The sequence below is a fragment of the Leptidea sinapis genome, chromosome 1 (genome assembly GCF_905404315.1).
Source record: "Leptidea sinapis chromosome 1, ilLepSina1.1, whole genome shotgun sequence".
NCBI lineage: Eukaryota > Metazoa > Arthropoda > Insecta > Lepidoptera > Pieridae > Leptidea > Leptidea sinapis.
The window spans coordinates 27,535,228-27,679,406 of NC_066265.1; the positions used below are offsets into that span (position 1 = coordinate 27,535,228).

Here is a 144,179-nt window from a genome sequence, read left to right on the forward strand (position 1 = left end):
GGGATGAAAAATAGGTGTTGTCCGATTCTCAGACCTACCTAATATGCACCCAAAATTTCATTTCAATTTCATCAAAAATAATTCTAAAGGAATCAATTTGGAGAAAATAAATTACTTTTATGCCTTTTGGGGAGGGAAAGTAAATCATCTTTAACGACCTTAGTGATATTAGCATTATATTAACAGGACAATGATGTCTAAATATCCTATATAAATTAGGATATCATCCCCACCATCTGGATGTGTGGCGGTCCTCTACAGTGCGATTTTCAAGGAGCTTTCTTCCACGTACTACAAAGCTGTGCAATGATCTTCCTTGTGCGGTGTTTACGGGACGATACGACATGGGTACCTTAAAAAAGCGCGTACACCTTCCTTAAAGACCGGCAACGCTCCTGTGATTCCTCTGGTGTTGCAAGAGAATGTGTGCGACGGTGATCACTTAACACCAGGTGACCGTACGCTCGTTTGTCCTCTTTTTCCATAAAAAAACATAATTAAACGTACCTATTTAGCTAAAACTGACCAACAAAAGCAAAACAAGTTGTTTGTAGACTATGTTGAAATAGCTTAACCGCATGTATCGTAAGCATGACACACATTCAAGTGGCAACAGTAACGTTATTAAGATTCTTGTGATGTTACAAGTGAAGATGGGTGGCGTTCAAACATAATATCAGGTGATTATTCCATCATTCTTTAAAAAAAAAACGCCCAAGAGCGAGTTGGACTCTCCCATGAAGGGTTCCGTAGCAGCAAATAACATAATATAAAAGTTCTTGTAGTTCATTGTAACGATTAATGACGTATTAAAATAAACTTCTTACTAGATCTCGTTCAAACCAATTTTCTGTGGAAGTATACTGGAGATCTGGAAAGGTCTCGAAACGTCGGGTTAACTAAAAATAAAAATATAACTTTTACGGAAAAATCTAATGTAAAAACACAGTTACAATTACAGGCGTTTTAATCCTTTAAAAGTGTTTAATTTAATAAATTGTCATTATTCAGATGTTGAAATATGGCAGCATAAAATATTAAAAATGACAACTTACCCACTCAAATTTAATAAGATCGCACATTATTTAGAAAATTTAATTATAATTGTTAAAAACTTAATTTGATAATCAATGAAGAGAATTTTCAATGATTGTTATTTTATCAAGCTGTGCAGTTTTATTTATTATTTATATTGTAAATGTTTCTTTAGATAAAATCATTCCAACCATCTGATGATTAATGAAATGATATTGACGTGCAATGAAATGCAATGTTGCCAGCTGAGATCAAACCAGGATCAAGGCTTTGCCTAATCAGTTATATATTTGATAGTTTAAACGGAAAACAATACTATCTAAGCACGTTGTATGTTAGCTTTTAACAATTATCGAAATTTTTTTTAATGAAAATACTAAAAACGAAACGAGCAGGACGTACATTTGGACGGTAATGGATACGCCCTGCCCATTACAATGCAGTGCTGCTCAGGATTCTTGAAAAACCCCAAAAATTCTGAGTGGCACTACAATTGCGCTCTTCACCTTGAGACATAAGATGTTAGGTCTCATTTGCCCAGTAATTTCACTAGCTACGGCGCCCTTCAGACTGAAACACAGTAATGATAACATATTACTGCTTCACAGCAGAAAAAGGCGCCGTTGTGGTACCCATAATCTAGCCGGCATCCTGTGCAAAGGAGCCTCTCGCAAATTAATATAAAATCGTAGACGTGGCGTGTCTGTACGATAAGTACATTTTCAAATAAACTTATTGTACTGTACTACTTATGTTATTTAATATATGTTCACAAAAATCGTCTACTTTTTGCTCTTAATGGTGATTTTCCTTATTATAACACTAGAAATAAGGGATTTCTTGCAACTAATTCTAGTAGGCTTCATAAGATACATAACAGCTTTAAGGGTAAATGTATACACTTTTATAAAGAAACCGTAAGTTAAGGCACTATCTATGTTTTATTAAAAAATGACTGTGTCGTAAATCCTACTACTCCACAGCTGAGTCTCTAAGTGATCGAACAGCCTGGGATTATGATTATTTTATAGCAATTTTAAAAACAGTACAATATTGTATATTTTATAAAAAAAAAGCGCAAAAAAAGAATGCTGGGAGAGTTTCTTGCGCCGCTCCATCTCTCAGAGCGCCATTTGTTTCCGAAGCTGTAGTAGTATCTAGTATATTAGAAATGACATCAAAAAGAATTCTAAAGGAATTGATGCTGAGAAAATAAATTCCTTTAGTTTGCAGAAATTGCTCTATTTCTCTGTTGTTCTCAATTATATGATTTATTTATTAATCAACTCAATAAAATTAATAAACTTAAGCTGTATAATTACATTCATCTCACGATAAATTTATATCAGAGACAAAATCAGATAAAAATTCACTGATTTCAATTATTATTCTCCAGATATTTTCCAATCAATTATTCACTAGAAATAAGAAATCTCATATCGAAACAAAGCATTTCGTTCGTATTTACGATTCATCATGGCTTAGACAATGGAACTTTTGTTCACTGTTTGATTCTGATTAGGGTTATATTGAACAACGATAAAAAATGGATATAATAAACACGATTGATTACCTTTATAATGCTACATGTGTTTGTATTAACTTAACTTTTTATTTGACTAATTGTTTACGTAAAGGCTTCTGTAGCTAGATTTCAAAAAGCTATCCAAAGAAATACGGCTTGATTAGCAAATTTGATAATTGCACTTGATTGGCAATATACGTTGCACGAATAGGTGAAGTAATTTTTAATTTTTTTGACATTTTTTTAACTTTAAATTTTCACCCATCTACGATCAACAGTTACTTTTGTATCGCGATTTTAATATCGGCAATACAACGTTCGCTGGGTCAGCTAGTATATATATAAAATGAAAATGGTCTTTGTTTGAGGCTCTTTCAAGTATAAACCATTGATCGTATCGACATGAAACTACCACCATTCGATGAGGAATTTTTCCTTAATGGTTTATGGCTGCTTATTTTTTTATTGTTTAGTTTATTTTCTTTCTAAATTCGCCTAGTGAAGCGGGCGGGAACGGCTAGTAGATACTATAACCAAAATATCGCACCCTCAATGGAAAAAGAGCATGAGTGATATTACTTTGAATTGCCGATTTATTATCATATTTAAAAAGTGGGTTTCAAGTTACATATTATTTTTTTATTGTATTATTATATCTTGAAATTTTTTCATATTTTTATTGTTAAATTTGACGAATATATGCATGAAATATGGTTTTATAAATGTTGACTTCATACGAATTTCTTCTCGCCCAAAATACCACAGTGTCGGAAGACGAACGTTTTTAGCCAATGTGAGTTGCCTGTGATGACATACGGAACATAGACGTGGTCGCTAACTATGGGCATTACGAGGAAGCTCACTGTTGCTCGGCGGGCAATGGAGAGGGCTATGTTCGGAGTTTCCCTGCGAGATCGAATCAGAAATGAGATCCTTAGGAGAACCAAAGTCACCGACATAGCCCAAATGATTGCGAAACTGAAGTGGCAGTGGGCAGGGCACATAGCTCGGCGGACAGACGGCTTTTGGGGCAGTAAGGTCCTCGAATGGCGGCCACGTACCGGAAGGCGTAGTGTTGGTAGGCCCCTCACAAGATGGACCGACGATCTGATCAAGATCGCCGGAGTAGGTTGGATGAGCGCAGCGCAGGACCGATCGCCATGGTGATATTTGGGGGAGGCCTTTGTCCAGCAGTGGACGGCTTCCGGCTGAAGTGATGATAATGATCATGAATAAATTTTATTAGGGATAAATACAATATGCATTATAAAGCAAAACATAGAGAGAGTTTTAGGAAGTATTACTTATTACAACGTTTGTCATTAATCTTTAATACGAATGAATACTGCTTTACAAGATACAAATGCCAAAAATATACTACTCCAGGACGGTCCCAGACTGTGTAGTCCTGGAAAATCCGTCCCTGGGTGTCCACAATTAGGACCTGTACCTAATAGTGGATGCTCGGGCTGCCCCACTTATTCTGGAAGGGCAAGCAGAGCAAGAGGCTATAACCATCATCCTCCACATTAGCTGTGGACTTTTGCAACATCAGGCGGCTCAAATTTAAATGCCGCCCACTTCCATCAGGAGATGGCGAAGCCGGCCCTACTCTCTTTGACCAAGACACAGACATCCTTATGTCTTTATTTCTATCTCACTATAGTGTTTAAGAATGTATCTATATTTGTTGCCAAATAAATAAATAACCAAACAACCAACCACTACCCTGACTGTCTCGTCCCCTGAGTCAAAATCCAATTTACCAACTTTTTCCTGTTATTATGTCAGCATTTTCAGTCTTTTGTAGCCCACTCACACAAAATATGCCTCGAAACATTTAAGCGTCATTAATAATTCATTTTGCGATCTCACGTGAAATAAGTTTTGCCTTGTTTCGAATTTCTTGCTTGTAACCTCCAAGATATTGATGGTTCGATGAAAAATATTATAATGGTCATAGATTCAAATTAATTTGAATTCAGTAAACACGTAAATAAATCTATATAATAATATATTTCAACACGTTCTTGAGGATTGATACAGTAAGAACGTAATTTTTTGTCTTTAACTGTAAAATAGCTGACATTTATATCTATGTTTTATGAGTACTAGCTAAATCCTCGCAATGATTTGTTCTGTTTCAATTTCTTTATGAAAAAACTTTTCAGTTATTGAAGTCGGTTATTTTACTCGTAAATTTTTCAATTTATTACTTTTCAGTGTCAGTTAATAATAATTATATCATATAATAAAATGAATGAAAACTCCTAAAGAAGCCGTGCACCAAAACAATTACAATATCATCAATGTAGACAAAAATTTTCATAAAATGAAAACTACTGGGCCAAACTATGTAAAAATTATGGGACCAAATGGCATCTATTCCACATCTAACTAAAGTAGAATTACGTAAATCACCAATACTACTACGACCAATACTACTGAGCCAGTGATGCACAATCTGCACAGTGGGAGTTTTGATTGTTTTAGAAACTGTTTAAAAAAATACTACAACAAATAAGAAAGCCAAATTAAAAAAAATACTATTGATGAATCTCCCAGCGCATACTTTGCCGTTAGCGCTGACGTACTGTTAAATTGCCCCAGCAATACTACGCTGAAATCACAAAACCTGAGCCAGACCCGTATTAAATAATCTACACGGTAGGAGTGCTGAGAGTTTTCGTAGTGAAACTGTTTAAAAAATAGTACAAGAAATAAGAAAGACACGCATAAAAGATTTACTATTGGTAGTCATCCCAGCGCGTACATTCCCAATACTGCCTGCGTACTTGTAAATTGCCCCAAATATACTACGCTGAAATCACAAAACCTGAGCCAGACCCGTTTCAAATAATCTACATGGTAGGAGTGCTGAGAGTTACGTAGTGAAACTGTTTAAAAATAGTACAAGAAATAAGAAAGACATGCTTAAAAGATTTACTATTGGTAGTCCTCCCAGCGCGTACATTCCCAATACCACCTGCGTACTTGTAACTTGCCCCAAAAATACTACGCTGAAATCACCAAACCTGAGCCAGGCCAGTTTCAAATAATCTACATGGTAGGAGTGCTGAGAGTTGCGTAGTGAAACTGTTTAAAAAATAGTACAAGAAATAAGAAAGACACGCATAAAAGATTTACTATTGGTAGTCCCCCCAGCGCGTACATTCCCAATACCGCCTGCGTACTTGTAACTTGCCCCAAAAATACTACGCTGAAATCACCAAACCTGAGCCAGGCCCGTTTCAAATAATCTACATGGTAGGAGTGCTGAGAGTTGCGTAGTGAAACTGTTTAAAAAATAGTACAAGAAATAAGAAAGACACGCATAATAGATTTACTATTGGTAGTCCTCTCAGCGCGTACATTCCCGATATCGCCTGCGTACTAGTAATTTGCCCCAACAATACTATGCTGATATCACCAAACCTGAGCCAGACCCGTATTAAATAATCTACACGGTAGGAGTGCTGAGAGTTTTCGTAGTGAAACTGTTTAAAAAATAGTACAAGAAATAAGAAAGAAACGCATAATAGATTTACTATTGGTAGTCCTCTCAGCGCGTACATTCCCAATACTACCTGCGTACTTGTAAATTGCCCCAAAAATACTACGCTGAAATCACCAAACCTGAGCCAGATCCGTTTCAAATAATCTACATGGTAGGAGTGCTGAGAGATGCGTAGTGAAACTGTTTAAAAAATAGTACAAGAAATAAGAAAGACATGCTTAAAAGATTTACTATTGGTAGTCCTCCCAGCGCGTACATTCCCAATACCGCCTGCGTACTTATAACTTGCCCCAAAAATACTACGCTGAAATCACCAAACCTGAGCCAGGCCCATTTCAAATAATCTACATGGTAGGAGTGCTGAGAGTTGCGTAGTGAAACTGTTTAAAAAATAGTACAAGAAATAAGAAAGACACGCATAAAAGATTTACTATTGGTAGTCCCCCCAGCGCGTACATTCCCGATACTGCCTGCGTACTTGTAAATTGCCCCAAAAATACTACGCTGAAATCACCAAACCTGAGCCAGACCCGTTTTAAATAATCTACACGGTATCAGTGCTGAGAGTTTGCGTAGTAAAACTGTTTAATAAATAGTACAAGAAATAAGAAATACACGCATAAAAGATTTACTATTGGTAGTCCTCCCAGCGCGTACATTCCCAATACCGCCTGCGTACTTGTAACTTGCCCCAAAAATACTACGCTGAAATCACCAAACCTGAGCCAGGCCCGTTTCAAATAATCTACATGGTAGGAGTGCTGAGAGTTGCGTAGTGAAACTGTTTAAAAAATAGTACAAGAAATAAGAAAGACACGCTTAAAAGATTTACTATTGGTAGTCCTTCCAGCGCGTACATTCCCGATACCGCTTGCGTACTTGTAATTTGCCCCAACAATACTATGCTGATATCACCAAACCTGAGCCAGACCCGTATTAAATAATCTACACGGTAGGAGTGCTGAGAGTTTTCGTAGTGAAACTGTTTAAAAAATAGTACAAGAAATAAGAAAGACACGCATAATAGATTTACTATTGGTAGTCCTCTCAGCGCGTACATTCCCGATACCGCCTGCGTACTTGTAAATTGCCCCAAAAATACTACGCTGAAATCACCAAAACTGAGCCAGACCCGTTTCAAATAATCTACACGGTAGGAGTGCTGAGAGTTGCGTAGTGAAACTGTTTATAAAATAGTACAAGAAATAGAGACACGCTTAAAAGATTTACTATTGGAAGTCCTCTCAGCGCGTACATTTCCGATACCGCTTGCGTACTTGTAAATTGCCCCAACAATACTATGCTGAAATCATCAAACCTGAGCCAGACTCTATTCAAATAATCTACACGGTAGAAGTCTGAGAGCCTGCGTAGTGAAACTGTGTAAAAATACCACAAGAAATAAAAGAGACCCACATTCGTAGTATTACGTTGTTGCATCGACGAAAATGTTGTAATGGGTAGCGCAGCCTCGGAGTCGTAGAGCGCCTTAGAGACCTATAAATAATCTAGTAAAGTTGACGACACATTATAAGTTCGCCTCCAGTGCAAGGTCATACACAGGACGACCAGGGCTCTTATCGATCACACATTGTATCGATTACTACCCGCTGCTAAACTGGTGTTCGCTAAATAGACTTACATTTTTACTCCGTTTAGTGGCCGCACACATAAAAGTGGCATGGCAATCGAAAGTTTTATACTACCATAAAGTGCTGAAAATAAATAGTTTTAAAACCTTTATGACATTTTGAAAACTATTATGGTTACATTTGATTATTATAATAATAACGTAGTAGGACGTACCGCCCCGCCTCTATTAGCGGCCGGATGTTTGCTAATCTATGACATTCCATGTGCAGACCCAAACCTGCCTACGCACGACTATTCCGGCTAGTTTTTTTTAAATATGATTGGATTTTGGATTTCTTTAATACAGGATTCCATTTAAATCTATCATAATATACAATACTCACAAAAGGTTGTGTGTAGTCTCTGTTCCAGATGAATGCCACTGAAGTTTGTAACAGAGATAAAAGTCATCCCATTTAAGAAAGTATTATTTTTTAAACATAACTAACAGAGTACTGCTGTGTAGGTATCGTTTAACCGTGGCTTAAACATAGTATGTGTATATCGATGCTATAAACTAATGAACACCTGACAACGTTCAGCCTGTAAAAGCTTACTGAAGTTGTGCCGCTGAGCAAACATGTTTTAAAATTTCTTAACAACAGTAACATAAATATCAATATAGCGAAACATCAAACGTGAGTTTGAAGGTAAATCTTCCTAAAATTTGAAGTAACTTGCATGCGTACTCGCTCGATCTCCTGTTTCGCAAATCACTTTTTTTAGATGTCTTATAAGGGATTTTGAAGTCTGTAAGTTATGAGCTTTATCATAATCGATGTTGTTATATGATGTAGAGCAGAGTAGTTAATTTAGCACCAAAGTTTATTCAGTTTTAAAATAAAAACAGAAGATATTATGGTGTTGATTAAAATGACGATCAGAGGGCCTACCATCAACTTTTAGTAAGCGATGCGATTCCGGTGCAGTTCAGTTTAGGTACCTGAACTGAATCGCTTAAATTCGTACCATGAAGTGCTTCTTGCTGAATGGCGTTTGGATCGCATAAGAAGAATGAACGAAATACACAGTCTGTGGTCCGCACTGTGAGAAATAGAATCCGCTCTACAGTCGTTGCATAAGTTTGTCTCTCTTAATTGAACCATATGCGTTGCGTTTCGAAACCTAAAATAATATGATTTTAGCGGCTTTTTTGCATAGAATATACTTAAGATACATTTTGAAATTGCGCTTTATATCGTCAATTTATAAACCATTCCCGTTCTTGTACTTATTAAATGATAATAATATTTTTATATATCTAGTTCTTTGAATTGCAAATTAAATTTGCTTAGGTGTTTACGTAAAAATAAACTGATAAAAACGAGTTATGGACGCCCCTCTTTTTTAATTAGTTCTTGCAAACAGGCTATAGCCAGCGGCCTTACTGCCTCGTCTTTAGTATTTTCATTTTCGGTATTAATTTTCAGTATTTTGTTTTACAAAAAAGTCCAATAAATTATTCTCATCTCATCTTTCATCAATAAAATTTTCCTCTTCTGTATGTTTTCACTATTTTTTAAAAGTTTTCAACAACACGATTCACTTTCCTCTAAGGAAGTAGCAACTTTTTTCGAATCGCTCACTTTGACACATAAGCTATCCAGTTTAGGTTGAAATATGACCTCATGGTACGAATGTATGAACGAACCTTTGGAACGAACTGAATCAGTTTGCGATTCAATGTCTTGATTTGACGTCAACCTAAAATGGATAGCTCTAATGACGTCGTGGTACGAAATAGCAAAGCAGTTCAGTTTAGGTTGTCAATTGTAGGAGTTCATGGTAGGCCCGCTGTTTACAATAACTCCAGGGTTAAGTGACCGACCACAGTAATGTGTACACATTACTGTGTTTCGGTCTGAAGGGTGCCGTAGCTAGTGAAATTACTGGGCAAATGAGACTAAACGTCATATGCCTCAAGGTGACAAGCGCAGTTCGAGTGCTGATAAGAATTTTCGGGTCTTTCAAGAATCCTGAGCGGCTCTGCAGCTCCACTTTCGTTATCACGGTGGGGGGGGCTTGCCCTGTTAAGCCAAGAAACCATGGAAGAATGCTTGCCCAAAACTCCAGTACTATTTATTGTCAATGAATGGAGCTAAGACTTAATGTGAACCGTCCTGGTGTTGGTTGCAGACGGGTCACGTGAGTAGGCCAACGGTAGCACCTACAGTCTGATCAAGATGGATTACTTCTCATTCACCAAGAACCTTTGGCAAGCAGAAAAGTTAATACGCTCTTTAAAAATAATATGCAGGCGCCAGATAAGATACATAATAGCTTTAAGGGTAAATGTATACACTTCTATAATGAAGTCCCAGCCACTGTTCAGGCATTATCTATAAATAAATTTAAATGTTTTATAATTTAATTGCTGTGTCGTAAATCCTATTAATCCACTGCTGAATATCTAAATGATCGGACAGCCTGGGACTAGATTATGATTTCTTTATAGCGATAGAAATGACTGTACAATATTGTATATTTTTATTGAAAAGAGCTCAAAAAAAAATATGCTGGGAGAGTTTCTTGCGCTGCTTCTTCTCTCTCAGAGCGCCATTTGTTTCCGAAGTGGTAGTAGTATCTAGTAGTTATTAGAAATGACATCAAAAAGAATTCTAAAGGAATCAATTTTGAGAAAATAAATGCCTTTTAAGCCTTTTAAGGAGGCTTAAACCACTCAATGAAAAGAGACGAAATGAAGATGAAGAAATTATAACCAAATTGCCTATTTAACATATAAAGACACATCTTACAGGAATCAGGAAATTGTATCCTTTCTAATATTATAAATGTGAACGTTAGTTTGTTCGTTACGATTTGACGCCTAAATGGATCGATTTTCATGGCATTTAGTACAGAGATAGACAAGAGCTTAGGAAAGGACATAATATTCTACCTTTTATCGCGAATAAAAGGCTTGGCGGGAAAAAGGGTGTGGAAATTTGTATGGAACTTCGTCATTATTGAAGATGAACACCATGAAACTTTGTATTTAGGCACTTGATAAGAAATTAATATTTGTTCTAGTGTTTTAAAAAATTAGACATGTGTGGGGTGAAAAAGGGCGATGAAAGTTCTATAGTTGGTAGCTTATAAAAATGTATTAACCACAGCCATTTGTACTATATTACTTACAAATTAAGTATATTAAAAATAAGTGAGCTTCTTTTTGCGGTGTTTCCGGGACGATACGACATGGGTACCTTCAAAAAAATCGCGTACACCTTCTATAAAGCCGGCAACGCTCCTGTTATTCCTCTGGTGTTGTAAGAGAATGTGGGTGGTGGTGATCACTTAACACCAGGTGACCCGTACGCTCGTTTGTCCTCCTATTCCATAAAAAAAAATGCTGCCCAAAGTAAGTATTGCACGCGAACGAAGTCGCGGGTAAATGCTAGTTTAATATAAAGTATTGTTGTATCAATGATACTGACATTCTGTAGATAAAAAACCATGCAAAATAATTGAAAATACCTTGTATTTAATCTAGAATCTCAAATCTTCTAGAATTCCACTCCATGCAACTAACTTAAATATTATCATCCTCACAATCTGGATGTGTGGCGTTTCTCTTCAGTGCGGATTTCGAGGAACTTTCTGCTACGTAAAACCAATCTATGAAATGAACTTCACTACGCGATGTTTCCAAGAATATACATACGCTGATATTCCTCTGAAGGTAGATAGTGTGAGTGGTGGTGATCACTTAAAACAGGTTAACCGCAAGATCGTTTATTCTGGTCTCTATAAAAATATTTTTTTTAGGTAAATTTAATAAAAAGAGAAGCTAACTTGGATCATATTTTATATGGAGAGAAATTGAAATTATTTATTTGCAAAAAATATTACAGTTAAGATGTTAACATTATTAATTATCCAATATTCTTCGTCAATTGACATGCAAAATATGTTTTGAGGTAGTCTTCATAATCATTATTGACCCATTAAGAATACTTTCCTTTTTTGCACAATTTCGATAATTAGGTACAATGAATTATGCTCAAAGTACCAACACACCACTGTCATACTGAAACATGTCGGATTCCATAATGCCATCAATGATAATAGTTAAATAGAGTTTGCGATCAATTGTGATTGATTTGATCAAAAGCTTTGCTAAAATCCGTGTAAATAGCTCCAACAACTGACCGATGGTTGAGAGTACCATATGACACATCTTTGGCAAAGGAAACTTGAGTAAGTAGATAGAGTAGCAGACCTAGACTTTTGATTATGTTTTTAAGTTATACATTTATTATATAACATTTTCTTGTAAGAACGTCCTTTTTATCTGTGAAATAAACAATAGCCCTTGGGGCTGGGACAATATGTGATTCTTGTTTGATAATTAAAGGACGGGGTGGACATTGTAAGAATATTGTTTGTTCTACAGGTCCGAAAAAATTGGACTTCATATTATATTATTGCTTACCTTAGTAGGACGTTATCCTGCTATCGAATTTTTAGCGGAAATGTGAAATTTTAAATTAAATATTCAGAGTTAACATTGATTAATTTAAAATTTAAAAAATTCAAAACTGAAAAGGTCATTCCTCTATGATAAATTTAAGTGCAAAAGTGTGCTTCACTGTATTGGCACTCTAAACAAAAATGAAAAAATAAAAATAAAAACAACCCGAACAATTAAACCCAATTTAAACAATTTCCACCAGTTTGAAATGCTATGGGTCTGAAGTATTTAATAAGAATTTTTATAAGAATATTTATCACGTTTTGGTGGGCTCTGAAGTGTTAAAATAATAAAATCTAGGTACGTGTATTCTAGGTACAATTCTATAATTATTAGTTAAAACTAAACATGCCTATAAGAGTTCATGTTTTTCACCGCGTTATCAGGTTTTTTAAGACAATAAGGGGCGAGACGAGCAGAACGGTCAACTGATGGTAATTGATACGTCCTGCCGATTATAATGCAGTGCCACTCCGGATTCTTGAAAAATTCTGCAGCACTACAACTGCGCTCGTCACCTGAAGACATAAGATGTTTAGAGTCATTTGCCCAGTAATTTCACTAGCCACGGCACCCTTCAGACCGAAAAACAGTAATGCTTATACATTACTGCAGAAATAGGAACCGGCGGTACCAATAACCTAGCCAGCCACCTGTGCAAAGGTGCCTCCCACTGGTAAAAGATTGTATATTAATATATATTTTGTTTTAGAATTTGTATTTAAATACAGAAGCTATAATATATAATGTTTGATACAAAGAAGGATCTTATAAGCGAGTATGTTTTGTGTGTTCATGACTCTTTAGAGTCAGTTGCATTACTTTGGTTTCATCAGCGGAAACAATAATTTGAATAAAGATTTTAACAGTTATGCAAAAATTACGATAACATATCCACCTCACGAGAATAAACGGAAATCAAAACCATAGCTCGTCTCCCTAACTAAGCGTCATGTAGATACAATTACAGACAGTATACGTTAGATAGCAGTATGTCGATTCACTACTGAGGCATTAAACAGTAAACCAACGAATGCCTGTCACAGCGCTCGGCCTACAAAAGCTTAGCCGAGTTGTGCCGCTGAGTGATTATTCATGTTTTGAAATTTCCAGTCTTTGGAAATTCTCTTAACGATCATAATAGATTTTTCCTTACATAAAAACATCATCAGCTGAGATTGAAGGGAGATTTCATCAGATTGATTGATGAAACTAAAAAGATTTAAAGCCATTACAATTATAGCAGAAAGAAAATAAGGCTTCATTTGCGAAAAAACGACATATACAGTACCGTATATTGTTATAAATATACCAATAAGTATAACTTTTATTTGTTTTTTGTAGATTCATGATACTTAATAATAAATTTAAAAATAATGTTATTCATAAGTAATATGTTATAACTCGTAGTTTGCCAAATATATAACATAAATGTTAGCTCTGGTGATATTTAAACTAGCTAATAATAACTCTATAACAGATTCCTCTCCCTCCTTTCCTTTTCCGAGATCCCCACCCCCCAACCCCTCTTATATTTATATATTATATATCTACGTATGTGACGGCGCGACACATGACATTTGACGTTTGCTGTCAACGACCTCGGAACAGATTGGCAGCATGACAGATGTCAGCCGTCAGCTGCCACTCATGCGGAACGTCACACCGGTGGGAGCGGGGCGGCCATCTTGGTCACTTTTGCATCGAAAACCGCCAATGCACCACGCGCTCGACGAATCGCTTATTTCCGACGCCATCTTTAACATTTTCTGATTTGATTTAATAGAGTATCATTATCTGTACCTTATTAAAGTGTTTTAGAGTTATATTTTGTTAATCTGTGAAGTTAAGAAGAAATAAATCACTGGAGAACTAATTTGTGACTTTGTTCGAGTTTCTGACCCACGTGAAACATGGAAGATTCTTATATAGGCCATCCTGAGTCTATATATACATATCTATGTATTTAGTTACCTTAGTTTTAAGTTAGTTTTAAGCTCTAGTCTTAAGTTAGATTAAGTGATACCAAATAGCCAGGTTTTCCCCCACAAACCGTATGTATTAGTTTTTCCCTCAACACGTAGATAGGGTTGTAGAAATAAGTTTTCTGATACCTACATATATAAGGCTTAATTGTAAATTGCTTTAATAAGTAGATTATAAGTAATTTTGTATATATATCTTTCTATCAAATATAGAAATTTGGAATTTGAGTTTTTTTTCTATAACAGATACAGTAAGAACTTTGCTCTGTCATATTAAGAAAATTGAACTATTGAGAGTGTGATAGAGTGCATATATATACTAATAGAGTGACCGCCACAAGTCTATTACAATATAATAAATTAATATTACATATATATTTGTATATTTTTGTGAAAAAACAAGGAGCCGGCTGAGTTTCTTGCGCCCGTTCTTTTTAGGTCTGAGGCATACTTTTTCGTATGGAAAGTAGTTTTTGACTCTCAATAAGTGATATAATATCCTATTTTGAAAAAAAAAAAATTGAATTTGAACTTGAATTTACTTTAATTAATAAATAAAATCGAAAGAGCAATGAATTTATAAATTTTATATAAACGGTGCATGTGCTATACTTAAACAGTACAATGAGTACCGCTTTAGAACTACCTCTCCATATTTAAAAATAATTTTCAATATGGCGTTATTTCTAGTAGATCCTGATGATGAAGCAACAACCTGAGAGTTGAACAAAGCAACAGAATTTTATAGCAAGGCGGTACTCGAACGGTTAGCTCAGTTGGCTAGAGCACCGGCACGGAACGCCGGAGGTCGTGGGTTCCAGTCCCGCATCGTACATAAAATTTTGTTTTTCAAATTTTATTTGTGTAGTATTCTCTGTTATTTATTTTTCTATATTAAAAACAGCATCGAAAGTAATAAACATGAATATGCTCGATTACTTTTTATATCGTATGTGTGTCAATATTTTTTAATTATTTTGGTTATTCTTGTTATGGCAAGAGGTATGAGTAGTTAATATATTATAATAGTGTCACCATTCCTTGAAATGTTTTTTTTTATGAAAATAACGGACGAGACAAGCAGGACGTTCAGCTGATGGTAATTGATACACCCAGCCCATTATAATGCAGTGCCGCTCTGGATTCTTGAAAAACCCAAAAATTCTGAGCGGCACTACAATTGCGCTCGTCACATTGAGACGTAAGATGTTAAGTCTCGTTTGCCCGTTAATTTCACTACCCATAATCTAGCTAACCAACCTGTGGAAAGGAGCCTCCCACTGGTAAATTATCCGTAGATAATCCATATATATTATAAAACTATTACAAATTTTTTCATACTTACCAAAGAATAATATTATGACGATATTAAGTCCACGTATATGTACGTGTAAAAAAACATTATATCTAATGTTTTTTTTTTCGAGAGGAGAAAATATATTTGATCGTATAAGTAGGGCGTCCATATGTTGGACTCAGGTCGAAATTCTGTACCGACTAAAAACCTCCAGTATTCCGGTAGCTTAACAGCTTTTCCAGTGTAACGGGTTGAGCCATGGTTGCCAAAATTCTTATTCGCTGCCATGGGTTCACCTGACGAGCCTCAAATCTCGGACCAGCTGTGTAGTATATCCAATATATGACTTAGATTATTAACAAATGGAAACGATGTTGAACTCATTTAAGTATCGTAACACTCTATACATAATTCTTCAATTGTTGAAGAATTATTTAATTGCTGACACAATTACAATTCTTCAAAAGACAAAAAGGATGAGAAATACTTTAGATAATTAATAAGATTAATTTTACCAAATAGTAATTGTTAAAATTCATAATTAAACGCGATTTACTCCCCTAAAATTATTGTATTTAAATTTATAATATTCGCGTTCATCTATATAAATAATTGTATTGTTATGATTACTTGTAATTAACATTTTTTTTATGGAATAGGAGGACAAAAGAGCGTACGGGTCACCTGGTGTTAAGTGATCACCGCCGCCCACATTCTCTTGCAACACCAGAGGAATCACAAGAGCGTTGCCGGCCTTTAAGGAAGGTGTACGCGCTTTTTTTGAAAGTACCCATGTCGTATCGTCCCGGAAACACCGCACAAGGAAGCGCATTCCACAGCTTTATAGTACGAGGAAGAAAGCTCCTTGAAAACCGCACTGTGGAGGACCGCCACACATCCAGATGGTGGAGATGATATCCTAACTTGTGGCGTGTCGTGCGAAGGTGGAATTAGGCGGCAGGAATCAGGTTAAACAGCTCTTCGGAACACTCCCCGTGATAAATGCGGTAGAAGACATATATGGCGAAAGCCGTACTGTCGGTCGTTGATCAACTGATGACAACTCTCCAAGATTTTGGAGTTATTTTAGTGCAATGATTGACTTTGCCTTAACTTTGACTTATAAATGAAAAGCTAAATATTATCAACATTATTTATTTCATATCTTCTCTTGCTAATAATGTAGTTTATTTACAATAGAGTAATTTCAATTGGATACATTTCACAAAACTATTCCGTGTAGCCTCACAAAAATCACTGAAAATAACTATCGGGAAACAATTATTGTAATAAATTCAATTTTTATTAATTATAATAATACACCTCTTTGAATTTAGTTATTCCTCATTGTATGCACATAATATGTCCATTATATTAACATAAATATAATATTTCTTATAAGTATCTATTAATAATCATAGTATATTTAACAATAAATAATATCATTCGATTCAGGATTGGTCTCCGCTGCGTTCCAACTGGATACCGCAAGCGTAGTCGCAAAGTGTAGCAACAATACTACGCCCAAGTGGGCGTACTCGAACCAGTCCCGGACAATGTGAATGGAATTAATTTAAATATTTTATTACAAACTGGCTTAGTTGTAAATCCTACTACTCCACGGCTGAATATATAAGTGATCCGACAGCCTGGGACTAGATTATGATTATTTTATAGCAATAGCAATGACAATACAATATTATAAAGAGCGCAAAAAAAGAATGCTGGGAGAGTTTCTTGCTTCTTCTCTCTCAGAGTGGCATTTGTTTCCAAAGTAGTATATAGTAGTATATTAGAAATGACATCAAAAAGAATTCTAAAGGAGTCAATTATCAGAAATTAAATGCCTTTTAAGACTTTGTAAAAATAATACTACAAGAAATAAGAAAGACACTCGCATATCATCAGTAAGTATTTTGTATTTTATTAATTTCAGTGTAAAATAATACGAAGCGTATGTTACAACATTATAAAGATGTCATTGAGTGTCAAGATGCCACGCACACAAGCATCTAATAGTTGCTGTAATAACAAAGCTATTGTTCTTAGGTAGTGCGCTATCTAGTTGGAGCGCAGCGGAGACCAATCCTTAATCTAAGAATATCATATTATTATTTACAGCGTAACGTAGGTATAAGTCTGGATTGTAGATATACACTGCTTTTATAATAGTATTAATTAAATCTAAGAGAGAAATAACATTTCAAATAATATTAATACTCATTTGAATTGGATTCTTATTACCTAGTCCAAGAAATTATATTATAGTTAAGTCAGTCTTTAAGAAGGTTACTTTTTCTAAAAATGTAACCAATGTTTTACAATTTTAAATAATTCAATTCACTTAAACAGAATTTGATTATTATAACTCCTTTAAACACGGTACTTCGGTCTTACATAGGTTTGTAGCATAAGATAGTAGTTAGTATATTTTCAAATACTAGTCATAAGCACAATACAAGTACAAGAACAGTAGCGTTACGCAGCGGTAGCCTTGAAATTTATACCTACGACTTGGTGGAGCGCTAGGGTTGGCACACAAAAAAAATTAACAAATAAACAACCGACTTCAAAAACACTATTCCAAGTCAATAGATATAATATTCAGTAAAAAGTATAAAAATAATGCGTTTTTTTAATACAATCAAATTCTATTTACGATTATTGTTAAATTTGGAATGGTACCACACGGGAAACACCAGTTTTCAAATAAAAAAAGAATTATCAAAATCGGTTCACCCAGTCGAAATTTCTGAGGTAACACACATAAAAAAAACATACCGACGTATTGAGAACCTGTTCTTTTTTTGAAGTCGGTTAAAAAGATTGACGATGCTGACGGTGCGGTGCATCTAATTGAACTCGGATAACGACCAGTCTCGGCAGCGTAGGGCGTGGCACTCAATAGGTTCGTCTTCCCAAGATTGCTAAGCGGATGTGTAAATCATATGCATGTATGCGTGCGGCGATTCGGGCGATCTAGTATTAAGTAAAAGTACTGTTCTATACTGTATTGTATTATAAGTCACATATTTGTGCTACTCTTAGCAAAGACCTATTTAGATAGATATATTTCATTATTATTACTTATCGTAGTTTGGCCTCTGGATCTTTATCTAACACGTTATAGATTTTTAAGGAAATATATATTCAATTGGATATGTGTCATGAGAAGTGTTTCTACCAACTAAAGGTAAAAACTTGTTAGATTTTCACAAACAATTTTCCACGAAATCCATTAAGTCCTCACTGGAATAACTACCGAGCATTAAAAATGCTGGATAAAATTAATGCTGACAGCCACAAATTACAGGCGAGGCTTGACTCTGGAACAAATAAATTTTTAATAAATTCAATGCATTGATATTAAAGTTATCTTTTGTTTAAATTTATCTTACCTTCAGCACTATTTCGCACGCCTAACACCGAAGCCACTTCAGGCTGTTCTATGTCGAAAATGAGTTCAGAACGTCCAGAATATAAATTGTATATGCTAGCTATGCAAGTCAGTCGAAGTGTGCCTCTTTCAAAAGCTTCATGTCGAACTACGAACACAACTTCCCCCACTGATGGCAGCCGGTCGTCTGCCCCCGTTCTCTCAATTACTTGTCTTAAACTCTCCTTCGGGGGCCGTCGGATTTCCTCTTTGTGCAAGTTTATGTATGTCTCATCCAAGTATTGAATATTGTTATCATCGTGAAATATATTTAGGTTAAGATCTTCCGGCAGTTCAGTTGTTGTAGTATCACTTTTTAAGGGAGGATCCCATTTGAACCAATCTGGTAATTCGTGAACAAATGAGTCCATGTCAATCTGAAAGTAGTTATCTGATATAAAGTAAAGGTAGCGTGATAAATGATGGATAGAAAGCGATGGGCTAAGAGATGTTGCTAAAAGCTAATGTGGCTGAGAGTCGCTTCGTGATTAATGACGACACAATGGCTGCTATTACTGTTGTTATCTATTGTTCTATCATGACGTCACAGTCTACATAGTTCAAATTGATACAGACTATAAATCTTATGTAGGTATACAAAAATTATTCAGTTTTATATTAGCGTATACTGTTCGATGATATATATTCGTGTTCGTTTTTAAAAAGGATTTATTTGCCTTCAGCATACTCAATTAGGTTTTTTGTCATTATTTTAGGCTCATTCGCAATTTTGAAAATGCAATTACAAGCCTGTTTATTTTACGAGACAAAGATATACAATTTGCTTAATTTGAACGAATTCAAACGGCCCCAATAAAGAGGAACCCATAATTAAGTTTACATTCTGCAGGGACAACAATAATTAATGGTAGCATAGGTGTCATATAAAAGAACCTAGAAGTTCTGAGATAATTATTTTGTACCTGGAACAGCCCATTTAACCATTATTTTACTTGTATTCTTTTTTATGAATTATATTTTGGCCTTCGAAGGGTAACCACAAATTATCCAATGTGATGTTAATTCATAATTCATGGCAGGTCACAGAGTAATGAGAGTAAATACTCATGTAGGGTGTAGATGAATAAAGTAGTTATAATGGTAGTAATAGGTATTTATATAAAACGGTTTCATTGTTTTATTTTATATTTTCAATTCTAAAACACTACAGAAGATCTACAGACTTATAGTTAAGCATAATGTTTTCCAGTATATTTACACATAATATTTACAAATAGAGTAAAAACAAGGGAGATTGAGATTTAGTAAGCATAACGGAGAATTTCAGGAGGCTCGAAATTTTATAGAGAAAAATGCATTAGAGAAAACCAAAGAATTTATGGTCCCATTTCCCTCATGTAAGCCACGATCAAAAATAATAATGGGATCATTGTATTGTAATATACTCCGCCTGGTATTCTCATATATTATAATATTTCAGACTGACAGCTCGCCATTTCATCGCTATTTTCGTCTCACTCAAACCTAAAGCAAGTTTAAGGCGTTATTTCACTCGACAATAGTTTGAAAACAGTCATCGTTACTGATGACGTATTCTTAGGCCAATCACGTGACCCAGCTGTCACAAGAAGATAATACAAGATGGAGTATATTAAGGTATACTCGCGTCATACATAAGACAATCTCTGCTTCAACTATGATCGCCTGGTACCAAAACACTATATAATGGCTTTCTATCTCATTTACCCCACGCTAAATCTTATGGATTTATGTGACTGTCTCTATTTACTGTCGCGCTTTTTCGTTTCATCGACTTTCAAATCACAACGATGCTAAAGAAGTTTTCACTTCAAAAACTAGAATTACTTTAACACTGCAAGTATTTTTATGGTGAAAATACAAAAGCCATTAAGCCAAAACACTTCAATAAAAGTATTTGTTTATTTTCAGATAAATACCTCACGACCATTCAGCGCGAAAGTGAGATTGACTGGTGGGTGTGATGGTGGAGAAGCACATGTCGCACGCAAGGTTGATCCCACGCCGTACCACGACCGATCTGACACCAGTCGAGGTCCCCATTCAGGAGTTTCTGCCAAAATATACATTTAACTCTATTTTAATTTTAGTTCAAGGTAATTTGTATTTCTAAAATATAAAGATAAAGGAGATCGAAACGCTTCCATACATTCCTGGGCCCAGGTGATAACAAGATGAAAGTTGCACCATTTAAAAGATAATATTTAAATAATCCATAATTGATAATTTAGCAAGATTTGTCAATCTAGGAGCTGAGTAATCGAAGATATAAAAATGAGGTTATGCCTTAAACTATATGTTGACAGCTCATCTATAGTAGGTTTATTAAATGCCTAGCTGCTAAAGATTTATCACATACTTATATTAGATGGGTACCAATCTTGTTTTTTTAGATAGAAAATACCTACCTCTACGTAGATAGGTAGGTATTTCTTATTTTTAATAGGTATACGTTTTTTTTTTTTATGGAATAGGAGGACAAACGAGCGTATACCTATCTACTACTGTAACGACATTTTTTTGCATTATAGTATAAGACAATTGGTAATTACATATAATATAGAATACCTAAATTAAAAGATAGTTTTATTTGCTCAGATAATAATAATATATTATACTCATTAGCTCACGTGAACTGTAAAACAGACTGCTAGAGACAACTTTCCTTGGAATTCAATTGGGTAGTTAACAAGTCGGTAACTCAACGTATACAACAAGAAACGAAGTGACAATGACGAAGAAACGAAATGATCTGTCAGACTGTCATTGTCAAAATGAAGTTAGCGTTGAGGAACAAGGATTTCACTAATATCGATTTTTTATGTAAATCGATTTATTGATCGATTTATTGATAATAAAATAATTGCTCAGTTCTGCTTTTTCCTGAGAAAATAATATTATATTTTATTCATAATACCTAATATGGTCATTCGAACATAAACTATGCACCTAACTAATATTATTGAAAAAAAAACAACTGGATCTTAATGTTATTTTAATAGATTAAATATTCATTCGATTAGATTTTAATCCAAATTATTTATTTTAATGTTTTTTCGGTTTGTAGATTGCATGCAAAATGAGCTAGTTTTTTGTATTTTACATCAGAAAAATATACCCTTTTTTTAAAGTATATTTCAACTTGTTAACCATCAGGCCCAAAAGTCCCATTCTCCTTTATAGCAGCCATTGATTTTACTAATTATACCCTATGGAACTAGCATATATGTAATTTAACAGACTATAAAAGTAAAAATATTTAATTTTAAAACTTTATCTGTGTAAAATACGACAAGCCGTCAAAATGCGGTCAGCCGTAAAAATTATCTGTAGCAGTCGATTTAAAAATTATTTTTTGTATTATATATGATGTTTTAGTAACTATTCTATTACTAATTAGTAACTTTGAAGTATGTTTTAGTTATAAAAAAATACTACATTCAATAAAAAACAGTATATTATTTATTATGTATAGAACAACGTCTGTCGGGTCAGCTAGTAATATATATATAAATCCAGTGTCCTGGTGTTTGCTTCCAGTGAACTCCTAAACTAATGAACGCATTTTAATGGGGATTACTTCATGGAGTGCAGTTTAGTGCAACTTGAGAGATAGGGTAGTTTTTATTTCGATTTGGGATCCATAACTATTTTTATTTCCAATAATTATTTTGTATGGATATATTTTCTATGAGGTAATTGATGGACGCACGGTTTGACAGTTCTGCTGTGAAACAATTTCATTCCTAACTACAGGGAGAATATTTTAGGAAATAATTCTTGATGTTAAGAAATATTATTAAAAATTCATAAAAAAAAACAGTATTTTATTTACTATGTACAGAACAACGTCTGTCGGGTCAGCTATAACTATAATTTTAAGTCAGAGATCGGCGATATCCAACAATTCAAACAATTTAGTCGGAGTGCCCTAGCCCTGTCTCTAAACAGAATAGATATGGGCACTCGCTTATCAGTCGAATGTAAGTTACAAATGTAAAAATATGTTTAATGGAATATACGAAACCAATAAAGTTAGAAAAATCCATTCGTTATATAATCATTGTTATTAACCTAACCCATTTGGTGCTAACGTATCTACATGCACGCAGGCGGTTATAACAAAAAACAATAATTTAATAGAGCAATATCCTCAGTAAACTCCTACCGTCTTATTCATAATGACTTAGCAGAGATTTAAAAATTCGCTAATATACGTTTGTTAAAAAATGGTATTCATAATCGCATATTAGAGCTAAAACGCTCATTATCTCTTCGATAAAGCTGACGTGACTTATAGTAGCTAGGAGTTAGGACCCTTCTATAACTCCATTTTAAGCACTCGAACGCTAAAAAACATGGCCGACATCGATCAGCTGTTCGTTATTTATTGTGATTAATAGCTTCCCGCTCAAAGTTGTTGGATATACGTCATAGATTGACAGCCGACAGACTTCAAAACTTTGATTTTTGAAGTTTGTAATCATTTTTCTTCGTTTTTGACAACTGACAAACTATTGACATTGAAAAGATGTCTGTTTTCATTGACAGTTCCTCATTAAATTAGTTAAATTCATGTTTTTTTTTGCACGAAATGGCAACATTGCGTACTATAGAGACGTATTAGTTATGGGATATTTATCAAACGAATATGAATAAGGAATTATATCAAACGTTCTATAGGCTTAAAAGTCGTTTTAACTAATATAGCTTTATACCTTCGATAAGCGTTTTATTATGAATAAGGCAGCTAAACTTAGTAGTGGAACCGATAATTATGGTATTTTGTACATTGTCATGTGTAAAGAAAAGAAAATAGAAGATATTTAATAACAACAAAATTATTACCGAGTGACAAAAACGTGGCCAATAAAATATAATTATTTGACATATTCCCTCTGGCACCCGACATATTTGGCCAAATTAAATGAACATTTCTTAATTACGAATGAAACTCTGCGTTCCAAGTTACACTAAACAAAGAGGTAAAAGATTTATTTGGTAAAGATTCACAAATCAATATTTTTTTTACTATACACATATAACCGGCCGGTATATTCACCGGCCCACGCAGATCTCTCGAACGATCAGATTTCTAGAGTTCGGAGAATCAACATCCCCTGAGCATGCCTCGTGTCTATACATGTCTCTTCACCTATATGAAAAACGTGTGGTTGAAACAGTTAAACGTTACTATTGTAGGTGTACTCCGCATGTATACTAACAAATATTAGCAGAATTTAAACATAATATTTACACTATTATAATTGTTTTTTGTTTTTGTTTATACCTTTATTTTTTTAGTAATTGTGACGCAACGTCAATCTTGTTTGTTTAACTGTGATGAATATTTTATATTTGCTGAAAAATCTGTAAATTTTTAAGCGAGGTAATTGTATACTGCAAAATTTGTTTGTGAATTACACTTAAATAAAGCATGTATGAGATTGCTTCTAGACATGATTTAATCTAGAAAATAACAGCACAGAGGGCAGACAGTCTCTCGTGAATAAAGCATCCGAATTGTTGATTTAAGCTTCGTCAAAGCAGAAACGACTCAAGAATTTAATTTAACTCGTTTAAGATTATTAACTGTTGTAAACAAAATTGAATTTTAGATGTATCCATAAATAGACAGAGTTTCTAATTAATTCATAATAGATACTGATATAAGAAATTATCTGCCCGTGTAGAAAACACATCTTAATATATATAAATCTTGTGGTATTGATGTTTGTTTCCAGTAACTGCTAAACTAATAAACGGATTTTAATGGGGATAAATTACTTCATGGAATGCAGTTTAGTCTAACTTGAGAGATAGGATAGTTTTTATTTCGATCTGGGACACGTGATTATTTTTATTTCCAATATTTGTTTTGTATGGACATATTTTCTATGACAGAATTTATTGACGCACGGTTTGATAGTATTATGCTGTGAAACATTTTCACTATACCAAAGGGAACATTCTTGATGTTATGAAATATTATTGACGAATTTATAAAGAAACACCATTTTATTTTTTATGCATAGAACAACGTCTGACGGATCATCAAGTACAATACTATGGTCTATATAAAAAGAGGTGGGCAACAAATGTGAACAATCATAGCAGATTGTATCGAAAATTGTAATGGTTGATGAAATACTTTAAATTATTGAAGTTAATATTGAAGATTTCTATGTTATTACAATTTTCAAAGATACCGCTTAACACAGAATACTGTGTACGTGTAATATATGTATACTGGTGTATATATGAACAAACACTGGCAGAGAAAATATATCTAACGGTGACACAGCAATATAGAAAGGGTAAGGTATTGTGACTGTAACCTATTTTGATTGAAATGTCGGAAAAAGTCAGCCACACGTAATTGGCATTAGCTCCAAAGTATTTTGAATACTAAGCACTAACTAACGCACACATGACATTTGGATCGACAAGTCGGAAATTGTTAGCCACACATAATATTAGCTCCTTAGTATTTTGAATATGAAGCACTAACTAGCGCATGCATTGAAATTTTGATTGCCAAGTCGGAAAAAGTCAGCCACACGTAATTGGTATTAGCTCCATAGTATTTTGAATACTAGCACTAAATAACGGACACATTGACAAAATAAAATTGTTCACACAAGGAGGTTTGTACGCTAATAAGTATAATCTAAGTCGAAAGTAAGACTAACTACTAATTTTCAATAATAAACATTCAATATATTTTTCAAATTAAAAGCTGTTACATTTTCCCTACTGATATTACAAATGTGAATGTAAGTTTGTTTATTACGCTTTCACGCCTAAACCACTAAGCCGATTTTGATGAAATTTGGTATAGAGATAGACTAGAGCTTGGAAAAGGACATAGGCTTTTCCAAGCTCTAGAATTTTATTGAGAAAATATAAATGGAGGGGTTAAGATAGGGGATGGAAGTTTGTATGGAAGTTCGTCATTATCAAAGATGACATAAAAATACCATAAAACTTTGTATGTAGGCATTTGATAAGATGTAATTTATAAGTATTTATTCAAGAATTTTGAAAATTTGACCTACATGGAGATGAAATAGGAAATTAAACTTCCCAGGGAAGTGCTATTAAAGAGACTGTCCACAATGAGGGATAGAGCGGATGTCCACAAGGGATATCCGCTGTATCATAGAAGAGCGCTGCCAGCGGAAAGAGCAGACTGTATGTGTATGATTTGAAAAGTATCTTAAAAGATAAAAAAATCTGCCCAAAGAAACTATTCCACGCGAACAAAGTTGCGGGTAAAAGTTAGTATTAAATAAGTGTTGTATTGTATCAAAATAAGCCAACTTATTTCATATCTTGAATCTTTTAACACGTTCAAGATTATTTTAGAGCAAGCAAAGTTTTCTACTTAAACTGCGTATCGAAAATTATACAACAACTTCATTAAACATAAATTCTAAATGTACATTACGCCTGAAAACACACAGTCGAAATTTACTGAATTAACGCTTAGTAAACTTATAAAGTGGATGCTGACCTCATTTATATAATACTATAGTTCTTACCCGCGACATTGCTCGTGTGATTGTTAATATTCTTCATAATTATTTTTTTTTTCATATATTGGTTATAACATTACGGTAAGATCAAAATAGAGAAAAATATGTAAAATTTAAATAATATAAATTTCAAAACAATTATAATTGTTTGATATAAATTTCTACATTTTTCAACTAATTACGCATTTAAATAAATAATTCTTACAATTTTATTATAATGAAGATAGCTCATTTGACGAATTATTTAAATATACTTAGATCAAAATATATCGATAGAAGCGAACTTTAAGAAAAATCTGTTTAAATTTTTATTTTATTGCTTTATTTGTTTATTTATCTTTTTTATTTTATTTTTAATTCTCATATTGAAATATTTTTTTGTTCATATTGTATTTTAATTGTTTATTTAGTTTTAGTTGTTTTAAGTTTTGTGTTGTTTTTTGTAATATTTCTTAGTTAAGCGAGTTTTTAAAATTACTACAGAAATACTTAGAATGTATTACATTATTTTTCAGTTCTTCCTAATAATATTTTCATAATGCATGTTGAGTTAGCCTGTAGGTGAGGTATACAATTTCTATCATAGATACTATTGTTCACTACGATGGCTTTCCTAAATATAAATTGTCTAGCTGACCAGACAGACGTTATTCTGTACATAATAAATAAAATACTGTTTTTTATGAATTTGTAAATAATTTTTGTACAAATCCCAAAAATATCCCACTAACTAAGGTATTTAAAACACTTAATAGGGGCGTACCAATCATATATTCACCAGTTACATAATAAGTAAGGTCACAGTTCTATAATAAACTTAGATAATGCGTCCTTGATGGCTTAGGGCGACATCTATGAACAATATCAAACTGTAATCGATTACAAACCTTAACAATTTTTCAAACATCAAGAATTATTTCGTAACATATGCTCCTTGTTGTTATAATGAAATTGTTTCACAGCAGAACTCTCAAACCTCGCGTCAATAAATTCTCTCACAGAAAATATGTCCATACAAAACAAATATTGGAAATAAAAATATTTATGGGTCCCATATCGAAAAAAAAACTATCCTATCTCTCAAGTTGGACTAAACTGTATTCCATATATTAATCCCCATTAAAATCCGTTCATTAGTTTAGGAGTCCATCGCGGACAAACAACGTGTCACGTAATTTATATATATTAAGATTAATTAATTCGATACATTGCAATTCATGAAATTCAGTAAAAGTAGTAAAAACAGTAAGGAACGAGAGGAGCAGGACGACCAGCTAATGGTAATTAATACGCCCTGCCCATTAAAATGTAGTGGCGCTCAGGATTCTTGAAAAACCCAAAAGTTCTGAGAAGCAGTACAATTGCGCTCGTCTCCTCAAGATGTTAATTCTCATTTGCTCATTAATTTCACTAGCTACGGCGCCCTTCAGACCAAAACACAATAATATTTACACATTACTGCTTCACTGCAGAAATAGGCGCCGCTGTGGTACCCATAATCTAGCCGGTATCCCACTGGGTTTTACAGTAGCAAGTACATTCTGAAGTCACGACATGTATCAATATAAATAAAAAGGCATGAAAGGCATTTATTTTCTCAAAATTGATTCCTTTAGAATTATTTTTGATGTCATTCCTAATATACTAGATACTACTACCGCTTCGGAAACAAATGGCGCTCTGAGAGAGAAGGAGCGGCGCAAGAAACTGACCCAGCATCCTTTTCTTGCGCTCTTTTCAATAAAAATATACAATATTGTACAGTCATTTCTATCGCTATAAAATAATCTTAATATAGTCCCAGGCTGTCCGATCACTTATATATTCAGCTGTGGAGTAATATGATTGACGACAGAGCCATTTTTTTTTATAAAACATTTAAATTTATTTATAGATAATGCCTGAACAGTGGCTGGGACTTTATTATAGAAGTGTATACATTTACCCTTAAATTTACCCTTAAAGCTATTATGTATCTTATGAAGCCTACTAGAATTAGTTACAAGCAATCCCTTATATTTAGTTTTATACTAACGAAAATCACTATTTAGAGCAAAAAGGTGACGATTTTTGTGAACGTTTCTTAAATTTTCATAAATGTACTGACAATGAACAGTCATAATATTTATTTCTTTAAATTTTTCTTTGAAAGACTGTCTACAACCAAGTTGATAAATAGCACATACAATATGTCGAGGCGTCTGTATGCCAATCTTGTTTGACGTAGATCGTTTATATTGCAAATACACTAGATCGTTTATATTGCAAATACACATAACCGTGTATATTGATCATGAAACATGTATCCCTGGATATGACATAATACGTAGTAGCCTGATGTTGTTATCCTTGGAGACCCAAGGTTTAATAGGATTAACTTCGTCAAACAAACTTGTATGATTATCTCACGTTGTATCACGGCTCCATTACGTTGGCAATCGATTTCATGATAATTAATATAGTTATTTCATTATATAAGTAAATCTGAGATATCCTACCGCCTTACAACTTAGTTTTATACTAAGTTATACTTGAGTATTACCTTGTTTCACGTCCTCCAAGTTACTACAAATTATGCCCAAAATAGTATTTCAAAGCGTATAACAACTTGTATAATAGTGAGTACGCAGGTACTGAAATTTTTGCGATGTCTAAGCACAGTTTTTTACACGAAAAAAAACGAAAACACTCAATCACCCACACACTCACTCCCCTACACTTATACATACACACATACAGACACACCTCTTAAATATTATTTTTATAAACATACTTAATAATACTAACATAAAATAACTATTCTTGTGTGTGTTATTAAAGCTTTGCAATTATTATTCTTAATGCTAAATAAGTAAACCAAGAATATGCAAAATGTTCACAAACAAGATATTTTGCATATGATTGGTTTATTCGGACGTATCACGCTACCTGCATTTATTTGCAAGGCTGCTTGACATTCCGGAAACCTCCGAATTATCATTGTATTGACAGTGTTGTCAACGATATAGTCAACATTTATCATATTATAAGTTAATTCTTAAGAAGTATAATTTTTTACCTAAGGCCGTAAGAATATTAAAATCGGATTGAAAACATCATTCACCACGAAACAAATAGTACTAGTATTATAAAACCCAGTTCATGTTTTGACCAAAATAGTAGTTACTGAATCTTTTTTTCACTTTTTTAATGCAATCAATAATTAATTCACAGATTCATGTAAAGAATGATATATTCATGAAAAGATTATGATGTGTGAAGAAGAAAGAAAGAGATAATGTGTGACCAATTTTGTTTTATCAATGTGTGCGATAGAATCGCTATCGCAATCGTTAAAATCGGTCACAGTGACAAATGATTTGCTTTCCTTTTCTATCTTTTTTATTATATTCAAAATACTATGGGGCTAATCTCAAGCGTGGCTGACTGCTTATGACTTGAGAATCAAAATTGATTACAGTAAAGAAAAATCCGCATATCTTTTCTCTCTCATACGATATCTTTTTCTACACATTATACGTGAATTATAAGTGTTTGATTCTTTTAAAATATTATATTGGAGAAAAACTAATGAACTCTTTCGGCAAAATAATAAAAAAAATCTCTGTTAATTTTTACTTCAACAACGATGATTTCTATAGCATTTTCTGAGAGAATGAACTTTATTGGAAACTTTTGAAATGATATAATGGGTTAAGCTGTGTTTGGCACGTTCACTTGATCGCATTGCTTCTTCTATATTGTTCGTGGCAGACTGTACTTGTATTTATCGACACGCTAGAATGCTTTTAATTTTGTTGATTCTTGGCAAGCTACCCAATTTGTTGTTTACACTTAAGATCGTGCTTATCGGCTATTTAATATCAATGAGCCATTTAATTACGTGATTATCAGCAATTAAGGTATACTTTATATACAAATAAAGAAGAAGTGAAATGGTTGTAGGAAAACAAAATGTAAAAATTTGTGATTTATAAAAAGTTTCTACAAAATATTCAAATCATATTACAAATGTGTGGGGTTAGATAGCAATTACAATTATTATAAAGATATAACAAAGAGTAAACTATTAAAATCATCTTCAAATGGATCTCGCGAGAGGCAAGGCTCCAAAGCTAGACAGCCCCAGCCTCCAGTGGAAATATTGTGCAAAATAATACCAGAAAGACCTTTTTGGCGAGCCACGACCGATGACGAAATAAAATCGAATCAAATAGTTGATAAGGCAGCCAAAAATGAAATGGGGTTGTAATAAGTCGTTATCCTTGAATAATTTCCAAAGCAATTTAATAAATTTGAAATTTAATTTCAAGATCGTTTATTGCCTTAAACAAAATGTATTAGAGTATAATGAAGTGTTTGAAGTACAATGTTTATAAAAAGTAAAATTCAAATAAATGAAAATTATAGTATCCTTCAAATTTATCTATGTTATTTATTAAATGTTATTTAAAATTAGATTTTATTTAAGCAGTGAAAGGCAGTGATTTCAACGAAAGCCAAAATAAGTTTCAGATGAAATAGATACAAATTCAAGGCGAGTAGAGATTAGCTCGTGTCATGCAGAGTAATATGTATTTAAGCCCGAGCTAATTGAGCCAAAAATGTGACTGACCTACAACTTCTATAGAATCACTGTGGAAACTATATTTAGTGCAACACATTCAGGCTAACTATTTGGAACACTGAAAATGATACCACAAAATAGCTTTTGACAGTTTCTTTCAAACTATTTAGCCCCTTGTTGGTTCCCAAAAGTGATACACAGTGATGTATATAAAAAAGTGTGTGTGTAATAATGTATACACGCAAGATGTTATACTCCTTTGGCCTAACGAAGCAAAAATCATTAAAATATTTGATACGTTTATAGAAAGAACAATTTTGTTAAAATCTTACAAAGATGGCTTTGACAATTAATTATTAAATAATGAATACGGCTGTATGGGCTTGAATCCTTTGCTTGTCCTAATAATGGGCGAAAAATAAAAAAAAAAAACAAAGAATAACGCAAACGTAAGAAAATTTTAGGAACCAACTTCAACCTGTTACTTTTGTTTTACAGTGATGCGCTCGCATTTTAAAATTTCATTCTTAATTTTTTCAATACGCATCTAAAGAAGTATAACTTCAAAAATTGCATTAAGTATTCTTGAGTTAAGAAAAGACTTAAAAGAGCCAACCGTAACAAAGTAACTGACAAACCAATACTGTGTTTTGTTTAAGGTTATATTCAATAATATAACACAGGTCAGTAAATTATAATTACATTATTGTATAAACCACGACCTATATAGCCGAGTGGTTAGCGATTCTACCTACTAAGATAGAGATCCCGGGTTCGAATCCTGGTAGGTGCAAACATTTATATGATGAATATGGATGTTTGTTTCCGAGTCATGGATGTTTATATGTATTTATGTATCTTTATATGTATGTTTATTTGTATTTATTATTAAGTAAGTTTATTGTATGAAATATATCGTTGTCTTGTAACCCATAACACAGGCATATATGCTTAACTTGGAGCAAGATAATTTGTGTAAAAAGTGTGTCAATATTATATTATATATTATATAAACAATTGTGATGGTTCATCAAGACAGCAAAAGCAATTAACTGTTACTAACTGTTACTTAGTATACTGTGACTATTACTCCCTCACTTGTAATTGGCACTGCGTCTTTAAAGCCATGTGATTTGATTAATGTGAAGTAAGTGTAATTATATAGGAGATAATGAAATTTTAGAGGCAACATTTAAATTAGGTCACTAATAATCGATCGAATGGAGTCTTCAAATACATTGAGTTCGCCTTTGGAAGCGTAGATTAAGATGTGACTAAGCAATATTAATAATAACGTCAGACTAGATGTATTCAGCTCAGTTGGGTCTTTAGTCAACCTTGCTTTATAAATACCTTTTGCTTTATTTCCTCTCTATTCAACATGAAGGTTAATATTGTGTGATTTACTTTCATTGTTATTATAACTGTAAGGGACGAGACAAGCAGGACGTTCAGCTGATGGTTATTGATACGTCCTGCCCATACAATGCAGTACTACTCCGGATTCTTGAAAAAATCCAAAAATTTATAGCGGCACTACAATATTGCTTCTCACCTTGAGACATATGATTTTAAGTCTCATTTGCCCAGTTATTGCGCCCTTCTGACCGAAACACAATAATGCTTACACGTAACTGCTTCACGGTAGAAAATGAGAAATCATCTCCTATAAAAATAATAATATGGTGGGAATTCTTATGCAGTACGCCTGAGTATGTATGGATAATTTAAGTGTTAAATTCCCAAATGACATAATAATATTTACCAACGATTTCTAGTGGTGCCGATCGTATTTCCGTATGGAAGGTGGGTGCATCTGCTGACACTTCGCACCGGAAGCGACCAGCCATCGCTGGGGTTGCCTCTTGCAGCACCACTCGCCTTGCCCCCGATCGCGATATCTGAAACAATTACGTTCATTTTAATTCTGTATTTTATCAAAGAGTTGATTTACAAAACAGTAGTTCAAAATGAATAATATTCTCCAAAAAATATTGTTAAATTTCCTTCGATCTAGTCCATTCATTATTATAATACAGGTTATTATTTATATTTATATCGCCAAGACTAAACAGTTGATACTAACTTTATCAGAAAATTATAAGATACGTGAAGGATATTAGTTGGTTCATTCCCATCGTATGCTTTGTTAAATTATAACACTTAAAGAAGGCAAAATAAATCATATTTCCTCTAATCTCAGATACAAATTCAAAATTCAAATTTTAAAATTTCTGTAATCAATGTAAATAAATCAATTTGAATGGCTTAAATGCTACTTTTTCTACTCTATCGCGCCTCAGCTGAGAAATATCTACAAAAATCTCATGAGCAAATTTTTTATATATTTTAGTAGTAACCCTTAGTTATAGATGCAGTAGAATATGCCGTCTGTTAACAACATCAAGGAGTTAAAGTATTCAAATGATTGTAAAATTTATGACTAACAGCTGATGTTGAGATACTCCAGACCAGATATGAGAGCCCATTATGATCTATACACACTTAATAGGTGCGTGACCGTCGACAAATTTACACGCAAAATTCCTATATTTTTATCCAAAAAAAGGATATGAAACCGCTTATTAAAAGTCAAAAACTTTGGAAATGAATTATTAATGAAAATTTCGAAAAACTCTAGCCTGAGAAGAACGGGCCCAAGAAACTCCCGCTGAGTTGCTTAATGAATTTTTTCTAAATAAAATTTAGATAGATTCATACTTAATATAATTGAATATATTTGTTATAAGCATTTTCTGGGATGTTTAATTTTTATTTGATTAATGGTTGACTATTAAGCTGTTCGACTACAACTTTAGGATTCAGGATGTGCATATGTAGCATTCATAGCTGTTATAATAACATTAATTTGGGAGGACCTCTAGTAGTATGCCAGTAAGCGGTTATATTGTTTATCTCTTATTGGATTAATACAAATGATAACTTGCATGGCAAAACAAGTACTATCTGAATGAATAATTTCATAATTCCAAAATATGAATATTCTTTCTACAAATAAAATACTACTAAGATTCAACAATGTCGAGTGTCGCAATAATATAATTTTATACTTTAATTTAATTTTGCTTGCGTCTTTCTCGGCAAACACATTTAAACAAAAATAAAGTAAAAATTTTAGTGTTTCACAGTGCAATTTTCTCACAGCAGGACAATAAAAGAAGAAAAAATTGTGAGCGCAAACACTAAGCTGAGATTTTCCGTTTAATGCGACACCATTTCTGTGAAATCCGTTTAAATGCACTAAATAGGTCGCATGAGAAAAGTCTGGTTGATTGATTATCCTGTAGCTTAGCATTGTCGTGTTACACAATATGACACTGAAATATTAAACATAACGGACTCAGCTCCGTCCCTTGTACACCTCCACACAATGGAAATACATTAAGTTACATCGTGATTGTCTAGACCAGATTGTTTAAATTATTTATTTTAGTATTTGAAATAGAAATGGTTTCACTTAAAATAATGATTACTAGCTGACCCTGAAGAATTCAATAATTAAAATTTTTGGGTATAAAATACAGATGACGATTGATTCTCATACCTATCAAATATATCGTGCATAAAATTAATCGTACTACGATTATTGTATTCGATTGCCATCTTGCAACCCTATTGCGAATCTGTGGATGGAACAGAATAATATAAAAATCGTGATAGTGGCTGAACGTGGAAGGGTAAGAGTTTGAAGTTAGAAGTAAGATAAATAATAAAAAAATGACAAAAATAAAAAAAAGGCATTTAAGAGTGGGGTCACCCTTATCATTTAGGGGTATGAAAAATAGATGTTGGCTGATTCTCAAATCTATCCGATATGCACACAAAATTTCTTATAAATAGTTTTAGCCGTTTCGGAGGAGGTTTTTATACAAACAAACCCAAAAAAATTGTAAAATGCTTAAATGGACCGCAACCTATCCCAAACAACTGACTTGTAAGCCAGTGAGTGCACTGCGTAGTGAGCGCTCTACAACTGCAACGCCAAAAGTCCCTTTGGAAGGGACCTTTCGACATATTTTTGCCTTAAGGGACATTTTTATAACAGCCTTAATAATATTGGGATACGATGACGTTTTAAAATCCAACCAGATTATTTTTGCTACCGTTTCTATTCTACGAATACAGTAAATATTTGATTACTTACATCAACTTCGATTCCAGGAAGTGGAAAAACTCTCGTGTGCGGCAGTTCCTTTGGTATGTATCTATAGAATTCTTCTCTCCCCCTGTACCATTTAACGCTGTATAGGGCTTCTTCTTCTTCTAATTGCCACGTGCATTCCAGAGTGACTGTCTCACCTACTAGCACTGCATTCGGCACATTTATTTCTAAGTTATGAAGACCTCGTACACCTGTAACAAATTATTAAATAACAGCTTTAATCACACTTCATAGGCATTCATTTAAGGCTGCATTTAGAGTTCGAACGACCGTCAGACGGTCAGTGTGGCGCGTATCCGTATGCGCTAACCATGTTGTGTTTAGAGCTCAGCTGACAGCAAACATAATTGCGCGTGTATATTATCGCCATTGCGCTTTAGCGGACCGACGTACACTGGACCGAAGATTCGCGCGTAGCGATTTATCAACGCTGGATTGTATGCGTTCATAATATCTTTTATTCTAGCTACGCTTGATCGACGTCAGCGTTGACCGTCGGTCGAGCACAAAATTCATCCGTAATGTAGACTCTCAGATCACCGTCGCACCTTGCTCTCTTGCTACACCCGAGATAGGCCAAGACTTACAAAAATTATAAAAATTTCTCGGTGCTAAATCTGATAAAATATGTGTTTTCTACGGTGAGACTTAGTTAGAACAATTTTTCACCTCCAGTAATAGATTTGATACATTTTGTTCGATCTGATTCCGAGTAACGCTAAACTTATAGATTTAATTAGTCAGATTATAAATCTATTATAATTACATATAACGCATGTTTTTTGTCATTATGTTCGAATTTATAACCAGTCATTCTGAAAACTGGATGACAATTCCTCTAGATGGCTGTGACCACCCACCATCAGTTGACCAGTAGGCTTGTTGTTTCCATAAAAAATGAAAAAAGAAAAGCCTGTTTTACAATGCTTTTATGAGTTACTTAAAGACCTTTTTTCCCACACCTCCGTGACAAGTACGCTTTTTTACCTAGTTTTCCGGGAGAGATGTGGCACTGTTCGGACCTATGAATCTGTTGACGTATTGTTATGACACAACTGCTACTTCTCTCCCAAAAAACATAACTGCATTCTTTCCGACACACATATGGTTAGAAATCGTAATATCAACACGGGAAGGAACAACGCCATCTCAAATTTTGGCCTATTTCCTTCCCTAGTTGCGAAATATATTGTTATAACTTATAAGTACCTACTAAATTCATCCTTGATTCAACACAATCAGTGATGAATTCCACATAAAATAGAGCGACTGTGTGGACACGTCGAAATATCAAAAAACATAATAATATTAATTCATAAATAACATAATGCACAAACCCAACCCTGGTTTTAGCTTTCACTGCTGTTCACTAGACATAATAATATACAAACTACATAATGTGGTAGCCCTATAACGTGGCTTGAATGGTGATTTTATGTGAAATATGAAATTAGATGAATTTTTAGAGCCATTGTTGCAAAGTTTAGTACCATTTAATTTACTCATGTCCTTCTTTCGCTATTAATTTAATGTAAATAGAGAAAAGGGTTTTAAAATTATTATTGAGTGCTTGGAACCCAGGTAAACAGAAAACAGAAACGCAAAATAAACATTTTTGACAAATCCTGATAAAGTTTGACTTGTGAGGGTATTTAAATTAAAGTTTGACTGCTAGCGACCGGCCTCTATTATTTACCACAGCTGTCAAAGTGCTTTTGTGCCTGTTTGATATCCGCCATTTTGGCGCTGTTGACGATAGGGACAGTCTGCGGTGCTAAAACTAGTGTTGACAACCTCAGCAAAACAAACATCGATAGATGGTGGGAAACTATTTACAAAAAACATTGTGTACTTCATTACGGCGATTCAAGAAGTATAAATAACACGGAAAACGAAATAAATTAAATCAAAATGCAAAAATACTTCAGAGTACTGTACGCTTCTCTCGCAGCCATTTGTATTGTACATCAAAATTAGTTCTCTGAACGCTCCCGAGTGGCGCTTCAAGTAGGCACAAAAAATTTGCTGTCAAACATATGGTACAGCTTGTTCAGTGATATTTATACAGATCAGCGGTGCCAGCAGTGAACGAAGAAGAATAATAAAAGAATTTTTACTGCTCCACTCTCGTATTGCAAGACATAATGGGTGGTGGTGATCATAATATAATTATCATTACGAGTAGTTAAACCGCATAGTCTTTCTATTCTATTCCAAAACAAAAAAATAATATTTGCATACTTTTATTGAATACATAGAAAAACGAGATATTCTGAGACTACTAATTGGAGAGAAAATACCAAATGCTGCCATAATTTTTATTTCCCGAAATATGAGTGGCGTAACGAATTAATTGGGTCACAAAAATTGAAAATCACTTTTCAAATTCATATTTCAGTTTTTAGGAGCTTTTGTTGATCGGATCTACGACCTATATATATCACGTATGTTGAAAGACTTATTTACAAAAAAACTTCGAATGAAGGACTGTTCTTCAAAAATGTTAAAGAAGTAAAATGCTGCTTCGATGAATATCGAATAAAAACAAATACGAGTCGAACGGCTATAGTCCTTTATAAGAACTCATTGTATAACCTTTGCCATTAAAAAATTAAGATTTTCTAGTTGATCGAGTCCAAGTACCTAATAATTATAACATAAGCTTTTTATTAGGTTGAAACACGATATTCTACGAAAAGACAAAAAAGGGAAAACTTTTATGTAATACTTTAGAAGCAAGATTTTCTTGCTAGCAATAGCTGAGTTATTAAGTTGACTATGTTAGCTTCTGTTAATTATTTATAAGCATGCGATCGTAAAGAAATGTTGTTAATATTAACGAATTACTTTGCGAAAGAATAAATCGACACTCGAAAAAATTTATATTAATTCTATATTAATGACGTATTAAAATATATTTTACTTGTTTGAACTCCGTGGTCACATCGAGTATATCTTAAAAGCTTTTTATATAATGTTTGTGTTGTAAGTCAACACACATATTCATAGTAAATTAGTGTCTCTAAGTCTGAGATTTATAGCGTGTACTTAGACTTTTGCTCAGTCTTTACTTACGTAACACTTAGCTGAGTAGAAGCTTAGCATAATCTTTGATTTCATTTTTATTGTCATTTGACCGCTGAAATTAAACTGAGATTAAGCTCAGACAGCCCAATGCAAATGTCAATTTGATATTTTATCGCATTGAGCTAAGTATTAAGTCTGAGCAAAGTCTAAGTAAGTTCTATAGATCTCAGCCTAAGTATTTCTACCTAAGGCGACACTAAATGCCAGCAACCTTGAGCGATATGAGTTCGCGGCTGCCGGCCCGCCATCAATGTTCCAAAGCCAATATTTTCAAAATTCTTGCGTGGAAAACAGTTTATATGCTTACAATCCTCGTTATTCACTACTAATAAATAAATTAACCTACACAAAAAAGTACAAGATATAAGAATAACTTTTCTGAGACAAGTACCAAAAAAATGCGTCACGCCATGCTAAAAAACTTGTTTAACTTCAAAGAAAAGTGGTAGTCCAAAAAGGCTCGGCAGTTTTAACTATAACCAATAGCAAGCATTAGCAACCTACTTATAAGACTTAAGGATATGTGTAACAGGATTAAGTAGTGTTCATAGCTCGAAATGCTATACTTTCACCACAAAACTTGTCTAAAAACACCATGTTTGCGTGTTTTCTGCTTACTCTTCGCCTTAAGGCACGGACAGACTAGGATTGTAAACGCTACAACCAACCCTACAATATTTGTTTTTATCTTGTGGCTAAGCTGCAAATGGGCATTTATTTTACTGATTTTCTTTTGTTTATTCAAAATATACATATTAAATTGAAAAATTTTTCGGTTTCAGTTTTAGGAAAGTACTAATTCTATAAAATTCTTTAAAAAAAAGAATGTTGTTATAGCTGAAAATTCGGAGATTTTTGACTCAAAAGTTTATTTTTGGGAAGCAACTACCAATTTTTTTATTGGATGTTTCAAATTATATATAAATATTCTATTCAATTAAAAAAAAATTTGGAGTCCTTCTTTGTGCACTGTATTTTTTGCGTCGGAATATTTTCATTGCGTTATGTTGTAATCGACTAAGAAACCAATTTTTGTGTATTGAGCTATGACCGCGCCTTAACATACAGATTAAACATTCAAAATTTCACACGCAAACAAAATAACGGTGAAATGTCATAGTTTTATTGGTAGCGTAGTTTTTTATAGTTAAAAATATCATAATATTTTTCTGAATATAATTATAATTTCTTTTTTTTGTCACAAGATGAAAATTAATGTTTTGAATGAATTTAGTACTTTTTCTGCTCTGAAATACATTCTTCTTCGTACGAATTTATATGTCCTGAAATTCTCCTCCGAACTCCGTAAAATCTCTTTCGTCCTAATATTCACCAATTTATGTAAATATTTTAATTAAACATATTTAAAAAATACTAAGTTGTAAATATCACTCAGTATTTATATTTAATAGTTTAAGTAATTTTATCTGTGCATGTCGTTTAAAGTTTAACAGCCTGTATATTGGTCTCAGCTATAATAAGAAAACAAAATTTTCATCAATCTTAGCACCGAACATTACCGTTACTTGGTTGTCTACTTAAACGTTACATTGGACATATCGTGATGGTATATCTTTCACAGAAGCCACAGTGGGAAAAATTTAATAGAATGATTTTAATCACAATAATATTGTATTTAGCGTACGAATAAACGGGATGATGCTCAAAGAAAATACAAAACAGAATAAATATAGCATTGAAACCTTACTGGTCCCTAACAGAGATTATGAAAAACCCGTCATTACAACAAAACTTAAAAGTATTGTTTACAACACCTGCATACTCCGATGCTATGACGTATGGTTGTCAAACATGGGGACTAAACAACGAAAATCTCAACACACTAAAAACATTTCAACATAACATAGAAAGAAGTACACTAAGGATTAAGAAAAGTGATAGAAAACACTTAAAAGAAATACGAAAAAAGACAAACGTTGCAGATGTATCCAAACCATTAGTAAACTCAAATGGCAATGGGCAGGACACCTAATACGAAACAAACAAGAAAAATTGGCCAAAATAGTAACAGAATGATATCCTAGAGAAGGAAAAAGACAGAGGAGGCCGAGTCGTAGATGGTGCGACGATTTAAAAGATGCCGCTGGTATGACGTGAAGCAGATAATGATCGAAGACACTGGAAGAACCTAGGACAGGCCTATGCGAAAGTAAGACAATCTGTGCCGGTGTCTACTGCAAACTAAATGTAAATCTAAAACTATCTAAAGATTGTTATTAAACACTAATATTATTATTATTATATAGCTTCTACTGTTTACTCTATATTCAACATTGGCAAGCGCACTTGAGCCAATTTCAAATTTACGGAAAACAGAGTTGCAAAGATAAAATATAAAAATTAAACACTCCAGTTGAGAGTTACGAAGTATAATTTTGATGTTGAGAATGACACTCGAGCTTACAACTCTTGCCATTAAATTATTTTTCGGATTCAAAAACCTTTCTACTTTTGGTAAAGCAAATAAAAGCAAACTGGTTTACAATCCTATAACTTTTCCCATCACCTCTTTTGAGCTGTTTTTCTCCATTTTTTGTTTAGTTATACCTTCCTATGATTATTATACCGTAATTGTTATAATTTCTTGTAGATCAAAAATTCCATGACAGAATTGGGGGAAAGTCTTTTACATATAAATATTTTGTAACTGTATTAAAATTACAACAACTATTACATTTATCTTCTAGCTGACCCAGCAAACGTTGTATTGCCATATACAGTAATAAAAAAATAAAAAAAATAAAATTTTTGGGATATAAAAAATAGATGCAGCTGATTCTCAGACCTACCAAATATACGATATATTTGGTAGGTCTGAGAATCAGCTGCACATAAAATTTATCGTACTACAATAATCATTATATTCAATTGCCATCTTGCAATTCTATTGCGTATATGTGGATGGAATAGAATAATATTAAAATCGCGATACAAAAATAGGTGTTGATCGTTGATGGGTAAAAATTTGAATTTGTATGTATTTTTTAATGCTGAATCAATTGTCAAAAAAATGAAAAAAATATAATTTACCTACCTAACATTTTCATACTTTAGGGTCACCCTTATCATTTAGATGTTGGCCCATTCTCAGACCTACCCGATATACACAAAAATTTTCAAACCGATTATTTAGCCGTTTCGGAGGAGTTTGGTAACAAACACCGCGACACGAGAATTTTATATATAAGATATTATTAAAGCCTTTCTAAGCAGGATCAAGAATCGTGTTGATTATTATGATTGATATTATAAGCTATTAAAGCGCGTACAACTTCCTTAAAGGCCGGCAACGCTCCTGTGATTCCTCTGGTGTTTCAAGAGATTGTGGGCGGCGGTGATCACTTAAAACCAGGTGACCGTACGCTCGTTTGTCCTCCTATTCCATAAAAAATATAAGAGTTTTATCAATCAATGTTGATAAACGGGTGATAATAGTAAAATAAAAGTCGCCTAAAAATACTAAAACATGCGCTTTTCTTGAAATTTGAAATGGAAATCAATTCCTGCCCTAACGACGATAAATGAAAAAATTATATAAATTATCAAAAATCTTATTTTGCAAATTGAAAAATTGAATATTATTTTACATTAATGTTTTGTCATTAGTACTCGATACATCTGCGAAGTTTGAACGAAATCTGGCCGTTTAAAGTGGGTCAAAATAGCTCCCAAATGAGCCGGTTACAAATAAACATACATACAGGTTAAGCTAATAAAAAGCGTGTAAAAACGAATTTTAAGGCAGTGATAATAATAAATATCTTTTAATTTTAGTTCCAAGTTTTACTGGTTTGCAGTTGGATATCTTCAGTCACTCTTTTTAGCAAATAAGTATAATAAATCATGCTTTTTTTTTCAAAATTTCATCACCGTAGTAGTTCAAAGTAAGCATAAATTCAAAGTACATCTAACTTTCCTGCGGACCTCAACCGAGCATCGTTATTATGCTGAATAACTGAAGATGAGTTACGCTGTTAATTACCACGGTTATTAGTTCAATAATTTACGTGTTTTAATTAATTTTCTTTACTTATTTTTATGATTATTATTACCTTTTACTCACTATACGTGGATGCGCAGCAATAATTATCTATTCTGTTTTCTTTTTTTGTTATGGCAAAATGTATTGCAGATGGTTTCCTGTAGAAGTAAAATACATAAAGAATTACCATAGACAACAGACTCACTGTCTGAGAGGGGGCGGTAACGGCTACTGATTATATAAGTCAAATATTTATGTATGAATTCACTATTACGATACCTTCGGGAGGCATTTTTTTTCGATTTCGGGAAAATACATTTACGTAATACAAAAAAGAATTTTTATATCGACTGCTACAGATAATTTTTACGGCTGGCCGCATTTTGACGGCTTGTCGTAATTTACACAGGTAAAGTTTAAAAATTAAAAAAAAAATCTTTTATAGTCTGTTAATTAATTTAATGACAGTTGACAGTAGTCAATTATTTAAATTATTATCAAAGCAGTTAAGACTATGTGTACAAGGAAGAAAGTGATCCTGTAGGACGGAGATAAGGTAAAGTAATGGCTACAAATTTTGATCTTATGTGCCCTTAATAATCGAGTCAATATCCTGTGGCACTAAATTACAGCTCTCATTGAGGTTGGTACCGGTATTCTATTTCTGCCTTGAAGCAGTAATGTGTAAGCATTACTGTGTTTGGGGCTGAATGGTGCCATAGCTAGTGAAATTACTGGGCAAATGGGATTAGACATCTTATATCTCAAGGTGACGAGCGTAATTGTAGTGCCTCTCAGAATTTTTGAGTTTTTCAATAATCCTGAGCGGCACTGCAATGTAAAGGGCGTATCAATTACCATCAGCTGAACGTCCTGCTCGTCTCGGCCCTAATTTTCATAAAAAAAATGAATTGAACATAAGTCACAAGTATATATCAAGGAATTTATAACTCCTTAGAAATATTATAACTTAGATATAACAGCATTACTATGACGAGCCTTAAAAAGGACTTGCGCCCTAGAAAGGTGATTTTGCTGTTTTTATGCATATTATTTATAACACCCTTAACGTCCCAACTATTAACTAGTTGCCATCTCATGCTAAAATTCACTTTCTTTGTATAATAATCCTTTTCTAGCCTTTTATCACATAATGTACATTTTAATTCTTTTAATATCGCCTGAAAATTTATATTTTATTGTCTTGCTTTCTGTTCACTGATCACCACAGAACACTATTATGCAGTTCACTCTAATGATAAATGATTCAAACATAGGTAATGGTTTCGATACTAATATTATTGACTATCTTAATTTTCTTGCTTTTTCGTGTAAAAAAATATTATGTACAGGGTGGTTTTTTGAAAAGGGCGGTGATGGCTAAGTCGGAAACTACAAGACTTAGAGGAAAGTCGTAAAGGAGTCATGCCCTCGATTTAACAAAACTGCATATTTAGTTTTTTTTTTTTATAATTTCTTAAACTGTTGACGGAAATCGACCCCAATTATTTTTCAAAAAAAAAAAAAACATCCTGTATTATTGAACCAAAAGACTCTGAGTAGCAAAATCCCATTTAACAGGTAAAGCGAAAAAAAAAAATAACTTACAAGTTTAACAGTGTTAACCAAATACACAATTTAGCACTTAAATAATATTTCTATCAAAAGTCAAATATTATTGTAAAATTATTGTTATTGTTAAATTACTTTTTCTATAATATATCATTCACAAATAAAATTTGATGAACAAAATTTTATGAACGATGCGGGATTCGAACCCTCGACCTCGATTTTATAAAGAGGCGGTGCTCGACCGGTTAGCTCAGTGGGTTAGAGCACCGGCACGGAACGCCGGAGGACGTGGGTTCGAATCCCGCATCGTTCATAAAATTTTGTTTATCAAATTTTATTTGTGTATTAATCCCTCCCATAAGTGAGGGTTATCACTTTAAAAACATAACATTTTGTTTATATATCATTCAATTTAAAGGTTTTCTTCTAATCTTCGTATAAAATATACGTTTTCTTACGAGACATTGGGGATTGAAAATACACCGTGTGTTACGTATATACGTCATCATTAGCGAGTTTCACTTCAAAATTTGTGGCTGAAATTGTGCTAAAAAGTATGTGCAATTTTTTTTCTATTAACTATAAGTAGACTACACTTCAGTAAGTTAATCAAATAAATGAAACCTCTTTTGATGGTAAAAAAATCCAGAACGTAAAGGATTAAATAAAAAACTGGCGTTCATATTCAAAATAAAAAACTCAATTTAAATATTGCAAGCTTTTTATATCAAAAAGCTGGAAATATAACAGAATTAAACATTCTGAATGACGCAATTAAACCGTGTCGAATATCTTTTCCATTTCGGTATTGTTAAATCGTTCTCTTGAATGAATATTTGACTCAAGACTTTTAGCGTGATAAGAAGGCTTTTTGCTTTTTTGCCAGCGAAGCTTTTGTTGTTTTTAATGTATTTCTGCTAGATATATACCTATACCAACCATCTTCTGTTATGACTTTCAATATCGAGAAAGATTTCGACATTTACTTTAATTATAATAAAAGCTGGTACATTAAAACAGAATATAAAATTAACGTAACTCATTTCTTAATATACAAATTCATTGGTATTTTGTTTTTAATAAAGTCCTATTATGCATAAAGTTAAATAAAATTTGTTTGACTCAGCGAATGTTACTGCTTCTTTGATTGTCTTGTTAGTCAATTATTACTTATTAATCACTATTTTCTCTTTTCTATTAGTTCATAATAATAATAATAATAAATTCTTTATTGCCATACAAATCATTACAAATATAAAATAAACAATTAGGATACGCGATGAAAGAAAAGGCAAAAGTACAAGGCTCAGCTTCACCTGACATGGAATCATGGATTTATGTTTCCATGCAGCGCTGTTTTTCAGCCATCCCCTCCTCCCTAAGGTGTTGAGCGGGAGTGGATGATCTGGTGGGGATCTGATTACCCTTGCAAGTGTATGTAAGTGTGTGTGTGTATATATGTGTGTGTTTAGGTATGTGCATGAGTGTGAGCGTGTGTTTACGTCCGTACGCAGAAAAAATCTTTTAGAGAAAGATATTTCCAGTGGAAGTGGTTCAATTTCTCCGCAGCATGTTGCTTTTTTAGTAGAGCAAAACGGTATTTTTTTTAAAGGACTCGATACTTATTTGTTTCTTTAGAGGAGGAGGTAAACTCTTATCAATTCGCTTATTAAAAAATATTCTTTGAACTTTCCAGAAAGACTGTGCACCTGTTACAAGGCACAAACTACCCATGCTTCTTGTAAGATCTTATATCTGGCCTTATTCTTATCCAGATATGAATCCCTTGGACTACAAGTTTTTTTTTTTATGAAAATAAGGGACGAGACGAGCAGTTCGTTCAGCCGATGGTAATTGATACGCCCTGCACATTACTGTGCAGTGCCGCTCAGGATTCTTGAAAAACCCCAAAAATTCTGAGCGGCACTACAACTGCGCTCGTCACCTTGAGACATAAGATGTTAAGTTTCATTTGCCCAGTAATTTCACTAACTACGGCACCCTTCAGACCAAAACAGTAATGCTTACACATTACTGCTCCACGGCAAAAATAGGCGCCTTTGTGGCACCCATAATCTAGCACTGCGTCTTCCAGTACGTTTTAGAACATGATCGTCTCTAAATGCCTCGTTGACATCGAGTCACTTTAAAAACCTCTAGACCAATAGTACGTAAAACAGATAGTCATTCAAATGTTGTGAGCCTTCTCAAGTGTAAATTCCGCTAAGATACGTCTTTAATCAATTCAACACGTGTTTCGCCTTTACATTAGGCATCCACAGGAAATGTTGACTAGCCTAATTCTGGCGCGAAACATTTAACTGACTCCGGTTACTCACTTGGAAACAAAAGAATTAAAATTCTACATAACTGTGATAAAGGATTCCGTGTAAATTTGTTGGACCAATTAGAAATAATAAAACACAAAAATAACATGTTTACAAATTTGGTCTCTTCACCATTGTTACGCATCTCTTCCGGGAATAATACGTCACAACAGCTGGCCAATCACAGTGTGCCAAATCATGATAGGAGAGTATAAAGCAGCGGTTACCGGCTCATTCAATTCAGCCTCGTGCCAGAATTTGGAGATTTAACAACTCCTGAGGATGCCTACTGTATAGGCGAAACCCATGTTAAATTGATTGAAGACAAATCTTAGCGGAATTTACACTCAAGTGGGCTCACATCATTTTAATTATTATGGATTTCCGCAAAATAACGCCTAATTCAATAAATTATCAAAGGTAGTAATTTCAAAAGAATTCTTTTTTATTTATTGATGATTGTAAGTTTTATAAAGATTACCACATTACACCATGTAACAGAATTTTTTTCAATCTTAGTATCGTATAAACTTTATGAGCTTCGATTCCCTATTTCACAACCAGTCTTTTTTTTCAGTTTTTTACATACGTTTCTGACACTGAAATAGAGTTTGAGTCGTTCATCTGTAGACTGCATTAAGCTCCAACTCAAACATCAACAATGGATTTCTGGACGCTTTTATTTAACATTGAGGCTTAGGTAATTTAATAAATGGAGTCGTTACGTAAACTTCGTTCCCTGTGGATAAGTGATAGAGTCATTATTTCTCAAAGTCTTCTATTATATTTTTGACTTTACTATTAACTTCTTTTGAAACTGAAATGATGCTATTTCATGAGATGTTTGTTTCCCTTTGGTCTTAATAAGGGAAGCGATGCTTAAGGCCAAAGTGTGGCCCACTTGGTGATTTGCCTGGGTTGAATTAGGACGATACAAACACATTGTAACGACTGAAGTGAACTGAGCAGCGGGTGTTAGAGAGGAGGCGCTGGTGTAGCGGTGTGAAGTGTGAGGCGAGAAGAGGAGAGAGAAGAGGGGCGAGGACAGGAGATGTGATGACGTAGGGTATATAATGTCTTGCTGGGGATAGAATTAATAATTATTTGATAGCAAATAGCCAGGTTTTCCCAGTTTCCTGCATTTTTCCTCACAAACCATATGACGTATTCGTTTTAAGCATAATAAAGTTTTATCCCTCAACACGTAGATAGGGTTGTAGAAATAAGTTTCTGAGACCTACATATATAAGGCTTAATTGTGAATTGGTATTATAAGAAGATTATAGGTAATTTTGTAAATATTTTAATATTAAATACAGACATTTGGAAATTGATTTTTTTAAATTAATTATTCTGCAGTTTTATGTAATTACCAGAGTATATATTTCAAAATACTATTTTATTTTCTCCGGCTGCTTTACAAATATCATAGCAATAAATTCTTTTCTTCTTAAAAATTAAACAGACTTGTTTCTGACTCCTCCAGAACTCGTCTGCCAGTTTAACAGCTGATTTCTACAATATCTCTTAGTATCACGCTAAAGTTGTTTTCTCTGTAGATATCCATTAAAATTATAAAATTAAAAAGATATAATTATGTTTCAAAATAAAATTATGATTACAGTAAGTGCCTTAATAAGTAAGTAAATAATTAAAGATATACTTACTTACTATTAACCTATACTAATTGTAAATAAAGTTATTGTCTAAAGATAGTAACAATACATGAAATATTTTAAGGAGTTCTGGAAACCCATATAGCCGAGTGGTTAGTGACCCTGCCTACTGAACCAGAAGTCCCGGGTTCGAATCCCGGTAGGTGCAAACATTTGTATGATGAACATATGGATGTTTGTTTCCGAGTCATGGATGTTTATATGTATGTTTAAATAAGTATATTGTATTAAATATATCGTTGTCTTGTACCCATATTACAAGCTATGCCTAGTTTGGGGCAAGATAATTTGTGTAAAAGTGTGTTAATATTATATTATATTATATTATTATTATTTATATAAAGTTATACTTTTTATTTCCTATATTAAGTTAATGATCACTGGATCGACTAGTCAGCCCAAATAGCGCTCTATTACAATCATGACGCATAGACCAGCTATTGACCCCTTCGCTAAATCATAGGGAAGGAATATTATAATATTTCTCCTTTCAAAATTCCCATACAAAATTTTGTGAATTCGTTTCAGTACAGACTTCTGCTGATAAAAACTTTATGCACCCGGACGCGATAACAGTATCGTATGCATAACAATAAGGAAAAAACAGTATTTGAATTTCCCACATAGTGAATAAAAGGAAAAGTTTCCAGTGCATGAAATAAATATGTAAATTATGTATCTTTTTCGTACTCGTTCACTTTACGTACCTACCAGTCATTCTCAATACATAGAATTAACAGTTACATACCACGCGTCACCAAACTGTTCAATATGTATAATTTTGATAGCCAATTTGATCTTTTTAGTGGTAGTATAAAAAGCATGACAATAGCGTTCGCTAAAGATTTTACGAAATCTCTAGGCTAGTTTAGTGTAACTATCTTTAAATCTGTGTATGTATAAGTGTTTTATTCCAAATCTATAGTTAGACTAGGCAAGACAAATTTCTTTCTATATGTGGAAGCTTGTATATAGAATTATGTTAAGCTTGTAATTGCAATTTTTTTTATTTATTTTACACATAAAAAGTATTTTACAGTTTTACTTAAATTTAAGTACAAACACAAACCCATTCATGTAATACCGTGTACTGCACTCGTTATAAATAATTAATTAAGAGAAAACTAAAAATCTTACTATATATAAATTACATGACACGTTGTTTGTCCGCGATGGACTCGTAAACTAATGAACGGATTTAAAAGGGGATTACTTCATGGAGTGTAGTTTGGTCCAACTTAAGAGATAGGATAGTTTTTATTTCGATTTGGGACCCAGAATTATTTTTATTTTCAATATTTGTTTTGTATGGACATATTTTCTATGAGAGAATTTAGTGACGCACGGTTTGACAGTTCCGCTGTGAAACAATTTCATTATAACAACAGGGAGTATTTTTGACGTATTAATTGTTGTTTTGAAATATTATTGGAAAATTCCTATTAAACAGTATTTTTTTTATTATCTACAGAACAACGTTTGTCGGGTCAGCTAGTATACTATATGACATAATATCAGTACTTCAAACTACATAGTTACAATATGACTTCAAAACATTTATTACAATTATTAAAATTAAACTCGTATTCTAATTTTTACAAACTTATTATATTAAATTACAAACAAACAAATTTAGTTCTTACCGCATACTTATTTACAAGTACCCTTCAATTAATTTACGTTTGTGTTTTATTTTTCTCTGTTGATGGTGAAGTAGTTTTATTACGACATATACAGCATGTTGACATGTTAGAATTATGTTTACTAATTAATATATAATAAATGAAATACAATAAAAATAAAAATTTTGAAAAACTGCCACGATATGATTGGTTTAATCGCTTCAATATTTTCATATTTATAACTATCGGGTAAAATCTTTGACTATGATACTCGAATAAAAACCATGGAATCTTATACACTTAATTAATCAAGTAAGCGTGAACAGCCAATTCAGAAAATATGAGGAATATCAAAAGTACCAAAGGAGTTTCGGGTTCCATTTTGATAGGCACTAAAAAGAGCATCAATGAATTTAAAAAAAAATAGTATTTGTAGCCAAGAATCGCACATTTTTTTATATAAAAGGAGGCAAACGGACAAGTACCTTACGTGCTGGGAAATGTTAAAGCGAGGCCGATGGAAATCCGCCAAACCGGGGCTCAAGATATGCGTTGCGAAGAGAACTCCCTGTGTTGTATGCGGTAGAAGGAGCAGAAAGAACCCTCATGTCTACGCAACGCCAAATAATCAATCCGATTTGAGATGAATTGATCGACAACTATTTGAGCCGCTCTAAATATGCGGTATGCGGTATCTGAGTATGCGGTAAAATGGATGAAGCTAGTACTGGGGAGTACACACCTAGGTGAGAACTATGTTAGCCAAATTTGCGCCTAATATATTTGCAGGCGATGGCTTGAAGTGAAGTTCTGTCTCGCCTTACTTAGCACACCAAAATTATGAATAAAACTGTTGATTTTGTTAAAAATAACACAGCCTGTATAATTACAAAACTTGATATAGTCGCTTGACTTGACCCTTGAACGTTTGTAACGTCATAAAATATATTAGGTCCTTACATATGAAATTCGCGTGTTTCGTACTGGCCACTTTATTCATAATGTTCTCCTCTTTGGTAAGGAATTCCAAATTCAAATTTGTACAGCTATTTACTCATGTATTTGTGCTTCGATGACCGTCATTCATTTGTTTTTTTCTCCTGTTTTTTTCTGTTTGCGTCACTCATTTTACAACATGGAAAACTTAAAGTATCGCATTATTTACGAGTACGAGTTCCGCCGTGGCACTAGTGCTGCGGAAACGACTCGAAGGGTGAATGATGTGTATGGTGGTCATGTTGCAAAAAAAAACACAGTTCGTTTTTGGTTCCAACGTTTTCGTTCTGGAAATTTCGACCTGCAGAACAAGCCCCGTGGACGGCCTGAGACCCAAGTTGATAATGAAGTATTGAAGGCTATTGTGGAAGCGGATCCATCGCAAACCACGTCCGAGTTAGCTGCAGGCTGCGGTGTTAGTGATAAATTTATTTTAATTCACTTGAAGCAAATTGGGAAGATTAAAAAGCTTGAAAGGTGGGTACCTCACGAATTGACTGAACAAACCGGCAAACGCGCGTCGACTGCTGCGTTACATAACTGAACCGGCACAATAATGAAGGTATTTTAAACCGAATCATTACCTGTGATGAAAAATGGATTCTTTACGATAATCGGAAGCGCTCAGCGCAATGGTTGGATCCTGGCCAGCCAGCCAAATCCTGCCCCAAGCGAAAATTAACCCCAAAAAAGTTACTTGTAAGCGTTTGGTGGACTAGTGCCGGTATTGTTCATTGCAGTTTTCTCAAATCTGGCCAGACTATTACGGCTGATGTCTATTGTCAGCAATTGCAAACCATGATGGAAAAGCTAGCAGCTAAGCAACCTAGGCTGGTCAATCGCTCCACGCCACTGCTACTTCACGACAACGCTAGACCACACACTGCACAACAGACGGCTACCAAATTAGAAGAGCTTCAATTGGAATGTCAAAGACATCCTCCGTACTCCCCGGACCTTGCTCCAACAGATTACCATTTTTTTCGAAATTTGGACAACTTCTTGCAAGGGAAAAAATATAACTCTGTTGGGGCAGCCCAAATCGCCTTCACAGATTTTATTGATTCCCGTCCGGCTGTTTTTTTTTAGTAAAGGGATCAATGAACTACCTATGAGATGTCAAAAATGCATAGAAAAGTGGTTCATACTTTGATTAATTAAATATATTATATTTAAAAATATTCGACTTTTTGTTCCTCCCATACAAAACGCCAATTTCATATGTAAGGTCCTAATATTTATAACTTGCAGTATTTTAGGCCAAACAGTTTTTGCTTAATATTTTCATGATAAACGGGATGAGCAGGATATCCAGCTGATGGCATTTGATACGCCCTGCCCATTACAATGCAGTGCCGGTCAGGATTCTTGAAAAACCCAAAAATTCTGAGCGGTACTACAATTGCCCTTGTCACCTAGAGACAAACGATGTAGAGTCTCATTTGCCCATAATTTCACTAGTTACGGCGCCCTTCAGACCGAAACATAATAATGCTAACACATTAATGCTTCACGGCAGAAATTGGCACCGTTGTGGTACCAAAAAGTTATTATTCAGTTTCCCTAGACCAGAGAAATAAATAATTATTATCCACTAAAATTGACTATTAAAATGTTTTGTTATAGTTACACACGTATTTATAAGGATGCTCCAGAGTTACCTCAATAAGTAAAACCATTATTCTTTCAACCTTCCAAAACTCCAAGTAAGAAAATAAAAATGTGCAAGTATGCCACCCTCTTAGAAAAGCCATTATTAAAACTGTCCGTACTAAAATGGAGTTCAGAACAACGTTGCGCAGACGAGCTTATTTAATCTTTGTTTCATTATACAGTCCTCCATCTTGCACGTCACCGTCAGGAAAATGAGATTGTTCGTACAATTGTGAAGTTATTTCGTCTTGTTTCATTATTTGGGCCGGTTCCTTGTGTTGTGTGAAGCCAACTGAGACGTAAGTACAGTTTAAAACTAGTTAGAGCAACTTTAACAAGCTTTACAATATAACTCGCGTAATGTTCATCTCTAATTTTAATCTGTCTTGGTCTTATTATAAATAAATATTAGGTATATAATATAATTAAGTTAGACATTTATACGGTCCCCTCATCTAAATTTCTTTTAAAGGTCTTAAAAAACACAAATTTAGAGTGTATCCCAAACATATTTAATTATACCCTACTAATATACAATCCCCCTAATTCATAATAGTCTGCTAACTTAAAGCATTGCTAATTCTCACTCTGTTTTCTTCTATTGACCTAAGTCAGAATGAGAAAAAACACTTCTAAGCGACTGTTTAAAGTTAGCGGACCATTATGAATAAGGGGGAATATGTATAATGTGGCACTGTCCTTCTAATTTTTATCTCCCTTTAGCAAGATATATTTTATAGGTAATATTATTCTAAAATTTAGTTAAAAGTTGAAATAATATATTTTTGATGTGTAGTTTTTACCTCATCAACATGGTGCGGGTGAGATATCGCATTTTATTATTACTAACCAAATCAATTGCTGAGTATAGTCCACGGGATATATTAAGCGGTGAAAAATGTGGACAGACAGATAGGTCTGTGCACATCGCCAAAGAGGCAGATGGTGAATGATATGATCGTTTACGATTTAAATCACTCCTTCTTTCTCAAGGAAGGAGCTTTTACTAGAAAACCCCGCCCAGAGGGAAGAACGATACTCTATGTGAGGGAGGTCGACGTTGCAACTCAATTAACATCGATCTTCGTCAATGCTAACATTGACGAAAGGGAGTGTTCTCAGAAAACTCTCTTAAATGCCACCTGCAATCGTAAGGAAACGTCATAGGGAGATTTTTTAGGTAGCAAAAGTACTGATGGTTCACAGAAGTCGTTATCGTCTACGCTATCCCAAGAGATATAAGTGTACAATTAATGCCGCTCATTTGCAGTACATCATTGAGATGCAAAAGAAACAAGGGGGATAACACGCAACCTTGCGGGACACCAGCGTTATGACCTTTATTAACAATGTATTTAGGTTGACCTTTACTCATCACTCTTTTAGTTCATTTATGAAATATTTACTTTTATTATTAATAGTCGAAAATTTGAGTCAAAATTATTGTTGATTCATGATGCATTATTTGAAAAATGCTAAGCTTGTAAATGTAAAATGATGCACATGGTGCGTTTCTTGCTGTTTTTTATAATAAACGCCCATTTTCTGAAGTGATTACAATAAATATAAGTGTCATTCTTTGAACAAAATTATAATTTTACCCTAAGATAGGTATATTTCATAAAAAGTTTTAAAATTGGCAGAAAAATGGATAACATACACTAAAAGAACATCGCGTAGTATTGATTATTGGAAATAGCTAAATGCTTCCGCATAAAAATCAAATTAAAATCACTTTATTCATGTAGGTCAAGGAAATTACACATAAGAATGACCAAATTATTTTTGTTTGGGTTATTACTTTTACCGCCACTTCGCAAAAGGTTGAACTTTGATAAGAAGAAGTGGGTAGAAACTCATTGCCACTCTTTTAAATCAATATTGATAACTTCATCGTCTTACAAATAATTTCAATTAAAATCTTATATCTTTAAGCGAGCTATTCTTTCTTGTATATATATAATCTGAATCTCGGAAACGGCTCCAACGATTTTAATGAAATTTAGTATACAGGTAGTTTCGGGGGCTAGAAATTGATCAAGCTAGGTTTCAATTTTAAGAAATGTAGTTTTATCCGTGTTTTAATGAGAAACTGCTATCGCCACCATATACAATACTATAATAGTTCAGATGGGACATTGGGTGATCCGGAAAACAGAAGACCCCGGTTCGAATCCAGATGTCCTATTAGTTTTTTTTTGTACCTTCAAAAAATCCAAGCAAGGCTCGGTCGTCCAGATATTATATGTAAAGTGACGCAGCAAAAACACTCAAACTTCAAATACTCAATGCCTTACAGGAGTAAGCCGAAAAAAGTAAATGTAATTTAAAAACAAGAGTTATTGAGTACAGTAGATGCATTAATCCACACACACCGTAAATAAATGTAGGTAAAGTAAATTCTACGTAATAACAGGTGGGACTGCCTTAGTAAAAAATTAAATTTAGTTTAGTATGAAACGTGCAGTCATTTGACACAAGTTTGAAATAGTAATAACATCAGGCCACGAAGTATCAGGCCAAGTTGGAAAGCGAACAGTTGAATTCTTTCAAAATCGGGAAGTGCCTTTGGCACTAGATCTTTCATATACACCAAAATCGGAAGTGCCGTTTGGCACACTACGCTCTGACCAAGTTCTGACTCTCATTTTGTTTATGAGATAGTTTATTTTGCATGGTCTTACAGCTTGTTTCAATAGTTTTCTTATATATTCTCTCATATCATCCTAATTATGAGCAATTTAATAATCCACGTAAAATAATACGCATTGACAGGCTGCTACGCGCGCGCCAAAATGGCGCCGATCTATGGCATACCGTTGCGTGGGGGACATTTCTATTTTCTTACAAGATTATAGCCGTCATCTGTATATCTATCAATGACTGCACGTTTCATACAATCAATTGAATTTTCTTAGAGAGTTTCGCTAGACTGTAACTTACCTAAGCCCCATATTCCCGCAGCCAAGAAAACAACGACAACACGACCCCCTGTTGACAGAATAGCCTCCATGCTACCTGTTATTTGATACTCTGTAAACGTCTCATATGTCAAATCACTTCGCCGTCACTTTAATCCCATCTAATTTTTAAGCACTTTGCTTATAGTTCGCCACTCACACACGCACATCCTATTACGTTAATCCTCTCATAGTGTACCTGGAAAAGAAAATACTTAATTTAATATTGGTTTTAATTGTATCTAGGTCGTTTTGTTTTCATACTGTCTTTAATGTGTTTGTATTATGTTTTTTTATGAAAATAAGGGATGAGGACGTTCGTCTGATAATAATTGATACGCCCTGCTCTTTAGAATGCAGTGCCGCTCAGAATTCTTGAAAAATCTAGAAATTCTGAACGGCACTACAATTTAGCTCGTCACCTTGAAACATAAGATGTTAAGTCTCATTTGCCCAGTTATTTCACTAGTTACGGCGCACTTCAGAGCGAACCACAATAATGTTAACTTCATGGCAGAAATAGGTGCCGTTGTGGTACCCATAATCTAGCCAGCATCCTGTGCAAAGGAGCCTCTCACTGGCGATAATGTTACGAATTAATGGATTAACTGATGCAATTTCTCGACTTTTCTGGAGTATCTAGACGTTTTTAGCAAGCTGAAACATGATTTCAGGCAGTTCCAATGATCCCAATACGTAAACTTAAAAATAACACATATTTCCTTTTGTTTTCAGTAGACTGAGACTGTTTTTCAGACCTTTTCAGAGTAGGACTAGACACTTGGTATAATTTCAGAAATCAACCAATTATACTCCTTTGGTGATGTAACATTCTTAAGTGAAAATTCTAAAATAAATGACAAACACGGCATGGTGTGCGAGACAGAGGGAAGATAAGAACATACTATTAGTGTTGCAAAATGAGTGGATTCCAAATATCACCATACATAGTGTTTCTGTTGTCTAAAGTACAGTGAAAATGTGAATAGCACGACTGTAAGAAATCACAAAATTTATAAGTACTCAGTAAGCATTAGAGAAGTTCACAGGTGATGCGGACTTAATTCTTGTAGAGTATTGACGTACAATAAAGAATAAGACTTCCAGTCGCCTATTAAAAGGTCGTAAAAAATGTTTCATTCAAACATTCATTCAAGTTTACACCTCATTTCGTGGCAGTAATATCCAAAGTTAGAGTATATTTAGTAGGAACACTACGTCACGCGCTAGAGGGCGCGAACACGAGGCAAGAACATTTTGTTTTAGAGTCTTTTAAAGTCTGGATATGCTGCTATTTGAATAGTTTTTCACTGAACAAACACAATGAAAACTGAAATAATTTATTACTTATACAAAGTTCTATAATTACTTTAGCTAACCCCATGTTTCGTGGCCTTTTCAGAGGGACTGGTAAAAGTACTGAAAACGACTGGTAAAAGTGTTTTATTCAAATAAAAATTTGAAAACAAAATTTTACTAACGCTGCGAGACTCGAACCCGCGACTTCTCGCGTTCCGTGCGAGAGTACCCCCTCAAGAGCACCTCCAACTGTGCCAACCGTTCGTGTAACGTATCGTTGATAAATATTGTATGCTTTGTTCAACTCTCAGGTTGTGGCTTCATCTACAGGATCTACTTTACAGTTGATAACTTGCTCAACCCCAATAATTGCTTACTAGGAAATTTACTTGAGATGTCGCTCTTGCAAATTTAAACAATTTGTTATGTTTTAAAGTGATAACCCTCACTTCTGGGATTAATTACACAAATAAAATTTGAAAACAAAATTTGATGAATGATGTGGTACTCGAACCCGCGACCTCCCGTTCCGTGTGAGCGCACTTCCAACTTTTTTTTTATCGTGTGGAAACCCCACGGGCCTTCACCCCACCCGGGGTTTTCGGTGGGGTGATGTGTTGGAATCGGACCGATTAAAACCACACGTTGTACCATACCGTGCCTTAGTAGGAGGAGTCCGGGAACGACGCTATTAGCACATCCGGTACTCCTCCTTGCACCTGCTCGCAAGAGTGCGGGAATCACCTTCTTTATATACTCTCAATTGGTCCGGGTACAAGAGGACGTCGCCTCTTCACGGCTGACCACCAAGACATCAACCCATAAACCCGTCCCATCCACCCGCGGCCACACTCAGGGCGGCATGAGGCGCTTCCAACTGTGCCAACCGTTCAAGTGATGTACCGTTGATAAAATCTTGTATGTTTTGTTCAACTCTCGTCCCGGGTTCGAGTTCCGCATCATTCATAAAAATTTTGTGTTCAGATTTTATTTGTGTAATTAGTCCCAGAAATGAGGAAAGTGTTTTATCGATATTTTATATTATATTTTGATTATTATTATTACATTTTATATGAACTTTAATGTAAAAATACTTAGCATTGTTTTTATTGATTATGAAATACTTGCACATCAAATTTGTATGCAAATTCAAAGTTAGGATTATTGGAAAACCCAAAAATTCTGAGCGGCACTACAACTGCGCTTGTCACTTTGAGACATAAGTTGTCAAGTCTCATTTGCCTAGTAATTTCACTAGCTACGGGGCCCTTCAGACTGAAACACAGTATTGCTTACACATTACTCCTTTACAGCAGAAATAGGCGCCGTTCAATATAAAATAGTCGTATCAAATTTTGCATTCAACATATGAATATAAACTGAATATTTTTAAGAGTCGAGCTATAAATGACACATCAAATAGCCAAAACAACATAAAAATATACCATTTATGCTAACAGTGTTATACAATACAATATCTTTGCTAGACAACATAAGCCCTCAGTGCAGGAAAGTTTCTTATTTATAGAAAAGAAAACTATAAAACTTATAAGTAAGAACCTTCAGAAAAAATATGGATTGCGGGCATAAGTAAAGTTTTGTTGTCGGAATCCATAACAAACTCGTACAAAGGCTTTGTCATTCTTTCCGAGATAAAACATGATAAATACTTAAGTTCTTTTCAAGATTTGTCTAATTAAAAAGCAAGATTTCAGGGAATTTTATATAGTTACTAGCTGACCCAGCAAACGTTGTATTGCCGATATCAAAATCGCGATACAAAAGTAACTATTGATCGTAGATGGGTGAAAATTTGAAATTGTATGTATTTTTTAATGCAGTCAGCATAATCAAACAAATTTAAAAAAAAATGTCATAAAAATAAAATTGTGTGGACCACCCTTAACATTTAGGGGGATGAAAAATAGATGTTGTCCGATTTTCAGACCTACCCAATATGCACTCAAAATTTCATGAGAATCGGTCAAGCCGTTTCGGAGGTTTAACACCATGACACGAGAATTTTATATATTAGATAAGTATTTTTTTTTATGACAATAAGGGGAAAGGTGAATAGGAAGTTCAGCTGATGGTAATTGATACGCCCCGACCATTACAATGCAGGTCAGGATTCTTCATAAGCCCAAAAATTCTGAGCGGCACTACAACTGCGCTCGTCACTTTGAGACATAAAATGTTGAATCTCATTTGCCCAGTAATTTTACTAGCTATGGCGCCCTTCTGACCGAAACACAGTAATGTTTACACATTACCGCTTCACGGCAGAAATAGGCGCCGTTGTGGTACCCACAATCTAGCCGGCATCCTGTGCAAAGGAACCTCCCTCTGGTAAATATTCAATTTAAGAATTTCCATCTCTACGTAGGTACCCTCACTGATGTAGAAATATCTTGAAAAATAACTGGTTGTAACCAATTAAATTAAAATTCAAATAATACTTATTGAAAGTCAAAAACTACCACCCATTCGAAAATGTATGCTGCAGACTTGAGAAGAATGGGCGCAAGAAACTCAGTGGGCTTTTTTTTTTTCATAAAAATATGGTTACCATCAATGTTCAATGATAACGGTGACCCGCCACTTCAGATATTTTTTTTATTTTTATTTTAGTATGATACAGCATTGCAAAATACATAAAACTTCAAATTTTCGCCCTTTTACGACCTATAACTATTTTTGTATCGCGATTTTTATATTATTCTGTTCCATCCACAAATCCGCTATAGGGTTGCAAGATGGCAATCGAATACAATAATTGTAGAACGATATATTTCGTAGATCTGAGAATTGGTCGTCATCTATTTCTTACCCTAAATATTTTTTTTTTAATTTTATATGGCAAAACAACGAGCGCAGTATTTTTGTGGTTTTCGAGAATCCTGAGTGGCACTGCATTGTTATTGGCAGGGCGTATCAATTCCTGCTCGTCTCATCCCTTATTATCACAAAAAGAAAGATCCTATACTGCTCGCTACTCATCTCCACATTCATCTTCTCATACAATATAAGTTAGTTAGAGTTAATAAATCAAGTATTAACTCACATTCTATCTCATTTACCTACCTTGAACACATAAAAATAATGTCTACATCTGGGTTCTATCAAATTAATAACATATCAAACCTTTTTTTTTTTTATTGATTTAGGGGCTTTTATACGTATGTACATGTCAGCCCCATTATAATCTAAGTACAGTAGTAAGACAAAAGAAAAACAAAATTCTTAACTTAACAAACTAAAAAAAAGTAAATAAAAGGAAAAGCAATTTATATCTATAGTGTTCAACAAATAAGACTTATGGATTCAAATAGACTTATGGCATCCTTAGATGCAGGGCGGGCAAGTATATTATCAAACCATGGTGTGTTTTTAGAGAAAATAATAAATAAAGTAGTTATAGTTGATGAATAATAAATCCCAACACTGTGTATTATCGTTTGCAATTCCTGGCAGAACACTCGAGCTCAAACTGCCTTCCCTGATCTCAAGAAGCTGTACAGAACAGACCAATCCGTTTATCATAAACTGCTTTATTGGAATAATTTATGGCTTGAAATAGTACCAATATTATCACATTGAAGGGACTTAAGGGTAGATTTATATATTGGTGTTTATGGTAGTAATATTCATTTACTTAAGCTACTTAATATCTATGACACTTGGTAAATAACTTTAATTAATGGTTTTACTTGTGAGTACGCGTATCTCTACTATTAATTGGTTACAATGGTTACTCGGACCGGCCCTGTAATGGTTATTTTTTTTATTTATTTTTTTAAATTAAATAAGTACACTTTTAACTTATTGATATATCTTGCCAAATTTAACAGTTTGTTGGCAATTAATGTGCTTAAAAAACATTTAATTATATGTACATACTTAACTACTACTTACTTTAAACTAAGCTTAGGACTTACAACTAAACATTATTAGAATTATTAATATAAGCCAAAAGAAAAGAATTACCAAATCTATATACTAAATTTGCATATACCATTGTTGAATAACATAGAACAACATTTAGTGAGAGTTATTCAATGCTATTCAACAGCGAATTTTTCATCTTAAATTTAACTGCATTTCTAACCATTCTTCTAGAAGAATGGTTAATGGTAACTGGGACCGGCCTGAACAATGGTTAAACACGTACTGCCTTACTGAAGGCAACACATGGTTATAAGTAATTAATTTTATCTACTAAGCAATATTTGTAATATAATGCTGTTCGATGGATTTACTTCGAACATACATAATATCTCTTACAAATTACAATATTGTGTTAATGTTCTAAAATCATACAAATGCCCTCTTTAGTGCTAATTCCGCCAATACTTGTTTCCAAACGTAAAAGTCTCGTGCCAGATTTTGGCGAAACAACACGTCCTGAGGATGCCTCGTGTAGAGGCGAAGCCCGTGTCGAATTGTTTGGAAACAAGTATTGGCGGAATTAGCACTAAAGAGGGTTTAAATCATTTGTATTATTATGGATTTCCGCAAAGTAACGCCTACTTCAGTAAATTTTCTAAAATCATGTCAAAGTCTTACCACACAATGTAGTTTGGGTACCCAATTGATCCATATAAATAAAACTTTGTGATTGAATCTCATATTATAAAAGTGGCAATGAGTTTCTTGCTACTTCTTCTCATTAGCTCAACCCTTTACGAAGTAGCGGTAGATTCAATAAGAAAAATATAATTTTTTTTTGACATTCATAAGTGTCATTTCCGTGACCTACTTGAATAAACTGATTTTGATTTGATTTGATTATTAAACATGCATTTAGAATTAAAAATGATATAAGGTTTTTATTAATTTAAAACAGTCTAGTGCATTTCGAGCACTTGTTTGAAAATAGAAGTCATGAATTAATGTGAATATTTTAGAAACACGTGACGTACGATATATTATATATTACTAGCTCATGCCCACGACTTCGTCCGCGTAGATAAAGGCTTTGTAAAAATAATAAGCAAGTTTGGAATTGATGATTTTCTTATGTCCTATCCCAGTTCCGGTTCCCGTTTTCAATCCCGTTCCCTACATTTAATATGAATCTTATTTCGAGGATGATATTGCTCTGGTAAACTAAACCTACTATTGGTATATTTATAGCTCATCGAAGTGAATTTCAGTTTTATAAATCTCGCGGGAACCATGAATGTTTCCAGGAAAAAATGTCCTTTCCCATCAAAATCGGTTCAGTAGCTGCGGCATAAAAGAATAACAAACTTATATTCACATTTATAATATTAGTAGGGATGTTACTAAAATATTTTACTTTATATAAACTTAAATTTGAATTCTAGTTGTAGACATTTAGTTGGCTTGTCTCACAGCTTGATTTTTTTCACAAAAGCCTCCACTAATCGGTCAATTTTGAGCTAGCAAATTAACTGGTCTGACTTCGTCATCCAAACCCTTAGTTTCCCTTCCATCTACCGTATGTTGAATATCATTTGGCAATTAATTAATACACTTTTTAATTTTCCTCTTAACATGGCGTAGGTACCTTCTATGGAGGACCTAACTCACTTGAGCCCCCTGAGGATACTGCGGATGTGATTTAGATAAAAGGCACAAAAAGGCATTTTTTTTCTCAAAATTGATTCCTTTAGAATTCTTTTTGATGTCATTTCTAATAACTACTACCGCTTCGGAACAAATGGCGCTCTGAGAGAGAAGAAGCGGCGCAAGAAACTCTCCCAGCATTCTTTTTTTGCGCTCTTTTCAATAAAAATATACAATATTGTACAGTCATATCTATCGCTATAAAGAATCATAATCTAGTCCCAGGCTGTCCGATCATTTAGATATTCAGCAGTGGAGTAATAGGATTTGCGACAGAGCCATTTTTTTATAAAACAATTAAATTTGTTTATAGATAATACCTGAACAGTGGCTGGGACTTTATTATAGAAGTGTATACATTTACCCTTAAAGCTATTATGTATCTTATGAAGCCTACTAGAATTAGTTACAAGCAATCCCTTATTTCTAGTGTTATAATAATGAAAATCACTATTAGAGCAAAAAGGTGACGATTTTTGTGAACGTTTATTAAATTTTCATAAATGTACTGACAATGAACAATCATAATATTTATTTCTTTAAATTTTTCTTTGAGAGACTGTCTATAACCAAGCTAATATATACCACGAACAGCTCTCTTTTGCAGAGCAAACACTATATCAATGTCAGCAGCATGACCTCATAGTAAAATACCGTACGTCATCGATATGATTAAGAACTCTGGTTATGCGGGAGAAAAACTTATGTGCCCAAACAACAACAACACAAAGAGTAAAGTCAAGCTAAGTACACCGGTCACCAGCTCGTTAAATTATATATGGCCCAAACTAGCTATAGCCTTGTACTGTGGGCACAAGAAAACAACATCCAATACATACTTAAACATACAAAAATACATATAAACATCCATGGCGAGAAATAAAAATCATGTTGATCATATAAATGTTTGCTCCCGGGATTCGAACCCGAGAGCTCTAGTTCAGAGGGCAGAGTCACGAATCAAATCAAATCAAAAATATTTCATTTCATAGGTAAATTGCATCACACTTGAAATATTTCATGTTTTCAGTCAGAAGAACGAGCAAGAAACTCTAAGGTTGCTTATTTTTAAAACAAATGGTTCAAAAATTTACAAGTAATTTCAATTAAAATATATGCAAAGTGATGTAACAAAAATACTCTAACGTCAATTACTAAATGACATACACAAGTAAGTCAAAATAATGTAAATTAATAAGTAAAGACATAGTTTTAGTTATTGAGTACATATTTAAAGTACAAAACAGTAGATGCATCAATCCACACGTACCGTTAATAAAATAAAGGCATTATGCGAGCATTTTATTGGCTATTATATATGTTAAAAATATATAATAACTTTAATTGAAAAAAGAATCATGACGCAGAATTCCCGGTGAGAGGATCATCTAGCCACCACATGTAGCACACGTTCACAAGCATTACGTATGGGCCATACCATCGCCTCCTCATACACGAACCACTGGACTATATTATGTTAAATAAGTGCAAAATATAATAAAAGAAAAATATATAGGTCACAACTAATATCACAAATTTCTGAATCACAACCCCAATACGCAGCTGTCAACGATGTAATCTGGTGAATGAGGTTTTGTTCTCTGTTTGCATTTTATAGAAGCCTGGCCTTTCTCAGCTCTTATCAAATTGAAACAGACATTTAATCCCTCTATTATAGCCGAGCCCTTTTCAATCCTGGCACCTCGATAAGTGAGAATTATAATATATTATCGAAGTTCTATCTTTTACATAGAATAATAAAACTATGACGGTTTTAGGAACATTAAAATAATGATTTACAATGTAATAAATACCAACTACATACAGAAAATTTATTGGAGTAGGCGTTACTTTGCGGAAATCCATAATTATACAAATGATTTAAGTTTTCTTTAGTGTTAATTCAGCCAATATTTGTTTTATGCAATACCCCGTCAGTGTTGTCTCGCCAAAATCTCGTCAGTCTCGTGCCAGATTTTGGCGAGACAACACGTCCTGAGGATGCCTCGTGTAGAGGCGAAACACGTGTCGAATTTTTTAAAAACAAATATTGGCGGAATTAACACTAAAGAAAACTTAAATCATTTGTATAACAACTACAGAACTACTCCTCCTTGCCAATCAACATTAAAAAACACTTCACTTCAGACATTTTTTTTTATGAGAGTAAGGGTTGAGACGAGCGGACGTTCATCTGATGGTTATTGATGCGCCCTGCCCATTACAATGCAGTGCCACTCAGGCTTTTTGTAAAACCCAAAAATTCTGAATGGCACTACAATTGCGCTCGTCTCCATGAGACATAAGATGTTAAGTCTCATTTGCCCAGTAATTTCACTAACTACGGCGCCCTTCAGTCCGAAACGCAATAATACACATAACTGCTTCACGGCAGAAATAGGTGCCGTTGCGGTACCCATAATCTGTTAAGCTATTCTATAGCATAAATAAGTATATACTTCTTAAATATATTTAAAAAAAAAGGATTTTGAATTTTTAAGTTCAAATCGGCAATTTCATACATTAACCCCTACTATTTAAAGAATAAAATAATAGATTTGATCGTGTAAATTTGATTAACAGTACTCCTTAATAATAGTTGTGTTTTCCAACCTGTCAAATTAAAGATCACTCATATAATAGATGTGAGCCATTAACCAAGATAAGGCAGCGGAATCATGGTCGTTGTTTGAATAAACTTGGAAGTTTCGACGTTTGCAGACGTCCTCTCATTAAGAAGATTGTTTGCCGTTCACTCGTACGTTTCTCTAATGTAGGTTTGAGTTCTTGTTAATAATTCATTAGTAACTGTATAAGAAAAAGTAACATTGTTCAATTATTTTTATAACATTCTAGATTACTAACGATTTAATATTGTATCTGTATGTCATAGTTTTGGTGATAAGTTGCGTTATATAATATTCAGTGTTGACACATTTCACTTTGTTGATTCCAATAAATTTTACAGATTTAAATTGTGTAACATTGTTGGACGATCTATCAACTGAGCCAACTCCATGCTTACTAATATTATTATAAATGTGAATGTAAGTTTGTTATGCTTTTACGCCTAAATCAGTGATACGATTTTGATTAAATTTTGTGCAGAGTTAGACTAGAACAGGAACTTGGAAAAGGACACAGGACCTTTTATAGCAAATAAGACGTTTGGACGGGGTCAAAAAGGGGTCAGAAGTTTGTATGGAAGTTAGTCATTATCGAAGATGATATTATGAAACTTTGTATTTAGGCACTTGATAAAAAATAAGTAATTATTTGGTCTAGCGTTTTTGGAAATTCACACGGGTTGAAAAAAGGAATGAAAGTTCGTATGGAAGTCGAAATAAGTCACGCTTTTACGGCTAGCTGCGAATTTTTAAATGCATTTTGATTATATTTCGTACAAAAACAGAACACTTAAAAATTACAGGAGTACTTTCAGAAAAAATGTGCTTACCATGGGAAACTATATGAGGCGTGCTCACGAGCATCAAAACCCGCAAAATCTTTATGATTTAGCAAAGGATGGAAAAACAAAGCTAAGTGTTTTATAAAAATGTATTAAAAAAGCAATTTAGAGTTACACGCTGCAGTTTGTACATGTGTTTAATTTGCAAAGTATTGTAAAAAAATGCTGCCAAGAGGAACTCGCGAGTATCTATCCATATATCTTGGTATCTTTTGTTCAACTCTCGGGCTGTATCTCCATCTACAGAATCTACTTCCTACTACTTCCATCCTACTCATCCCCAATTATTTCATACTAGGTAATTGACTTGAGATGTCTCTCTTTCAAATCTAAGCAATTTATTATTTTTAAAGTGAAATTTTTGTAGATGGAGCCACAACCCGAGAGTTGAAAAAAATATATCAAAATTTTCGGATTAGACGGCATACGGTTTAGTTGGTAGAGCTCTGAGACGAGCCCCAGAGGCGCGGGTTCGAGTCCCGCATCATCCAAAAATTTTTGATGTGCAAATTTATTTTATATAATTAATACCAGAAGTGAGAGATATCTTTTTAAAAATAACAAATTGTTTGGGATAAATAAAAAAAACACAAGGTTATCCTTGGTAACATTTACATATATTTGTGAAATTATATCCAAACAGAACCACATCGAAAAATTTACTTGAGTCTGTGACGTCACCGTCGAGTACTTTGCATGAATAGACAGATCGATACTTCTTTTTATTATATATGTGTATTATTAGAGCGTGTAAGATGAATCTTTTTGCACTAAGCCTTAAGATTTTCAAATTTTATTGATGATCCGATCATTAAATAATGACCAAAATCAAATCAAATCAAAATCACTTTATTCATGTAGGTCATGGACACTTATGACCAGTGGGAGGCTCCTTTGCACAGAAAGCCGGCTACATTATGGGTACCACAACGGCGCCTATTTCTGCCGTGAAGCAGTAATGTGTAAGCATTACGGTGTTTCGGTCTGAAGGGCGCCGTAGCTAGTGAAATTACTGGGCAAATGAGGCTTAACATCTTGTGTCAAGGTGACGAGCGCAATTGTAGTGCCGCTCAGAATTTTTGAGTTTTTTGAAAATCCTGAGCGGCACTGCGTTGTAATAGGCATGGCGTATCAATTACCATCAGCTGAAATTCCTGCTCGTCTCGTCCCTTATTATCATAAAAAAAAAAAATGATTGTCAAAAGTTTTCTTTTCTTTTTACGTTTCTCATTACTTCAGAAAAGGTTGAGTTTAAATGAGAAGTGGCAATCAACTCATTGAAACTATTTATATCAACATATACAGCTTCATGTTTTTACAAATCATTTTAATTACAAGATATTAAAGCAATTCAGCAAAACTCCCATGTCTTACGCGAGTAAAAAATATGTAAGTTAATTAGTAAGAACACAAGAGTTATTCAAAGTGGCATCACACACACACCGGTATTGAGAAGTCTTTTGGAATTGTGACCTTAGAGATGTGTTGTCGGCCTTTGGGGTGAGAGTATGCTGTAAGCTTGAAGGCCCTTTCTTAATTGTCACTTATTATATTCACTATTTTTATGACATTTTAACACAAATTATTTAAATCAATACTAGGCGTAACCTGTATTATTGGTACCAGACAAAGATAAATTTAATACTAGTTGACCCGACAGACGTTGTTCTGTATATAATAAATAAAATAATGTTTTTATATGATATTGTCAATGATATTATCATAACATCAATAATTACTTCGTAAAATATGCACCCTGCTGTCGTAATTAAATTGTTTCACAGCAGAACTGTCAAACCGTGCGTCAATAAATTTTCGCATAGAAATTATGTATGGACACATCTAAGGATTCTTCACCATTTAAACCTTCTCTGGACTTCCACAAATAATTGAAAACCAAAATTAGCTAAATCGGTCCAGCAGTTCTCGAGTCTTAGCGAGACTAACGAACAGCAATTCATTTATATATATATAGATATATATATATAGATAAATACATACTAGCACAGACATAAATATATAAATTACTACGCTTGCTACGACGACATCATAAAATTTAAGAAAGAAAAAATTACCTACAACTTAATAATAGATACCATGAGATGGACTAAAAAAGTTATTAATTGCCCTTCTTTAACAAAAAACGAAAGATTCTAACGCATTGACTGTTTTGTACTGATGAAATTAAAAAAAAAACACGTCAAAGTACTTTATGAAAGTAATTGAATTTTTAAATTTGAATTGTTAGTTACATTTTTAATTCTGACTAATAAGTACATATGCTTATACCGAAGGGAAACAAAGAAAGAAATATCGTAATACAATGATTTTAACAGACATTAAAATTAACCCTAGGGAAAAAGCTTAGATTAAGGATTGGTCACCGCTGCGCTCCAACTAGATACCGCAGGCATAGTCGCAAAGTGCGGCAACTAATACTACTAACTACTACTCGAGCCAGTCTCGAAAAAAGGGTGTGACATTGACGTGCCACATGTTCTGTTAAACTTTGCTAATAATTGAAACTAAAATGCCGAGTTGCGTAGTAAAAGTTTAAAAAAAAGAATACTACAAGAAATAAAAAGACACTGGGATCACATATCATCAGTAAGTATTTTGTATTTTATTAATTTCAATGAAAAATAACACGAAGCGTATATAAGTTACTAAATTTGAAACATGCCACGCACACAAGCAGCTTTACAAATAGCCAATACACAATATAATATAAAGATGGCGTAAAAAAGAGCTATGGAGCGAAGCGGAGACCAATCGTAAATCTAAGGGGAAAAGAAAAGAAAGAATATACAAGTATAGTGCATAGCTAATGCTAAAATAAATGCGTATGATTCACAGTTCAACAATTTGATCGTTTACAGACAAATGATAATTTTAAAAGTTTACTTGTGCTGTGAGAATTTCTTACTCGCCAATTTTATAAAATATCTGAAGTCGATGATTTTTTTTAATAATAATAAATCTTTATTCGTTGCAAAAAAAATACAATTTTGCTTAAAATTACCCTCGACCCCCAAACTAGGACAGCCCGTGACATGGGGGTCAGTCTCTTCCCAGCTGTGCAATGTAAAAAGTTATTTAACAAACATCAACATATTTTAAGGTCTAACTAGGTGAAGTTACGCAACAAATTATGAACACAAAAACTATTTTATATATAATTTAGGGCGTGTGTTGTGTGTTTGTGTGTGTTAGTGTGTGTGTGTGTGTATGTGTGTGTGTGTGTGAGTATGTGTTTAGCTTTTTATCTATCAAATGCTATACCTAATATAAGTAGTGGTTAACGAATAAGATTCTCAGTAGCTTCGTAATTTAGGTTTCTTAACATGTTCTTGAGTTTATGTTTAAGTTCATATATATTATATTATATATATATATATATATATATTACAATGCATAATTTTAAGTTTTAAGTTCTCTACAGGTTATTCTTTACTAGAAATGTGTTCCAATAGTTAAGATCTTAAGTTTCTAGCTTCATAGACTGAATACGTACGTATTATATGATAATTTCTATACTTACCCGTTTTTGAGAGGAAGGCTAATAATGAGAAACAGACGGACTGAAAAATAATAGATCCTATAGTGATTCATTAACAGCCGTTTCCAATAACGTATCTCTAGTTACGGGTACATTGCTATCACCGTTTAATGACAAGATCTTATCTATCCATAGTTATATCCAATATAGTTATAGTCCAATGGTTTATGTCGATAGGTTATTGAAATATAATTAAGCGTTAAACGATAGATTTGTCTACCTCTAGGAAATTAAACTAAGGATAGGTTATTGAAAACATTCATATGAAACACATTGAAAGCATTCGTAGCGATAAACTTTTTTTTATATACTTTTCCTCTTAAATAATTTATAATAAGATTTTTGTTAATTTAATTTTTATCATTTATCATCGATAAGGCAGGAATAACAATAATCATAATAATAATAGTAACACACTTTTCACACAAATTATCTTGCCCCAAATTTAGCATATATAGCCTGTGTTATGGGTTACAAGACAACGATATATTTAATACAATATACTTACTTAAACATACATAAATTCATATAAACATACATAAATACATTTAAACATCCATGACTCGGAAACAAATATCCATCCACATTCATCATATAAATGCTTGCACCTACTGGGATTCGAACCCGGGACCTCTAGCTTAGTAGGTAGGATCGCTAACCACTCGGCTATACTGGTCGTCGTATATAATAAAAATAAAATCTTGAAACAATGAAAAAATTAAAAAAAATGGTGTGATTCATTCGACGAGAATCAAACTTATGTAAGATACTTATTTGAAGGATTATGGAATTGATACAGGGTGAAGAATAATTTAAAGAAGGGGTAGGACTTCAAAATCTATAAAAAGTTAATAGGTATTACTTATCTGATTTTAATTACCAAAGATAATTTCTGTCAATCTTCATTTAATTTTTTAATTTTCCGAGACTTACTCTACATATCCTAATCTATTTAAAAGATAAATAGAAACTTCTTTCAATTTCTAAATCAAAACATTTGCCGACTCTGAATAGTGATTTTCATTATAATAACACTAGAAATAAGGGATTGCTTGTAACTAATTCTAGTAGGCTTCATAAGATACATAATAGCTTTAAGGGTAAATTTAAGGGTAAATGTATACACTTCTATAATAAAGTCCCAACCACTGTTAAGGCATTATCAATAAATAAATTTAAATGTTTTATAAAAAAATGGCTCTGTCGTAAATCCTATTACTCCACTGCCGAATATCTCAATGATCGGACAGCCTGGGACTAGATTGTGATTATTTTATAGCGATAGAAATGACTGTACAATATTGTATATTTTTATTAAAAAGAGCGCAAAAAGAGAATGTTGGGAGAGTTCCTTGCGCCGCTTCTTCTCTCTCAGTGCGCCATTTGTTTCCGAAGCGGTAGTAGTTATTAGAAATGACATCAAAAAGAATTCTAAAGGAATCAATTTTGAGAAAATAAATGCCTTTTATGCCTTTTATTATTAAAAAATATTGATAATTTATTATGAAAATGTATATCATTATTTCTGATATTCCATTTGAATTATTTACTTATACATCGATAGTTGTCAGATAGAGAACGCTTTATAGATATGAACACTAATTCATATGTATAGTACAGCTGAAGTTTTTAATAATTGGTGTCAATAAAATGTCGATAATGATTGAGATAAATAATTTATGAATCACAGCTGTATTACCAAGAAATGTACGATTGTATTTAATATAAACCAAATATTATATTTTAATATATTTCTCATTAGTTTGAAATGGTTGTCAACTATAAAAAAATAAAATACAATAGCAAAGGAGCATAAATAAATATTAAAAAAAATAAACAACATAAATAAATTTACTTACCAAATTATAATAATATAATTGAGCGACACTTGTTTTAATATTTTAAATAGTACGCACAATCACTTTCGTAGAACAACACTGGGCTAAAAGTTTAAAACACAACCACAATATCTACAAATTATCTATATTAAAACATATGGTAGCAAGCACTTAACAAGTAATAATTTAACGTCAAAAACAACAGCGTTTGCAAACTCGTGAAACGCATCTAATTAAATTTGTTACGTGATTGGCTTTTTGACAGCCAACTCCGGCGGGAAAACTGTCAAGGGACCGCGGCGAGAGTTCCGACTCTCCGTTCGCCGTTGCTGGCAACTCTCACAGCACTGACGGTTGCCGTAGTTGCGCGGACCGCGTTTCGTCTCTCGCTCAGTCCAAAGACCGCGTACTGTAGCTCTGCCTAAGCTTGTGAGATTGTGTGGCCTTAGTGAACATTAATTACACCCAACTTAGTCTGATTAAACCTTGAGGAATTATCCGGATTGACAAAATTAACTTTTAACTTAGATTTATGTTATTCCTGCCGGTGATAACGAAGGGCGAGAGCTTTAAGTTAAAGCAACTTCGGTTGAAATTAACAGTAACAGTAATGATGTGGGTGATAAATTTAATTAAACTTAATCTGACATTAAAATCACAAATTATATAATTTTAATAGTTATGTGTTAAAACTCAATAAATTCTCATTATTATGGAAATAAATATATATGGTGTTATTACAGTTAATTTAAACATTGCTAAGACACATGTGTTGTTAAATAGTGACCTAAAAATAAGGACGTCTTAAATGGAGTAATATTTTTCTATTACAAAACAGTGTTTAGCTTGTGTTTAACTAAAACATCGCTAAGCACAATATAAACTGAAGAATAGAGGAACAATTAAAGGAACGCAATTTTTGTCAGCTGTAATCTATCTGTCATCATTACGGCCGTTCCCAATATTCAGTCTATCTCTTACTTGAGATAAAAATCGTAAATATCGTTGACTTTTCTGTCCCAATAAACTTATCGACGGTAACTCACCTTATCCGTACACGCTGTCTGTCAATTGAACGACGTATAGCTTACCAGCGATAGAAGTTTGTATGGCAATTGCAATTCACGCCTCCGAATATAAGGCGGTAAGAATGACTTATCGGGTATATTGGGACAGTTTCAGATTATTGATAGCTAATTACTGACAGTAGAAGGTAGTAATTTATATCTATCTGTAGATAGAATACTGGGAACAGCCGTAAATCTTCCATATGAAATTGATCTATCCGTTAGACACACCTTAGACAAGCTTCGACTCGTGTTTAAAAGGCATAAAACGCATTTATTTAAATCTATATATTTATTAAAGCTTAAAATCTCTGTGTTGTCATTTCTAATATACTATATACTACTACCGCTTCGGAAACAAATGGCGCTCTGGGAGAGAAAAAGCGGAGCAAAAAACTCTAACAACATTCTTTTTTTGCGCTCTTTATAATAAAATATACAATATTGTACTGTCTTTGTTATTGTAATCATAATCTAGTCCCAGGCTGTCCAATCACTTAGATATTCAGCTGTGGAGTAATAGGATTTACGACAGAGCCCTTTTTAAATAAGATATTTTAATTTATTCATAGATTCACTTCTTATGTAAGATATATATTTGAAGGTTCATGGAATGCATCCAAGATGAAAAGGATTTGATGAAGGAGTGGGACTTCAAAATGTATTAAAAGTAAATATTACCTGATTATATCTGATTTTTTAATTACCAAATATGATTTCAGTCAATCTCCATTTAATTTTTTAAATTTGCGAGATTTACTATATATAATATTTAAACCTATTTTAAAAATAAATAAAAGATTCTTTCTATTTCTAAATCAAAACTTTTGGCGAAATTATAGATAATGCCTGAACAGTGGCTGGGAATTTATTATAAAAGTGTATACATTTACCCTTAAAGCTATTATGTATCTTACTAAGCCTACTAGAATTAGTTACAAGCAATCCCTTATTTCTAGTGTTATAATAATGAAAATCACTAAATATAAGCACTCTCTAAAGATTTTTAAACACTACACAACAGAAAAACACAGATTTGTAATAGAATTTTTTTAAAACAATTGTTCAACACATGTTTATGTTTCTGTAATAAGACAGGTAATGTTTAAAGTTGAAAAAACTTAAGTAATTGTGTAAACCTCTTAACATAGCTAAGTGGCTAAAATTAACGAACAAAATTCGGCCAGCTTAACGGGCCCAACATTTTATGTATTCTATCGGGCACTATAAAACCCCGAAACCCTAAATTCACCCATTATTTATCTTGTATACTTAATTATAATTCGTATTCTGTTTTAGCCGTTCATCATTTAGGCCCGTCGTAAATTGGATTAGCAATGTTTTGGCAATAGATTAATATTAGTGGGAAAGTTACACACAAAATACGAGGAAAATTGGTCCAATATTTGGTGATATGTGTCAAGAATTAATATCAAATAGAGTATATATATTTCGAAAGAGTAAGTAACAAGCGTAGATAATTATTTATACGTCTAGATAGAGTCTCTTGCTGTTAGACAACCGATAAAAACAGGCCGGAAATATTAGTTTAGTGTGCGTGAGAAACTACGTCTTAGAGTCGCAATATGTATAACACTTTGTGTTAATATGCGTGCATTGCTCAAAATAGAGTTTAGCTCTTATCTCAATTTTGTTAGACGATTTTTTTTTTTGACTAAAAAAATGCATATTTTGCGCAAAACACTCTACCTAGACGACAATCCTTCATCACACATACTTGAAGCCTCTCAGAGCCGATCGATTGTAGTCTAACAATTTTGAGGTAGATCGCCAGCAGTTCAAGCTTGAGCCCTGATCTAGGCGTATCAATAATCTTAGGTAAAATGGTAAATCTATTTGTGACAGAAAGATGATTTTAGAATTAAAGGTTAGTTATAATATTGATAGAATAATATGGTGATACCTAACCGCTCTTTTATGAATGTAAATATGTCAAAGTGAATTACCTATTTGGATAATTATTTTGTTTAAGGTGCTGTTTTTATCAAATTTTCTCTTCAAATTGTTAATCTATATACATAAAATAAATATGTTCTTGGTTTGAGGCTCTTTCACGCCTAAACCACTGATCGTATCGACATGAAACTACCACCATTCGATGCGAAATTTATAAAATATGGTAAACTTATTTTTTTATTGTTTAAATTTCCTTTTAAAATTCTCCTAGCGAAGCGGGCAGGGACGGCACATAATACAGCCTGATCTCCAATTAGATTTGAGATTTGATTCTTTTCTCTTCCAACTATAACTGGAGATAAAATGACGCACCTACAGCCTACGGTTTCAGGTTTTGAAAACAGATTGGTTGCCTTGCCGCAATTCATTTATTAAGGTCTACGACAACGCTCAACAATGCCCTTATTAATTTATTTTTCATATTTATTACATGATTAAAATTATGAGTTAATATACGAAAGAGGCTTTAAAATCTCGGGATTAATTGAGGTTTTGGCTAGGTCGGGTTAGCTAGTGTTTTTATTAAAATAATCAGACCTCGAAATCCAATAAACCTAGCTATAATATTTGAGGCGTGCAACTGACTTATTGTTGGAACCTTTCCCAGCTTGCGTCATGGCCGACATGTTGTTGTTTTCAGTTTTTATTCGGGAATGAGTGAATGTTTTTGCTTTCGGTTGAACAGAAACAGATTGGCAAACAACAAATAGGCAACTCACGTCATAGCAAAGTCGTCGTTACGTTTATAACAGTTCAAAATGAATGTTGTAGAGATATAAGATTTTTGTTTAATGAAAATAAGGGACTAGACGAGCAGGACGTTTGGCTGATGGGAATTGATACGCCCTGCCCATAAAAATGCAGTACCACTAAGGATAATTAAAAAACCCAAAAATTCTGAGCGGCACTACAACTGCGCTCGTCACCTTGATACTTAAGATGTCACTTCTCATTTGCCAAGTAATTTCACTAGCTACAGCGCCCTTCAGACCGTAACACAGTAATGCTTACACGTATTAAATTTCACGGCAGAAATAAGTGCCGTTATGATACCCATAATCTAGCCGGCATCCTTGCAAAGGAGCCTCCTACTTGTTGCAATTAGTACTGCGTTTAAATCAAAAATCTTTAAAGATAAGTACGTTATTCTAAAATGAATGATCATAATAAAAAATCATTTAAGTTTACATATTTTTTTTATATGAATTCAGTATTATTTGTAATATGAAAATATAAATAGACAATCTACAAAAACAATGAACTAGAAAAAAGGTGAAAATAGTATTGTTATGATTGTCTTCAAATTATTTTTGCGTGTTCTGTAGCGTTATGCCACGTCATCATTCGGTTCAAACTATTTAGCGTGTCATAAAACTTTCCGTTCAAGCGAAAATGCGATATGCATGTACTTTATTGTTTTCCAAGAACAGATATTGTGTTACCACCAGTTTACATAGACTGTCAAAAGACAACCAAACATCAGATCGATTCTACTATAGTGCCAACAGCTGTTAACTGCAGGGTCTTGTTCTAGATTACATCAAGATACACCAGTTCAAGTTTTCAAAAATTCCTGACGGAAGAGTCATGGTGTGTGCAGTAATTTAACTCAGCGCCCATGGAGATTTTTTTTATGAAAATCAGGGAAGAGACGAGCAGGGCGTTGGGCTGATGGTAATTGATACACCTTGCCCTTTACAATGCTACCCAGGATTATTGAAAAACTCAAAAATTCTGAGCGGCACCACAAATGCGCTCGTCTCCTTGAGACATAAGTTGTCAAGTTTCATTTGCCCAGTAATTTCACTAGCTACGGCGCCCTTCAGACCGAAACACAGTAATGCTTAGTACCGCTTCACTGCAGTAATAGGCGACCTTGTGGTACCCATAAATCCGGTGCAAGGGAGTCTCCTCAAATAGGATAATGAACCTCCCCGGCGCCGCTAGTTTCAGAATCAAAATATTCCATCATCTTCAGCATCATATTCATTACACAGTCCCTGACAATAATCAACATACCGGGGACATGTTACAGCAAAGAGCATCTTACATTCAATACGCTGTTAAAAAGATTAGACAGTAAACTGTCATAGATACGAGCGACTAGTTTACTTATATTTTTCTTGAAAGTCAATAATGTATTTAATATTGCTAGTGTATTCGTGGTCCATTTAATAAGCTAAGTATATTGGATACTCAAATATAAGGAAGCAATAGTCAAACATAATATTTTCACGAAATATTTCATTCCGCATCCTATACACAACGTTTCGAACACGTGGTGCAAATGAGTTATCTTTCTGATGTGAGCAATTTATCGTATCACTCGTACTATTGCTATTGCCGACATTACACGCACGCACGCCCATGATAAGCAAACATTAATAATATTTGATTTACTGCGAATACGACGCTAAAAGACTACTTATTGAATTGGAGAGCTTACGTTGGTAATACATCATGCTAAGTATTTTATATTTAATGTTGTAGAGATTTAAGATTTTTGTTTAATGAAAATAAGGGACTAGACGAGCAGGACGTTTGGCTGATGGGAATTGATACGCCCTGCCCATAAAAATGCAATACTGCTAAGGATAATTAAAAAACCCAAAAATTCTGAGCGGCACTACAACTGCGCTCGTCACCTTGATACTTAAGATGTCAATTCTCATTTGCCCAGTAATTTCACTAGCTACAGCGCCCTTCAGACCGTAACACAGTAATGCTTACACATATTAAATTTCGAACACGTGGTGCAAATGAGTTATCTTTCTGATGTGAGCAATTTATCGTATCACTCGTACTATTGCTATTGCCGACATTACACGCACGCACGCCCATGATAAGCAAACATTAATAATATTTGATTTACTGCGAATACGACGCTAAAAGACTACTTATTGAATTGGAGAGCTTACGTTGGTAATACATCATGCTAAGTATTTTATTACATAAAGTACACTTACTTTGTGTTTGTATCAAGACAAAAAACGCTGAAGGTTCTATTTAATGTAGCACTTTGTAATTTTACTTATTTAAAATATAACAAATAACTATAAAATAATTCATAATGGTCCGCTAACTTTAATCAGCCGCTTAGGAGTGGTTTTTCTCATTCTGACTTAGGTCAATAGAAGAAAAGAGAGTGGGAATTAGCAATGCTTTAAGTTAGCAGACTATTATGAATAAGGGGGTAAGTGTTTTCGGAATTTTTCCCATTTACATTTAAGAACTTGTTTTCCGCAAAATTTTATGATTCCAGATCAATGGTATAGGTTTTCTTTTATGTTCACAGGAACCCTACTACTAAGATAAAATCTACCATCTGTCTGTATGTCTGTCAGCGTGCTATTAAACATACATAGATAAATCACAATAGCCAGACAGTTGACATTATAACAAAGTTTGTTTTCCTATTGGCGGTATTACAACAATAAAAATCAATATGGTGAATTTCAAAACTGCTTCCTTGCAAAAATATAAAAAAAAAAATTTTTTTGATATATCTAAGTATAACATATGTATATATCTTGTGCTACATCAATTTATTACAATTGGATACAAACTCTGAGTCACACATTCATCAACCACAAATCTCATCGCTCACTGCCCCCCTACAAACCTCCACTATAATTATTTCTGCCGCTCAGTGCTGACAATCTAATAAATAAATTATAAAGATCTATCCTATTTTAAAATTAAGAATGTATTTCAATATAAGTATCTTCTAAGAAAGGGCTATATTGCTTAAAAAGAAGCTTCATTCTCGAATACACACATATTTGTATATACAAAATGTCCCAAAGTTATGGGACATGAAGTTTAAGGTACTTTCCCTTTAGCATATCTTTCACATATCCCCAAAAGAAGAAATCTAATGGTGTAAGGTCCGGGGATCTGGCCGGCCATCTAATTGGTCCATTCGTACCAATCCAAGTAGGAAAACATTCATTTTACGTTGTTCCTTTCTTTTAAAATACTATGTTACTTAAGAAGAGTTATTAGTTTTTGGCCATTCTTTCGATTGGCATCATAAGAGTAGGGGTGTTTTTTTTTAAATTCAAAATTAAAGCCGGTTCGATTTCCAGAGGAGGCAAGTAATTTTTAGAAAATCTTTGAATGCAGAATTACTAACTTTTAAAAATAACATAAAGTCTTCTTTCAGTAAAATAGCCTATCTTTGATATTTAAGGTACTTTCCCTTCATGTCCCATAACTTTGGGACATCTTTCATCTCAACTTGCACAATGTACACATTATATTTTTTGTATTTTAAATCTTGCACGAAACCATTTGTTTACAAGTCCTAATTGCAATTGGTAGACCAGTGCTGAATGAAGCCTTTGAAAATGAAAAAAAGTGAAAAAAATAAGTAGGATGAAACTCATGTGAAAAACTGCCTTTTTATATATGTATAAATTTTGACTTAATATCGAAAAAAATCCCTTATTTCTGATCAAAAATTCTCACGGCAAAATATCAGTTTTTTCAAAAAACTTGGTTAGCTTTTTGTTCGTTGAAATCTCTGCTTTTGATAGTGTTTAATAAAATATACATTACTATTGTAAATGTTCTAATAAATTGCAAAGAAAAGAAAAAAAAAAACTTGAATCCGTTTTTTTTTACATGTACATTTTTGACCTATTTATTAAAATTTATGCATTAACTACTCGAAAAACGTAAGATTCCAAGTTACTTTGATAAACAAAAAAATTGGAAATCGAAATATACCTACAATAAATATCAACAAAACAAGTTAATAAAGCTAATATTTATTAAGACATCTACAATATTTTGAGCAAGTTGTAGTAATCTTTATATTATTTGCGTAGATGCCTATTTATTGCTATTTTAGGATAACTGAGTGACCTACGGAAAGTTTTACCCCATGGAAAAGTATAAGTAATGTCAAAATCGAAAATAAAAGGTAGAGTTTTGCTTCAGAAAACTTTTGACCGTAATTGTCAGCATAGTTGCTTCAAATTAAGGTATTAGGGGAGAAAATAATAAGAAAATAGCATAAATAATAAATAAAACTAATTAAATAGTATAGGACGACAGATATGAGCTTTAAAAAACAAATCAAAATAGTTTGTATACAGAGTTGGAAAGAGCTATTGATACCCATAAATAACCATCCCACAAAGAGTAGCATAGCATAAACGTAAAAGAATAAAGGAGTCCCAGCATATAAACGACGACTTCAGTAGCATTTAGTACATCTGCAACTGGATGAGATACCTAAATATTACTACAAATAGTTACCGCTCTTATTTAATACGTGCTAGTTAAAAAGTAGTTTGAATATTATATCACTAACTAACGCACACATTGACAAAACAAAATGGTCACGTATTAGGTCACACACGAAAAAACCAAAGCTTCAAAACTTTTATACGTACTACGATTAATATTACCTGTTAGAGCATCAGATATTACTCATATTTAAGTGTCCTTAGGATACCGCAGCTAATAACGCGCTCTAAACAAGATTATAATATGTTCTTAGGGCTTCTAAACAAATATTATTTAATGCATTTTCTGATACCAGAAGGGTAGTGGTGCTAGGAATTTTTATAAATATATTATGTATAAAGCGTTAATATCTGTATTAATTTCGTTATTTATACATTACCATTGAGAATAACAACTATTGATGTCTTAAGGCCGTTTAAATAACGATTTGTTTTAAGTTTTGGGCTGTTTTTGTTACTGTATTGAATTTACTCAATCCAATGTAATAAATAGAATTTCTGTAACAAATGACAAAACAATATCGGCTGGGTATTGTAAGCCTCGAAATTGATAACCAACGGCTCTCAAAGGAGCACCTTTTCATGACCTTGTGTCCTCTGAAAACAAACGGACCGAATCTAATTGATATTATGTTCTTCTAACAGTTACAAAGGTTTTTGATTTGTTTTCGAACTCAGTTGTAGATAAATTTGTGTATTCTAGTGTATTGTGTAGTCTAGTCAAGGGCGTGCATTGGTTTACTAGCAATAGCAATAGCAAGGCACTATCGATCTAACTAGTCGTAGTTGAGCCTGAAGATTACTTACCATAGGTATTTTAAGAAATTTTTGTGGGTTCAATAGAAGTTTGGTTATAAAATAATTCAAATTCAAATTCGAATATTTTTATTCAAGATAGGATTCAAAATCACTTATTGAACGTCAAAAACTATCACCCATTTAAAAGAGATTGCCTCAGACCTGAGAAGAATGGGCGCAAGAAACTCAGCGGGCTTTTTTTTAAATATAAAAATATGGATTACAATGTGATATCTAAACTAATGGATTCCAAGCTTATATACCCCATTTTATACGTAAATAAAAATATATTTTTTATAAATTGTAACTTTCCATTATCTTTAAGGGCTCAAACGTAGTATTCCGAATTTAAGTCCACGATTTAAATCTATATGTATATATAAAAATGAATTGCTGTTCGTTAGTCTATTTTGGTCTTGAATTATTTGTGGAAGTCCAGAGAAGGTCTAAAAGGTGAATAAATAGGAAAATGCTGCTAAATTAAATAAAAACAACAAATTTGTTTTTCCTTTGATGTGTCCATACATAATTTCTATGCGAGAATTTATTGACGCACGGTTTGACAGTTCTGCTGTGAAACAATTTCATTACGACAGCAGGGTGCATATTTTACGAAGTAATTTTTGATGTTATGATATATTATTGACAAATTCATATAAAAACATTATTTTATTTATTATATTCAGAACAACGTCTGTCGGGTCAGCTAGTAATTAATAAAATGATAGAGAATTTGATTTGTGAGCGCGCATCACGGAAAATCTAACGGATAGATTTCAATTAAGTCTTCTCAGCGGTGCATGTCTTATTTCGTGCGTTTTTGAATATTTTGGAATGGTTAGGGAATAATTTCGCACGAATTGCTTTTTTTATCAGTATAGAAGTACTAATACTTATGTGGTTAAATACAATATTCATTTATTGCGCTATCGTATACAAAAATAACAATTTATATTACAGACAAAAATTTAACACTTAAGAACTATTACAATTTTTCTACATGAAAACGTTTATCTCTCAGAAAACTCAACTTTCATCCAAATTTTCAACGACTTCTTACGAATTTTCGATCAGGCCCCGTGTCCTGATGCGAGTTTACATTTTATATCCATTCCAAGAAAAGTGCTCAACGCCGCTTAAGAAGTTAACGTTTCAAAAATATTTCAGGGCTTTAGATTCGAACCCGCGACCTCGCGGTGTTTCGGTTTCGCAATCACAATTATTCAACCACTGGTAAAATGACCGTATGATCATTAATTTTAAATAGCCAAACTATAATTAGTTAGAAATATAAATCTTTCATCCATAATTTCAACGACCGTCTTACGAATTTTCGATCAGGCCCCGTGTCCTGACGCGAGTTTAATATTTTATACCCATCCCAAGAAAAGTGAAGAAGTTTTCAATTCAGTAATATATTTTTAGTAATTTGTAGCATCTATCTTATCTAAGATCGATTATTTCAAACGTAGTATTCCGAATTTTAATCCCCGATGAAAATCTATATTAATTAAATGATAGAGGATTTCATTTGAGCTCGCATCACGGGAATTGTAATGGATAGATTTCAATTAAGTCCTCTAAGTTTTATTCCTTAGACACTAGGCCCTGAGGCGATATCTTCATTTCATATATTAAAGTTATTGACGTTTTGAGAATCAACTGTTTTTATAAGTTCTATGTGGTCATGTTTGTACGTGGTCGAAGTCCTTAATAATATTATTGAAAGGTTTTATTTTCTAGTAATAATTACTTTTTGTTTCTATCTTATATTCTAACGTTTCACTATGCCTAGATCCTATGTGTATCTAGCGAGCAATCGGTCCGAGGTTCGAATCTCCTTCCGAGACGCCCCTCGCCTGTGAGCTGCCTATTTGACCTCGGCGGGCCTGCCTGGCTTCGCTGGAAAAGCTTTCGAGCTACCAGCATACAGGAGGATTTTAGTCGGTAGGGGGTGTCAGCTTACACGGCTTGCGAGCAGGGCACATTGGTCCTACTTCACCACCTAAATACGTAAATGTATTTTCCTGAAATCGAAAAAAATGCCTCCCGCAGGTATCGTAATAGTGAATGCATACATAAATATTTGACTTATATAATAACTAGCCATTACTGCCGGCGTCACTGGGCGAATTTTAAAAGGAAGGAACGTTGGAATTGGAACAATAAGTAGCCATAAACCATCTAGGAAAAATTTCGCATAGAATGGTGGTAGTGTCATGTCAAATTCAAATATTTTTATTCAAAATAGGATGTGACATCACTTATTGAAAGTCAAAAAACTACCACCCATTCCAAAATGAATGCCTCAGACCTGAGAAGAATGGGCGCAACAAACTCAGCGGGCTTTTTTTTTCATCGAATAAATATGTTTACAAAGTAATATTGTACAATTAAACTTATTATTTAATAGCCTGAGCGCGGTCACTCCATTCCCAATCAGTGGTATAATTAAGTCATTTATATTATAGTAACCTTTACCACACAAACGTTTTTTAACAATTCATTTGAATAACGTTATACCAGTCCATACGATCAGTGGTGTAGGCGTGAAAGAGCCTCAAACAAAGACCATTTTCATTATATATATATAGATTAATTATTAATCATAAAATCAAAATAATATCGCGATATTAACTTGATATAATTCTTTCACCTATAAAGCAAAAATTTTAACGATAATTTTATTTAAATTAAATACTTTTAAAGGATCATTTAAATCATTTCATAAATATGTCATGAGATATGAAATGAGTCATTTCATCATTCAGTCCCCCTGAAAACGAGATCTGGAAAGGTCTTGAAACGTCAGGTTAACTAATATAAAAATGTAACTTTTACGCAAAAATCTTATGTATAAACACTGTTACAATTACACGCGTTTTAATCCTTTAAAAGTGTTTTATTTAAATGTGTAACAATCAAAGAAAATACTGTGATAATTTTATTATTAACAGTATTAATGTTATTAAATGAATCGTAAATAAGAAACTTCAAAAGAAACGTCTCATAATTTAATAATGAAAGATCGTAAGCAGACTGTACACAATAAATACTCTCTCAACACCATGTTGAATGTTTATTAGACAATTACCTGTGTAATCTCTTGAAAGGAAAGGATTCCCTTTCCTTTATTGAACCATTTCACAGGCTTAAAGCTGTCTGCAGCCCTGATAAGTCTACGTAACAACATTACCTTCTAACCAGGTACAATTTTAATACCATTTTCGCATTGCTATTTTCAGGTTTAATGTGTTGTTAAAACATAAATTGTAATGTATCAAAAATACATTAATGTGAATCAATTAAGTGACGTAGAATTCAGCTTTTGTAAAGAGGCATATAAAGCATTTATTTTCTCAGAATTGATTCGCTTAGAATTATTTTTGATGTCATTTCTAATATACTAGATACTTCTATCGATTCGGAAACAAATGGCGCTCTGAGAGAGATGAAGCGGTGCAAGAAACTCTCCCAGCAATCTTGTTTCTGCGTTCTTTTTAATGAAATATATACAATATTGTATGCTTATTTATCATATTAGTAAATAATATTTACCTCTCAGAAAATTTATACGTCTATCGAGCCTCCTGCTGTTTGGCAACACTTTAGGCAACGCACGACAACAGGCCAGGTTAATTGCTTTAGTGTGTATGACAGCAACGTCTTACACTCATGATACGTCAGACACTGTGTTTCAGTATGCGTGTTTTTGCTAAAACTAGATGTTAACAGATTTCACCGCTATTTTTATACGCTTTTTATTAGCTTCACCTGTATGTGTGTTTTTTTGTAACCGACTCATTGGGCACTATTTTGACCCATTTTAAACGGCCAGATTTAGTTCAAACTCCGTAGATTTATCGAGGAGCGATGACAATACATTAATTTTAATAAAATTATTCCATTTTTTCAGTTTGCAAAATAAGATTTTTGTTAATTTATATAATTTTCATCTATCGACGATAAGGCAGGAATTGATTTTAATTTTTAAATTTCTTCTATCATATTTCACCGGTTTATCTTATATTAGGAAATTTTCGAATACCAAAGATAATTTTTAATTCAACAATGCAAACAATAGTTTAAAAAAACACGCCTTAATAAATAAACCAAAGGAAAAGCGCGTTTTTAGTTTTTTAACCGACTTCAAAAAGGTGGAGGTTATCAATTCGATCGGTATTTTTTTTTATGTATGTACACCGATTGCTCTGAGATTTATGATCCGATTTACGTAATTCTTCTTTTGTTTGATGCAAAATAGATGCCATTTAGTCCCATAAAAATGTTATACAGTTTGGCTGAGTAGTTTTCATTTTATGAACATTTTTTATGAAAATGTTCGTCTATCTGGATGACATAATTGTTTTTTGTGTACGGCTTTAATTTGAGTTTTCATTCAGTTTGATTTTATATTATTATTAACTGGCACTAAAACGTAAAAAATAAAAAAAAACTACGTTTAAAAAAGCCGACTTCAAAAACTGAAAGGTATCAAATAACTAAAAATATAATTTAATACACCTCTTATGCAAACCTTTACCTTTAATATTAATAAAATACTATAATTTGTATGTGCTACATATTGATAGCTTTGAAGTCGGTGCCAAGCCAAATGTAATAAAGGTACCTACACTCGCCACGCGTGACTTTGATTGGGATAGCTTCTTCTAGAAAAAACAATCCACGCGAACAGGCACGCGTGGCCAGACAACCTTAATAATTACAGTAAGTAAGCTGTTTATAATATTAAGCTTTATTTTGTTTAGGGCTTGGCACTGACTTAAAACCTATCAATAGGTAGCACATATAAATAATAGTATTTTATTAATATTAAAGGTAAAGGTTTGCATAAGAGGTGTATTAAATTATATTTTTTGTTATTTCATACTTTTCAGTTTATGAAGTCGGTTTTTTTAAACGTAGTTTATTTTTTATTTTTAACTATAACATTTATTTAAACGTGCTTACAGCTGTCACAGTCTATATATATATATTATATATATATTAGGTATGGTAGGTAGGTATTCATTTTCTAATGTTTACCTATTAATTTGAACAATTGAAAAAGATACAAGCTATTTCATCTCATTAGATTATTTCACTTTCCTTCCAGATCCTAATAATAATGAATATTGCTTTAAATGATGTAATTTTTTTGTGTATCTGTCTTAGTTACCAAAGCACTTTTTTTACTCTCAAACTCATTAAATTGTGTAGCTACTGTAGGTACTTTTATCTACACCCATGCTTTAAATCCTCTATTAAAGATTCTGAAACAGTTAGTTTATTACCAACATTAAAACACCCAATTTTGTAATAACCATTACATCATCCAAACGAGTGTTGTAATGTTGTACTGAATTTCATAACAACACTCCTTGGTTTTTTTTTTCAATCCCTTCATGCGCAGAGAGTATCAACAAACAGCCACATTCTTATTGCTCGATGCGTGGTATCTGTATGAATTTCAAAAAAAGAACATTTTCGTTTACGCGCGTTCCACACTACCAGAACCTGGCGCGTCGTAAAAAAAAAGTAGGTTATTCGAAACCCCACCATTTTTCTTGACAAAATGAGCGATTGAAGTTTTAACAGCACACCGCCGGATATTTTAAACGCTGCAAAAGAACATAATATTCAAGTCAAATTTAATAATTGCACAATACAAAATGTAAATTACTACTAAAATAAATAATTAAATATTTCATTAACACTAAGTTTATTTGTATAAAATCAGTAATGGATGATATTGAGTTACTACTAGGACTGGCTGTTTTAATGTTAGCAGTAAGCTAACTGTTTCAGAATCTTTTAAAGGATTCATATTCTGGGTGTAGATAAAGTCTTGTATGCAACTGTTGATAATTAGGTATTAAAACACTCATGTGATACTATTATCACCCACATTCGTGTTTTAATACCCCTTATTACACAACAGTTGCATAAATAACTAATACTGTGGCTTAAAATATAGCAAAGCGCAGTCAATTTTATTTCAAACCATTTAGCGTTATTACGCTCTGTGTACTGGCTTACAGCAACCCGATATTGATGAGATTTTTGTAAATAAAACTTCTTAAAGCGCGACTTGAGTGTAACTCAGATCTTTTTCGTAGTAACGCCCTGTTTCCTGTTTTTTTCAAAAATAATTTAAAAAATTTGACGGTTGTGATATTATTCTTTAATGTTCAATAACAATGTTATATTAGCATGTGCTAATCTAACCTTCAATTTTCATAACTCAAAATTGTTAAAGGTTCTGCATTAGAAATTTGCATCCTTAATTAAGGGTTGAGGGGTGGAGGAGGGGGAAGGGTAGTAGGGAAGGATATACAATCCCCCTTCAACTTCCAAAGCGCGGATAGGTGTAGTTTTATTTTTATTTTATTTTTTTAAAGTTGAGGTTATGTTTCGTTACTTTTGAAAAGGGTGTGCCAGTTGTTTGCGGATTGCCTTTGAACGATGATCAAAATACAACAAATCTTTGAGACTTTTATTAACAAATTTATTATATTTATGAATATTTTTCATAACTTTTATTAGTTCCAAGAAAGTCATATCAAAGTGTTGAAAAAAGTTTCCTTTCACTATCACTACACTACTGTATACAAATATACTAAAATTTTCATGCCATTTATATTCAAATATTTAATAAACTTCGCGATACTATTGAAATGTTGAACACTGGCGACCAATAGGAGCCTTCACACTGTTAGTACGATGATTACGTACAAAAATGGCTCAGGTTTTATACATATAAATTTATATAAGTAATGGAATTATAAAAGCAATTTGGAATTTATCGAGTGACGAATATTCCAGTGGAAAGATATAGCGCATTGATGTTCAAAAAAAGAAGACGAAAATGAAGAAAAACTTTCTTGGTGCGTAATAGCTCTTAGGCTGCATTTAGTGCTCGACCGACGGTGAGCTCTGAGCGTCGGCCGAGACGCTGACCGCTGACCATGTTGCGTTTAGTGCTCAGCTCACAGCAAACTTGATTGCGCGTGTACAATTGCGAAGAAAATTGAATCCATTAATATGTGCGTACTATTTCCGCAAACGATTACGGAAAAAAAGACGAAGAAGATATCATGTTTATCCAATTATTATAGAGCGTGAAATTAAGGGAGAAATATAATATATTCGAACATGCCAGAAAACGAATTATTACAAGGGTACGGTCAGTCGCTCGGACAGCGTATCACTGAACGTACTCTGGTACTGATACTAATATCGAAATCGCATTTTTATTTTAAAACTCGTATCCCTGACAATATCGCGTACATATTACATATCGCTAGTACATGTAGTACATATCGCTATCTATAAAACGATGCATAAAAGGGACAAACATTGGACAACGGCCATGTTGTAGGTACGGCTGCTGCAACAGGTCGACTTGGTAGGTACCTACTGAAAATCAATGTTGGAATAATTGGGGTTTTCCTAATCTCAATTGCAAAAATGCTGAGTGGGTGTCCTTTTCATGGCACCATATTTTTTATTTGTTAATTTTAGTTTATTTATATTATGTTAAGTAATTTGTCATGAATAAATGCTTACAAATGATTGCGGAACTGAAGTGGCAGATGGCCGGTGGGGCAGAAAATTCCTCGAATGGCGACCACGTACTGGAAGACGCAGTGTTGGTCGGCCTCCCGCAAGATGGACCGACGATCTGGTCAAGATCGCCGGAAAATGTTGGATGAGGGCAGCGCAGGACCGATTGTCGTGGAGACCTTTAAGGGAGGCTCTTTTTCCAGCAGTAGACGTCTACCGGCTGATCATGATAATGAAATGCTCACATTACTTTACTTTACAAAACTAAAGAAATACTATGAATTTTAGCTTCCTTTTAAAAGGGGCATAGATTCTATCATTCATATATTTTATGAGTTGAGATAAACTAATCACAGTAAATTTATTCGACCAAAGATTATAATCCCGATAAGATAATAAATTCATTAAACATAAAAGGCGACCAAGACATAAAGTACGCGGCTATATTCAGAATGAATATAATGGCTGTTAAAGGGATCTCTCCGAGCACATATTTTACATGTTTATGATTTAGTCAGCTTCTGTGTTTATATTAAAACTGAGATTAATGAAGTGTTAGCGGTCTGCAGCCCTTCTTGCTATAAATCTTAATTTTTTGTGGATTTTTCATAGTTTTATTTTCATTCACGTTATGGGCAAGGGGAATGTTAAACTTTTGAAATATATTTCCTTGTCAGAACTGTTCTTTAATTAAATATTCAGATACAGTAACCAATGGTAAAAAATATATAAACGTTCTAGCTGTTTCCCGCGACGTCGTTTGCGTGGACACTATAAGAAGCAAAAATACTGTCTGCATCATTATAATAATATAAATAACCTATATTTTGTTGTCCTGACATCTTGTGCAATACATGCTTTTCTCTGACATACACACAGGCAATCAAATGAACAGACGACTTTTTTGGCTTAGATAATGTTTGTGGAATACACAGAATGTATTCTTTTAAAAATATTTAGTATATAATTTTTACTATTTGATTTTATTATATATTTACGGCCCGGATAAAATCCGTTCTTGACTGACCTATACTCGACGAAAGGAATATTCCTACAAAATTTCAAGTCTTTGGGGCCTAGGATTTCAATGTGGAAATTTCATAATAACATAATATAATATGACACACTCATATACAAATTATCTTGCCCAAGATTATGCTTAGTCTGTGCTTTGGGTTCAAAGACAACGATATTTGTGTTAAACTAATTTAATTTGTATATTTAATTAAAAAGAGCGCAAACAAGAATGCTGGGAGAGTTTTTTGCGCCGCCTCTTCTCTCTCAGAGCGCGATTTGTTTCCGGAGCAGAAGTAATTTTGAGCAAATAAATGCCTTTTTTGCTTTTTTTTATATTTAAATGTTACGGCGCTTATTCCACATGACTTTTACGACTTGTCTAGCAAAATCACAGTTCCGGCCACATATGGAGTATTGCTGTCATCTCTGGTCTGGCGCACCCCAGTATCAGCTCGAACCATTTGACCACGTGCAACGCAGAGCTGCTCGAATTTTTGGCGACCCAGTGCTCTGTGTACGAACACATGGCGTTGCGTAGAGACGTCGCTTCATTGTGTGTCTTCTACCGCATTTATCAGGGGGCGAAGAGCTGTTTCACCTGATTCCTGCCACCGAATCCCACTTTTGCATGACACGCCACAAATTAGGAAATCATCCCCAACGCCTGGATGTGTTGCGGTCCTTCACAGTTCGATTTCCAAGGAGCTTTCTTCCATGTAACACTCCTGTGATTCCTCTGGTTTTTCAAGAGAATGTGGGTGGCGGTGATCACTTGACACCAGGTGACCCGTACACTCGTTTGTCCTCCTTTTCCATAGAAAAAAATCTGTTACAGTCACAATAGATTCACTTTCCTTTTCTATTTTGCTGTATCTCCGTTAAAGATGTTCTTCTACGCTTTGTCTACACGCTTATAATATAATATTGACACACTTTTTACACAAATTATCTTGCCCCAAGTTAAGAATATATAGCCTGTGTTATGGGTTACAAGACAATGATTTATTTAATACAATATACTTACTTAAACATACATAAATTCCTATAAACAAACACATAAACATACATAAATACATTTAAACATCCATGACTCGGAAACAAACATCCATATTCATCATATAAATGCGTGCACCTACCGGGACTTGAACCCGGGACCTCTAGCTTAGTAGGTAGGATCGCTAACCACTCGGCTATACAGGCTATATATATATTGTAAGTCGTTGTATTAAGCAATCTCACATTTCATGTATCTCCATATATCATAATTCACATCTGCATGTATATCACGTATTATGTTAGTTCTGTAAACTTTTCACGTGCTTTACCCATGTCCCTATATGTAGCTTTATTCCTGTTATAATATTGTCGGATGTGGAGTCTTATATGAGTGATGTTTGCTCTGTTTTAGGCGGGCGTGACGTCACCCGAACTGAAACAACGGAAACGATTAACGTTGACGTATTGACAAACAGTTCATACGGAAACAGTTCTCCGTAAAATAAGAGTAAAGGTTTTCATACCAAGAAATTAATATCGAATAGCTCTATGAGGTATTTATAACCTCTTAGGAAACCATTTTTTATACAAATACAGAGTGGTTTTTTGAAAAGAGCGGTGATGGTCAAGTCGGTAACAACCATACTTAGAGAAAAGTTGTGAAATGAGTTATGCCCTCGATTTATAAGAAACCAATAACTGCATATTTAGTATATGAAAGGTTCTTGAACGTTCTTTTGACGGAAATCAACCTGAATTATTGTTCAAAAAAAAACAACGGCCTCTGTTGCTGATAAGGATCAAACATTGCAAAGATATATATTACTAAAAATGGGTATATACAGGGTGTAACGGGTACATACAGTGTGTAATTTTTTTGAAAAATCATTCGGGTCGATTTCCGTCAAAAGTTCAGGAAATCAAAAAAACTAAATATGCATTGTTTGATTTCTTATAATTCGAGGGCCTCGTCGAAGAGGAGAGTCTAGTCGTAGTTTCCGACTTGACCATCACCGCCCTTCTCAAAAAAACCACCATGTAGCATTATAAAGAGCCAACAGCTGGCATTCATAGGAGGAGATAACTGTTACATGAACTACTAGTTGACCCTACAGACGTTGTTCTGTACATAATAAATAAAAAACTGGTTTTCTATCAATTTGTCAATAATATATGAATATTAACATAAAGAATTATTTCGTAAAATATGCTCCCTGTTGTTATAAGGAAATTGTTTCACAACAGAACAATTGAAAATTTATGTCTATATTAGATAGGTCTAAGAATCGGCCAACATAACCCTTAATATTTTTGTTGACAATTTTTTTTATTTTTATTTTATTATGATTCAAAATTAAAAAAATATATACAACTTCAAATTTTCACCCGTCTACGATCAACATCTATTTTTGTATCGTGATTTTAATTTTATTCTATTCAATCCACAGATACGCAATAGAGTTGCAAGATGACAATCGAATATAATAATTATTGTAGTACGATAAATTTTATGTACGATATATTTGATAGGTCTGAGAATCAGTTGTAATCTATATTATATACCCCAAAAATTTTAATCATTTATTTTTTTTAAATTACTTTATAGGGCAATACAACGTTTGCTGGGTCAGCTAGTCTTATATATAAAATTCTCGTGTCACAATGTTAGTTACCTTACTCCTCCGAAACGGCTTTACTGATTTTTACCAAATTTTATATGCATATTCAGTAGGTCTGAGAATCGGGTACTATCTATTTTTCATACCCCTAAGTGATAAGGGTTGTTCACTCATAACATTGATTTTTTTTAGTTTTTGGACAAACATTTTTGTTTTTATTTTATTATGATTCAGCATTGAAAAATACTTAAAATTTTCGCTCTTCTACGATCGCTAAATCGAATCGAAAATAGTTCTACTATTTTTGTATTGCTATTTTTACATTATTCTGTTCCATTCACTAATTCGCTACAGGGTTGCAAGGTAGCAATCGAATACAATAATTGTAGTACGATATATTTGGTACGTCTGAGAATCGGTTGCATCTATTTTTTATACCTTTTTGTTATTGAATTTTTTTTAATTACTTTATATGGCAATACAACGTTTGATGGGTTAGCTAGTATCTTCTATAAAAGTCTGAATAAAAAATTAACATTTTATCTAACCAATATTTCAACAAATGTTAATCCTAAGTATTGGCAAAATAGATAAGTCTTTGTATTGTGTACTACTCCATTATCCTTGCTGAATAATTATGATGTATCGATCGAGCTTGTTGAGAGCACATTAACCACCATTATGTATTCATAAGTTTCTTAAAGTTCGTACCGTAAACAAACATTAACGGTTGGTGTTTGTAGAAACTTTATTATATTAACAGCAAGGTGTGAACGTAATTCATCAGATATCCTGGCATGGTTCGAGTACACCTGTGTTCTTAGGTACTCGCTATATGGCATATCTGTTATTATTATCTTTAAAAAATTTAGTAAGTTTGTCTTTGTTGCCATTATAAAGTTCAATATTTTACAACAGATTAAACAAAAGCTTAGATATATACCCACTAAAGAAGAAATTCAAAGTGAACTTGACAATAATTTTGTCAAGTTCACTTTGAATTTAAGGATTTAAGGATAAAATAGAGAATTTCTTAGATGTATCACACTCATCACTCACTCTCACACCAAACAAAACCAGAAACATGCAATTAACTTTAAAATTCAAATTCAAATTATTATGTAGATTATCTATTACAAAAATTATAGTAGCTAAGAGAATTTGAACCTGCTATGTCATATTTATAAGTTATATTTATTCGTTTTAATGTCTTTTAAAATATTGTCACTGTGTTCATTTAATTTATAGCATAAGTTGTGAGTTGTGACGTATTATTAAGAAAGAGTGGTTGAGTGGAGCAAGAAAAATAACCTACTCTTCAACGTAAGCAAGTGCTCGGTCCTGACATTTAGTCGTGCGCGCGCGCCCTGTCAGTACTGTGTTGGTTGCGTGCCACTGAAACGCGTCGCAGAGGTAAAAGATCTTGGAGTACAATTCACTGCTAATCTCACATTCCGAAAACATATAACCGAAATATACAATAAGGCGTACCGTAACCTAGGCTTTATATTGAGGCAATCAAACGGTTTCACTAACCTCAATGCCGTGCGTGCCCTATATGAAGCTCTGGTGAAGAGTCACTTAGAGCATGATTCGGTTATATGGGCACCGAATGAAATTAAATATAAGCAGATGATAGAAAAAATTCAAAATAGATTTGCAAGGTACTTATATTTGAAGTTGTATGGGGTGTATCCTGGCTATCCGTTGCTGTATCCAACTTTGTTCGATACAGCAACGGCTGGGTATGGTGGGATACAGCAAATTGGAAACAAGAAGAGAAGTTGCGCATGCCAAGTACCTTCTCACGGTATTGCGGGGTAAGAAGGACGACCCAGCCACCCTTGAACAGCTTCGACTATACGTGCCGGACAACAGAGCACGCGGACACAAGACTGACGACACGCGCGCGCACCAACCTACTGCGCGACGCGCCCTACACTCGAGCGCTGCGCACTCTTAATGCCGTATCAGAACGTGTCGATCTCTTCACATGTACTCTAAGTTCACAAAGGCGGCCTCTTGTATTATAGAAATTATTTAAATGTTAAGACAAAATTTTTTATCATATGTTTATTACAATTTAGTTCTTTCGATTGTATTTCAACTGGTTTTGACATTTGACATTGTGTGACTAGCACCTATAATCTATATGACTAAGCTTTTAAATTGTATCTATTAACTTGACATATTATATATAATTATTTTTATGGACAACTACACTAGCGCATTAGGATCACCCTGTAATGTTAGTGTAAAATGAAATTCTAATAAATAAATAAATTAAGTGTTATTAGCATTAGTTGTTAACCTTTGAGGTTTCTTTAGATGCTAAGTTGACCTAGTTTTATATCGGTATATGTAAAAAAATATATTTTTATTCGAAATAGGATGTGCTATCACTTATTAAAAGTCAAAAACTACCATCCATGCCGAAAAGTATACTTCAGACCTGAAAAGAACTGGCGCAACAAACTCAGTGGGCTTCTTTTTTATCATTAAAAATTACAATGTAAAATCGTACAATAAATTTTATTATTAAATAGCCTGAGGCCGGTCGCTTCATTCCTAATCTGTATCATTGAGAAAGTCATTTATGTTATAGTAACCTTTACCACACAAACGTTTTTTAACAATTCTTTTGAATATCGTATAAGATTTGAATTTTTTCTGGGATCGTATTGTAAAAGCCTATATACCACAAAAGAATTTGTTTTGTATTTTTTAGTATCAGTTATTCAAGTTTAGTGCAAATCCCAGCGCACCTAATTAAGTTTTCACTTCGAAATTAGCTTGAAATATTGCATGAAAGCGTACCGATATTATAAAAATTTATAAAACATATTGTATGTTCTTTATTTTGTGCGGTTGCACTGACCTTACATACTATGAATCAAAAAACTAATAAATAAACCTTAACAACATTATATTATTTATACGTCTAGAGAGAGTCTCTTGCTGTTAGACAACGGAAAATTCACCAGTGGGAGGCTCCTTTGCACAGGATGCCGGCTAGATTATGGGTACTGTGTTTCGGTCTGAAGGGCGCCATAGCTAGTGAAATGACTGGGCAAATGAGACTTTACATCTTATGTCTCAAGGGGACTAGGGGCACTGTATTGTTATGGGCAGGGCGTATCAATTACCATCAGCTGAACGTCCTGCATGTCTCGTCTCTTGTTTACATTAAAAACAGGCCAAGAATATTACTTTAGTGTGCGTGATAAGCTACGTATTACACTCGCGCTTTTAATGACACTTGGTGTTAGTGTGCGTGAATTGCTCTAAATAGAGGTTAGTTCTAAACCTAATTTTATTCTCTATTCTTCGTATAAATGATCGAATATAACAACCTGTGCTTTGAAATATGCGTCGCAAACAAACTAAATAAGATAAGATGTAAGTTTACTTAATAGCTACTTGATACAATATGGTCATAAATATCATAGAGGCATGATTATGTATCAAATAGATACAGATGGTGTGCTCTATATATTTTCTGTTGGTTCAAATAGCGTTTACGATGGGCGAGCTTCTGTCCGCAATTTGAGAGTAATGGGCAATAACTTACAGTTATGTTTGTATTCACATTATAATAACTTTTAGGAATTCAACGCTGCCATAACTTATATCGCATTATTATTTAACATTGTATATTAAATTTGACATGGTGAACAATAATTTAATTACTCTCCAAAGATGTATTTGAATTTATTAAGGGACTAGGTTATGAATATTTTAAAGCAATATCAATGACAGTACAACCTTGTATATATTACTAAAAAGATGTCAAAAAATAATGTGGGAGAGTTACTTGTGCCACTTTTTCTCTCTCAGAGCGCCGTTTGTTAAAACGGTGGTAGTGTTAAAAATTCTAAAGGAAGCAATTTTGCGAAAAATAAATGCCTTTTTATATGAAAATTCGAAAATAAACAAAGTAATTTTTTTAGACTTCTCTACTTCATGCCATTTACAATGTCGTGTACATATTATATTATCAGATAAATAGTTTCAAAATTCTATTAGTGGTCCAGATAATTTCAATTCATATCAGAATCACTTTATATATTTACCTTTATGAAGGTCCAGGAAATGACACTTGTGAATATAACTAAAATATGTTCCTTATTGAATTTAACGTCACTTAGTAAAGGGTTGAGCTAATGTGAAGAAGTAGGAAGGTACTCATTGCCATTCTTTTAAAACGATAGTACCGTTATTGGTTCAAAAAATACAATTTATAGACAGACTCTAAAATGTTCCAGCTATTTTGTATTTTTCTATCTGAAACCGCTAATCACAAACATCAACATATTATTACAATTTGGTTAAGCATTCATTCAAGGACTCGACCGGAACCAATCTCACTAAAGCAGCTATAACAGTAAATCTAAGGCGTCGCGTCGGTTGTTTACTTAACCAAATCTGACATTTAATTTATATTTAGTAAGATTCTAAAGTGACAGGGCGAACGGCTGTCGTCATATTAACACGGGCGACAGCTGGTCAAAGCCGGAAGCTCCAGAAATAAACCTCAACCGTACTTCACAGGTGCCACTTTGAAACATGTATCACCCTTCCAGTAATTAACGCGAGACTTATCGTGGGAGTGAACAACCGTAAAGAGCACGAATTCTAAACCGCTTCTAATATTAGATAAATTTGTTCGTTGAGTTTGAGTGCATCAAACTTTTCTCGGAAACTCCGTTCAACTTCTAACGTGCACAGCAAGTTAAACAAACAGGATATATTCGTTATTTATTTACTATCGTAACGTAAGAGTATCGGTACTTCAAAGGATCATATGTGATACTTAGATATTATAATAATCCCTACTTATATTGTTAATGTAAATGTTAGTTAGTTTCTTACGCTTTCACGCATAAACCACCGAAACGATTTTAATAAAATTTAGTACAGAGATAGACTTGAGCTTGATAAACGACATAAGCTACCTTTTATTGCAAAAAAATGAAGGGGTTTAAATAGGGGATGGCAGTTTGTATGGAAAGTCGTAACTATCGAAGATAAAACTATGAAAATTTTCCAATAAGGCACTTGATAAGAGCATTTTTGAAACTTTGACCTACATAGGGATGAAATAGGAGATTAAAGTTCGCAGGGAAACACTATTTAAGAGACTGCTAGCAGCGGAAAGAGCAGTTTGTATTATATTATGTTATTATTGAATTGTTTGTTTGTGTATTATTTGAAAAGTATCTCAAATATTAAAAAATTAATGCCCAAAGTAAGTATTCAATGCGGACGAAGTCGCGGTGAAACTAGTATCTTACTACTAATCATAGCCTGTACAATGGGCAACACAACGATATATTTAATACAATATACTTACTTAAGCATACATAAATACTTAAAAACATCCATGACTCGGAAATATAAATTCTTTTTTATCATAAATGTTTGCATCTACCGTGATTCGTACCCGTGACCTCTAGATAAGTAGGAAGGGTCTCTATCCACTGGGCTATAAGGGTAAACTAAATATGTGTAAATATACTAAATTTTTGAATGCAGCAATGAACGTAAGTACTTTGCAATTTGATTACAGATAGTGTTCCGTTACTCATGTCATGGATTCCGTTATTAGAACCTAACCAAACTCTCACCAAACTATCTTTGAAGTATATGCTTTCCAATAAAAAAAGAATCATCGAAATCGGTTGGCGAGATATCGAGTTATCCGTAAATTTATTATCCACTTTGCTATGCGTATGTATAGCAAAATTTAAGACTTTTATGGTTTTCTCATGGATTTCACTGTCAGATCTACACCAAATTACAATGGGACCATTCGGGAAGCACCAGCTTTCAAATAAAAAAAGTATTATCAAAATCGGTGCACACAGTAGAATGTTAGTAGTTTGAGGTAACAAACATAAAAAAAAATGACGATTTGAAAACCTCCTCCTTTTTTGAAGTCGGTTTAAAAGAAAACGTAACTTTTTATGGTCTTCCATTTATTGAAGATACAATCGTATTTAAAAATATTATCATAAAATACTTATTTATATTTTAAATTTCCCATGGGTTCGATTCTTTGTTGACGAAGGCAGCTCTTAAAAAAATTCAAATGCAGCATTTTTAAATGAAGTAATATTTTCTTAGTGGATTGTTCTGTCCTTAAAATTAAAAAATATACATATTACTAGCTGCCCCGACAGACGTTGTTCTGTAGATAATAATAAAATAAAAAGAAATTGCCAATAATATTTCAAACATCACGAATTATTTCGTAAAAATGCTCCCTGGTGTTTTAATGAAATTGTTTCACAGCGGAACTGTCAAACCGTGCGTCACTAAATTCTCTCATAGAAAATATGTCCATATAAAACAAATATTGAAAATAACAATAATTATGGGTCCCAAATCGAAATAAAAACTATCCTATCTCTCAAGTTGGACCAAATTGCACTCCATGAAGTAATCCCCATTAAAATCCGTTCATTAGTTGAGGAGTCCATCGCGGACAAACAGCGTGTCACGTAATTTATATATATTAAGATTTAATCTGATATCATCAATACATACAAATTTAATTGTAATATCAGTTAACAATATCAAAATAACACTTTTAAAATAAATACATACACGGTATTAAAGATAAATAAATCATTTATGTTGAAACAGGAGTGGTTTGCAGCGATTCGATAAAGTGCTTCTATGCAAACATTATTCCACAACAAACTATCTCTCAAACTACCTATGCTCATGAAGTCGCCTGGGGCTAAATTGAACGAGATTTCATATACGGGTGAATTTATATTGGTAGTCGAACTTGAGGCAATGTTACTGTATTGCATATCAAGTATGTTCCTCATTTATTTATATTATTATTCCTTAAATTAGATGTTGCCGAAAGCAATACTAGGGTTATAGAGGTCTATTTACACTTGGCAATATTTGAACTGATTTCTATGTACAAACTACTCTTTACATCAACTTTTTTAGTTTGGTATCTTCAAAATTATTAAGTTAGTTTATTATAAATAATTGTGATAAGTAATAAGAAATCCGTAGGAGGACCAAAGTCACCGACATAGCCCTAATGATTGCGAAGCTGAAGTGGCAATGGACAGGGCGCATACGAATATAATTTATATTCGCGATCTGCGCGGCAACCGCCGCTGCACGCTATTATGACAATGAGTTCCGTAAAACTCATAGCCAATAAAGTGCTGGCATTCCTTCAACATGCAATTGATAGTATGGTCGAGATCAGTATCATCCAGATCTGTGCATCAAATTTCAAGAGTGAGGAGATCATCAACGCAAAGACGCTCCTGTACGAGGTTTTGATGAAAACCGACCAGATGCCGTCCCGCAGGAGGAATGAAAGGGGAGAGAGAAGTCTTCAGGACATGATAAATCTCCTGAAGGTGAGTGATCCTGAGAACGTACCGTCTTTCGTGGCAAGGAAGTTGAAGAAGTTACCGCCCGTCACCTTCGACCATGTCGATGTCACCAGGTTGCTGAAGGACATCACAAACCTCAAGTCATGCCTGGCAGAAGCAGTGTTGAAATTAGAGGCATCTCAGAACACCATCAGGGACCTGCAAGCTGAAGTTGCGACTTTGCGCAACAATACTGTTGTAAGTAGGTCAATAGAGGCCAATAACATCAACACACGACGTGGGGCTTGCATTGCTTCGCCAGCGAGTTTTGAATCAGCGAAATTCGACTCGACACCGGCCGCTGTGCCCGCACGTGTAAGCGGTAATGTACTTGCCGCCCGTCCCTCACCTGCTCTCCTCTCGGAGGTGACGCCTGCAGTCGTTACGTCAACACCTTAACGTGACTATGCTGCTGCCATCCGCCAGCAACCCAGAAAGCGGACAGTGCTGAGGACAGAAAGTGGAAGCGGACACGCCCACAACGAACCCGTTAGGACAGAACCAGCTCCTGCGTCCCGTAATCCCAGCAACGTATATCTACGTCTCTCAATTTCACCACACCACCAAGGCCTCCGACATTGTTCATTATTTGGTGGAGAAGACAAGGTTCCGGTTGGGAGTCGAAAGCTACCGAACCCGCGCCTCACATCGACGCGAAAATTTGACGTAGATTTAAGTTATATATTATATGTATGTTAGACTATAAGGTATTTATTTTATGGGCTTGTAGCCTGAAATAAAGGAATTTTTATCATATTATTATAACTCGACGGACAGATGGCAATAAAGTACTCGAATACCGACCTAGTACCGAAAGACGTAGTGTTGATAGGCCCCTAATAAGATGACCTGACATAATCTGACCTAACATAATCTGGTCAAGATTGCCGGAATAGGTTGGAAGAGGGCAGGGTAGGACCGATTTTTTTTTATGACAATAGGGGACAAGACGAGCAGGAATCAGCAGCAGATGGCAATTGATACATCCTGCCCATTGCAATTCAGTGCTGCTCAAGATTCTTGAAAATCCCGAATATTCTGGCCAGCAGTACAACTACGCCCGTCACCTTGAGACGTAAGATGTTAAGTCTCATTTGTCCAGTACTTTAACTAGCTACGGCGCCCTTCAGACCAAAACACGATAATGCTTACACATTACTGCTTCACGGCAGCAAGAGGCGCCGTTCTTATACCCATAATCTAGCCGTCATCCCTTGCAAAGGAGCGTCCCAATGCTTATAGATCTCCAAATACAACTGCTTAACAATTTAGTAGATCGGAAATTTAATCAACTAGACATCGAATGTTTGTGATGCAGTAGTAGAATTAGTTGACTCATGTACACTAAGCTTTATGATGCGGTCTACAAGTGTAACATCAAGCATGCACATGCAATGAGAGTGAACACAAATGGTTGTTAATTTATTAACTAGCGGACTGCCCTCACTTGTCCGAGTTCAATGAAAAAGATAAAAATAGTAACAGTGAGTAATCCATTGAAGAACGCCATAAGTTGTCGTGAATATGTTTCGAAGTTGTACTTCTTTTGACGTATTACGGAAAGATTACCAGGGTAAATTATTACGATACTCACGCATACCGGGAGTGATGCAGGACGGATGGGAGGCTCCTTTGCACGGATGCCGACTTGACGTGAAGCAGTAATATGTAAACATTACAGTGTTTCGGTCTGAAAGGCGCCGTAGCTTGTGAAATTACTGGGCAAATGAGACTTAACATCTTACGTCTCAAGGTGACGAGCGTAGTTGTACTGCTGGACAGAATATTCGGGATTTTCAAGAATCTTGAGCAGCACTGATCAAAAAAAAAATACCGACACGCAAATTCGACACCCATAGCTGATCAACAAGAACATTTGTAAAATACTTCAGCTACCAAGCCTCTTGTAACTCATATGTCTACTAAACCACAACCAATGGACGAGAATTAAATAAATTTCAATACATAAATTCAATTTCAAAAATATGAAAAAACATTCTAAAATAACTGTAAATCTCTCTAATTATATATAAATAATTTAATGATATTTAATTAGACGTTATTTAACAAAATTATGCGGTATAACAATATTTTGATTGGTTCTATTTAATACCATCTTTATTACAATATTGTTTTTTCTACAAATGTAAAATAGCACGAGGAATATTTTTTTAAGCATTTTTGTTTTATTACGTCAAAAAAAGATAAATTCTTGCGTGCGTACACACACCCTTTTTTTATTTTTTAGTAAAGCCGTGTCGCGGATTCTTGAAAAACTTCTTAGGTTTTCTTCTTAGATTCTTGAAAGAAAAACTAACTCTTTAACAATGATCTATAATGAAATTACACTTAACCATTGAAAAGAAATGAGTAAAACGTTTAGATTACATTGGAATTAAATAAAGATAATATATTCATAAGATAGTCTATCATCATTACAAACGAAACATTCAATATGCGAATTCATAAAGAATATATCTATGTTATTAGTTATTGCTATGAAAAAGGGTGTTTGTTAGAAACTTTATAAAAGAAGAGTTCTAATTTAATTATAATAATATTGTTATAAATTCATAAAAAATTAAAACAATATTTATGAACGACTCGCGGGTCTCGAACCTCGACCTCGTGCTTGCTTCCGTGCTTTATCACTCTAAAACATAACAAATTGTTTCAATTTACAAGAGCGACATCTCAAGTCAATTTCCTAATATGCAAATATAGAGGTTGATCAGGTTATCAACTGTAAATTAGATCCTGTAGATGAAGCCGCAGCCTGAGTGTTGAACAAAGCATAAAAGATTTATCAACTCGAACGGCTGGCTCAGTTCAGTGAGAGGGTTCAAGTCCTGTATCGTACATAAACTTTGTTTTCAGATTTTATTTGTGTAATTAATCCCAGAAGTGAGGGTTATCACTTTAAAATATAACAAATTGTTTAGATTGTTATACGTCACAAATTCATTGAGAAAACATTGGAGCAGTAAGCGTAGTAAAAATGTAAGTCAAGTAAAAGGTTGCTTTAGAAAAAATACAATTTTATTAAAGCGCGGAAGTGGTCAGATAATTTCAAAAAGTATCAAGATTTAAGCACCTCGTACAGTTACAAGCAATGAATGTGTGCAATCTCCTGGAGTAATAAAATCAACCTTCGCTTTATGAAATCACCCCTGAGGGTAAATTTAGCGGCAAACACGTGTAAAGAAATTTATGTCTGCAGTCGGGACTTGGAAAAGATGTGACCGCAAAGCTTTAATATAGTCATCCCTACAAAGTCTTATTAAAGCACTAAATTCGTAGGTAAAGTTGTGATATGGCATTGTTTGTACTAAACAGGTTTTTGAAACAGATCAAGTAAAATGTACTACAAGCTGAGATAGTTTATACGTCTAGATAGAATCTCTTGCTGTTACGACCGTTCCCAATATATTATCTACTGTCAATAATCTGAAGCTGTCCCAATATACCCGATATTTCATTCTTATCGCTATATATTGAGACGCGTGAATTGCAATTTCCATACAAACTTCTATCGCTGGTAAGCTATACGTTCCCCCATTGACAGACAGCGTGTACGGATAAGGTGGTTATCGTCGATATGTTTATTGGAACAGAAAAGTCAATGATAGTTTTTATCTCAAGTAGACCACAACCGGAGATAAACTGAATATTGGGAACGGCCGTTAGACAATAGATAAAAACAGGCCAGGTTTGATACTTTAGTGTGCGTGACAAGCTACGTATTGCACTTGCGATTTGTATAACACTGTCTCAGTTGCGTGCATTGCTCAAAATAGAGGTTAATTCTAAACTCAATTTATTCGATGTTTTCACAGCTGTCATAGTCTATCTACACGTACAAATTATCTAAGGCTACAAGTTTGAATTATTTTGCTTCGTAGTCAAAATATTAATTGGATTATAAATAATTATTAGTATCTACTAGCTAGCTAGCTTTTACACTAATAAATATTACTTCATAAAAGGAAAACCATATAATCCTGTCTTTTCTTATATGTATCGAAAAATAGTTTTTGTGGATAGGTGAAAAATAAAGGCATAAAGAGGCATTTATTTTCTCAAAATTGATTCCTTCAGCAATCTTTTTGGCGTCATTTCTAATAAACTAGACCATACTACCACTTCGAAAACAAATGGCGCTCCGAAAGAGAAGAATCGGCGCAAGAAACTCTCCCAGCATTTTTTTTGCGTTCTTTTTAATCAAATATTCAATATTGTAATGTCATTACTATTGCTATAAATAAACATAATCTAGTCCCAGGCTGTCGGATCACTTAGATATTCAGATGTGGATTTACGTCAGAATCCTTTTTGTAATAAAACATTTAAATTAATTTATAGATAATGCTTGTTTTTTAATAAAACAATCAAATTTATTTATAGATAATGCCTGAACAGTGGCTGGAACTTTTTTTATAAAAGTGTATACATTTAATCTTAAATACATCCAAATATTTATTCAGCTGTTCTAAAAATTTCATATATTACAAACCGTCAGTTAGTTTCTCGGTATAAATTGTGTTGATTTATGTACGCGCCACCCAGGTCGCTCCACAGAAATAGATGGCTCCACAAAAACACTAATAATTCTGTTCATATATGTAGTATTTTGAATTACTATTATTAATGTTATGACTGTAAATATTCTTCTTGATATTACATACAGTTACAAAATATACTATGTAATGTTTGCTTTTTGTTGAGGTTTTGCAATAATAGCCAGGCAGGCGGGTTGGCGATCGCAACTGGGCTGATACTCTCTTGGAGGGATGCCCATCCTCCGCTCTTTGTAAACCTTAGTCATAGTCCTTCAGAGATTGCCTCGAGTATGTTTATTGGCCGTAGTTCCCGCACTTTCTGCACACACACGGCGCCTATTTCTGCCGTGAAGCAGTAATGTGTTAAGATTACTGTGTTTCGGTCAAATGGGCGTCGCAGCTAGTGAAATTACTGGGCAAATGAGACTTTACATCTTATGTCTTAAGGTGACGAGTTCAGAATTTTTGGGTTTTTCAAGAATACTGAACGGCACTGCATTGTAATGGGCACGGCGTATCAATTACCATCAGCTGAATGTACTGCTCGTCTCGTCCCTTATTTTCATAAAAAAAAACTTTGCGACTACGCCTGCTGTATTTATTTGGAGCGCAGCGGAGACCAATCCTTTATCTAAGGTACTAAAGTAATTTATAATAATTATTATCTCTCTGTCCAAAGTCATCGGCATAGCCCAGATGGTTGCGAAACCGAAGTGGTAGTTGGCAGGGAACTAAGCTCGACGGACGGATGGTCCTTGGAGCAGAAAAGTCCTGGAATTGCAACCTTGTACCGGAAGGCTTAGTGTTAGTAAGCCCCCCACAAGACGGACCGATGATCTGGTCAAGATCGCCAAAATAGGTTGGATGAGGGCAGCGCAGGACCGATCATCTGGATATCTTTGGGGAAGTCGTCTTCGATGACGTAATATCATCACGGTTTCTGTTATTGCCTTATTTTGGCAATCGAGACGTTTCTGATTCTATAATCATTGTTTATGGGAATTTTAATGAAGAACGTAACAACCTATATATTATTCAATTATAAAACAGCGTCAAACTTAAAGACCTAATAAAAATACTTTTAGGTTTGTAACTACCTACTTTGGCCAAAAATATGGTTAAAATTTTTTTTTTCTTTTTTTTGTTCTTCGAATTTTAATTTGGAATACGTTTATTAATATATCCTGAGGATGCCTCGTATAGAGGCGAGACACGTGTAGAATTGCTTGAAAACAATTATTTTTGGAATAAACACTCAAGATAACTCAAAACTTTTGGATGCAAACAAACAAAAATATTTTTATTTTGTAGGTAACTTGCATTTCAATTGAAATATGTAAATTTTTTTTTCTTACAGCTCGTTCGGAAGGCAGATTTCCTTAGAGAAGAACCAGCAAATAATTTCAATTACAATATATGTAAAGTGATGCAACAAAATACACAAACGTCAATTAAATGCCTTAAGTAAAAACATAGTTATAGTTATTGAGTACTTTCTTAAAGTACATTACAGTAGAAGCATCAATCCACACATACCGTAAATTAAATGAAGGTATTATGCGAGCATTTAATTAGGTATTATATATAAAAAAAATGTATAATAACTTTGATTTAAAAAAAATAGAAAAAATAAATAACATAGGTACATCAGATTTCCCGGTGAGAGGATCATCAGGCCACCACAAGCAGCACCCGTTCACGAGCATGACGCATGGACCAGCCATCGCCTCCCTCGAGCATATTTTAGGGAAGGGAACGACCCGCCCCACGTCGCCGCCACAAGCAATGGCATTAAGCGAGCATGACGATGCCTGTCACGAGAACTCTACCAAAATACAAAAGATGTGATAATTATGGATTTACTCGAGAAAGCTTATCTTTCTAGAAACTAGGGAAAGAGAAGTGAAAAATCTTTGCTTCCATCGAAGCAATTTTAACTTCGTTACAATTATTATCTACTGTAAAATAAAAATGTGAAATATCTAAACTGAAAGTAACATACACAGAGCAGACTAGTGTGAAGCAAAGTGAGTGACGTGTATTGAAATCGGTATTCATGGTGCTGAGGAAAATAGCTTTTGAAAGACCATGTGACGTCATAATACATTCACCGGCGCCGGCTTAAATCGATCTTGTTAAAGTCAACCTTGACTTACATTGAAACTATAATTATAATATTAAACTAAACTTAGATTATGGATTGGTCTCCACTGCGCTCCAACTAGATACCGCACTACTTAAGAATAAAAGCTTTTTTATCACAGAAACTATTAGAAGCTTGTGTGCGTGGCATATTGACACTCAATGGCATCTTTCACATTTTGTAACAAACGCATCGTGTTATTTTAAACGGAATTTGAAAAAATACAAAATACTCTCTTTTTTTTATATGAGAGGGGGCAAACGGGCAAGAGGCTCACGGGATGGGGAGAGGTGAGGCAACCGCCCATTGACATCCGCAACAACAGGTGTGTCAAGAAATGCGTTGCCGGCCTTTAAGGTGGGAGTATGCTTTTTCTTGAAGGTCCCTAAGTCGTATCTGTTCGGGAAGACCGCTGCCGGTAGTTGATTCCACAAAGTGGCTGTGCGAGGCAAGAAATTTCGAACAAAACGCGCGGTTGTGGAATGCCAGACGTCTACGTGATGCGGATGGTACTTTGCACGAAATGTCCGGTGGTTAGAGGAGTTTTCTCGAATCGAGGGGATACGACAAAGGGAGACTTTTTAGTGGTGAACGCACAGACTTGTGTCTTCTTGGGGTTGAATTGAACTAAATTTTGTCAGCCCCATTCTGAGACTTTGCAAAGCATAGTCTCTATTTCAGACACAAGTTTGTTCCGGTGCTCGTCGACGCTATCCCGGGACATGTTGGCACGGCCGGTGTAGGAAGCATACCCTGTGCTGTCGTCTGCATAGCAATGAGTATTGCTGATTTGCAGCATATCATTGATATGTAGAAGAAACAGCGTAGGGGATAGCACACAGCCTTGCGGGACACCAGCGTTAATGGGTTTTAAGTCGGAGCATGCACCGTTGATAACAACCTTGATGCTCCGATCAGCAAAAAGCTGGTGACCTATTTGCACAACTTCTCGGGAAGCCCATAGGATGGCAGTTTCGCTATAAGCGCTTTATGCCACACCCGATGGAAGGCCATCGCTATGTCCAAACTCACCGCCAACGCCTCTCCCTTTGACTCAACCGCTTGCGCCCATTAATGGGTGAGGTATGCAAGAAGATCACCAGCTTAGCGACCCTGACGGAAACCGTACTGGCGGTCGCTGATCAGCTGGTGCCCCTCTAGGTAGCCTTAAGCACGGTGCCATGCCTGATTTTTACCTACGGCGTGTATGACTCGCACCGCGGAATATGCGGTGGTGGTGCACCTTGGTCATCCAGAGTCGAGTTGGACGCGAAGAGGGAGCCCAGGAGATCAGCTTTCTCTTTCGCGTCATGGGCCAGCGAGTTATCATCCCTGTGCAGTGGCGGAATGGCTGAGAAGGTTCCTTGGACAGCCTTGGCGAACGACCAGTCTCTCGCCAATTCTGCCAATGTGCTTCGACTTCGCGTCAGCAATAACTCTTTTGAAGCACCCGGAGGCATGATTGAAGTGTTTTTTAAGTTTTCTGGAATTTACGTCCTTAGATACCACCGCATTGACCCAAGCCTGATAGCACTCCTGCTTTCGGCGAGAGGCCATTTTGCAGGAGCGGTCAAACCATGGTTGGTACCTGCCACCGATAGGCACAGAGGAGGATGGAATGAAGAGTTCCATACCTTGCAGTACCACATCAGCAACAGTGTCAGCAGCGGCATGTGGATCTCCCAGCGAAAAACAGATCTGCCTCCACGGGTAGGATGCAAAAAAGCACCGCATCTCGTCCCACTCTGCTGACCTACAATGCCACACGCGGCGACAGCCTAAGGATCGGGGCTGTGTTAGGCGCGTGATCGGCACGGTGCTCCGGACCAGGCAGTGGTCCGACGATCCGAGAGGAGGGTCAACGGAAACTAGGTAGCCGTCCGGATGTAAGGTCAACAGAAGGTCCAACAGTGAAGGTGTATGATCTTGCACATCTGGGATTCGCGTTGGCGCAATAACCAGTTGCGTCAGACCATATGCTAAGGCGAAGTCGTGAACAGATCTCCCTGCATGATCGGTGGTACGTGAGCCTAGCCATTCGGCGTGGTGGGCGTTAAAATCGCCAAGAAACACGATCTCTGCAGTGGGGATCTGCTCCAACACGGAATCTGTAGCCATTTGGATGTGTTCGAGGAGCTGGTCAGTCTCTGCGTTACCGCTATGGGACCTATACAGGCATGCGTAGATTCGCGGATGGTCATCGCAGTCTACACGCAGCCAGATGATGGATAGGTCCTGTCCTTCAAGAAAACTCAGGCTCGAGAACAGACATCCTCCCTGACGTAAACGCACACGCCAGCCCGTGGTATAAAGGAATGTTCCAAATTATACCCCGGGTAGGAAAGGTAAGATGAATCAGCCAGAGGGGAAATCTGTGTCTCGGTTAAAAAGAGCTGGTCCGGCTTCGCCGTCTCCAGGTGAAAGTGGACGGCATTTAAATTTGAGCGAAGCCCCCTGATGTTGCAAAAGTCCACAGCAAGTGTGGAGGTGGTGTGGTTGAGCCTCCTGGTCTGTTTGCCCCGAGTCAGCGCAGATTTGCCCCCTCCAGAATACGCGGGGCAGCCTGGGCAACCACTGTTAGGTACAAGTCCTAATTGTGGACGCCCAGGGACGGATTCTCCAGGGCTGCATAGCCTGGTACCATCCTGGAGTAGTCTTTTTTTAGTCCGTGCTGCCATTTGTATTTGGGAGGGGGGGGTAGGTCTCCGGATACCCCACCGGACGAAACACAGCGGCATAGCCGCTATTTTACGCCGGTTTCGAGTGGGGGAGTGCTATTTCTCCGGGCGTGCCGGCCCAATTCGGTTGTGTCCGTGAGGACCCAACATGGCACTACCACTCCTAAAATCCTGATGATATTATCTGATCCAAGTGTCTTTCTTACATAGGCTGCACTAAAATTATCGGGAATGGAATAATTCCACTGTTTCTGTCATATTAAAATCTTTTTAATTGAAAACTCCTTGGTTTTAAAAATCCAATACCATTTATTTATTTTAAAAAAAGATTCTCGGTCTTGTCACAAGGTCTTGTCAAACTTGTTTAGTCGTTGAGAAAATGGAATTGACTCGAGAATAGAGCGATGATTTATTATGACTTTCGAAGTGGTTTAACACAAAAACAGTGTGTTGACCGGATGATTTCTGCATTTGGTGATGAAGCCCCATCCAAAACCCCAATTTATCGCTGGTTTGCTGAGTTTCAACGTGGACGCGTCAAGCTCAGTGACGATCCCCGTCAAGGTCGTCCAAAAACTGCAGTCACCAAAGAAAACGTTGATGCTGTGCGTAAGCTGATTGAGGAAGATCGACATGTGACATACCGCGAAATTCAGGCAACTTTAGACATTGGCATGAGTCAAATATCATGATCAAATCTTGCATGAACAATTAGAGTGAAGAGTAAAAAGCGGCTCGCGTTACTTGGTGCGTCAGAACTCTCAAAAGATTCCACGCAGTATCCTCAAATGCTGTATACAACATCGTATCAGGTGACGAATCCTGCATAGCGTATATCCAGGATTACGTGTACGAACCCGAAACAAAAAACCAGTCACGAGTTTGGGTGTTCGAAAATGAGTTAAACCCAACAAAAATTGTTCGTTCACGGAGTGTTGCAAAAAAAATGGTGGTCACGTTTGTCTCCAAAACCGGCCATGTTGCGACTATTCCTCTTGAGGGTTGAAGAACGGTTAATGCAGAATGGTATGCTAGCATTTGTTTGCCACAGGTCGTTTTTGAACTCCGCAAAGAGGACTGCAACCGCCGCATCATCCTCCATTACGACAAAGCGAGTTCTCACACCGCGCACAGAACGAAAGAGTTTTTAGAGCAAGAAAACATAGAATTTTTAGACCATCCGCCGAACAGCCCCGACTTAAGCCCTAATGATTTCTATACTTTTCCTAAAATAAAGAATAATTTGCGTGGTCAGAGATTTTCATCACCAGAAGGAGCTGTGGACGCCTACAAAACGGCCATTTTGGAGACCCCAACTTCCGAATGGAATGGTTGCTTTAATGATTGGTTTCATCGTATGGAAAAAGTGTCAAACTTCGCGGAGAATACTTCGAAAAGCAATAAATACATTTTTAAATAGTTATGTTGTCACTTCTTTGATTCCCGAAATTTTTAGTGCCGCCCTCGTATTTCTTGTAGTATTGTTTTTACAAAGTTTTACTATGCAATTTTAGCTTCAAATTTTATCAAAGTTTAACAAAACATGTGGCACGTCAACGTCACTCATTGTTCGAGACTGGCTCGAGTACGCCGCTTAATCTAAGGTTGTATATAATATTAATCCTTATGCTAGAGCACACTCTTAAGTATCTATGAAAGAAATTGTATACTTCACTTACAAGTTAACTCAACATGCATAATCAATATATTTAAAGGAGGATTGAAAAACAATACAATACATTCTTTGCAAAAAGCAATTTTTGAAACTTACGTACCTAAGAAATTTACAAAAAAAAAACACGAAAATTAAAACAAATTAAATTATAAAATAATTAATATATTAATAAACAATATTATTTTAGTGTTAGTTATCAAGTCTCTTTTTTCCACAATTTTTTCTGCTGTGTTATAATTTTGAAAATGCACCTTACAAAAAAATCTGTGTATAGAATCTCTCCTTAAAAGCAGGAGATATTACATAACTAAGTATAAGTCTCTATAGTTAAAGTCGATTTTCGAAACATATTTTTTAAATTAAACAATGTCAAATATAAACACTTCCTTTGTTAGTTATTATCTTGTTCACACCAATTGATAATTTGACATTGCGACGAAATTGAATTATAAAACCAATTTCACGCACCGACTACACATTTGTCTAAGGTTAATTACGGAACGGAAGTGGGAGTAATTGGTTATTTTCTTTGAACAGCTGTATCAAAGTCCAAATTGTCTGGAGGCAATGAAAATTTATTGTCAATTGTAAAATGCATTTATTTATAAAGAAACAAAATATCTACTAGAAAAATGAACCTAAAACAAAAAACCTTAAAAAATATAATATAATAACTAAAATATATTATTAAAAGGAGTCGCTGTAAGCAAGGTTCCGAAGATACTCGCAGCGTTCCCCCTTTGAATAGCTAGACTAATTCTTTGTCCGAGGTAGCTGCCAGCTCTTCGGTCTCGTGGGATGTTGACTAACCTAGGACCCCACGGACCTAGGGTCTCGACACCAAATGGGACAAAATCATATTCGGAGCCTAGACCCCTGTATTTGCATGCTATTATAGCTTTTTCAGCCGCTTCACAAGCCGCACCAGCTGGTTCCATGTAGATGGAACATGAACATGAATGATGAACAGGTTGTATCTCATACCAGCACCTAATTGTAAATATGTAGTACCGTTGAAAAGTACAATTCTAGTAACGATTATTTTTATTTTTGGAATCGGTGTCCTCCCGCCGCGGCCCCGCTCTCTCCTCTCGCCTCCTCACGCGTGCGACTCAAGCACATCTCACCTATAACTATGTATGTAGTTACAAAACTACCTTAGCTGACACTGACTCCAAATGAACAAATTTTACCACCAGGACATTAGCTTTCAAATAAAAAATGATTTATCAAAATGGGTTCACCCAGTCGAAAGTTCTGAGGTAACAAACATAAAAAAACATACCGACGAATTGAGAACCTCCTCCTTTTTTGATGCCAGTTGATAAAAGCAATATATGATTATTTGTGCCTCTTCGTAATGCTTTTAAAATTTTTGTGTTTGTTAGTACTAGAGTACTTCAGTGATTAAAATGGCTTAACCGGATATCGAGAAGCATAGTATACAGATATGAAATTTAGAAAAATTTTAATAGTCCGGCACAGAATATAAATATATTTATTTGTAAGCTGTCATTTAATTTTCACAAGATTTTTATTTAAACTAAATAAATAAATATTTTTTAAGTAATGAACCGCATGTTGATTGATTAAATTTTAACATCCTGACTGATACTACTAAAACGAATAAGTGTGTTTGTGTTTTTGTCACGATTTCACGCTTCACTCAACCGATTACCATGAAATATTGCATCCACGTTGACGGGAACAAAATAGGATATAGGGTATAATTTTATCCCGATATATTGAGGAGATCCTGCCAAGAGATTAAGACCAAGAGATTAAGATTAAGGTCAATGCCGATAAGAGATTAAGATCGGATAATATAAATAATAACATTAGCCGTTGCTTGAAGCTACCTATTCAAGGAAAGGCCATTCAAAGGCATAAAATTATTTCAGGGTCAGTCAATGCCGCACTAAGCAAGCACGGGGTCTGTCGCAAATTCTTTCAAAAAGCTATTGATCTTTAATGGTAGGTTACCGAGTGACTGTTTTGTCCGAGTTACGCGCTTTTGTGACATCAAGTAAATTCAACATACTAAATTAATAAGTTTCACTCAAAAATTACGCTCAGGCAGAGATGACTGCGTCGGTAGTATGTGTAGTATGATAATACACATATGTACACACTCATCTCTCCAACTAGTATATAAACAACCGGCAATGCTCCTGTGATTCCTCTGGTGTTGCATGAGAATGTGGGCAGCGGTAAACACTTAACACCAGGTGACCCGTACGCTCGTAACACTTTAATAACACAATACCCGAACCTCCAACATCGCAGTTTAAATATGCGGGGGCCCCGTTCACGCGGGGCCCCTAGCAATTGCTAGGTGGTTAATCGGCAATGGTAACGAGATCTACACGGGTTAATTCGCGAAGAACCGCACATATTAAGACGTGACGTATGAGTCGTTTTCGCTACAAATTCTTAACAAATGTATGTATTGGTAAAATGTCAAGGACATTGATTACAATAGCTTTCGTTGGATCAAGCTGAGTAATAATCTCTAGCTCCGAGACATGAAAGGAATATCTTTCGGAACTAATCCTGATTTCGACGTATTCGACAATACTTATTCAGTATTAAATAAGGGGTATACGACCCCTTATAATATATTTAAACATTTACTGAGGAGTGTATTTAACCACTCGTAATCCGAGTACATCCTTACTAAGTTGGTAAATAACGTGATCTTTGCTCGACTGTTAAGCTTAGGCTTCATTTGATGGGGTTTCCGTTGAAAGCAAACTTGACGTGGAGAAGTGGTGTTATAATATTCGCTGAGGGTGGTGTTAAATACGACTCCAAAAATTACAATCCTCCTCCCTGCGTCGTAATCCTCAGTACTGAGGGTCGTGACCACCCCTCTGTATCACTTTCTCACGTATGATCGCTCTCCATCTATTCCTGTCTCTGGCGGTGTGAAAGGCATTGTGAACCGTAGAGTCGAGGGCGGAGCGGATCTGATCGGACCATCGTGTTGGACTGCGTCCACGAGGCCTCTTCCCATCTATTTTGCCGACCACAATGAGCCTCTCAAGGTTTCCATCGTCCTTCCTTGCGATGTGACCGAAGTATTCTAAAACTCTGCGCAAACATTCGGAAGACAATCGCGAGGAGATCCTGAGTTCACGCAGTATGGAGAGATTAGATCGAAATGCTGTCCAGGGGATACGGAGCATCTTTCTCCAGCACCACACCTCAAAGGCGTCAATGCGTTTGCGGTCTGCAGCTTTCAGTGTCCAAGTCTCAGCGTTGTACGAAAATATTGAGAAGACTAGGGTCCGTAACTAAAAAATACAATAATCGTAACTTAAATTAGATTAATTAATTAAATTGTATACGCAATTATTTTTATACTTTTTAGTGCATATTATACCTATTGTTTTGGAATAGTTTTTTTGAAGTCGGTTGTTTTATCGTAATTTTTTTTATAATTTGATATTTAGTGAATCTAAAGTACACTTACTAACAATTTATTTAAATATGTGTAGATATACAACATTTTTCAATGCAGCAATGAACGTAACGCGCTTTGCAATTTGATTATAAACAGAGATTCTGCCACAGATCGCACCCATACTGTAAGTCGTTAAGGAGTTCCATTGATTATCATATTCGACTACGACAAATACTTGACCATAACTACGTTATGGTAGATATAATATCCTAATAGCATAAAAAATATTTGGTCGAGTATCGTTAATTTAACTCCTAAGAATTGAAGTGTTCCGTTACTTTGTCATGGATTCCATAATCAGAACCCAACCAAACTCTCACCAAACTACCTTTGAAGTACCTTTCCAATAAAAAAGATTTATCTAAATCCGTTCGCGCGATATTGAGTTATTCGTAAATTTGTAGTCCACATACGTATAGCAAATTTAAGACTTATGGTTTTCTCATGGATGCCATTATCAGATCTGGACCAAATTAAAATGGACACGGGAAGCACCAGCTGAATTTTTTGAATTTTGAATTTTTTTGAATTTTGAAGATCTAAACTTGGTCTCCGAATTATTCCTCTTACTTTGGATAATTTATACGTTTAAGAGCTTCTTATCGCTAGACAACCGATGAAAACAGGCCAGATTTATTACTTTAGTGTGACAAGGTATGTCTTACACTCGCGATTTGTATGTCACTTTGTGTTAGTGTGCGTGCATTACATTACTCTACATGGATTTTTTTCTACGTTTTCACAGCTATCTTGACGTATAAATGAGATAAGGCTGTAACTAGATAACGTAAACGTTTTATAAAAGTAACAGTTGCTTAGGATTACTAAAATAAATTTACGATAGTTTTTCACACTCTGAATGAAACACGTTATGTTATCTCATTTAAGATGCGACGTACTTGGATCGTGTCGCTAGTGATCAGGAGCTTCCACGATCATTCCCATCTTAATTTCATGAAGGATGGACTCATTACAAAGAACCAACTGTAGTGCGTTAGTGTTATTTCTGGAACATCCGGCCGTGGGCAGCTGTTCAACACGACAGTCTCTTAATATGGTGACAGTCGTTAACCTCGTCACCGTATATTTGTAAATAAAACATTTAAAAAACAAGACTGTGATGCTTTATTTTGTCCATTTAACTAATAGTTCTAACGACACCCAGGTTGAATTAGACGGAGAAAACTTTCAACGTAGTGGAAATACAATCAGCTATAATAACAAATATTTTTGAAGTGAATTTCCTTTAGCCGCCTTGGACACTTTTTGGTAGGAAAAAATATTACGAGTTTGCTTAAATAAATAAATAAATAAATATATATATCGGCGCAAATACTACAACACGAATTGAAAATACGTACACTTGCACCGAGCCTCATAAATACGGCCGCATTTCTAAACACGTGGATTAGCACGTGCTCCGGGTCCTATAAATACAGCCGCACGCTCGACACTTGAGTCAGTCGTGCTCGGCCTGTCGTACAGTACAGATCTCTCTGTAATAAAATACTTACTCGTGTAGTTTTCTTTGGAAGAACCAATGAGTGATCTTCAGCAAGATAGCAATTGTGATGTCAACAGTAATGACGTCCCACCTTTTAAAAACAATACAGAGCTTCTTTCCTCGTCATCAGAAGTGGGATACGACCTGATCAACTGCGACCAACCAACATTCAGCAGAAGGGACCGTTGGTAGATAACAATACGCCATTGGAAGCAGGGTCACAAGGACTGCAAGCATACCCATAGTATGGAAATCAGATGGGAGGGATACCAAGTCATTTCTTGATGGAGACGATGCAGAAAATGTCGGTGCACTTATGTGCTTTATCTACCGAAGCGAAGATAAAGGATTCAAGTCTACTTTATTTGGCTGGAACGAGTGCGCTGCAATGCGTAGTGCAGAACGAGAGTTTGGTGTCAGCTCGTGGTGCTGCAGGATGGCACCTGTACATGCTTCTTTACGTGTTGACCGTATCGGCGGAAAACGAATTACCCACTCACCGATATCCTCTTGCACAACACACCCAGCCCATTCGATCAATCATATAAGAAAGGCTGTCACTGCAGCCACACTAAGACTCAGTGTGAGGATAATCAGAGTAAAGGGAATTACCTCTATTCAAAAATTCAAACAACCAGACGAATATCTTTATAAATCCACGAGAAAAGTGCCTGAAACGTGGTACCTCTGGCGGTGGTAGCTCAGGCTAACAACGTCATACATTTGTGATAACCACGTTTGGTTGATGTATCCATCAGAGATACCGTTGGGACGCCTTGTGGAATCGTGAGTAGACACGTAGACGCCACAGATCCGTATGAATATCTGGAGAGTGGTACCTCTGAGCTAATCGTTTCATAAACTTGGATAACCACGGACCCATGATGTATCCATAAGAGAACCATGGAGATACCATTGGGAAGCCTTGTGGAATTGTGATTAGACACGTACACACCACAGATCCATACGAGTGTCTGGGGCGTGTTACCGTGTAAGAAGGTCAGTTCTCACGTTACACACTTGTGCTAACCACGGACTCTTGATGGATACACAATGTGAACAGTTTTATTCTATGATGAAAACCTTTTATTAATCTACGAGAACTCTACGAGACCCTCCGAGAACTCTACGAGGCCCTCCGAGAACTCTATGAGACCCTCCGAGAACTCTTCGAGAACCTCCGAAAAGCCTCTTAATTTTTTTATATTTTTGCAGTTCAACGAGAACTCTACGAGAACCTCCGAGAACTCTACGAGACCCTCCAAGAACTCTACGAGACCCTCCGAGAACTCTACGAGACCCTCCGAGAATTCTACGGGACCCTCCGAGAACTCTACGAGACCCTCCGAGAACTCTTCGAGGACCTGCGAAAAGCCTCTTAAAACTCTATATTTTTGCAGTTCAACGAGAACTCTACGAGATCCTATAAGAATCTCCAAGAACTCTACGAGAACCACTGAGAACCCTCAGTTATAATTATAGCATTTGTGTTTATGTAACTACAACAAAGCAACTCAAGTTGATAACATATATGTACACAGTATACAGCAGTATATCTGTAGCTATAAAGCTAACGTATTGTTCAACATTAATTGTAAGTGTAATTGATTACACAAAGTGATTCTGCAGGCAAGAAGTTCCTCGTCAAAGGTTCGGGTGGATTTTGATCGCATTTTGATGCTGTAGAATTTGACTGCTGGTATTAACCGGAACATCTTCTTTGAGCACTCTCTGTGATATATGTGGTAGAAGATGCAGAGAGAACCCACATCTCTATACAACGCCAAATAATCAAGCCGATTGGAGATGATTGGATCATCAGAGACGCTCATAGCCGTTCTTAGTTTTATTTTATTATTTTTCGAGAGTATTGGACTATTAGACAATTTGGTCCAGATTTGACAATGGCATCCTCGAAAAAACCATAAAAGTCTTGAATTTGCTATAAGTATGTGGGCGACAAATTTATGAATAATGAAATATCGCACGAATCGATTTCGATTATTCGTTTCTTATTGCAAAGGATATACTTCAAAGGTAGTTCTTCAAAGTAACGGAACTCTTCAATTCTTAGGAGCCAATTAACGACACTCGGCTGAATCTTTTTTATGCTATCCGGATATTTCAGTCATCTACCGTAACGTAGTTATGGTCAAGTAATTGTCGTATTCAAATATGATGATCAATGCAACTCCTTAACGACTTACAGTAAGGGTGCGATCTGGACAGATTTTCTGTCTGTAATCAAATTGCAATGTGCTTACGTTCATTGCCGCATTGCAAAATTTAGTAGTTCTACACATATTTAGACAAATTATTAGGTAGTTTACTTCAGATTCACAAATTTAACAAATTTTTAATTCAATATTTTCACAGGGTATCCAATTATTATTTCGTGACAGTCCACGACGTTGAAATTAAATGTTAAAAGTCTATTGTATACGCTCATTAGAAGTAGTAACACTACGTCACATGTGAGACGGACGTAAACACAAGTCTAGAACATTTGTTTTAGCAATTAATTGTAATCATTTTGCAAAATGATTAAAATCATCATGTTAGTTAAACAATTTTGTTAATTTAAGGGGGCGCTGACCTGAAATACGACACTCCATTCTGTTAAGTTTGGATACGCTGTTATTTGGACAGTTTTTCACTGAACACTTTGTCATAATTTTACATTGCGTGGCGTTGTATTCAAAGCGCGATCGAAACACAACTGAATGAAAACTCTGCCTAATAAACGAGTAGGCAGCTTTGCTTCTGAGCGTGATTGTGAGTCTAGTTGTTTATTGTACGTCAAGATTTAGAATTCTCATAATATCTACTACGACTAAGGAATTCGAAAGGCCAATGTTCTCAGGATAATACGAGTATACGTCATTGCACTTCAAATTGCGCGTGGGACGCGGCAAACTGCAGTTGGTAGTAGACGATGACGACGTGTCTAATTATACCAATGAATAATTTGCAAATTAATGCCTTCACATCCCACAAGATACTTTTCGTAATTGTTCATATTTTTCCCACGTTTTTAAGTGGCATAATTCACTCAATAGGAGCGTTTTATTGTTTTAACCGGAACCAGAAAGCTAAAAAATTAAGTAATAATCCAAGCCTTAAGTCCATCCACACGAAAACAACGGAGCATTACCGTGAATAATAATTAGCCAATTTCTTAATAAATAAATGACATAATATTATTGAACAAGATATATCAAGATTTACGTTCGATGCGTCACGCGGACGTTCTCACTCTGTAAGAGCGCTAACACGGAACCCGACAGGTCACGGGTTTGAGTCCCGCACAGTTCATAACTTTTGGTTACAAATTTAATTTGTAAAATATATAAGCAATATCTCAAGTCAAGTACGAAATTTCCGGAGGTTGGGGTTAAGGAGGTTATCAACGGTAAAGTAGATCCTGTAGATGGAGACACAACCTGAGAGTTGAACAAGACATGCGAAAGCGCTCAGACAGGTTCGGGACCCGTATCATTCATAAATTTTGGTTACGATTTTAATTTGTATGACAATATCATTTACACTATGTAGTACTGGAAGTGGAATAGAATGGAATGATAGAGAACACTTTAAGTTTATTAGCCAAAACATTTCCAAGACATGTCTGGATGATCATTGTTGATAAAGTTTTATGATGATTTGATCATTTAGATAATCTGTCATTTTTTGGATGTAAGTAGACTAACTGCTTAGATTAATAGAGAGTTTATTCAATTCACGGTAAGATCAGGAATAAATTAAGAAGGACAGATTTCGTAAGCAATCAATTTTATATTTTAAATGGCTTCACTCATGTACATTTGGTGTACATTTTAATTTTTTTCTTTACGCTAGTAATTGTGATCTACGGAAGAGTACCGCTGCACTTCTAGTGGGGTGAGCTTGAATAAACCATTTTATAAACTAGTCTCCCAGCTCATTAATGGCGGCTTAAAGTGATTGCAACAGAAAGGGGATGCGTGTAGCATAGTAGTATAGGGCCGCGTCAACGGCGCATTGAGCTGGACCTTCCGAGGCTTGAGGTTAGGTCACTCAAAAAGAGCGAGAAGAGTGTCGGGGAGAGGACTGAGCCCTGAGGGACTCCTGACCAGCAGCGGTCGTAGAGAGCGTGCCTTGAACGCGGTAACGAAATAAGGGATAAGTAAAGTAATCTCGAATGATCTGCACAAGTTTATCTCGAACACCTACCACGTTAAACTTATATAATAAATTAAGCCGTTGTTACGGATGTTATCGAATGCTTTACTGACGTCGAAAGACACGGCCGCAGTGTGTACGCCATAACGGTGTAATTTGAGTATGTACACCGTGAGGCGGTGTACTTGTTGCGGCCACGCGTTCGAATGACGAAAATCGAATTGTGAAGTAACCCCAACCATACACCATGATGTTTTCATGTGGATAAATTAAAATACAATAAATATATTAGAATCTTATTAATTTCAACACATTTTCGAGCAAAATTATTCATCGTTTCAATTATTTCATTAACTTAAACCTATTGCTAATGCAAAGGTAGATCGTTTGCGTTTATTCTTGTGTGAATAATTATTTTCTATCGAACGTTACTCGTTGGGAGCACATTTGCGGCCATTATGAATTCATAAGTATCTTCAAAGCTCGTACCGTAAATAGACATTAACTGTCGTTGTTTATAAGAGCCTTATTGTTATAGCAGCAAGCTATTAACGCGATACATCAGATATTTTGGCAAAGACTGAATACACCTGTGCCCTGAGTGCTTGCTTGATGTATTGAATTTGAACTTTCAATCATTTTAAAATATTGAGAAGGAGTTCACAATAATTTGTTGCTACTACATAATGAGCCGTTTGGCTATTTAAACTATTAATTTGATTGTAACAACATTTTATAAGAAAAAGCCTACTGAGTTTTTTGCACTCGTTTTCAAAATGTATGTTGTAATGATGAGCCGGTATAATTCCACAAAGTTCATATTTGTATGAACGCCGTTGTGGTACCCATAATCTAGCCGGCATCCTGTGCAAAGGAGCCTCCCACTGATGAATCATTACATTATTTAAATAACAATACGTATGATCAATTATATTACGCTTTATTTACATAGCTAATAAAGCTATTATAAAATGTAATTCAAAGTCGCTGGGAGTAGACTGGAAGCTCACATAAGTTATTATCCAACCTCCTATCCCCATGAATCCCAACTAAATTTGTAATTAGTCTTGCTTCACTGCGAGATCGTCAAACAAAGGCTTGATTACTAGAAACAAGTAACATTTGCTCAGTAAACCTTTGTACTCTGTTGTTAATTTAAGGTATAAATTGTATACTTTGTTCCTGATACATTTCGAATCACAACAAATCAAATCGGATTAAAATGACTTTATTCATCTAGATTAAGAAAAACTAATGAATGTCAATTTTCTTTCTTTTTACCAGTTACAGTACCACCACTTCTGAAAAGGTTTAATTTTAATGAAGAAGAAGTAGCAAGAAACTCATTGCCACTCTTTTACACCAACACTTACAACTTATTTGTTTTACAAATGATTTTAATTATAATATATGTAAAGTGACGCAACAAAAATACTCAAACGTCAAATAATCTGTTCCGTAGACCGTAGATAATTTCAACGTCTTGAAAGATCCTCCTGCTGCTAAACAACCGATGAAAACAGGCCAGGATTATTACTTTTGTGTGCGTGACAAGATTCGTCTTACACTCACAATTTGTATGTCACTTAGTTTGCGTGAATTAGTCAATATAGAGGTGGAGTCAACCTTTGTTTATGAAAGTAAGGGTCGAGACAAGCAGGATGTTCAGCTAATGGTAATTGAATCGCCCTGCCCATTACAATTTTTCGTTTTCATAGCTGTCACTAGAAGTATACTTATATTATCTAGAAGTATAAATGGTCTAAGGAATACATTCATTATTTATATTATTGAATATTAAACAGAAATAGGAGTTTCAGTAGCTATTTACGATAATCACCCGTAGACTCTGCATGATTGGGAAGATTCTAAAAAAATTGAGCAAACATAGAAAAAATTTTCATTTTGAAATAAAATGCAGTATAGATGTTTTACATCGTTTAAGTGACGTTTCTTTTGGAGGAGAATTTGCTACATCACATCCTTCAGTACATAACCACTTACAGTGAATTTTTATACCTGTCATCGTTCTGACACTTTTCAGGCTCACGTAACCAAATTTTCAAGTAAATTAGACGTCTTGGTAAGGTATATTAAAATTCAAATTCAAATATTTTTATTCAAAATAGGATGTGACATTATTGAAAGTCAAAAACTACCAGTCATTCCAAAATGAATTACTTAGACCTGAGAAGAACGGGCGCAACAAACTCAGCGGGCTTATTTTTCATCGAAATTTTTTCGTTATGTTTACAAAGTAATATTGTACAATTAAACTTATTATTTAATAGCCTGAGGGCGGTCACTCCATTCCCAATCTGTAGTATCTTTAAGAAAGTCATTTATGTTATAGTAACCTTTACCACACAAACGTTTTTTAACAATTATTTTAAATAACTGAATACTTTTGTTTTGAACATTTTCTGGGATCTTGTTGTAAAAGCATATACATCGCCCCACAAAAGACTTACTAACTCGACTTAGCCAAATAGTAGGCATTATAAGTTCATGTCTGATCCTGGTGTTAACATTATGGTTATGACAGTTTCTAGAAAATTCACTTAAGTGCCTATGTACATACGTACATTATGAATAAAATATTGAGAAGTAACAATCAAGATGTTGATTTCTTCTAATTTTGCTCTCAATGATTCTTTAGGACCTAGGTTATAAATAACGCGAACAGTCCTCCTCTGCAGCACAAATATTGTATTAATATCGGCAGCGTTGCCCCATAGCAATATACCAAAGGACATAATACTATGGAAATAACTAAAGTATACTAGTCGCGCCGTATCTATGTCAGTTAATTGTCTAATCTTTTGAACCGCGTAAGCTACAGAACTAAGTCTGTTCGCCAATCCTTCAATATGGGGGCCCCATTGAAATTTTGAATGTAGAGTTATGCCAACAAATATAGCATATTCCACCGATTTTATCTCCTCTCCGTTTAACAAAACTGTTGCATCTACACTTTTGACATTTGGTATGGTAAATTTAATATATTTAGTTTTCTTGTTATTAAACAATAGGTTATAACAATCGGTAAGGTCACTATCACTACTGTAAACACTGATTTTGTTAACACTGATCAAACACATACCCTAAGCATGGTGTGCTGCTAAAACGTGACATTGCAAATTGTGGTATTCCTTTTTTTAAAGAAGCCACAATAGGAAGAACAGAATAGAAGGTAATGTGAACACTCTTAATTGAAAAATAAATTAACCTATTCATAAAACGCCTTGCAAAGAACACATGCGGAAGCTTACCGTCAATTATTACTTCAGTTATGAAAGCCACGCTTACAACAATCGCACGGGATATGACGTCATTACGAACGGGACAAAGTAACGGAAGTGGAAACTCTAATGTTGGCTCATTGACAAACAGCCCACAGCTGCTTCATGTTCTTGAAACTGTTATATATAACCAGTTATGATATAATACGTCGGGGAAAAAGTCTTTTCGCATACATAATATACAATATGTACTTGCTTGTAGTAACATCTTTTCGGTGGAATATTTTGTATCTGCCAGGTTTTGATGACATTAAAGAGGTTACATTTCAAAATTTGTTAGCCTTACTTCTTCAAATTGATATTTATTTGTTTTTTATATTTTATCATTTTATGATACTCTGTGATGTAAAAATCCTAATTGAAAATTGTTCTTTTCTAACTCAGTTTTATTACTTAATTAGTGCTGCCAAAATAGACAGCTAAACTGGTATTACTTAGTTTATCAATCATTCATCCTCGAAACGTTTCAATATTATACAGGGTGTCCCAAAGTTATGGGACATGAAGGGAAAGTACCTTAAATATCGAAGATAGGCTATTTTACTGAAAGAACACTTTATGTTATTTTTAAAAGTTAGTAATTCTGCATTTAAAGATTTACTAAAAATTACTTGCCTCGTCTGGCAATCGAAACGACTTAAATGTATAAAAAACACTCCTACTCTTATGATGCCAATCGAAATAATGGCCAAAAAGTAATAACACTTCTTAAGTAACATAGTATTTTAAAATAAAGTTGTCAACTAATTGGGTATTTTTTTGTAAATTAATTAATTAAATGCTCAAAATGTAATCCCTCTTGTCTTATGCAAATTGCCAATCTTTTAATGAGTCCGCTGCCTGTTGATTTTCTTATCATTTTATGGTGAATACTCAATTTGATATGCACAATTCTGTTTGTAGCTCTCCCACGTTCTCGTATCGTTTTTTGTATAGCATATCTTTCACGTATCCCCAAAAGAAGAAATTTAATGGTGTAAGGTCCGGGGATCTGGCCGGCCATCTAATCGGTCCATTTGTACCAATCCAAGTAGGTTCATCTATTTTACGTTCCTTTCTTTTAAAATACTATGTTACTTAAGAAGAGTTATTAGTTTGTGGCCATTCTTTCGATTGGCATTATAAAAGTACGGGTGTTTTTTTTTTATATTTCAGTTGGTTCAATTCCTAGACTAGGCAAATAATTTTTAGAAAATCTTTGAATGCAGAAGTACTAACTTTAAAAAAAATAACATAAAGTCTTCTTTCAGTAAAATAGCCTATCTTCGATATTTAAGGTACTTTCCCTTCATATCCCATAACTTTGGGACACCATGTATATTGTATTTTAATATATTGTGTTATTTTTTATGCTTAGTAAAATTTGTTATGTGTTAATTAATTAAGAGTTGTATTATATTAGATATCATATATATAAAAATCTAAGTCTCATGTATTCTTAAGTCATTATATTAAAACAGTTAACACTTGGTAGTTTTTGACTTTGATGTGTAAGTGATGTCACATCCTATTTTGAATAAAAATATTTGAATTTGAATTTAAATTGAGTTAAATTGAGACTTACATCGTTGTGCCGTTTGGTGTCGAGACGCTTGGCCCGTGGGGCCCAGATGCGCGGAGAATGTACAAAGTACTATCTTCGCACCTCAATAGGGCTAATGGAAACCCAAGCGCTGGCAGCTATTTCGGTCAACGGATTACCCTAGGCTATCCAATGCGGAAATGCTGCCAGTATTCTTGATACGCTTCCCCGTAATGATAGTATTATTTAAATGTAATCATAATATTGTAAAAATAATTATAAGATTTGTTTAGCTAAGATAAAACCAATGTTATATCATTCAAAGCAAGACACAGATTTGTGAGCTTTAAGTGATATCGTAAAGGGAGATTCTCCTTTGTTATTGAAATACTGAAAATTCAAACCATGATAAACGGCTTCTGCCTATCCGCTTTGTTAGCAGCGTTCAGAGACTGATAAAATAAACAGACCGAAATAATTTTATCAAAGTAAGTTGAAATGAAGTTTACCTAAATTGGTATAAATAGCATTGCATTTGATATTTCAGGATTAATTATTATTTTCATTACTATTCATAATCACTAATTTTACAAAAGTCTACACATTTATATTTTGAAAATAATGCAATCTAGTAAAATAACATAAATCTAAACCATACGTGGGTAACACTGAAAATGTTTGGAACTGGCCAGTTAGAAACATTGGTAATAAAAACTTTTGATTGAATTTCAATTTTAGAACTCTTTGGTAACCTAATGTAGTATATTGCATTCATTTGTCATTTGTTTTTGGTATTGGCGGCAAATCTAAAACTCTTGTTACACGTGAAAATGAACCTAACGCGAGAAAATTTTCGGCCAATGATTTATTATGACTTTCGTTGTGGGCTTACTCTTCTTAATGAAGCCCCATCTCGTGCCATCATTTACAATTAGTTTATCGAGTTTAAGAGTTGACGTAGCAATCTCAATGATGATCGGCGTGAGGGACGTCCTTTCACAGCGACTATTGAAGATAACATCAGTGCTGTGCGACGCATGATAGAGGAAGATGAGAGAGTAACCTATCAGCAGATACGGGCAAGCCTAGGCATTAGTATGAGTCAAGCTCAAAAAATATTACACGAACATTTAGGCGTCAGGAAGCTTTGTACCAGATGGATTCCCCATACTTTTACCGACGACCAGAAACACTGCATGTTAGATAAGTTCAACGGCGGTGACTCAAATGCTGTATTTGACATCGTCACAGGTGATGAAAGCGAGATATATTGCTATGAACCCGAAACCAAAAGACGATCAGCTCAGTGGGTGTTTCCTTTCGAGGATCGGCCAACTGAGTTAAAGAAAGGAAGAAGTCAAGGAAAAAAGATGATTGCCTCATTCTTTGGTCGGAAAGATCGTTTCGCGACATTTGCTAAAAGATAGAAGGACAGTTACTGCGACTAGTATGTCAATCGCTATTTGCCTGTTGTCTTGGATAAAATTCGACAGCAGCGCCCTCGAAGCAGGATCCTCCTTCACCACGACAATGCTTCAGCGCACTCCGCAAAACGGACTGTTGAATGTTTGACTATGGCAGGTCTTGAGATAATGAGTCATCCGCCGTACAGTCCTAACCTAGCGCCCTGCGGCTTTTATTTATTACCAAGAACTAAAGATAAAATTCGAGGTATTCGCTTTACGAGCCCTGAAGATGCGGGGAAGAATGGGCCCACTGCTTTTCTCAATGGTTCCATCGTATGCGACGATGTGTAGAGAGATTACTTCGAAAAACAATAAAAGTATTGGCAACTTTCTACATTAAGCCGTTATTCATTTCCAAAATCATACGTGAATACATATTTGAATAGGTCTTCAAATATTGAGGTTTCTAATATAATTTTTTTCTTAACTGAATAGCTTGCGCGAGAGGCACTTCCAAAGTGGTAAAATGAGTGCTCTGTATCTTCTAAAATAAGATATTCTCTAAGGTAATGATAAAATTAAAAAAAATAATAATAATATGCTGTACTGTATTGCATAATGCAAAATTCCACTGAAAATTGGTTTGAACCAGATCTAGTAAGTTTTTTAATACGTCATAAATCGTTACAATCAGCTACAAGAACTTTTATATTATATTACTTGCTGCTACGGGCCCCTTCATGGGCGAGTCCGACTTGCACTTGGCCGCTTTTCTATTTTTAACTAGCTAGGCTGATCCGTTGACCGAAATAGCTGCCAGCGCTTGGGTTTCCAGAAGCCTTGTTGAGGCGCGAAGATAGTACTTTGAACATTCTCCGCGCCTCTGGGCCCCACGGGCCAAGTGTCTCAACACCAAACGGCACAAAGATGTATGATTTACTGAGACCGACATATTTACAACGTTTGCTGTCTTCGGCAGTTGAAGATATATTAGATGCGTAAACATGAAAACAAGGTAACTAATAAGTGAAAAATCAATTTCATTTACATTATTTAGAAGCTGCCACATCGATTATACCTACCTATAAAAGGTCACGGTGATCTAATGATGTCTTCATCATTACTTTCACATCACCGAATGATACTTTCTGTATACAAATGTTTGTTTGTTGTAGAAAATAAAATAAGGTGTTTGTATGCGTATAGATTTTTAAGAGTTATCTCAATTACTAAAGGATTTCGTAAGCATGTCTGATTTTATTGATTAAATTAAGAAAATATCGGAATTAAGGACCTCTTCCTGTTTTTTAAGTTAGTTAGAAATCTACCAATCCAGAAGTGACAGATATCACTTTTAAATAACAAATTGTTTAGATTTGAAAGAGCGACATCTCAAGTCAATTACCTCATTTGCAATTATTACGATTGATCAGGTTATCAACTGTAAAGTAGATCCTGTAACCTGAGAGTTGAATGAGATATACCAAAATTTACGATCCATGCGTACTCGAAGGGTTGGCTCAGTCGGAAAGAGCGCCCGGACGGAACCCGAGAGGTCGCGGGTTTGAGTTCCTCATCATTCATAAATTTTGAAAGAAGAAGAAAGAAAGAAAGAAGAAATGTTTATTGACGTCATTATACATTCTGATAATAGTTCTTAAAGTTATACTAATCTAATTATGATCTAATGACGCCAATGGGCCCCCAACTCAGCATAGTTGTGCTTTCGAATGAATCCACAACGCTGGTCTTCCGTGGAAATCCAGAGAGCGCTACTAACGTGTAATCCTATCACACGAAGGTGTACAAACTATTAATTCTCTATGAGCACAGAGAACATTTTAAGTTATACAAAAATGTAGAATGCATTTGTTTATATTGTTAAATCTTTTAAAGTGGATTGTGTTATAGTTTATAATAAACTCCCAAATGATATTAAAATACTACCAATTCAAAAATTTAAATGTTTCGTTATAATTAAATTAACATCTAAGGCCTATTAAAATTAAAAAAATATTTAAATGATAAAAATAGTTGGGATTGATAATTCTAAATTTATTATTTCTCAATATTGTTATTCTCATTTGAATGCTATTGTAACTTTTGTACTTCATTCTGACTTGCACTAAATAACTTATAAACTTTTACAGTGAAGAAAGATTTTTTAGAATTTGAATTTACAATGAAAGTTTACTGGGAGTGAAAGATGAACCCTTCATTGTAGTTACAACTTGGCATGATATATATTTTATCAACTGGAAGTAAGTAATTAGGTATTTCCACTTTCGTAGAGAATTAATGAGCTTTAAATAAATGGGGTGACTATGCATGAAAAAAATAAACTACTGGTATTAAGAGCCAACGCTCAACGCCAACATGTTGTTAACAGGGTACAATAAAAAAGAAATCCGGGTCTCGCACTGGGATAAGAAGCTTAATTAAAATCTTATATCTTCGATATTTTATTTTATTTAACGACGTCTATTTCTGCCGTGAAGCAGTAATGTGTAAACATTGCTGGGTTTCAGCCTGAAGGGCGCCGTAGCTAGTGAAATTACTGGGCAAATGAGACTTAACATTGTAGTAGTAGTCCTTATGTCTCAAGGTAAGTTGCGCAGTTGTAGTGCCACTCAGAATTTTTGGGGTTTTTCAAGAATCCTGCTCGTCTCATCCCTTATTTTCAAAAAAAAAGAAATCTTTTTAGTAGGTACGTACGGAGTTTTAGTCATTAATGACGTCGACATTAAATACTTGATAAATCGTTATTTATTTCTAATATACTAGCTGATGCCCGTGACTTCGCCCGCGTTGATAAAGGGCTCTTAAAAATAATAAGGAATTTTGAAATTGAAGATTGCCTCTTGCCCTATTCAGATTCCGGTTCCCGTTTTCGCTCCCGTTCCCAAAATATTATATAAATATTATTTCAAGGAAGATTGCTATGACAAACTAAACCTACTATTGGTATAGTTTTAGCTCATTGACGTTAATTTCAGTTTTTCACAAACCCCGAGGGAGTCGTGGATTTTACCGGGATAAAATGTAGCTTATGTCCTTTTCCAAGCTCTAGTCTATCACTATCAAATTTCATCAAAATCGGTTCAGTAGCTCCGGCTCACATTTATAATATTAGTAACGATAAATTGTATAAAGTAAAAGGAGGAGAGGGTGAAAATGTCTTTAAAAGGCGATGTCTGACTGGCTTCGACACACATCCACAAAGAGGATGTACATTAAACGTGCTGTGATTTGACATATTGTTTTAAATAGTTATTACAATAGATTGATGAAATATAATCCGGCTTTGTTCGAAAGCGAACAGTTGCTTAAAACGTAGTGGATTTAGCTATCTTTGTATTTTACAAGATTATCGCTTTTTTTAAGAGAGTCTATCGAGACTGCCTATCGAGGCTGCACTATCGCTGCAACCATTGACTAGTTAGCTAGAGTGTTACTCTGTCCGATTACTGTTTGAATATTGGTCATTATTCATAATTTATTCTTAAAAGCTTAGAATATTGATCTATTTAATTTAACTGTTTCTTATGTACGTGTTACCCCGATATATGAATTTTTGGTGGGTTTTATCAAAATTTGTTATAATAAATCCTTTTTGAAGTCATCCGCAGTGCATTTGCTGCTCTTAATATACCGGCAGTTTTAAAGCCAATAGGGCTTTGCAGTTTGAAGTATGTGTTGTCCTGTAAGTATCTAAAAAAAAATTCAAACGTTTCTAAATCACAGCGCGAGTTTGTCTCGTAATGGGCTACGCTGAAAACCAGCGCTGTAGCATTTGCTACAGCATACGCTGAACTGTGTCCATTTTCGCATCATTCTCGAATTTTAGAAAATACATAATGATATTGTTATGTTTTAACTTTAGGTGTTTCATAATATTTATTTTTGTGTGTGAAATAAAAATATGTCTATGTCAATATGTATTACCCGCCGCGATGGCAAGTGTCACTTTGACGTCGAGACAGTTGATCCTTGGATCCCAGAGGCGGAGAATGTACAAAGTTCTATAAATTAACATTGTATATTCAGTCGCAAGATAATAAATAAGCTGTAGGAACAGAATTATCGGAAAGCAGGCGAAGGAGAAAACTTTAATAACTCAATTAAATGAAACTACAACGTACAGCGGGTAGTCCTAACTTTGATAAATGAAACTAGACTTTATGTAAATGTTTAATTATTGTTAGTGTTGTTCTTAACTTGACCTACAGTTTAATTTCTATGCAACTCTCTATCTAGTATGACTCAACTACTTGTATGACCCAACAACAAGTATTATTCAACTCAATTCGGCCTCACATGGAGACCTGCTCTTACCTCCAGGCGAGCGCAACATACCAGTACCAGCTTTTTTTTTTATAAGAGGGGGCAACCGTTTGCCCGTGTGAAAGGCTTACAGGGTAGATGGATGGACATCCGCAACAACAGGTCTCGAGAGTTACGTTGCGGGCTTTTAAGGTTTTTTCTTGAAGGTCCCTAAGTCGTAACGGTTCAGGAAAGCGTTCAGCCGGTAATTTATTTCACAACTTGACTGTGCGAGGCAAAAAATTTCTTGCAAAACACGCGGTTGTGGAATGCCAGACGTCAACGTGATGCGCGTGGTTTTTTGCATTTTGACGTAAAGTCCGGTGGTGGAATTCGGCCGCTGGAATCAACCTCAACAGCTCCTCTGAGCACTCCCTGTGATAAATGCGGTACAAGATGCAGAAAGAACCCAAATCTCTACGCAACCCCAAAGAATCAAGCTTCTTCCATTTGACCGCATCCAACGAAGAGCGGCTTGAATCATCGACGATCAAGTCATCTTCAATAATTGCGTAGAGATGTGGGTTCTCTCTGCATCTTCTACAGCATATATCACGGGGAATACTCAGAATTGTTCGAGTTAATATCAGCGGTCGAATTCCACCACCGGACATTTCGTCAAAACGCTAATATCCATCGCGTATTAGGTATAATGACGTCTGGTATTCAACATCCGCGCGTTTTGCTAGATTTCTTGCCTCGCACAGCAGCGCCCTACTATTATTACGCCCTGCTATTTTCCCGAACTGATACGACTTCGGGACCTTCAATAGAATACTTCTTACATATAAAATATAACATACCAGGCTAACAACTCTCTTCCAACACGCATCTCTTGACCCCTGGAATTGCGGTCCTCCTGCCTCCAAAGTTTCTTGCTCTGTTTGTTTTTTTATTTTACTGAAACATAAATAAATGAAACATTTGGTTTTTGTATATTTATATGGGCTTGTTGAGTTTCTACGACACGACGTCGTAACATGTTGCGGCTTGTCGTTAATTAAGCCTGTACATGTTATTCTATTAGGAATGTTATTTTTAGAAAATTATATATTTTATGCAAATACACTCACAATAAGTAAGCCTTTCAATGTCGTAGTAACGTAATACTCAATTATTACTTACCAGATTGTAGAACACCTTTTTTGTAATATGAAATATATTATTTTATTTTGTTAACTAAAGAACTACGCATCAGGTGATTGAATTTTTTGAATATGAAATAGTAATTGTTATTGAATTAAGCGTCATCGTCGTTCTCAAAATAGCATTGCAATATTTAGTCAAATTGTACTTGTCTGTTAGTAACTTCGATCAAAAATGTACTAGTGCGACAACTTCATGCGCGACCGTCTCACGGGATGATAGACGGTGGCGGGGACAGGGTACACAAGATAGCAGCGGTTAGCAGGTAGCGTTGCGGGGAAGGGCGACGCGTCAGATGCCGTTATAAAGTTGTCGGAGAATAGATTAAAGGCAGCAGTGCAATAAATAATCGCGTAGTTATATTTGTCTAGCCACCGTGCAGACGCGTTAGCGCTTCCATAAGAATAAAAAAACACCTTTAAGAAGCAAGGTTTCTTAATTTCAATAATATTTTCTTGTATCAATCCACGAATTTGAATTGTGAATATTTAGTAAAGCTATTATCATATTATATTTTTAAAGTGAAACTTTTATAACATAGCCTCAAATTTTTTGGTCCATCTATCGCATGTCGCATTACAGCCGGCCCCGGAGTCGGGGTGTAGATGAATCATTGATTTCAAATACTGCTTTAAGTCAGAGTAGTCTATCGTGCCAGATTTAGGTTCTACTTCCCGATTGGGAGCGTTGGGTTACCCACTTCGGGTTTTGTAAATTATGTTTTATTTTATGAATATGTATGTAAGCAAGATATAAATAAATTAGTTATTTTTCCTTTCTATTATTATGCTCTAATTAATATGTTATTTTGTGAAAAAAAAAACACTTGTATGGGGTGCCAAAATACTACAAAATTGCTTTTATTAAATACAATAAGTGTTTACAGTAGTAGAAATGCAAACATATTATAAAATTACTAAAGCTATTAGTGTATTATGTTTTTATATATTAGTTCGCTTTAAATGAATCATTATAAGATAAGTGGGCTACTTTAATTAAAAAAAAAAAAAAAACAAAAACAGCTAGTGTTTATAAGAAGAAATAAAAATATAACAACATAATATAAAAATCATATTTCCACGTAAAAGATCGTATCAGTAACCTTAATTTTACATTGGAAACGATGAAAATGATAAAATTTGCAGAAATACGGTGGTTTTTCCTAGAGATAACGCTAACTTTACGATGGCAAAATAAGCAACTAGAAGCAAAGAACAGATTAGATATAAATGAAAGCTAGCTTTCTATCCAAATAACGAAGTAGTTTTGTACAGTGAGTGACGTGTATTAAATTGGTTTACGTGTTGCCGTGAGAAATGCCTATTTACTGGTAATATTTTCAGTGACACATACTTTAAACAAGTCTTACCAGGTTAATTATTTTTAAATAATGTAATAGTTATATATGAAACTGTTGTGTAATGAGATGTGACTCATATGATACAATTATCACACTCGACTTCAACACGTGTGATAAACCCAAATTCGTGTTATAATACCTAATTATCAACAGTTGCTTACAAGACTTTATCCACACAGATAATATGAATCCTATATAAAAGATTCTGAAACAGTTAGCTTACTGCTAACATTAAACAAGCCAGTGTAACCATTACATCATCCAAACGAGTGTTGTAATGAAGACGGATGATGTAATGTTGTACTGAATTTCATTACAACACTCGTTTGGATGTAGTAATGGTTATTAGGGTGTTTTAGTGTTGGCAATAAGCTAACTATTTTAGAATCATCTAACTATTTCATATTATGGGTGAAGATAAAAGTAGTTAGCACTACAAACTTCATATTTTACATTTGTATGATACTATTTTACTAATAATGACAGTTATCGTTACCATCATTTTCACGAAGTATGAATAATTAATAATTATTCAAGTTCTAAAGACTGGCGTATTCAATATATCGTATCTATATAAAAGACTATAATATATTAATAATAATAATTATATATATTAACATCTAGATTATTTTCTTTTTTATATTATTTAAATTTATATTATTACATTTGATACTTAAAAGCTCTTTTACTTCGAACATGACTTATATATTGTAAAATATTCACTGTTTTCAAAGTGTAGCAGAGGAGTTTTTTGTATTTTCTACTCAAGAGCTCTACTTTTTGGAGCATCTTACGGTTGATTCAGTTATCTAAATTAAATACTTTTTTATGAAAATATGGGACGAGATGAGCAAGACGTTGAGCTGATGGAAATTGATCCTCCCTACCCATTACAATGCAGTGCCGCTCAGGATTCTTGAAAACACAAAAATTCTGAGCGTTACTACTACTACATTTGCACCCGTCACCTTGAGACATAAGATGTTAAGTCTCATTTGCCCATTAATTTCACTAGCTACGGCGCCCTTCCGACCGAAACACAGTAATGCTTACACATTACTGCTTCACGGTAGATATAGGCGTCATTGTGCTACCCATAATCTAGCCGGCTTCCTGTGCAAAGATGCCTCCCACTGGTGAAATACTTATAATGACAATTTAAAAGCGCTGAGTTTAAGCCTACTTGAATTAAGTTTATATGACGTTGACTGTTGACATACTTCGACTTATAATTTCTGCTAATATACGTATTGATACGTTATTAAACTATATGTATTTTAATAACAAAGCTCAACTAAACAGGTATATAATTATTAATTATCACTGTAGCATCAAATTAGAGCATACATTATGGTATTAAGCGTGGTTATATCAGAGATTATGTGCAATAAATTAATTTTGCGTTAAACTGATGAAAATTTAGAGCGTCACTGTTTTACGATTATGCAATTAGCGTATGTTTCTCTGAATTCTAATTTTACAGTAATTCGGTGAGGTTTTGTTCGTAAAAATACAGAAATGCTCAGTGCAAATAAAGAAAGTCTTGGATTTATTAGAGATTAACCTCACAAAGATTAACGTATAGAAGAGCATATTCTTAAACTTACATTATTGTTGGAAGACGCTAAGCAATGAATAATATGATTAATAACATGCTTATAAACATTCTTTAACAAATTGTATGTTTGACATCTACAGACTTGGAAATATATTTTATAAATATCCAATGGGAAAAACACAAACTTAAGGCTGAATGTGTTTGTTGTCCTGTCGGAAGTATATAAGACACTTAGATAATTTTTACGCCTAGATAGAATTTGTTGCTGTTAGACAATCGATAAAAATCAGGCCAGGAATGTTAGTTTAGTGTGCGTGACAAGCTACGTCTTACACTCGCGATTTATATGACACTTTGTGTTAGTGTGTGTGAATTGCTCATACCAGTGAGAGAAGTTAGTTTTCAAGTCTATTTTTTTCGAAGTTTTCGTAGCTATCATAGTCTATCTATATATATAGAATATGTTCTAAGATAAAACACCAGATGTAAAAAAAAATAGGCTCATAAACGACTATCGAGATTTGACGAAAAAATATACAAGACGGTTTTAAATGATCAGGATAGACTACTAAGATTATTTCTGTTGCATTTTTTTGCTGAATTTTGCAAATGATTAACAATATTGACCTCGAAAAATCTTTTTATAGCCAATGAATTTATAGGCCGTGTGGCTAGCTCTATTTGAAAATGGCAATGAAAATGACTATGTAACTAAATGAATAGAAAATGATAAATGAAAGACTAAAAATAAAATTCCTTAATGAAATACAATTTTGGCGCCACAAGCAATTCAGCGGTTTTATTTTTTATTTTTTTTAATAACAAGAAGCAAATGGCTAACCGACGATACCTTAAACGTGGTATCAATAAGAAAGTCATATTTAATGTTATAGTAACCCCTACCACATAAAAGTTTCTTGATAATTCTTTTGAATCTCGTAACACATTTGAACACATTATGTGATATTGTAAAACCATCTGGATATATATCGAAAAACAACATTTATTTATTTATTGGTCCACCAGCGTTTTTACATATAAATATTTCTGAAAATATTTACAATTTAAATTAAATGCACAGGGCAAAATCATTTAAAGGTATACACTCCATACTAATTTCGGTTATCATTACTTTATAAATCTAAAAGTGAGTTAAAAACTAAAACCAGAGAAAAACAAGTGTTACAAAAATAATTAGAAAGTCTGCAATAACCAATTGAGGGAAACAAATAATAAGTGTTTTAATCACATCTAAATATAACAAAAATCTAAATTTAAGCGAAGTAAATAGATAGTAAAATAAAATAAACTAATCTTAAATTAAATAAAAGACTTACTAACTCGATTTAACCAAATAATAGGCATAACAAGTATGTTTGTTCCTGGTAATAGATTACTCTGGATTATTTATACGTCTAGATAGACTATGACAGCTGTAAAAACGTCCAAAAACATGCAGGTTGACAGTTAAGATTTATTTGGAGTAATGCAACAAAATTGAACAATAATAATGGTTATCGAAATTCAAGAGCTCTCATAAACCTGTAATTTCAACGATTTGCCGCTTACGTCTAAAACCATGCCTGCACTTCAGTATTTCTGGCAAAACTTAGGATTAGGGATCACTCTCTGTGTGATTGTGGCCTAGATGAGGGAAATGTAAAACCATATATTATTTAGTTGTCCTTTAATGCATTTTTCCCTATACAATTTTATAGTTCCTGAAATTCCCCGTCCTACTTCCTTTAAGAATCTCCTTTCCCTGGTGTTTACTCCATTTGTATATATTTTATGTAAATATATTAGGAAAACTAAGATTAAGTTTTAAGTAACTTTCATAATACATAAGTATTGATATATTGTAATATCTCTGTGTGTTTTTTCAAGTCATTTTCCAATAATACTAACAGCAGGTGTATTTGTTTCAGATTTAACATAAAATAATAAAACTGTTGTTTATAAACACCATTAAAACTGGAATGCTATTCAGCACCGTATCTTTAGTCATTACTTTGCTTAGCCTACTAAAGAACAGAATAGAATAGAATAACAGAAAGTGACATACAAGTCGCGAGTGTAAGACGTAGGTTGTCACGCAGTCTAAAGTAATAAACCTGGCTTCTTTTCATTGTTTGTCTAGTACCAAGAAGCTCGGACGTATATATTATATAAGGTCATAAACAGTATGATTAATACAATTGCTAGAGAATTCGCTACACCATCATTGAATATACATATAAGTTATACCTTCAATGTGAATAACGCAATACTTACGTAAAATGTGCTTTTAAAATATGTCAAACCCAACAAAGACTTTAAATTAACACCGACATACAACGTTCTTTGTATTTCGTACCTCTAAATTAATAATGCAGGCTATTTTGTGAATAAACATGCTTCACAGTAAATTGAAAATGGTCACCGCTTCTGTTTTTAATTAAGTTATTCAACATATGTCTCTGTACGATGATTAAAAGTCCTTTTGATCAATTAATGAGGGTATTAAGACTTGAGTATCACGTGTTTCAAACGCGGTTTATTTTAATTATTATTACTGTACGTTCGTACATATAAAAGTTATAAGGAGTTAATCAATTAATTACACGGTTATCTTATTCGAAATATACGTTAGTGGACAATATCCTTGATTACACAAATTAAATTTGAAAACAAAATTTATGAACGATGCGGGACTCGAACCCGCGAACTCTCGCGTTAATTAATTAATTGTTTAATTGTATAGATTTGAAAGTGCGACATTTCAAGTCAATTTTCTAATATGCAAATATTGGGGATGAGCAGGCTATAAACTGTAAAGTAGATCCTGTAGATGACACCACAACCTGAGAGTTGAACAAGACATACAAGATTTATCAACGATACGTCACTCGAACGGTTGGCTCAGTGGATAGAGCGCTCGCACAGAACGCAAGAATAATAATCTAATGAAATTATTAAATAATTGTGTAATTAATCCCCGAAGTAAGGATTAAGGATTAACTTTGAAAAAAGAAAATAACAAATATACTTTATGAAAAAAAAAAATTAACTATCTTTATCTTTAATTGTGAAATTTTGGGTAGAATCTACTCAGTACATTTTCCGTATTGTCCGGACATACATACAGACAAATTATCAGAAAAAAATCTTTAAAGTACTTTTTTGGATTCCGTATTGCTTGTGGAATACAGAGCATTCATTGTTTTAAAAAAATATTACAGTTTTTTCTTTGTTACGATATTATATATAGATTAGTTATAACTTAGGTGTACTTTGTATTTAGTTCATTATTTTTAATATAAGCCATTAATAGAAGAACACTTGGAGGCAAGGCAGTGCCCCCGCCAAGTCGAGCAAATACAAACGGCACGGCCGTACCATCCTTTTCTCCAAGTAGTTCAGGCCATTTTCGATCCCTATTTCTTCGTTGGGATAAAACTAGAAGCCTGAATCTTCAGTTATCAAACAGGCATTGTAAGAACACGATATAATTTAAATTTCATTCAATTCGAACCAGTAGTTTAAGAATTATAACTAGTCAAAGTTGCTTCATTTTGTCACTTACTGACTGACCAATCATCAAAACTCTAAGGCACTTCTATCAGTCACAGAAGCTTCAAATTAAGAATAAAAATAGGGTTTAGCGTATAAATCAAGGCAGAATTTTCTTTTGCACCCAGACAATGGGGAAAGGGCTACCCTCCGGAATAACGACGGAAGGGAGGTGGTGAATGCTCATGCATACCAACGCAGCCTAAGTCTGCGTTTGATATGTGGGACTCACGTAAAACCTAAGTGCCTACTCACTGAGGTTGTTTTGTTTTGTTTATACACCACCTGAGGTTGACTTTGGGTATGTGCCCTCTAAGCCTTCAACGAAGGCGACCTTCTTGGGGAGATAGAGGCGCCAGCGGCACTCTCTATGGAGTCTCCGCTAGAATTATCAAAATATTTTGCAATTTCGGTCCAGTTACTTAGATACACAAACTGCATAAATAACTTTGTAATCCCCTATTAAATATATTACAAAGTTATTTATACAGTTGGTGTTAGTGTGGCAAGCTTAGGTGGCACTGTTGAGAGTTACAAGTCTCTGCACCTTGTATCTAATTAATGTCAACTTTGGAAGTATTAAGCCACAGGAATCCTTAATTTGGGAATACAACAGACTAAGAAGCATTTATCGTTACACATGAAGACGTTTAACTATATTTATTTTAATATTCAGTTGGGATCAATATTGAGTCAAAGTATACATTGTTTGTAAATATCTTAGTTATTCAGGCATCTACCATTCTCAATACTTGTAGTTCTATGCCAAAGAAAATAATTTGACTCATAGTAACCTACCACTCAATTGTTTTTACAAATGTTTTGAATTTCGCGTGTGTTTTGTAGATTTTCTGGGATCCTGTTGTAGAAGCGTATATATAATAAATAAATAAAATAAAAAAAGCCTTTATTGCTGTTACTAATAATAACATTTTTTAAATATATATCCTTAACTAATTGCTTACGATTTTTAATAGCTTGTCCTTCGACATAGGCCTCCTCCAAAGACTTCCATCTTTCTCTCTCTATCTCTCGCCATCCTCATCCATTCTGGGCCAGCCACTCTCTTAAGGTCATCCTCCCAACGTTTTATTTGTCGCCCTTTGCTTCTTTTGCATTCTCAGAAGCATATATATCGCCCAACAAATGAAAAATTGACTTAAACTAATAGTTGGGATAACAATTAAACTATATAAAGTGATTTACAATAGCTCACACTTTATTCCATCCCATATTAACTTGATATACATTGAAGATATTTTGAAACAAAAAGAGATCATACTATTAAGAAAATCGATAAATAAAAGGACGTTGTTCTGTCAATAGAAAAACTGTTGTAAGTATTTGAGAATAATGGAGTCTAAAGGCATCGGAAATGAGTAATGAAAGTTAGTGATTTAAAAATTAAACAAAAAACGTATTTCTGAATGATTTTATAATATGCATGTAATAAAATGGTAAGGATTATTATCGTTAGTGTGTAAACAGGTTTTACATTAGCGCTTTATAATTGCCAATTTTTAAAGTATTCATATGGATATAGTATGTTACCCTTAAGAGATAGATATATGCCATCCCGGACTTTTATGTAGATCTATATAAGATACACAATTCCTTCATACATTATTTTATTATATCTCAAAGGGTTTGGACAGTGTTTTCGTTGAAAGCTCCCAGGTGGCCTAGTTTTTCCGACACCTCCAACAAATATCGCTAAAGTATACAAAAATGTACATAAAAACTATATCTACACTGGTAAAATAGGAGGCTGCTTTGCACATGATGCCGGCTAGATTATGGGTACCACAACGGCACCTATTTCTGCCGTGAAGCAGTAATATGTAAGCATTACTGTGTTTCGGTCCGAAGGGCGCCGTAGCTAGTGAAATTACTGGGCAAATGAGACTTAACATCTTATGTCTCAAGGTGACGAGCGCAGTAGTAGTGCCGCTCAGAACTTTTAGGTTTTTCAAGAATCGTGAGCGGCACTGTATTGTAATGTGCAGGTCGTATCAATTATCATCAGCTGAACGTCCTGCTCGTCTCGTCCCTTATTTGCATAAAAAAAAATACTATATTAAATTATATACTAAAACCTTCCTCGAGAACGACGCTATACATTGGTGAAATCACCATGATTCGGTCCAGTAGTATTTTAGTTTATCGCGAACAGACGCGATGGCGATTTTTGTTTTATAATAAGTAAGAGTATTTCTTTCATGAAAATAATTGAGCTAGTACGTCAGACTTGCGAATTTATAAACAGTATAATGTCGGGAAAAGCTACAGAAAATTTTACACTTAATGTAGTGACGTTGCGTCAAACAGTGCCTTTGTTGAGTGCACAAAGAGATGCTCTACTTACGTAAGTTATGAGGAAAAACATACTCTTCATCTTCAAATTTTGTTGTAACAAATAGCATGGTATGTGTTTCGCATATTATGTATGATTAAACACCTGGTAAGATGTTTTTGTTTCAGTTTTCTTAGAAAATATTTGGAATATTTATTAATTTATTTGAAAACAAATACATATGCAGCCTTAAACATAAAGTAGATATAGTAAAAATATAAATACGGACGAAAGAATGTCTCACTCTATTGCTTATAACGATTTTTCTATTCAAGTCTAAGAAATTAACATGTGTGTCCACGCGTTGTCCGGATTCCATCTTCGACGATACGCCACAAACTAGGATACCATCCCCACCATCTGTATGTGTAGCTTTTTTCTACACTGCGGTTTTCAAGGAACTTTCTTCCATGTACGACCAAGCTGTGTAATGAGCTTCCTTGAGCGGTGTTTCCAGGATGATACAACCGTGACAACCCTGACAGGAAGACCGTAGTAGGTTCTCTTCTTCTTCCATTTAAATAATACTCTCTAATAATTGTATTCTGTATAAGTAATTCTTCAATTCAAAAGGTCCCTGGAGATGAAACATGATTTCACTTACCGAGTATTCGATACGTTAATATTGTATTAGGAAATTTGATTGATCAACGTGTGATAATTTAGCTGCGCTTCTCTAAATTGATATATCGACTGACATTATTTTAAGTAATTTAAATTTTGTAATGTTTTTCCACATTCTCTTGCAACACCAGAGGAATCACAGGAGCGCTGCTGGCCTTCGAGGAACGTGTACGCGCTTTTTTTTGAAGGTACCCATGTCATATCGTCCTTGAAACGCTTTGTAGTACATGGACGAAAGCTCCTTGAAAACCGCACTGTGGAGGACCGCCACACACCCAGGTGGTGGGGATGATACCTTCATTTGTTACGTGTCGTGCAAAGGTGAAATTTGAATGCTAAAGGTCGAATAACTACTTAATTTTTCAACTTCACAATCTTATTTTTAATGAATGCTGAGTATAGCCGTACTTGGCTTCTTTCAAATTAATTTTTCCGACTCCAAAAATTGCAATAATCGTATCTAGAATTAGATTAATTAATTATATTGTATAAAAATACGCAATTATTTTTATACTTTTTCGTGCATATTATATCTATTATTTTGGAAGTGTTTTTGAAGTCGGTTGTTTTTTTGTTAAAAAAATTTATTTTATGATTTTTAGTGAATTTGAAGTACACTAACAATTTGTCTAAATATGTATATACTAAATTTTTCAATGCAGCAATGAACGTAAGCGCATTGCAATTTGATTACAGACAGTTAGAAATTCTGCCACAAATCGCACCCATACTGTATGTCGTTAAGGAGACCCATTGGTCATCATATTCGACTACGACAATAACTTGACCATAAATATGTTATGGTAGATGACTTAAGTACCCGGATAGCATAAAAAATATTCGGAAGAGTATCGTTAATTTGCTCCTAAGAATTGAAGATTTCCATTACTTTGTCATGGATTCCGTAATCAGAACCTAACCAAACTCTCTTTGAAGTATATTCTTTCCAATAAAAAAAGGTTCATCGAAATCGGTTGGCGCGATATTGAGTTTTTCGTAAATTTATCATCCACTTTTCGTATAGCAAATTTAAGACTTTTATGGCTTTCTCATGGATGTCATTGTCAGGTTATCAAAATCGGTTCACCCAGTCGAAAGTTTTGAGGTAACAAACATAAAAAAAGGACATACCGACGAATTGAGAACCTCCTCCCTTTTTGAAGTCGGTTAAAAAAGCGATATACTCGATTGTATGTAACGTGTTGTCATTGGTAGATTGACAGATGACGGCTATAACCATGTAAAAAAAAGGAGTTAGGCGAGCAACTGTTTGCTTTCAACCTTGGCCGGATTATATTTCGTCGGCAATCGTACAAAAACTATATAAAATACAAACTATTTCAAACTAATGTCAATTGACTGCACATTTCATACTTAACTAAATTTCATATTTCACGTAGGCTGTCCCGCCACTTATTACGTAGTATTTACATCTTCTTTGCTACAAATATTATTTAAAATCTATATCTAAGCATCTTTTAATTCAAATTTAAAAATGTCAAACACATAGCTGGCAACACAAAACAAAACATTGCAAAACGTAATCTCATTGAAGTTCTGTGTAATATAAAGGCAAACTAACTAGTTATGAAACATTTTCAACATAAATTACTTAACTTCAAAGCATTTCCAGTATTTATATAAAGTATGATTCATCTTTGGAGAGATTTCAGAGAGCTTTCTTGGATCAAACCGGTAACTAAGTGTACAAGACTTGAAATGAAATATTTTAAACAAACACCGTGTGTATATACTATTATTATATTATGTTTGTGGTTATTTACAACGTAATGATATTGCTTTTAATATACTGTATGTTTGCTCAGTTGTTATTAAGAAATAATACACAAACTTAAAGACAGATTAGATGGACTAGGGTCTCAGCATGAGCTCACGTTGAGCTCTGCTGCGAAACAAATACTTAATGTTCCTTTCCCTAATCTGATATCGGATAGGTATCACTCATATTTCCCCATTGATGCCATCACTCTTTGGAATCAACTACCGCTTACTATGTCATGCACAATCATTTAAAAACCAACTAAACAAATCATAATCTATGTATTGTATGTATCAACGTAATTAAACAATAATTTAAGAGCAGAAATGTAAATTATGGAAAACCAACTGGATTTATTTCAATTAATTCTTCTAACTATATTAACAATACTATGACTACATAAAATTAAAACTATCATTACGTGGAAGCGTACGAAGAATACTGGCAGCACTACCGCGTTCGATCCGTTGACCGAAATAGCTGCCAGCGCTTGGGTTTCCAGTAGCCTTATTGAGGCGCGAAGATATATAGTAAATTATTGTTTCTATTTTTTATTTGCATATTCTTTTACTCTATTACATATAGTTGCCTGGAAGGGATCAATATATAGTGTTATGGCCGCCATTTGCTACCACGCCATTTTGCCACGATATGATAGGTAATATTATGTATGTTAGTATGTAAGTTATATTTTGTAAATGTGGTGTCAAAAATCGGAATAAATAAATAAAAACTTAGATATAAGAATACTCTATGTAATGAAAGAAAAAAATCAAAACATTAAACGAAATAAGCTATTAGCTACATGAATAATTTTGATTAAAATTTCTGAGGTCGGAATTATTGGGACCTTTAATTTAGAATTACTAACTTAGTACTAACATTTTTAATGATAAAAATCTTTATCTGAAGAAATCATCATCCGGTGAGATCAAAGGCTAAGTTTTTGATAAGGATGATACAGTATTTATTGTTATATTTCAATATCATCTTTAATAATGATTAGTAATTTTACTCGCAAAAAAAAACATTTTATGAAAGCACTAACTTCAAATGTAGGTGACGTTTTAGGTACCTACAATAGTTGTATAATATACACTTTTGTACCTAAAACGTAAATGTAAATTATCTATTCCGCACCACCCACTTCCATTTTTAGACTGATTTTTATAATTATATGAATATTAGCGCAAAGTACTTATCCCAAGACAAATAAAACATAATATAACGGTTTATAATATTAAGACGGAGGTTTATTTTTCAATATCATTCTTTGTACTGGATCATTCGAAAAATGTTTTCATAAAACAGAATGGTATAAGCATCTCACGTGGCACCCTTGTAAATTATAAATGAAATTGACAATACAAACAATCTAACATGCACAATTAAACTCCTAACCGTTCTTCATATTTTATTTGTTGGACTGCATGATTTGATCTATCATTTGCCGGTGAAATGTCAACTTGTTGAAAATTCTCGGCGTGATCAACGACTTTTTAAATTTGCTGTCTATGTTTGTACAATAGTATGACTGACACTGCTGTGCTATGTGTTAGGAAGATGTCGGAATAGAGAGGAGCTTCAGTTTTCTAAATATCAATATTTTCACACGTCTTGTACGTGTGACAATATTGATTACAATGTTTTATTTGTAACAAAACAAATGTTTTAACTATATTTACAATACTATTATTATAGTAAATTAAAACAATAGTTACGGGGAAGTGTACCAAGAATACTGGCAGCATTTCCGCGTTCGATAGCTAGACTGATCCGTTGTCCGAAAAAGCTGCCGGCGCTTGAGTTTCCAATAGCCCTATTGAGACACGTATACTAATTTGTCTATTCTCCACGCCTCTGGGCCCCACAGGCCAAGTGTCACGACACCAAACGGAACAAAGATGTACTCACTGAACCGAGATATTTGCAACGTTTGCCGTGTAAGTTAAAAATAGTATAAAGGTTTGTAAATTTATTAAAAAACATTATATCTACTATTACAATGGAAACTGATACTGCAACTTTATAACCTAAGCTTAAAATTAAAATTAATAAATATCTAAAAAAATGTAAACCGAATAAATGTTAAAAAATAACCGGACGAATCTGATTCGTCCTGCACAGTCCACATTTATTCTTAAAGGTTTGACAATATTGGTGTATCTATCGGGCAACACACGACCCATCTCCAGATATTTTCGAATTTCGAATTGTAATTTCGAATCTTAAGAAGGTAAATTCAATGTTAACGTCACGTTCATAATAAATACCCTTGAAATGACCTTAGTACCGCACTTATTCAGACATCATAGAAAATGGACGTTGCGTACCGCTGCTAAGTTAGAGATTGTAACTAATAAATCATTTTTTGCACAATTGATTTGATATTCCACCTAATCGAATACAGTATTTACTACGTAGATATTAAAGTTCATTTTGCAGCTTTACTGATATATGTTTTCGTTAAATGTTTAGTAATAATATCTTCGTACATACGTACGTTCTGGCCATCAAA

At 34.4% G+C, this 144,179-nt stretch overlaps 1 protein-coding gene across 1 annotated transcript; it reads right to left on the reverse strand.

The window, feature by feature from the left end:
- Positions 1 to 16,604: 16,604 nt before the first annotated feature.
- LOC126969718 (uncharacterized) lies at positions 16,605 to 71,177 on the reverse strand. The gene is made up of 7 exons (XM_050815273.1): positions 70,864 to 71,177; positions 55,069 to 55,284; positions 35,172 to 35,380; positions 32,772 to 32,907; positions 20,821 to 20,954; positions 18,864 to 19,278; positions 16,605 to 18,791 (listed from the first exon to the last, which is right to left on the reverse strand). The coding sequence occupies exons 2-7, from the start codon at positions 55,136 to 55,138 to the stop codon at positions 18,724 to 18,726; spliced, it is 1,032 nt and encodes a 343-aa protein (XP_050671230.1). The 5' UTR covers positions 55,139 to 55,284; positions 70,864 to 71,177; the 3' UTR covers positions 16,605 to 18,723.
- Positions 71,178 to 144,179: the final 73,002 nt, after the last annotated feature.

Excerpts from the sequence above, each read along its gene's own strand:
- LOC126969718 (XM_050815273.1), bottom strand. The coding sequence starts at position 55,138 with ATGGAGGCTATTCTGTCAACAGGGGGTCGTGTTGTCGTTGTTTTCTTG. Across the intron at positions 19,279-20,820 it reads TCGCGCTGAATGGTCGTGAG|ATTGACATGGACTCATTTGT; the intron begins GTATTTATCTGA and ends AACTACTTTCAG. Across the intron at positions 18,792-18,863 it reads CGTGCGAAATAGTGCTGAAG|AGTCAAGCCTCGCCTGTAAT; the intron begins GTAAGATAAATT and ends TATTTGTTCCAG.